The 144,179-nt window shown below is 44.6% G+C and overlaps 1 protein-coding gene and 2 long non-coding RNA genes across 6 annotated transcripts; 2 read left to right on the top strand and 1 right to left on the bottom strand.

Moving 5' to 3' along the window:
- Positions 1-47,411: 47,411 nt before the first annotated feature.
- On the top strand, positions 47,412-91,849 carry LOC146438833 (uncharacterized). Of its 2 annotated transcripts, XR_014850504.1 has the most exons (10): positions 47,412-49,768; positions 52,163-52,247; positions 55,907-56,053; positions 75,324-75,416; positions 81,090-81,344; positions 81,515-81,643; positions 83,007-83,113; positions 83,497-83,584; positions 85,144-85,466; positions 85,813-91,849. It is a non-coding gene; the product is annotated as an uncharacterized LOC146438833 (long non-coding RNA). The 2 variants fall into 2 exon arrangements; XR_014850503.1 differs by having other exon boundaries at positions 85,144-91,849.
- Positions 74,755-142,227, bottom strand: BMP2 (bone morphogenetic protein 2). 3 transcript variants are annotated; one of them, XM_085053966.1, is made up of 4 exons: positions 142,089-142,227; positions 140,964-141,322; positions 138,437-138,674; positions 74,755-76,657 (listed from the first exon to the last, which is right to left on the bottom strand). In XM_085053966.1, the coding sequence occupies exons 2-4, from the start codon at positions 141,313-141,315 to the stop codon at positions 76,537-76,539; spliced, it is 711 nt and encodes a 236-aa protein (XP_084910092.1). In that variant the 5' UTR covers positions 141,316-141,322; positions 142,089-142,227; the 3' UTR covers positions 74,755-76,536. The 3 variants fall into 3 exon arrangements, with proteins under 3 accessions (XP_084910092.1, XP_084910093.1, XP_084910090.1); XM_085053967.1 differs by lacking the exon at positions 74,755-76,657 and adding an exon at positions 133,697-134,519; XM_085053964.1 differs by lacking the exon at positions 74,755-76,657 and having other exon boundaries at positions 137,009-138,674.
- On the top strand, positions 141,191-142,349 carry LOC146438831 (uncharacterized). The gene is made up of 2 exons (XR_014850505.1): positions 141,191-141,273; positions 142,008-142,349. It is a non-coding gene; the product is annotated as an uncharacterized LOC146438831 (long non-coding RNA).
- The last annotated feature ends 1,830 nt before the right edge of the window (positions 142,350-144,179 follow it).

The raw sequence follows: 144,179 nt of genomic DNA, 5'->3' as shown, positions 1-144,179 counted from the left end.
CATAGTGCTTCCCATGGGCTGGCGGTGTGCTCTTTGAGGCACATGGCCATTGCAGGGCTTGGCTCGGCTGTCTTGGAAAAGCCCAAGCTTAAATGCCTATTTAAATCCCAGTTAAATCAATGAAAATAAAATATCTGCCTAGAAAAATGCACCTCAAAACTGCTTTGGAAACCTAGCTTGCACTGAGAAAGTCAGGCTTCAGTTCTGATTGAAAAGTTCAGTAAAAGTTTTTCTGTCTTAGAAAAGGACAGAGGTTTTCTTTTTTTAAAAGTAATATAAGAGTGAGAAACAACCATTCCTAGGAAAGTGCTGTTTTAACAGAGATGATTGGAACTTCTGTAAGGACTTTTTTTTTTTTTTGGACATTATCTAGTCTTTTGACTGCATTCTTCTAGTTCTCACTTTCTTTATACCCCTCAGTGTCTTTAATTCCTTCTGATACACTTCATCTTAAGGAAAGAACGCACAGATGTTCACATGTTATTCCAGGTGAGGTTTGACCATCTGCCTGTGACATAACCAGGTTTGTATTACTGACTCTCTGACCTAATATTCTGCTAGCTCTTTTCTTTCCTGCTGTCATGGCAGAGCTTCTCCTTGTGCTGCAGGCAGGGATGACGCACACAATGTCTGGATCTAATGTTGACTCTTCACTCCATAAGTCAGGCCCCCTGATGTGCTGTATCTAGCAACAACCATCAATACTTCTCCTCTTCCACTGCCCATACACCTTTCTTCAGAAAATCTTTCTACTTAATGTCCTGGTCCCGAGTGACATAAACAATTGCATATCTACATTTCTTCTGCCCAGCATCCTGTGGTATAATGTCATGTTTCTTACATCCAGCCGTGGTAAAAACAGGAGGTAGGCTGGCTTTTGAAAGTAAAGATACAGGATCTGATCTGGTTTTTATTGGAATCAGTGATCAAGACCTCACTTCAGCAAAACTCATGACTCACACATGGCTTACAGCATCTCATTTGCACCAGTGAATGCTCTGGGTTTAAAAAATGGTCATTAGAAAATGTACCCAAGAGGGTAAGACCTGTTTAAATACACATTAAGGGATGTAATATTTGAGGGGAATGTAGTTAAACTGAGTAAACCTGATAGGAGACCATGTCTCCACAGCTTTTAAAGGATGCCTCAGACTTTCTGGGCCTTTGTTTATTGTTGGCTGATCAATAAATGGGCTTAGCTTTGCTCTAGCAGGAATAGTGGGGTGGAGGGGGAATGGGAACAGTTTGTTTCAGGAAACAGTTTCCTGTAAGCTCAGCTTGTAAGAATCTCAAATTGGAAAGTTCACATGACTGGAAGGTAAAATCTTCTGGCTGAGGGCCAAGTAGGGAAATGAGTGGTGTTTGCTGGGGGAACTTAACTCCTCTTGGGGACAGGAGGAGTGGCTGGTGGGGAGATAAGCAGGTGCTCTCTGCACCCCTCTGAGACTGTTTTGACCTTTCTGAACCCACTTTGTCTCTACTTTTCTTCCTGAGGAGACTGGATCTTGGTGGTGGTGATCCCAAAGGACTCCTTCTTTCATTGTTATTCATGCCCATGTAGAGGCTCGTCAAAGGAAAGTTTCCTTAAGCAAAAGCCATGAACAGGTTTTCTTGGTTGCTTGAGCATGACCCTTTCCAGGTAGTACAGGAAACGGTGGGATGTGCAGTGCTGGGAGCTGTGGGATGAGCTGGTGCCACTGTGGCCCCATAGTGTTCCTGCCTGTCTGAGCAAGGCGTGATGCTTCAAGGTGTGCAAAAACGGACTTTTCCCTGGTCACGATCATCACCTGTTTCACAAGCCGTCTCATTCTGCTTCTTCAAGAAGGAAATGCTGAAAGGGATAGAGAACAGAGGGACTGTTCCCTCACCTTGTCCCCTGTAGGGTGTTTTATTTAATTAGATTCAAAGGCTGGTTAAAATCAAAAGGTTAAATTGGAAGCCTGCTTGATTTATAATGGCCTCCAGCAAAAGGAGGGGAGGAAATTCTGAAAAAATGTTCTGTTTTAGTTCAGATCTTTCAATCTTGACAGAAAAGAAAGAAACAGGAACTAACTTTCCATGTAAAATTCAGTTTTTGTTTAAAATTTTCACTTTGGGATTTTGTTTTCAGTAAACTACCAAATTACTGGGTCAAGTCAAACCTCCAAACTAAAAGGAAATAGAAGCTAATTACAAAACATGGAAGAAAATGGTTTGTTTTTGGGAGTTTTTCTTTGTACCTTCACTAACTCATTTTAAAAACATTCCCAAATGAGATATGTCTCCTTTTATCCATGTATATTTAAAAAAAATTCTTTTGAACTTCCACACAAAATAATTGTGATTTTCCAACAGATGATATTCCAGCTATTGGAAGCATTTTTTGCTTTTTTACCCCAAATTCCATGTATATGTTAATACTCAGTCTGACAAGTCCACCCTGTAAAAGTCATGTAGACCCAGGTTTTCGTTTGTTTTCAGAATTTGGATGTATTTTGATGGGGAGCTGGGTTGAGCCCCAGCTCCAGGCACTCACTGCCATATGGAAGTGTTTGCAGATGCATGTTGGGGAATGTGGAGCTGAACTGTGGCTCCTCATTGAGGAGCACTGCTGCATGCTGACCATGTTTGGAAATCCAGGGATTTAGTTGAGCAGGGTATCTCTTTTCTAGGTCAAAAGAAGTGCAAATTGGCACTGGGCCCTGGTGGAAAGCCATGCAGTACTGGTTTCCTGCCCACCCTTTGTGACACTGAAAATCTGTTTCTGAAAGACTGAATCCAAGGGATTGGACATACGTGGTTTTATGGTCTTGGCCCAGACCTTGTATAAAGAAACTGGAGGGTGGGTGTAGAGCTAAATAACAAAATAGCAAGATGTCACAAGGAGTTGGTGTGTCAGCACTGGGTACAGCCACAGCAGACAGAGCCTCTGCACAGGGGCTTGTCCCATTACAGCTCCTCCTCTCCATGTCCATCTCCATGAAATGCACATGGGAAATGCAACGGTGACAGGAGGAAACCCTGTTCTTGCACTCCCAAAGCACCCAACTTTGCCATGCGCTAAGTGTGATATGTTATCAGGTCCTTTATCTTTTACAAACCCTGTACAGGCACATCCAGAGAGTCCCCCTCCAACGCTCAGCCTCCCCAACACTGTTTACAAGGGCATGTGATGACAGGACAAGGGGCGATGGCTTAAAACTGACAGAATAGGTTTAGATTGTATATCAGGAAGAAATTCTGGACTGTGAGGATGGTAAGGCCCTTGCACAGGTTGCCCAGAGAAGCTGTGGTTGCCCCATCCCTGGAAGTGTTCAAGGCCAGGCTGGATGGGGCTCTGAGCAACCTGGAATAGTGGAAGGTATCTCTGTCCATGGCAGACACGAGATGGGCTTCAAAGTCCCTTCCCACCCAGGCCATTCTGTGAATCTGTGGTTAAAGGCTTTTCTTGATTTGTGCATCCTTTGAGATGCACAGAACAGAGGTTCTAGAACTACCACCGATGTGTATTGCTGGACAGCCTGGGTAGACTTAGTCTTTCAGTCCCTTTTGTGGGCTTAAAGTTTGGGAATGTGCCTTGGCTGAAGAGCTGCTGCCTTAGAGAAATGATATGTGGTGGTCACCTGTGAGGTGGGAGGAAGGTGCTTTTCAGGAGTCAGCTGCCTTGAGAATGCAGCACTTCATCAAATTGTTTGCTGAATTGAAATTTACTTCAGGGATACACAATAAATATTGCATTAGTGCTGCTGCAAAAATGTGTCCACTTTGATTCAATCCTGAAACCAGTGTGGAGCTGGAAAAGCATCAGCACTTATATCATGCTTGCTCGTGACTTACGCAATCAGAAGTGGTTTGCAGCAGACTTAGCAAAAAAGGCAGAATGAAGAATTAGACCTTTGTGGCTAAGCTGAGTCTGAGCAAGGCTGGGTCTAGATACAGCACTCAGGTCTGTGCTCTTAAATGCACAGATATCCGGATTTTGTAGAAGAGCCCCACGAGTTTTCACGCTTGCATGTAAAATTTCCACCCTTTTGGAGCACCAAGGCTCGTGCTGTTTGACAACACACACACATGCAAAATCACCCTGGACTGTGCAGAATCAATCGGGGGATGCTGTTTGTGTCTGGAGAAAAGCATTTAATCATTTTTCCAAAGATATCCCCGATATGAATGGTAACAGGATGTTTATAACAGAGATAAGGCTGGGATGAAATACTATCCCTCGCTGGGAGCTAATAAAAGCAAAGGTTTGGAATTAAGTATCACTTTCTCTGAGCTGCACACCAATGAGGAAATGGGGTCAGAAGGTCAAGCTGCAACATTGTAGGCACTTTATCTAAAACATAAACATAACTGGAGTGCATTCTGACCAAATTAACTCTCTCAGATCTGCCGTGTTAGCATTCCTGTAGTACTTAAGCCTGCCAGCTTTACTGTTCTGCTGACTGAGGGTTGAACTCCAAGTTGGGGTTGAAACTTGCAAACAGGACTCTGAGTGGGGAGGGTCTGTTGAACCCCTCTGCAGTTCAATATCCTCCAAAGAAATACCAAAGTCATTGGGAGAAAGAAAAGGGGGTAGGGGGAAGTGGGGTGGAGTCACAGAAATACGATCTGCTCTGCTCAGTGCACAAACCCCTGAAAAGTGGAGCTTTCTTTGCATGTGCAATAGAAACAGGAGCATTTGCTTTGCTACCATTGATTGCAAACACTCGGATCAGAGAGGCAGGGCTTGAAATCCCACCCTCCTTCAAATCCAAAATGAGCCTTTTGATACCACAGTGGGTGCTTTAGCCCTGGGTGATGTCAGAATCCTCCTAAAATCAGGATGTAATGTTGGGGTGGGAACACTCTACAAAGTCAACACCATCTCGGTTTAAGAGAAGTCACACGATTGCTGCAAGAGCTGCTCACAGATGCTTCAACCAAAACCAAGATCCCCCTGTGCCAGGCAGTTTCCCGATGTCTCTCACAAAAACAGGACAGGAGGCACATGTTATCCCTGTATATGTCACAAGGGATTGGTGGAGTTGGTGCTGTCTCCACCAGGAATGCAAAGATGCAAAGGCCTGCAAAGAGGAGGAATAATATTAAAAGTAGCACCTTCCCAAGATCAGACAAACACTTGAAAGCTAAATTACTTTCTTGCTGTGTGGAAGAAGCAAAGGGGGGCAGAATGTGCTCCACACCTTTCCATTGAGCAGATGGCTCCCTGTAGTAGTTATGGACCTCAGCCAGGAGGGATGGGGAGTGCTCTGCCCCAGGGTCCCATTCAGGCCTGGCTGCAGCTGGTTGAATTTGGAGAATCTGTGCCACTTGAAATGCTACCTTGTTCTAATATTTTTAAGTTTTCATTCTGATTCCAGATTAAAATAGTATTTTCAAAATGTACTGGGCAAGAAACCTTCAGCACCTTTTGCAAAAATCAAATCATGCCAACTGCTTAGAGTGAAGGGACTGCTTAGGCTTGGGACGTTTTTAGGTTTGGGTTTTGTTTTTTTTTTAAGGAATAGATCCTCAGGATATCCTAAATACCTGCATGGTAATGACTACTTTTCTACCTTCAATTTTGCAAAACTCTGAGGTGGTCCTAAATATCCTGTCTTTCTGGGATCCCTGGGAGTGTTACAGCAGGGAGGTTGATAGGGCAGGGATTGCCACCTCCCGGGCTCTGTGTATATAGCGAGGATGCTCTTGGAGGTGCAAGATTGAGGAAACCTGGTTTCCTCACAATTCCCCTGGTAGGAACCCCAAACCCATGACAATTTCCCTCAGCCCAGCAGGATTGTATACAGTGGATTATACCAGAACCTGTCCTGGGTATCAGAAGAAGGATATCTGTCTGAAATTCCTTCTGTAAAATGGCCTTGCATCAATAGAATGAGGCTTTGTGGTTATGAAAGCGCTTCTTATATTACTGCTCTCTAACTTCCAGTCACTTCAGTTTTCACAGAACTGTGAGATTCAATGGTCCGGAGTTAAATGGGTTGTCCAGAGTCTCACAAGGAATTGGAAGGGACACAACCCAGACTCAAAGTCCCAGCCCTTGCTTTCATGACACCCAAACTACCTCTTTTTCTCAGTTCCTTCCTGAGAAACCTTTTGGTATGTAAACTGCCTGGTTGGGTGCTTTTTCTTTTTTTCCTCCTTTTTTTTTTTTTTAACACAATCACTTGAATTCTTATCATAATTCCTTATCTATGGCAAAGAGCCGTGTAAATACCTTAAGTAAAATCTCAGCTGTGCTGGGAACAGCTAGTCCTTGTTAGCTGGTGGTGGCTTATGTTGCAGATAGCAGTTATCTGAGGAGACTTTGCACAGCAGTGTAAAGCCATTCATTTGTCAGCTGAGGTCCATCAAAATCCTGTGGAGGATTTGGCTGCTGGAGCATCCTGGAAGGGCACCACTGTGCCATTGCATGGTGCCTTGGCAGGAACGAAGGCAGCCATTCCCTTGAAATCTGAACTCTGTGATGCTGTGAATTAGAGGGGAGTGTTGTCTCCAGTGCCAGCTGCCAAGGGATCATGCTGCCAGCTGACTTCTTTCCTCATTTTCTTTCTCAGTGGACCTGCTTCCAGCTGGATGCCAGCCCTTCAGAAAGAGGAGGAGAGTGGATGCTGTGATATGCTAGAAACCATTCATATAGGGGAAAATGGGAGTGAGTAAAAAGAGCTGGAAGCAGCTCTTCAGGTAGAATTTAAAGGCATATTGCTTTATGCTGCCAAGCATGCCATAATCCTTTTCCTCATGCTGTTCCCTCTGGTCCTAGCATTGGACACTGAAGCCATGACAGATAGGTCACTTCTCATTGGGCTTTTTTTTTTTTTTTTTTTTTTTTAGGAAAGCACACAAGGAGTTCCTAAGGTTTAAAATCATGCAGTGGAACTGCAAAGCTTCTTGTGCTTGTAAGGAGCTGTGTGACAAAGCTGTCAATATTCAGGTGGAATCACCAGCAGTGTGTTAATCCCAGAAATTGCACCGATCTCATTGGGTGAGATCTGCTCCCCTTCCAACGCATTCCTTTCAGTTTTCTTTCTGAACCACAATTAAAACTCTCCTGTATTTTTTTTTTTTAGATTTGAAACAGCCAGTGGTTCACTGATTTCACATAAAGGGCTTCTGTGCCCTTTAAAGGGATTGTGCATTCGCTAAACTACTTAGGGCCCGTCGCTCTTCCTCATCCAAAGCCCTGGGACCAGCCAGTGGAATTCCACTCCAGCCGCCGTAGAAGGAGAGTGGTGCTGGGGCTTTGGGGTCTCACTGGGGAGCTGGATGATGCTGCTCTAATAGGGAGAACCAGCCAGGCTGGGGAAAATGTTTTTATCCCTTTAGCTCTGTGGCTGGGGCGGGGACCTGGACTCCCAACAGATACCTGTGGAAGTGTCCACCTCCTGCCTTTGGCTCCTCAGGCTGTGACATGTCTGGTGTGTTCTGGGCTTGATATCTGGTGCTCAAAGGGAACCTGGGAACTCCAGTCCTGTGTTACATCAGTTGTCTTTTAAAGTATCTTATATTTTGCAGCCCCTACTTTAGGAGGGTATTAAAATAGTCCAGTACAGCTTCCAGCTTGCCTGGAAGCTGTGTGCTTGGTGAGGTCCCTGTGCCTTCATCACTCTGCTGCCTGTCTTCTCTCTCCCAGGGCAGCTCAGTTCCCCATTTGGTCCCACATGGCTTTGAGGTAGCACAGCCTTGCTGGGCTGGGGTCAGAAACACTGTCCTTTCTCCAGCACCTCCAAGGAGCTGTCAGAAGCTTGTTTTAGAGCTTGCCAGTGCCTTGGGTAGGAAGCCAAGCTCTGTGTCTAAAAAAATCAGTACAGGATCCTGATAAATAGGTCTGTCTGATGGTGCTTCTATATTTGGGGTTCTGTTCCTTGTGGTTGCACAGAAAGGTTTGAAAACATGCACTGGAGAGGCCAGCAAAACATAAATCTATTTTATTTCAAATTTGCAGTTGATAAGGCAATCTCATCCCTCAGTGGCCAGTCAAGGATTTTTGAATGCATCGTTCTGGCAAAAATTAATACCTTATTATAGCTTCAGGGATAAGTTTGCACCAGCTTACCCTCAGTGACTGAGTTAACATACAGGTCTGCAAAATAAAATTTGGATTTTAAAAAGTAATTAAAACCATTGTGCAAACATCATGGTTTTATTTAACTGGGGCTGTGTTGTTACAGGCTTTCTACTTCAGCCACCTTTTTTGCGGTAGCAGTGGGGTATGTTGGCTTCAGTATGGCTTGCAGATATTTTTTTCTCTTTTTGAACTGCATTCATGCACAAGTTTTATTTCTGTTAGTGGGACTTATGTGTGGAAAGCTCTTACTCTAAGCAGTGTTGGAAATCGTGTACTTATTAATTTTAAACTGTATAGGTACCATGGATTTAATGGCAATTGTGAAAACAGTTGAGAGATCAGGCCCCAAGTTCTCACTCTACCAAATGAGTTGAAGACTCAGGTGGGCAGGAGCATCCAGTAAAGGTAACCAGAGTTAGTCCCAAGTGGGACCTGATTCATTGCCAGTTCTTCAAGAATCACCAAATAACTTGTGCTGAGTGTAGTTACATCCAGCCTGGAGTCTGTTTTATCCCACTCCCTTGGGGACATTTTCTCAGCAATATTTAGCTAGACCCTCATTAGGCCAGAGAATGAGGTTTGGCCTCCCTGGCCTTTGGTTCTCCTGGTGCAAGAAGGGATCTCCCATCCATAAATGCCTTTTGACTGTAGTGCAGGGAAGAACTGGAGATTTGCCTCTGGATTTCTGTGTTCTGTTTCATGGAATCTCAGGAGAGCAGAGGAAACTGGGTCCTGCCACTTACAGCAGCAGCAGTGATAACATGGGAACTGACAAGTTACCATTTCCTCTTCTCCTGAATGATTTCCAATTCTTTTGACTAGGAAAAAGTCATTAATGAATATCTGTTCTGTACAATTTTGGATCCATCACTTCTCTCGCCTAAATGCACATTTTATTTAAAGCTGGACCCTGGCATGTGTTCCTACTGAATGTGCTTAAACATTTCCCTAATATTCCCCAAGGTGTCTGTCTATAAGGACTTTAGAGCAGGTAAACTTCCCAGAAAATATTGTAGTCAATGAGTTTTACATCACAGGCTCCCTCTCACACCCTTTTCCTGCCTTTTTTCCTTTTGAAGTGGAAACTGTATTCATTTTCAAAGTACACATGTGCAGTCAGCAAGGATGAAAATGAAGGCAACTGTCAAAAATCCTGCCATAAGGGATTTCTCCACTTTAATTCCTGCTTACATTATTAAGACAAGTAAATTATCTTTTCATGGAATGTTTCCTTTTTTTCAGGAAACACTACTGATAAATGATGTACTATTCAAACTCTTCTCCACAGCTGTTGCAAGACCAAAATTTCTATTCCTTTCACCACAAGAGGTGCAGATGCCAAGTAAAACCTTAACCTGACTTTCATTATGAAATGTGATGGTATCGCAGAGGGAAATTAGAATTCTACAGATACTAGTCTGAAAGTAATGGATTGATTGAGCTCCTGTATTTTTTCCACCATATTTTTAGGAGCCTGATCTTATTGCTACAGGGATTAGGAATAAGCCAAGCAGAATTCTGAAATTGTAGCTGAGAGGGGCTTTCACTGGCTGTGACCCGAAATACTATTTTAAAACCACCTTGACAGGAACAAGCTAGAGCTGCTGTGTCCAAGCAGAAAGCTGCTATTTTTATCACTGAGTTTTTAACTAGTTCTCAGGAAGGGATTTCTTTCTACACTGCTTTCAGATTGTTGCTTCCAAAACCTGGAGGAATTTTGGTATAATTTAGGAAGATGGAGTAGCCCAAGCAGAAAAACCTCATCAACTGATAGGATAGTATAATACCTTCTTGTGAAAAGGGATCTCTTTTCTTCTGTTTTTTATCCTTCCCTAAGCTGTCCACTGAAACTTGAATAGCAGAGGCCACTTTTGCTCCATATCTAAAATAAATTAGGTCAGTTGTTGATGTTTTAGCAGAAGTAGCTTATCTTAGGGGTAAGAGCTGCTTAACCCATTGCAAGGGGGAATGAATACTTTTCCCCCCATCCCAACATAAACAGCCTCTGGACTTTCCAAACAGTGTGTGGGAAGGTGTCTTGACATCTGACATTGTGCAATTTACTAGTCTTGTCAGGTGAGCAGGTTTGTCTCTGGTGACCAGTACTGGTCCCTGCTGCACTGGTGATGGGTGTTTTAATACCTCTGTCCAGCACCTACTCCTGCTCCTTTCCTCCCTCTGTGGACAGAAATTCCAGCTGCCTAGGAGCCATCTCTGACTTTGCTCAAGGGCTCCTGCTTCAAAGATCAGGACAAAAATCATGGTGTTCAATCATGTAATTGGTTTGGGGCTGCTTTGTTGGTCTCATTTGTACCTAAATGAGCAACCTTTAAGAGGAAGGTTGAGTTGTAAATTCATGGTATTTTGAGCATAGGAGGTTATGGACACAGAGGAACTGATAGGTGTGGGATCACCTAAAAGCTCTCCTACTGACATGAGGCGTCAGCCCATCTCTGGCTGTTGTTTTTCTTGCTGAAAGGATGCAGCTATGCCAATTTCAGCATCCCATTGCTGTGTATTGTCAAAAGGCATCTGGTGGAACAGGGAATTTTAGACAAGGATTAAATTGCATAAGTAGTGTGAATTTTGGATAAGGATGTAAGTGTCCTGTGCGTGGTACTTGGCTAATTTTTACTGTCGCTGCTCTTTGACTCCATTTGTCTGAACAGTGCTTATTTTAAATGTGGATGTTAAACTTGAGGGACATACAGAAAGAATAGTTGAATTTAAGGGTCCAGACCTAGGTACATTTTATTAGGTTAACTAATTAAGTACCCCAACTAGGAAGAATTTATTTTTTTTTCTGGTCTATACACAAAAGACTTGCTTGTTCCAATCCAAATATCCTGGTGAAACGTGTGAATGAGAAACTTTGACACTGTAAAAGTATCTTTTAGAAGTACTCATTTACTCGAGTGCTATTTTTCAATAAGAAAATGTCATTTATATGCACCAGCTTATAGGAGGAGGGCACAGGTGGTTATTGTGATGGGCCTCTCTGAAAATGTCAAAATCCCACTTGTAGCATTCAATAGCCCACTCAAAAAACCTCCAGTGCTGCCTGAGTTCAAAAGCAAGTCCTTTACTTCCCAAGGCACTGGAGAACCACCTTCTGACCAGTAACACCCTTGAGTTCCTGTGCCCTGGGAAGTAGTGTCCTCCAAAATGCATGGTCCTGTGTGAGATGTACTCAGGAGAAGTTAAATGCTGGGTTCTCCAGAGGCAAAGCAAGAGAAGCTAAACCTGAGTGATTCACTGCAGTGAGGGAGCCTGACTTTAACTTGGGATTGGAGGCAGCTGGTATAGCTTCCTGGTGTGACTGTGCTTCCCAAGAAATCCTTATGTATTCTAGGTGGAGATGCTGATTGCAGTGCATGAAGTCAAGCCATGTTTAGCAACAGCCTTTGATGAGAGCACGATCCCTTCTGTTGGCTCCTGAAGACATTACCTAACCATCTGCCTTCTGAATTCCTGGGAACTGCCCAGCTCGGGGCTAATGGAACCAACCAGACACATGCAAACACCAAAAATGAGTTTTGCTTAACACCTGGGGCCAAGCCCTTAGCTGATGTCAATGGGGAGCAGTGACACTGAGCTAATTTATGGCAGCCCTAGATTTGGCCCAGGAATACTATTATTTTTCTATTTAGAGAAGTGATAGCAGTTTGCAGGAGCTTGTTATTAGGAATGGGCCAACTATTTCAGAGGAAATTATGGAGTAATAACAACCACAGAACCTAAATTAGTTGGTTTTAAGTTATGAGAGCATAAAGTAATAATATCTGACACCACTAACCACTATTCTTTTTTGTACTCCCTAAAACTTCAGCTGTGCTTTGCCAAATCAATTGTTTCCAAATTCTGTCAAAAATATTGTCCTTGGGCAGAAAGTTTGGATGCTAAATTTCAACCCAGAATGACTTTTATGGCAGAGTGACAGAAACCTTGAAAAGAGAATTTATGATTAATACAACCTTAACTACTGTGGTGTGAACTGTACTGCAATTCTCATTAGCTGAGCTTTTTTCCCCTTTTTTCTCAGAATTTCAGAGGGTGGGGCTGGCCATAGGAAGTAGTCGACTTGTGTGTATACTTCTGTCATGGCAGGAAAGGCAGGTTCATTTCCCCTTTCATCCCTGGACATCTGTCTGGGTTCAAAGATTCTGAAGCAATACGATTTTGGGATGTTTTTTTATGTTGTGGCTGTGAATGTGGGCAGCTGGTGTGACTGTGGAGTATGGGCAGAGGGGTTTCAGCATCAGTATTTGACTCTTCTCTTCCTCTTTAATGAGGTTTATTCACTGGCACACCATTGAAAGGCTCTGAACCTGAAAAGAAGCTTCAGCAAATAAGGAAGGGAGAGGGACCAGCAAGGAGAGGATATGCCAAGTTTGTGTCCTGCTCGGCTTTACTGCTCAACTCCAGGCTTTGGGTTGTGGGAGAAGGTGAGAGACTGCTCTGTGTATGTTAAACACCAGGTGTGCAGGGTTGGGAAGGGGAGTGGAGAGCTGGCTGGAGGATTTCTCTGGGTGTTTGAACTTCTGTTTCCCATGAGCAGAGAATTCAAGTTGCTAAGCTCTTGAAAAAGTGGTGCAGGTGCACCTTCATTTTAAGGTATTTCCTCATCATGGCACAACACTCAAGGCAGAAAAAACAACCAAAAAACCCCTTTAAAACCAGTTTGTTATAGAAACATAGAATCTCCATGAGTGCACGTAGCTCTGAAGCAGCATTGTGACCCTTCTCTGAAGTTTTTATGTAAATATCACCTTAAGTATCCTACTTCAAAATTCAGGTTGGGATTTTGGCTGTGATGGTAGAAACCTCAGGAAAGCAAAAGCCCTAAAATAAGAAGTAAGTTCTGTAGCCCTCTGCATCTCCCCAGGATGGTCTCCTGGGGCTGGAAGATGATACATTGTGGTGAGTAATGTCATACTCATCCCAGAATAGACAACAAACCCAAGTTAAAGGTCTTAGAAGTCTTTCATCTCCACTTTCCCAAGTCACAAATGGAAGAATCTCCACATGGCTTGCTCAGATTCCTTTTGAAAGGTGAGAACTTCTGTCCTCAATAGGAGAGGCAGAATAGGACTGAAGTTGCCCTGTTAATGAAGAAACAATTAATAATAATTGACTCTGCTAGAAGGTGTTCTTGCGGTGACTTATCTTGGTGTCTTTGATAGGGAGGTGAAGATTTGGATCAACCTACAAGATCTCTCCTGTCTGACTTTAAAGCTGTTCAACTTCATTCAAAATGAGGAAAGAGGGTTCCTCCAAAATGAGTGTCTCAGTTGGCAGCTTCATCGGGCATGTGTTTTGCAGCAGATGGTTTGGAATGCTATGTGGTTGCTGCCACAGTGATTTTTTGGAACCTATTTTTTTCTGAATTGCTTTTTTTGGGAAAAAAAGAATTGCTTAACTATATGTATGTGAGGATCTTAATTAGTTGTTACCTGGATGTGGAGGAGGTGGGTTGTGTTTGAAGATGGTGAGTTGAGTGTCACCACCCAGCCCTGGATACCTAAATTCATTAGAAGTATGCAGGTTACAGAAGACCGAGGCTGGGGTAAACTCTGGGAGCCCACTCTAGGTTGTGCATGCTCTGCTGCCATCTGGCTAATGTGGAATCCTTCTTCCCTGCCTCGGCAGTCCAACCAGGAAGCGTTCCCTGCCTCTCTTTTGTGAGTGGCTGGGATATCACTTCTTGCAGTTAGATGCAAATACTTGCAAATATCACCTCTCTGCCATAGTGGAGCATCTCCCTTAACCCAGTACAAAACTGATGTGCTCAGTTCAGGAACTGTGATTTTTTTTTTTTTTTTTTTTTTTTTTTTTTGGGAATAATAATTTAACACCATTTTCAGCAATTTTCTGTCTTCGGGGCCTGACCTGCTGTTTGGGGGTTTATACATCTGCTTGACTTGTCATAAGGGCAGCTTAAGAGAAAACACCTGCTACTCAAAAATGTCAGGTACACCCACTTTGTTTGGCCTCTTTGGGATCTCCTTTTCCATCTGCTCCATGTTTGTGTAATCCAAAGCAAAGGCTGCACCAAGATAATGCAGGGCAAGGGGAAGGGAATAAACAGTCATGTTTGTTTTCCATCTTCTTGCTGTCAGATACAAAGGACAACTTCAAAGCAGTACATAACGAAGTTAGGTGATACACCAACCATAATTAAAACGCCCATGCAGGAAGTCATGTCACTGAAACAACAACTGCTTCAGAAAGCAATAACAGTTTTGTGCCAAAGGCATATGAAAATACTGTGTCTAGGCTGGGACTCAAACCAAACTGCCTCTTGCTTTAATCCATGCCTATCCAGGACAATTGAACTTCATTCTGAGACTATGCTGGTTACAATGGGGCTAAATTAAAACATGGACTGGCCATGGCACAGTGTCCATGAGCCATCTCTGAGCTCTTCCGTCAGGAAGCAGAGAGGTTGGAGGTAATCTCTGTGGGAGAGCTGTACCTGGGCAGAGCTCAGCCTCTCCAGCTCCCTCACATCTGTGGGATGATCAAAGATTTTTCAAATCTTGTGTCGCTCACTTCCTGCATCCGGGTTCTGCCCTGCATGAAGCAAACCACAGCACTGCACCCCTGCGTGCTGTGCACAGCTCCGGGCTCTCCAGCACAGGAAGGACATGGACCTGTTGGACCCAAGTCCAAAGGAAGGCCAGCAAACTGACTGTGGGATGGAGCACCCCTGCTATGAGGAAAGGCTGAGAGAATTGGGATTTTTCATCCTGGAAAAGACAAGGCTTTGAGTGACCTAATTACAGCTTTGCAGTACCTGAAGGGAGCCTGCAAGAAAACATGGAGAGAGACTATTCACAGGGGCCTGAAGTAGCAGGGCAAGGCGCAATGGCTTCAAACTGGAAAAGAGCAGGTTTAGATTGGATATTAGGAATCCTTTACTGTGAGGGTGGTGAGGCACTGGAACAAGTTGCCCAGAGAAGCTGTGAATGCCCCATCCCTGGAGGCCAGGCTGGATGGGACTCTGAGCAACCTGGGACAATGGAAGGTGTCCCTGCTCCTGGTGGGGACTGGAATCAGATGATCTCTAAGGTCCAAACCCAAACCATTCCATGATTCTGTGACATGCAAGCAGGACCTGGGATCAGCAGAAGGGTAGTGTGACCCCACCACAGAGGAGAACCATGAGATGTCATTATGGTGCTGCTGAGTGTCTGTGTTATAATTCAGTGACATCCAGGTGGAAATTGTAAATAGTTGCCCTCCGCTAAGTACTGTATTGGCAATGATTTGTGCAGAGGCAAAGGCATCCCCATCTGTACCAACACTGTACTGACTTCAGCACTGTACAGTCTTGTTTGCATCTTTATTACTAACCAGGCCCAGAATCCACTAAAGCAAACAAAAATACCCTACTGGGCTCTGGGCTGTGCTTTTGTGCATTTCTCATCACTAGAAGAAGTGCTGCTTCTGTAGTTATTGTGTGGGGGATTTTAATATTAAATAACATCATTGTGGAGTTTTTAAATATTAAATAACATCTGTGATGCTGCTTTATGGTGTGTGTAGCTGCTGTCCTCTGTGATGCTGCATATGTCGGTGCTCTCTTCAATGCTTTCTTCTTTTTTTCCTTTTTTCCTTATAGTCAGGGTTGGAAAGGATAAATGTTGCTGAATGATTATGAAATTGACTTTGGGAGACTTTACTTTAAAAGTTAAGTTACACTCCTTTATTTAGAGAGTAATAATTCTAAAGCGGAAGCAAAAAGTAGGAAAAAGGGGAGAAAAACAGCTGCTGCTTTCTATTTTATCAAAGTAGCTTAAACCATAGATGGTTAAAAAAACCCCTAAAACCCAAACCAAAAGCCCCCAAAACCTCTCAGTGCAAGTCACTTTGAAGAGAGAAGTTAGTCAGAGCCTGAGCAATAAGCCCCAACAATGAAGTTAAGTTACAGACAAAACCCATGTTTTATCAATCAACTGCTACTTTCAAGTTTGACAACTTTTGTAAGCAGGAAAATGTCAATTACAGAAGATATTTGAACCTGTGGAAATAACCCATGGAAACACAAAATGTCTGTTCACTCATCAAAATGATCCAGACTTGAAGGAAGTTAAAAACCAGAATGCACTAAGGAATTAGCTGATGGAAAAATGGAAACTTTGTTATGAATTTTCAAGAAATATAGGCTAATTAATTTCTTTGGTGAGTTTATAAGGTTATTTAGGATTGGAGAAAATGGGGTAACTTCCATATTTTTCCTGATGTGTAACAGCTATGGAAACACTTTGAAATGAGTGTCCCATCATTATGAATTCATTTGGTTATCCTTTTAATAACAATGATCCTACTGAGGCATTTTATATGGATCTTACTTCCCATCTCCTTCAGGTGCTGTTTGCTTCACTGAGCACTTGTCAGCTGGGTCTTATTAAATTCCCATTAAGGAAGGAAGAGCTAAATACCCAGTAAAGAAGTTGAAAGGGGAAAAAATCTAAAAAACATGTAGGTTCAGGCCTGGAAAATTAGTTTGTGCAGAGCAGAAAATATTCTATTTAAGCAAACAAAACACTGAAATTTACTCTTTTGCATCCATTGCCACAAAGAAAGAATTGTCAGGAACCTGGTTCTACAAAGCAAAATTATATCAATGCTCACTTTCTGCAGCAAGATGGGGTGTTTGGTGATGTACTTTGTTAAATGGAACCAGTGTAGCTGGAAAAAATAGACACAAACTTCCAGGCTTATGAGCTCCTTGGGTCTGAAGTGTGTGATTTAATGTAATGAGTGTTAGAAAGCCTCTTAAACCAAATACCAGCATTTCCTAGGGCCAAGTAGGACTATCCACATTAGGGAGATCTAATAACGAGTAGGAAGTTTGCTTGGACTTGAGTTCAAATATCCTTTCACGTGGCCTTAAATTTACAAATTCAGCTGAACAAGTTAGGATGATTTTATATCTGCACAAACACCCATATTGAGTTCTGATGCTGCTTTACTGGTCTCATAAAAATAAGCAATCTCCCATTAAAATTCCGGCATATGAATGCTGAATTTGAGCCCAAAATTATATGGTCAGATGAACATGTTTCTAACAGGGAGGAATACAGGAATACAGCTTGTTTCCCAGATATATTAGTAAGCGACACTTTTTTTTTCCCCTCCATGGAATATTTAACATGGGCTTTAAAGACTGTGCATTTTTAGTCTAACCTGGAATATTATGAGTGTAGGGTTGACATGGGAAAGTTTTCAGTTAAAACCTTTTGTGTTGTAATAATTTGTTTTATGCATTTTCTGTGAAAGTTTTCGTTTAGTAAAACCAGACATTTTCTGTGTAAACCCGGAAATATTCAATAGTTTAATTAGGATTATTTAGTTTATGGAGGTAGTAAGCTAGATGGACTGAAGAGCTGCATGTTGTATGAGGGCCAAGCATCATTGTTCACCCAAATCTAGCATTCTTGTCTTGTTTGTTTGGTTTCTGGGTTGGGTTTTCTTTGCCTCAAATTCCCCTCCTGCCAAGGGAGCAGTATTACATAGCCAAAATCCTTGGAACGCCCCGACAGCCCAATGCTGCTTGAGTAAGTGAGCATTAAACAATTAAAATACCATGTTGTTAACACCAAATACCATTTCTCAATGAAATTACAACATTCCTGGAGTCCAACCCTGACTGCCCAAGACATTCTTTCTTTCATGCAGAGCAGAGTGTTGCCTGGGGCATGTGCAGTGCCCCTTCAGCAGCCTGGGGCTAGTGTGGGTTTGGGTGGGTGCTATCAGGGGTGTTACACAGTCCACATCAGTGCTGTGCCCACCTATTTATTGGGCTGTTGGAGAGGGGGAGGCCCCAAAGTCTCCATATCGGATATTCCTGGAGAGCCTAATGAAGCTCCTGGGAGAGGAGCAGCAGCCCAGCTTTGTGTTCTGTGCCAGCTTTGTTGGGAGGGTGGTCACAGGGCCACCTTCAGCCTGTGGGTTACTTGGGAGGTAACTCAGAAATTATCCAGGGAGCCTTTGGATAGGTGATGCCAGTGCAGCCCTGCCACCCTGGGACCTCTCGTGTTACCTCGTGAGCCCATTTGCTCTATTCCAGGGGTGCACCATCTCCCTCAGGGTCTTCAAGTGGGAAGGGAACACCCAGGGCCACGTGCTGGGATGCTCAGTCATGTGAGCAGAGCCCTCCTATGGAGCAAACCAAGAGCTGGGCAGGTGACCTGATTAACAGAGTTTGCAGAGCTAACCCCATCAATTCGTTAAATACTCCTGGTCCTGCGTCCTGTCCGTGGATGTGCTGGGAGGCTGTATCTCCCCAGGGAAGGGCCTTTTTATGATCCCGTGGCACCAGCTCGGATAGTTGCCTTAAAGTGAGTTCCAAGCAAGTGGCCTGACATCACTGGATAAGATTACTGACACCTGTTTAGTAAACAGCAAAATTACATCACATCTTTTCAGCACCAGGTTGTTAAAAGAGAGCTTGAAAGCAGATGTAACCTCCAGAATGAATGGGCTTCAAGGCCTTTAAACTCAGCAGGGTTAAACAGTGATTTACCTCACACCATAACTGTTAGCAAGTGATTTAGTGACAAGGGATTGACAAGGTACATTTCTCTGGAGGGCACAGTAAATAATTTTTTCATCCCAAAGTGTTTTTGCAGAAATGCGTATGTATTTGAGTATTCAGAGTTAATTAATTTCCAGTAGTTTGACAGAAGGCACTTTTTTTTTTTTCTCAATGACTAACAAAATCTTGTGTGAATTCATCTCTTTTTACACTATATTTGGTGAAATTTTCTTGCATGATCTAATCTCACTGTGGAAAACCAAATAAGAAGGTGTTGGTAAGCAGGAATGAGTTCACCAGCCTGCTCAGCTGGTGTTCTGGGTGAAGACAATGCTCTCACATTCTGGAAACAGTGCTCATCCTTGGACTAGGAAACCAGGATGCTCATATGGAGCAAATCTGTGCAATGGGTGTCCTTAGATCATCAAAATAATCTTCGCTGACTTTCAGACCCACTGTTTCTATTGTGAACAGAAAGGAGGCCTTCAGCTGTTCTGGTTGTCTCACAATGTCTTTCCATTAGCAATGAACAAAGTTGTTCATTGCTACCTCTTAGAATTGCCTGGGGTTTTTTCTGCTTGTTTTGGCAGGGACTTGTTCAGGTATGAGTGGTAATGAGAAGCAACCATCAGAGAAGAGACACATTCCTCCAGACATCTTCCAAACAGCTCAAGGATTTTGGCAGTCCAGGTAGTGCAAGCAAAGAGCCCAGCTCATAAAAAAGAGAAAAAAAAATAAATTAAAGTGATCAAAACTTAAATTTGCATCAGGCACCATGTCATTAGTGGTGAACCTATTTGTGTGGGGTTTTTCCATTACTACTGAGCTGATTCAAAATGAAATATTTTGCTTTAAAGTGTTTTTCCATGATTTTTAGAGTTAACAGAGTGGAAATTTTCATGGAGAAATTTTTTGAGCTTTCCTTACTCCAGAATTTCTCCCAGTGGATCATTTCCAGCAAGCTCTGGCTATTAATATACATTAAAGCTTATGGCAGATTGAAGGGTATTTTAAACAGTCATGTCAAGTTTTCAATGCTTAATCAAACAGCCCTTTACTGTGTGCCCATTAAATTCAAATAATGCCACTCCACTGATCTAAGGCTTTTAAATGACAAAGGATTTGGCCTGCAGCTTGATTTGTGGTTTTTAGTGACTTTCTGTGCCACTTTCCCTTTCAGAGTTGTTTCAAATCCAAACATTTTGGGTTTGATTTTTCAGTTCCATATTTCTACCTGCCCATGCTCCAGACTATTATGTTAAGTCCTTTATAAAAAAGACATGGATTCTCCTTCATTTCTGTTACTTATGCCACTGACTGGGGTTTGTTATCCTTTCTGCCAGAGTGTAAGTTATGTTGATTTTGATTGGCGTAGCAGCTCTTCCCATTCCTGGCAAAGGGTTTCAGCAGTTAATTTCTCCAAGTTACAATGGCAAGGAATTGGAAGATGTTAGGGGCTCAGGAATGGGTCCCTTGCACATGGCTGGAGTTTTAGCTGTGGCAACAGCCTTTCTGAAAATAGTTGCCTTAAAACATTGTGTGGATTCTGTGTAAGAGCAACAGTGTCACAGGGCAGTCTAAAGCTGTTGAATGGCTTGAACAAAATGCAAGGAAAGTCTGACCTTATTTAACCAATTTTAAAGCATCTCTTTCTCTCTAGGACTGGTTGTTGAATTAGTAATTTTCTTGTATTGTGTGAATGTCCTATTTTTTTTTCTGAGTTTTGTGTGCAAGTTCAGCATTGGGAGTGGCAATTTTGTGGTTTCTTTATGGGCAAAAAATTTGTGTTGATTGTTTTGTGCACATGCAGTTATTTACCTACATCCTGACATGACCACTCCATCCCATTTTTCTGGTCTCCTTTGGGATCTCTGTGTTTCCCACCTGCACAGTTATCAGATTCAGCTGATATCCCTTTATTACTCCACTCTGTCCAGGAGCGGAGGTGTGCGGGTTGTGTTGGAGGACATGGATTTCACAGGAGCTTTAGTGCTCTTGCAATAGCTGTGCAGCAGGAATTTCCCTCTGTGAAATTCATAACCAAAGACTCATTTCCATGGAAAGTTGCACTTCTAAGGGCAAGCCCCTGAATGTACCAAGATACCAAAATCACTTTGTGGTGACTAAGCTCTTTTGAAGGCAGGATTTAGACTTTTTAAGCCATCTAAGTGTTTCTGCAAATCACATGTTGGTTCATGAAGTAACGGGTGCTGATGCTTTCTTTGGCAGTCACGCTGATGGTCGTGTTCAGAAAGCTTCAGCTGGGTGTTTTCCAGTCCTCGCTAATATTTCAGGTCAACAGTCATGTCTGTCAAGCCTATCCTACAGCACTTGCAAGCCTGAAATACTTTGTACAATGTTAATGAGGATGGGAGAGGACTTTTCCTGTCCTGGGAACAGGCTTAGCATAATAGTTGTCTTGTGTCTGTGTAAGATTTGTTCTGCCAACAGGGCAGAAAGGAAAAGGCCTCTGTAAAAATAGTGGTTTGATTTTGCTGTTCTCTCCAAACACATCCCAGTGGCAAATGACTTCTCTCCTAGTGAAAGTTCCTGGTGAAAGCAGAAAGCAAGATAAGCGCTGAGGTAATTTAGAGATAGTGAGGGAGGTATTCCTCCTTCCATGAGGAATTCCTCGTCCTGCCAGTCTGTCCAAATCCCTGCTGAAATATGGTGTATCATGTTTTAATCCCCAAAGGCTTCCCACACTGTGTTATTTGTGTAGGCTGGTTTTTTCCCCCACCCACAAGAAGGAGGCAAGAAAACACAGGCTCCAACTCTTACACAGTTTGACTTTTCCCAAGAGTTTGGGAATTTTGATGGGACAAACTTCCTGCTCAGTTGACAGCCCCTGATCTGCAGGCCAAGCACTTGGGTGGCAGGAGAAGGAACTGGCAAGTGAATACAAATCCCAGCACTGCTGAGAGTGGATGCTCCGGCTCGGCTGCCTTCTGTGGGTTATTTAATGACTTGTTTCCCAAGTGGATTAAGCTGAATGTGATAAAGGTGCTATCAGTGTCTACCCATGCAGGTATTGATAAGTACCTGTCCAATCATAACCAGCCTGATTTGTTTGCCAAGGTAGACAAGCCCCAGAGTGAGGATTTTTGAAAACCTCTGAAGAGTTTAGCAACATGAGCTGATTTTCAGCAAGATTTGTGGTCCTGTAAAGATAACCAGAGGTGATAAAGAAAGTGATATTCTTTCTAGTCTGGGACAGCTGTTCTAGTAGTGCACTCTGTGCCTTGGTTCTTGCCCGAAGAGACATTTCTGGTTTATGAATGTCCATGGAATTCCCACCCAAGCCCCATGCCCCTCGTACTGTAAGGCTGCTTTCTATGGTGGCCAGCCAAGAATCAGTAACTAATAATGAGTAGCCACAGTGAGCAGTTCACTAATATCCCACAAGGTGTAATAGGTCAAATATCTGATAAACTTGTGAATAAAATAGGATTTATTTTCTGACTTTTTCTAAGGTGGATTAAAAAATAAGAACAGAAATGAAACATCCAAAGTATTTTTCTTTACTCTGTTTGGATTTTTGTCAAATATTTGAAGCATATATAAATTTTAGCAAAAATGTTTTGAATTTTCTCTTAAATGAGCTGGGAAAAATCATGACTGTTTTAAGCAAGTTGTTTCCTTTATTTGCTTACTCTTAAAAAGTGCACAAATGTATATTTTGAGAAATAATTGATGAGAAAGGGTTGAATTAATGTGATTTTCAAGGAAGAAAAATAATCAGGTCTATTAAATACAGAATTGATATAATGTGTTTAGGAAATTCAAATATATATATATATATATTCCTTCGAATATACCAATTTTATTCCTTACTCTTTCATAATAACGTAGTTACAATATCTTTGCAGTTATATAGAGTTGCAACCAGTTCATATCCCTGAAAGTTAAAATCCTGAATAACTGAATAACTACTAAATTTGCTCTTCATAGGCATAATTTTGGAAATCTGGTCCATAACTGCAGTACAGCCAGGCTGTCACCTCCCCATGAGGGACTTGGTGGCCCTGGCTTAGGCCATATCCACAGTTTTTCTGTGCACATACAGGCACAGTAGGATGTCTGGATGATTTTAACATAACTGGGGTCGTTGTCATTACAGGATTTAATGGTGGTTTTCACCTCACAGGCAATTTCCAGCTCCGTTGCAGGTAGCAGTAGCAGTACTAAACAAAAGCCAAGCTGGGTTTGAGATACAGGCCTGACTATAAATGCGTAAAGAAAGGGAAAAAAGCCTAAAGGAACACCAAGCATATTGTTTCTGGAGCAATATGGCAATGAAGCACCATAAATACCTGGAGTGTTTACCACACTGTCTGCATCCATCAGTATTGAGCCCATGTGTTTGACTGCTGGGACTCTGCATCTGCTCTGCCCTCCCTTCAGTGATCAGTCTGTGATAAAACCAGGTTTAATATAGCAGGGTATGATTGTGCTTATTTTTATAAAGTAAAAATTGTGCCATAAACAGGTTTCAATACTTGCTGGTTCCAGCCACAGTTGAGCATTTGCTCAGCAATTGGCTCTGCTGCCTCTCAGCTCATTTTATCCAGCACTGCTGAGGTTCAACGCTCGCCTGGGTTATACCAGGTCAGCTTTTCATTTTTTCTCTTTTTCTTCCTTTCTTTTTCTCTTTTCCTCTCTCCTCTTTTTTTTTTTTTTTTTAAATCAAAAAGAATTTTATTGGTGCCCTGGAAAAGTAAACACAACACACCGCTGTGAGTTTTGTAAGTGAACCAATAAAAAATGAAATTCACTGATGGATTCTTTAATAGTAGTGAGTGAGCCCAGGTTCCAAATGGATTTTATATTGTGCCATTGTGTATAAACAACATGCAATGTGATAGCCTGGGCTGGGGGGCTGTGCTGAGGGGAGCGCCCCGAGGACAGGAAGCCCTTCCAGGCCTCTTGTTCCCTGTCCCAAGGGGTTCAGGGATGTGTAGGGATTAAATACGCTGAGGAAGGGACTCTGCTGAGTCCAGGTGCCCTAAGCCTGCCGCACGACTTAAGCATTCATGCTCAGTCCCATTTGGTGTTGCCTTTAGCAATTGCTTTCCAGTCACCCTGCTCGTGTCTGCTCCAGGTATTACTTTCAGAGCCTCAGCCATTTGTATAAAAGCAGTTTTGAACACTTTCATTTAATGAAACAGTCCCAGAGAAAACATTCAGAGCAAGGTTTTCGATTCCACTTAAGAACTTCTAGGCAAGCAAAGGTGCCAGCTAGGGTTCTTGAAATCATAGCAGCATTTTATATTCCCCATCATTTCTTTGAGGCCATTCCCAGAGCCTGGTGAGGATGAGGGACAGGCTCAGTCTGACATCAGGGGGAAAATCCTAAGAAGCAATGCAGAGCAACACCACCACTTCATACTGGGCCTTGTCTTTGGCCAGAAGGAGCCCCCAGGGAGCTGCTGTGCCTGGGGGCCCTTCTGCTTTCCCTGTGTTGGAAAAGACACTTCTGCCTCCTACCAGGCACCAAGACGTGGAGCACAACAGTAAGTTCCTGAACATGTGTTGTCTGGCTCCAAAACAGAGAGATTTTTGTAGCCTTTAAAAACCAGTGTAAGATCTTGTTCCACAAAGTGCAGTGGAAGCTGCAGAAAGCAGTGGCTGGCTGTTGGCAAGGCTGGTTTATAGGAAAATAACTGGGATAAGTGCAGCTGTAAGTCCATCTGTCAGCCCTGTGGTCCAAGGCTTGGCAACGTTGCCCTGAAGTCCAAATGTCAGGGCTTGTGTCTGTTCCCTCTATTGGGTTTTCTTCCCCTGTGTGTCCTGTGCTGAGAGGTGCTAATAGAGAGCTGGAGGAGGCCTAGAGCAGTGCTGCACATCCCCTCCAGCACACCTGGGGAGCAGGTGTGAAGGGTAGAGCCATGGGCAAGGGGCAGCGTGCTGAATGTGGCTGTGTCAGGTGGAGGGAAAAGGCTGTGAGAGAAGAGAGATGCTTATCTCCCCAAGAACACATTCTGTCAGGAAGAACAGAGGGTCCTTGATTCCACAGCCCTGATCTGTTCAAAGTTATTATCTGCACCAAGTTTTGCTCAGGCTTGGTCTGAAAAAAATCCACAAAACAGCTGTGGGGCTGTGAAAATTATTTTCATCTGTTTGGCTTTTAAGAATGAATTTGCATCAATCTTTCCGTGAGTCCCTCCCACCCACACCCTCCCCTCTCATCTCAGCTGTTCTTTCAGAGAGGTGAAGGAGAGTTGGTCCAGGGGAACATCCCCATCCTGCTCTTTTTTTGGGTCCTGTGTCACACCCAGAAAATGCCAAATGCTTTGCCAAGTTTGCTGAGGTGGGAGCTGTGCACAGGCTCTAACAGAGTGGAGGCTCTCCTTCCTAGTGGGGTGTCACAGCTTTTTCTGGTCTTTTTCAGTTTCCCCTCTGCCAGGAGGAAAGCAGGAAATTTGCTGACCTGCTGATATTGCAGATGGGAAGAGACCAGGGAAGATCATGCTTGTTTTCCACTTCCATCTCCCCTGTCAGCAAGGAGAACCAAGCAGTGTCCAGAGGAATTTGTCAGGTCTGCTTGTCAGGAATTTTTTTTGGGATCTATTCTGCCCTGATGGGGTGACGTATGAGACCTGTTGAATTACAGTCCTTCGTTCTGCAGGATCCTGAGGCTGCCAGTATCTTTTGAAAAGGAAAGTTCCTGTGGCTTTGCGTTATTTCACAGCAGTTACTTATTTTTTTATTTTTAATGGTATATTTTTCTTTGTGCCCTTAACCTGGTGAGAGCAGAGCTCTTCTTCCAGGCTCCTGTGAAAGCTGGCTGTGTGTGCATATGTGTATTTATGTATGTTGCACATAAATAATCCCAGCCTGGAGAGGTACTGCTGGCTTCAGGCAAAGCCATGTTTTTGCTCATGGCATTATTGAAATTCATCTCCTGTGGACTGTAATTCCTAGGGAGGGAAGAGAAAAATAGTATCAGGTGTTCTTTTTTTTTTCCTTGTTAGGAGACTATTTAATCTTTGTTGTAGGGTGAGAAGGTGAAGCACCAGACCTCAAAGTAGGCTGCAATAGGATCCTGGCAAACTTCCCACATTATAAACTCTGTCCATAGGCACCACTCGTTTTGTGCCAAGTTTGCTTAGCTAAAAATGACTGGGCCTGAGTTTCAAAAGTGGATATTTGGCAACAACTAGCACTGTGTTATTTTTGTCCTAGCAAGGAAAGAAGCGGATTGTGAATGACAAGGAAAAAGAGTTGGGGCAGCTCCTTCTGGGTGAATGCAGGCAACTTCATTTCAGTGGTACTGACCTCCTTTATTAAGTGATTTTCTATCCCCAGATGAGATGTGTAAGGTGACAGCCTGGTATTGCTATCACAGGGCAGTAATAGTATCAAACTTGTATTCTTTATGCCACACTCATCACCCTGCTCTCTAGGATCAGCTGAAGTCCATGGAATTGTGCCAATTTTCCTTGGCTTATCTGTCTTCCTATCTTGTTTCTCAATTAGAGGAAGTAAATTATCCTTTTGTTTTTGTCTCTTTCTTTGGGAAATGTTAAAGAAGGGTTTCAGTTGCAGTGGAGCTGCATCATTACCAGGGAACCAGATGGTGGATGGAGGACGTGGAGGCAATTCAGGGGCTTGGAGCTGATGCCTGGCTGGATGTGCACTAGGGTTCATAAAATCAGGATTACTTGCCTGCCCATTTCACTGCGGGGCTCCAGCTTTGCCAGCTTCCCCTGAGCCAGAGCTCTGGAAGCAGAGGAATCAGGTTCAACTCCCTTGCTCTCCCCAAAACAGCACCTGTCTGTGATGTTCAGCATGCTCCAATAATTGTTATTGAACTAATTATGTGTTATCTCTAGTCTGCCTTCACAAGTATTTTTATTTATTTATTTAAATAAAGGAATAGGAGGAAGAAATAAGTAGTAGGTGCTGGCCCTTACCCCACATCACCCTTGGGTTATGCCATCTAAAGCATTCAGTAAAAACCTCTGTCAGGTCTCTTTGCCAGGCTTCCCTGGAGTGATAGGTGAGTTACAGGAAGGCAGAATAAATTAGTTCCAAGTTTCCATGGTGAGATTGCTCCCAGTACCAGAATCAAGCACTCTGAAAGGACCTCATGTGCCCCATCACCGCTCACATTGCTGAACAAGGCACTTCCAGTTGTGGTTTCTCCTTATTCCTAGTAATAAGTGATGTTCCCGGAGTGCCAGCATATTTTGGTGGGTGCCAGGAGCTTTCCCAATGCCTTGAGTGGGAGTTTACTCTCAATGTATTGGAAGGGATATGAAGGCCAAGACTTTCCATGCCTGGAGATGCGGGGTACTTTAATTTTAAGGCACCAGAAATCCAGCTCTTTAAAGAGGCACGACCTGGGGGACGGAAGGCAGTCATTCAAGTTTTGTTAAAACCTCATTCTGCTGCAGGGTTGCAAGTCTGGCATTCAAAATCATTAGCACTCTTTAAATTTGGCCTAAAAATCCCTATGAAAAGTTACAGCACGTGCTGAGTAACTACTTTTCAGAATGTAATAACTTGGCCCTTTCAAAGAGTAGGTTTTAGAAGCACATAAGGCTTGCCAAATTTCTTTTTTTCTTTCTGAAGTCCACGTAATGATTCATGGAGACCCATCAGTTTTGTTTCTAATAAGGTGCTGTTCTCGTGTACATGAAACTGAGGGGAAACAGAGCAACATTTTGAAGAAATATATTTTGTCTAGGAGATGAGGCATCCAAAGCAACACAAGAAAAGCATTTTGAGATTAAAAACCCCCATGTGATGTTATGTTAAAAATGGAATTTTGATGTGAATTTAGCATTTGCAGAAGTTTAGGGTTGATGCACTGAGGTCTAATGTGCTCTGCGTGAAAGTAAATAAACCAACTATTTGCTAACATGTGTGTACACAGCACACTCATCTGACACTGAGAGAACTGGGCCCATGGTGGGAGTTAGGGACTTCTCAACCAGTGAGCTCATTCATGGTTTATTCATTAGTAAAAAGTTATTAATGATAAAATTACTGCACCTTCTGATAGACCCTTCCCACCCTGAACGAGGATGGCAGCACTGCTCCTTGGTGCCAGGTCCTGAAAGCACTTACCTGGTGGGATGTTTCTCAGAGGAATCAAGTGTCAGAGCATTGCATCCATATGGATCAGCTCTGTCTGCTCACCCAGGCTGGCTTTGGTGCTCAAAAAGAGAGTCCAGAAACGCAGCAGGGCCAAAACTCAGGGAAAGGAAAAGTTAAAAAATCCCTTCTAGCTTTTGTGGGAACCAGCCATAGCTGTGGCAAAGAAAAACTTTCTTCTCTCCCAGGGCCTTTGCTGATCACTCTGAAAGTGATTACTTGATACAACAGCTCAGCTCATCCTCTCTTCCTCATTCCTTGAAAGGTTCTGTTAACAAAACCTGACCCAAAGTTGTGCAGCTTCCTCCTCTCAGCAGTCTGGAAAAGGCCGAATCTACCTTTATCTTTTTTTGCTAAGTCTGTGACCAGCCAGGCAGTTTACTTCAGGGTATGATCAGATTCCAAGCCACAGTGTGAAAATGTCAAAGGTCCCTGGAAAATATGTAATTACATTTTGGATTTGGAGGAAACAATTAATGAAATGGAATTTCTTGGCCCTTCACTCAGTCGGATGATATGTAGTGGCTTGCCTGTGAGCAGAAGTCTGAGTACACTTATGGCACAGAAGAGTTTTTATCGTTTTAAAACTTAATTATGTAGGCTGTAATTAAGCTATATACAAAATGTCTGGTTCTTTGAAGTATATTAATTTTGGGGAAGTTCTCAAGCACCCAGTAGCTGCAGAACAATCATGAAAGAAGACGAGGCTTGAATAATGATGACAGTTGCAAGCCACAAATAATAGGAACAACTTTTCCAAAACAAAGGGTTTCACATATTCCAAAAGTATGAGCATTATTATTTGTGTGTATTTGCAATTTGTACATGTCTTGGAGGGATTAACCTCAACTATAGTGCTTGAAATAATTGTGGGATGACATAAATGGGCACTTCCCTATTGAGGCAATCGCTTTTCTCGCAGCGTGCCAGTTTTTGTTTACTTTTTAAACAAAAAAACCCCAAACATCTCTAAGTCTGTAATAATCAGGACATGATATGGGGCATAAATTAATTTGTATTCATTTTTAAAGGAAGATTGGTTTTCGGAAGATGTTTCATGCATGTGTGTCTATATTCCTTGTGATGGTTGAGGGGCTCAGGAGGGGCTGCCTGTTGCTGTTTTTCTGTACAGTACCTAGCAAGAGTGATGTTCCTGTAAGAGAAACAAGTATCTCTAGTGAATTTAGCATTGGAAACAAAAATACCTTCTCAGTTGTTTCAGCCTGCACTGTGTAGTCTGTATTTTAATAACGAGTTCCCCCACAACCTTTCATGCATAGATCTATCTGCAGTTGGAGATGAAGGCTTTTATTTCTTCTTTTAAAGGGCTGCTGTGAGCTTTTAAAGAAACACAACTGTCCCTGGGAATTTTAACTATTTCATATTCTCTTGGCCTGTTGCTGTGGCATATCTGGTAGGTCACCATGCCTGGCCCAGAGTCAGGATTTCAGGGTCTCAGTTTTCTCTGGCACCTGCTGCCTTCAGATGCCAGCACCCACCCAAGCACATCTTCCTTTTTGCAGACTGGCTGACACCAGAGCTTTGCAGTCCCACAAATCTGCTCTCAGAAGAAATGAGATATGTCTTTCCTGTGCTGCTTCAGGCAAAATCCTCAAGCTTAACTTGTGTGGCAAACAAAGATGGTTTGTAGACTCTTGAATGACTCCCACCATGTGCAGAGGCTTCCCGAGTTTGCCCAGGATCCTTCCACTGATTCAGTTTCCTATCATCGACTCACGTTGTAAAGCCTTCTCTTTAACTGCTTTACCTGCAAAATAACTTGTTTTTATTTTACTTCTTTGGGAACAACAGGAAAAGTTGGATTTAGCTGTGGCTTTATAAATAGTTCCTGCTGTAAAATCAAAAGCAAGATTTTTATTCAAATAGGAGTCTCCTTAAAACAGAAAGGTGTATGCAGTGGGGAATCATTCCTCTTCCCTTCTGTCTATTGAAACCATTGCTTTCCTGCTTGCTCACAGCAGTGGGGAAGTTAATAGATTGGCTTTCTGAGCCACATTTCCTAAAGGCAAGTTATAGCCTGGGAAATTGGCTGTCAAGCCAATAAAATCATGTGGTTGCATTTCACCTTTTTTGCATTTACCAGGCTTAGAAACAGAGATAAACCTGGAGAAGTGGAAAACTCTGTATTTTAGGAACAGCCATTTATGTGTTATTTTTCTTTCTTCCTTTCCTTTCCTTTCCTTTCCTTTCCTTTCCTTTCCTTTCCTTTCCTTTCCTTTCCTTTCCTTTCCAATTGAATTTTCTGAGGCCTGCATTGATGTGGGACAGGCAAAATCCTATCCAAGACTTTGGCTTTGAGCTAGAAGGGGGAGATATTGGGAACACTTATGGTATCTCAGGCCATTGCCCTCATCTGCACACCTCCAAAGTGGAGGAATATTCTCCAAGCAACAATTTAAATTATGTGTTCATCCAGAGGTGCCCTTTAGACACACTTCTTTGGATTTCAAACCCATGCATGTCAACTTTAATGCAAGGAAGCCTGCGGGACCACGCTGGAGGTTTATTGTACATGGAGTCACATCAGGGCAGCTGTCTCCATGTGATCTGAGTAAGAATGCACTTTGTTTCCAATTACAGACAATGAGCAATTAATGCCCTCAAATGGAATGAAAAGGAGGGGCTATTTGCAAAACCCCTGCCTTTGTCTCTCCCTATAACCCGTAAATCCCTTTTGGAAAAATTGAGGAACAATTCAAAAATTGCCCAGAAGCTGGAGGAGATTAATAATAATGGGTCTGTGTGCATTGCAACAACCCTCTTGTTTTCACGACAGCAAACAGGAATTCTCCAAGCCGGGTCCATGTCCACCAGCGGTATCCTGCTGTGTGTCACTGGGGCTGCAGCAGCTAATCCAGTCTTTTAGAGGAGTGTATAAAAACGTAAACCTTTTTAGTTCCCTTCCTAATTGGTTTTATGTAATTTTAGTTTCAGTGAGGGAGGTTTTGACAGGGACAAATAGCAGGCAAGTACCCTTTCTAAAAAGTACTTTTAATTGCCTCCAGTATGTTACTTCCAGAGGTAAAACCCAAGCTTCAAGTCTCACTGTGCCAGGAACATTGAAAAGCACAGTAAAGCAGTGGTGCTGCAGGAGCCTGGACTGTCTATGGGCATAAGGCAGACAAGGCTCTCAGATACAGGTAATGTTCTTTGTTAGGTACAGCTGGAACAGTTTTGGCCATACAGACCCACACAGAAAAGGTTTGTATGCCTGAAAATGGGATTCTTTTTTCCAGCTGTTATAGCTCATCTAATTAAGGCTTGTGGGCAGAGTTACCTTCTTGCTCTGGCAAACAGAATGTAAGAGCAAATAATACATTTTAAAACATTAAGAAATACCTAGCTGGACAATCCATATTTCAGACGTACAGAATTTTGTTACGTGTTGGAACCCGGGACTTATAACTGTGTGTTTGACTATGGAGCCCTGTTCAGAAATCACCTTCCTGGTCTTTCTTCCAGATGGGAATTTATCAGCCTGTGGCAGGGAATCCTGGGCCATTGGCTGTTTGTTCTCATCACTAAATATCCCCATCTCCCATCTGAATGTATCTGGTCTTGCCTCCAACTGCTGCCTCTCACCTGTCCCACTGACAAGGATTAGTGCAATGCCATCATCAATTTGGGAGATGAAAGAGCTGGTGAAAACTTATCACAGAATGTGTGTGCTGATTTTTGGGGAAGAAAATAGGTTTCTGCTATCCTTATTTTACCTGCTTTCTTAATTTTCTTGTATGTTTCTTGTCATTTTTATTGAATGGCAAAAACTTAACGTGGTTTCACAAGCACCTGATCTGAACTTAGAGCTGATCTTCATCAAAGACAGTATCAGTGCTTAGGAAGAAGGAACTATTTCTGTATGGCTTTACAGCAGATTAATTCAGGATTTTTGAAATACTTCAAAGTCAAGTTGCTGACTTCATCTAGTAGGAGACTTGGAAGTGATTTTTCTGTGAGATGACAGCTTGTGTTCAGGACAAAGGGATTCTTGGAGTGTGGAAACCTAGTATTGGATCCATCCCTAGTGATCTCAGAGCTGCAAAGAAACAAGCACAGAGTACAAGTTCACAGGGACTGTCCAAGTTGGTTGAGGTTTTTTTTAGTGTGATGTGGTTGGAAAATGCTCATGTGTCAAATCTGAAATATCTTACAAGAAAAAGATCAGTTTCAGTCAGTTTTTCATCTGAAAAAAAAGCAAGGTAGTAGAGCTCAGAATTGTCAAACAATTTTTTTTTAGGTAAATGTTACGGATTTCCTGTCTAAAACAATATGGTGTATAAAACATGTAATTCTTACTGTAACAAAAATATTGGAAAACAAGTTGTGTGTCCAAATCCTAGGGAAACATTGGAGAAACTAAACATTTCAGTTATTCTAAATTATTTCTTAAACTTCCACAGCACACAAAATTGCCAATGTGGTGGACCTGTCACTCACAACAGCCAACTGTCCTCCAGTTTGGCGAGTTGGATTGAGGTGAGATGGACCTGCAACGGCAGGTTCTTCTCTGTTGTATCTGGTGGGATAGGTGAGCCTTGTTCCCAGCAGGAGTTGACTGAATGTGCACAAAACTCAGCTTTGGGGATCCTTTGTAGTCTCTTTTTTTTCCATGTTTCTATCACCATGAAAGGTGTGTTCTTGTTCCACTGGTAACCTGGTAATTCAATAGCTCTTGATCTGGGCCTAAAAAAGTAAAGGTTAAGTAAAATGATTGGAAGGGGAGAATGTGTTTTGGGTTTTGTTTCCCTGCTTTTTAATGCCAAATTTAGTTAGGACACTTAGTGGCTGTCTTAAGGGAAAATGGTCTGTTAAAGTATCTCAGGGACATTGTTTTGCTGTAATCAGTTACAGGAGTTTAATAGCTAGAAATGGTTTCAATATTCCATTTTTTTTACTTAAATAATAAAGCCGTATGTTAGTGGGATAGCATCATGAGGAGGTAATTCAGTGCAGGGAACTGTTACTTTGTTTTGGAATTAGATTAAGCCATAAATAAACACTACTTCATCTTTAAGTTAGAAAATCGTTCCCATCCAAACAGCCTCCACAGACATTTTCCACCTGTTAAAGGACATGTAGTATTGGGAGTCTTTCATAACAGTGGAAACTGGCTCCAACTTTCAATGGGTTTGTAAAAAATAAACCAGCCTTGATTTATGAGTTGAACTATGACAGGGAACATGTAAGCAAATAAAAACAATGAACTGAGAAAAAAGCAAATATACTGTTGATTTGGCACTGCATGAATCATGCAGGCAAATCTGAGAGGAATAGCAGGAATGAGCTCCAGAGTGATGGATTGGGAAAGAGGATCTGATCCCTGGGTAATGAAATGCAAGGGGGTTTTGCCTTATGCTGTTGACCCAGAGGTAGCCTGGAGGAAAGTGATGCCTTCTGACTATACAGTGTTAGTTAAAACAATCCCCTGGACTCAAATATCGGCTATTAAAATAAAGTCAGGAGACAGAGGAAGCGATGTTTATAAGTTGGAAGTTTGAGCTGCTTTTTAAACAATTGTGGACCTACAGATTCTGAGCTGGAAACGTGATACGGCAGGAAGAGGGCAAGAGGAAATGACAAGAGGGTAAACTGGGGGTGAGGTGGTAAAGAGCATGGAATTGGGAGGGAAAGCAGGCTATTTGGGGGTGGAGGGAAGAGGAATTCTCACAGAGCCAAGCAGAGAAACCCCCTATACATATTCTTGCTTCACCTCCTCTATTCGAGGTGCCATAGCTGTTTATGAAGATGCCACAGAAACTCAGCCATCCCAAAGATAACAAGGGTTTGTGGCACATCTGAGTGTGTTTGGATTTTCATCCATAAGAGTTGGTCGCCAATTTTCAACAGAACATTTTTCCTCCAGGAATGATTTGCATTGAAACTGAGTTCTTCCATGGAGGAAAAATGGAGGCGTCTTACTTCTGGAGAGAAAAAAATGTTGAACTATTTATTTAATCAGTAATAAACCCAAGGATGTTAATCATCGTAATAGAACCCTTTCAATTTAGTTGCAGCAGCAGCGATACCACCAGCAAAAGAAATCTTTTAACAACAAAAGAAATTTTTTAGTTGACCACTGACCAATTTTGGGTTTGGAGCAAGGGCATTTTTTATAATAGTGACATTTCCCTTAAGTAGTCACTTGAGTTTCTGTATTACTTCAGAGCATTATTAGAAAACTGAAACTCTAATTTGGGTATCAGTATGACCCAAACATTATGGCAAAACATTTGAAATGGCTTTGCCTCTGCTCTCTAGCATTACCCTTTCTGATCCTCAAACAAGATGCTTTTCCTGCTGTACCTATTTCTTTAGCCTGGAATTTGGTTAAAACAGAGGATTTCTTTCCTAGTGAATGAATGCTGTTGTGCAGAACTGGTCTTGTTTTCATTTCTAACTACCATAGTTATTTATAAGTTTGTTACATGAGTTATAAAATGGAACTAGGAAATGCTATTGATGGGTCTCTAGAAGGTGGATTTGGTTGTTACTCAAAATAATACAGTGAGCCTCAGTGTCACAGGTTTCTTTTCCTTCTCTTGCTGCTGGAGGTGTCCCACGGCTTTTCCAAGTGACCTTGCACCATTTAAATTCTTGCTCGTGTCTGATTATGACACACAAGCAAATCCCCATCTCTTCCCATGCACATCCCTATAGGATCTTTTCTTGTACTTAATATTTCCACAGAGCTGCTCCAGTAGGAGAGTCTCATGCTAAGACTGTTCCTCTGCAATGTATGAGCAGGATTGGTGCCTGGAATTTCCCGAAGTGCCGGGTGAAAGACAGGCTCAGAGACCTCTGTGTACAACTCTGGAAAAAAAAATGTGAAAGGCAATGAAATCTGAGCTTGGGCTTTCAGAGACAACTTGACAAGTCAATTGGCCTGTTAGGAGTTGGCAACAGTGACCCTGACAGTAGAAATGATCCATTTCCCCTGGTTTAACTTATCAGCAGGATTCTGAGTAGCTGCTCAGTAGCAGAATTTTCAGATACTGGTATAGTATCATTCCCAAATGGGACATTTTGAGGAGAGTTTACTTGCAATCCTTAAAACAAACAAACAAAAAAACCAACAAAAACCAAACCAAAACAAACAGAAAGAAAAAAAAATTCCCAACCCCCAGGAAAAAAAAAACCCAACCCCCAGAAAAAAAAAGTGCCCCAGGAATGTTCAGCATGTTTATTGTTAGGAGATGAATCTGATATATGTGAAGCCTTATGTTTTACAACTCCTTACCCAATATTAGATGCTAGTCTGTGGTGTTTCTTCTCTTCTTAGGCATTTCACTATTCTCTAATAATTTCATTCTAGAGCTGTATAGAGTAGTGTTCTCAGTCATTCAGAATTAAAGGTGAACAAAAAAAAGTCCTTACAACATATGTCTGGGAAAGGACAATAATAGAAGAATTTTAATTTACTTCAGTAGGATGCAGAGTCTACTTTTTTTCATTTCAAAAACACTGACAGGAAACTTGTTTGGTTTTGGAGTCCATTAATGAAGCTCAAAAAATTTTGTGACAGTATTTTCACCAGATGTACTTTTGCAGTGATGCTGTGTTTCTCATGATCTCAGGGACAACCATTGGGAGAGAGGGGGGGAAAAAAGGGGGGGAAGCAAATTTATAAAAATGTAGTTGAAGTATTTTCATTTTGTATTTTTTTTTAATCTGAAGTTTGATAAATCATAGATGCCAATGAAAAATTTTAAATCCAAACTTTGGTCTTGCCTGTTGCATCTCTTGCATCTATCCTGAGCTCAAGCTCAGTTTGGGTACCACTTTCTTCCTGTCATTAATCCAGAAAATATTTCACAGGTGAGAAACTGAGCCTCAAGGATGTCAGGAGGGCAGACGTGATTTAGAGCTTTATGCTCTGAAATTGGGAGCCTGTGTTCCCTGTCCAGTCAGGGAGTGCAGCTCTCCTGCAAGTGCTCTGGATGCCCCCAGCCTATCTCACTCCTCTGGCTCTAATGGACGCCTGAGCTTTTTAACAGAGTCGTTGAAATTCAATGTTTAGAGTTAAGTGAATTCTCCCCCAGAGCAGCGCATCCAGATTTATACAGGAAGACTGTGGCAGAGGCAAGAATTGAACCCAGCTTTTCTGTGACTGTCTTTTTATTCCCAAGCTTCCAGTTTAACTGTAATCCATCTTGAACCACTTACTGGAAATAGTTCCCTAAAAATAAATTGAAAGTCTAAGTGATCAGGAAGTTTACCTAAACTTCAGAGGCAGGTCAATACGAGAGAACATTTGAGACTCCTTGGATTGGCTCTTCTTGGGGTGGTGCTCTCTGCTCCTCTGTAGAATTGCCTTGTTAGTCTACACCTGGAGATCAGTTGTTCCTGCCTAGTACATCCTTCCAAATCTTCTGCTGGCTGTAGGGAGCTGGGAATGTTCCTTCTTACAGCTCCTGGAAAACTAAACTTGTATTTAGTTATCCAGGAGCTGTAAGAAGGGACATTCCCAGCTCCCTACAGCCAGCAGGAGGGTGACGTTTCTCACCAAACCCTCATGACCAGGAGGGAGGTTTGCAGCCTCTCCTGGTCTTCCTCTGGCAGGGCTGAGTGGCAGCCAGTTTCCAAGGCAGCGTTTTATGGCAGTGGCATTATGCATAAGTGGCTTAGCTGGGGGAAATCAGCCCATATCAAAGGCATGACAAACTTAAGATGTAATTTGGCCTCTTATATTTGAGCTGAATTAGTCCCGAGCACAAATATGTGTGCTACTAGCAGAGCCTGTTAAATAAGGTGCCAGGACAAAAGTTAACTGACATAACTAAACTGCTACAATTTTGACAATTTAGGATTTTTAAAAAAAAAAAAAACTTACCTTGGCATATTCTTGGAGTAGATGCAAGGAGGAGGGCGTGAGCAGCAGAACAACTTGCTCTGATGTGGAAGGGACTGGGGTTGCAAACATGCAGCTTAGGTGACAATATTATTCTAATGCTTTTATATATATATATTGCATGTATATATAGATATGTGCTTTCATGCACATGTGTGGGTGACATATATTAAGATTATTGAATGTGGAAATATATGAAAGGGTTTAAATTCCAGTAATTTCATTGCATTCATTGGTTTCTGTCTGAAATAGCACATTTCAGCTGTGAAATGGGGCAAATGGGCACTTGTACTTCATCCAGAGGCAGAGCTGTCCTTTTAAAAATGAATATCCTTAAACCAGCTCTGTCCAGCCTGGGTAAAGTCAGACATTGCCTAAAACTGGTCGGAAAACAACCAAAGGAGTTTTTTCACTCTAATGTACATAAAATCTCCATGGGAATGTTTACATTAGACAAGTGCCTGCCAGCTTTATGAGGACAGCTAAATCCCACTGGGGATGTTGGATACCCCTGAGCCTAGAGGCTGAGATAAGTTCTCACCAAATCATGTTGCAGAGCTTGTTTCTTAAGTATGGGGAGGAAAGCAGTATTGTTTTCAGGGATGCTGCATCTTGGCATCCTAGGGAAATCTCAGGGCAGGAGGGTGGATGTTTTTGCCGTTGAAACACTGCACAACAAACCCCATCCTGACAAAATACAAACCCCACTGAAGGTAGTGTGAAACCTGCCTAAGTTGGAAACCTCTTTATCTGGCCCAAAAAAAGCCATTCCCTGTGTTTCCTCTCCACAGACAAAGTCCTTTTACACATCTTAGGCTACATTTGGAGATCTAGGTATCTCTGTGTCTGTACACACAGGTATATGCACAAAAACCTTTTCTATATAAAAAAAGCACCCCCCAGCTCTTACTAACGCCTGTGCTGAAGGCAGCTCTCCTGTAGGGTTTAAACCTGGCTGTGATAAATGTGCTGTTATTCTGGCTGCAGGTTTTTATTTCTGGGGATATCAATTGGATTCTTATTATGAAAGCAAAAAATTATAGTTACATCTGGTGGCTGACGCATGTGACAGTATCACTGCGAGGAATTCCAGTTTCCTGAAGCTTTTCAATTAACTCGGAGCACTTTTCCTCAGGTGCTGTGTGCTTGGGTTTTCAGCGTGTGCCTGCTTCCAAGTTGTAAATCAAGGTGTGGGTTATTGTACTTTCCTAGGAGCTCTTGTGCCAGTAAAATGAAACAGCAAATAATAAACCCCAAGGAGATTTATATAGCCTGAGTTGATGAAACAATTACTTTCTCATTCCTAGGCTCACTCAGAAAGGTGGGTTAAAAATAACTGAAAATTTACAAGAGCCTAAAACTGAATCTGAACAGTACAACCTCAGCAACTTACTGGGCTCAGTGTAGTGAGCGCCAAATTTGCTGTTTGCAATTTCTTCAACTTGTTAGGTTGTTTTCATTATTTTTATTTATTTTTTCAACTGCCCCCTCCCCATGCTGATGACAAGCCTTGGCAAAAACATCTGTGCAAACAAAGCAAGGGAAAGAGTGGAGGTACCCAGCCAAGAGCTCCCTGTGTCTGCTATGGCAAAAATGTTTGATAAAAGCTTCCTTTCCCCTGCAGCTCTGGGCTTGCATCTCACATGGCAGATGAGGATCTTGCTTGGGTCCTGGGTGCCAGAAGCCTCACCTGGGCTCCCCAGGCTCCTCAGAACAGGCCTGAGAAACCTGCACTGTGCTTTTGAAGGTGAGTGAGGAGGCTAAACCTGGGCAGGATGGTGACATCTTCCCTGGGGCTCCAGTCTCTGCACCCAGCACTGTTAATGGCTTGTTCATGGTGACTTTTTTCCACACTCAGTGCCTGTGCAGTGGTGGGAGCAGAGACCAGAGCTGGTTTTGCAGAGCTGTCACAAGCTGAGCCTGACCCATGGAACATTTCTGCTGACAAGGACCCTCTGTGGAGAGGGTGTGTGAGGGCTTATAAAGCAGGAACCTGCAGCAGTGAGCCTAGCAGATGCCAGGGCACCAGCAAAACGCAATCAGTGTGTCTGGGACCAGGGCAGGGCAGAGAGACACCAGCAGGGATTTGGGAGTGATGGGAGGACTTAACTGGAGTGTTCCAAAGCACAGGCACTGTTTTTAGCCCAACCTGATCCATCAGCTTGGTAAGTGCTCTGCTGACAGCGTTGGGTTTAAGGTGACAGCACTTTCCAGTCAAGACACAAGGAGAGGTCCCATGTTCAGCTGGAGCATTTGGGGTAAGAGGAACAGGTCAGTGGTCATTTCTCTCTATCCCTGGTGATGATAAATCCTTCAAATAGTGCATTGCCCCTGCTTTTTGCTCTGCTGGTACTAGTGAATGCACCTGGAAGCATCTCCTCTTGCACAGCTAAGGTGCCATCATATCCTGGCTGTCCTCTTCTTCTATTTGAGTTTCCACAAGTCTGTCCTCTTTGTGAGTCATTCCTGACTTGCAGTCATGTCAAGGACATGTCAGGTCCCCACATACCTGGTGCAAATACAGGCTGTTGTCTCTGTGTGACCCCCAGCCTTGACCATGGGGGTTCAGATGTCTTGGGAACCACCTCACTCCCTGCTTCTTGTTGATACATCTTGAGGAAATGGTGATGTGCTCCAAAGCCCAGCTTCAGGAAACCGTTTGGGGCTTACAGCCTTTAAAAAATGCTTTTGTCCTACTCTTCCTTTTTTTCATGAAATATGGGCAGGCAAATAAGGTGCTCCAGATTGGAGAAGTGAATCCTGCCCCTTCAGCTCTGCATCACACCATGTCCCACCTGGTATCTCTCTCCCTGCAGGACCACAGTAGCCAGCTGGGAAACTGGTACCTCATTATCAAAGGCTACTAGTGAAAAAAGCTTTAGCCTATGTTTTCCTGTACAGCTTTTGTAGAGTTCATTCCAAAGGCAAGGTGGAATGAAGATACTTGTTTGGTTTCCAGAGATGTTTTGTCATAAATCAGGAAAAACATGAGAACGTAGAAATGGGCTGTTGGTTGGAGACAGGAGGTTTTGTTTCCCTTTCTTTTCCTCAAAAAGCAAAATCTCTACAAATATGTTTGGGTTTTTAAAAATACTCTTCCTTTTTTTTTTTTTACAAAAGGAAAGCATCAACACGTTGCTTTCAGCTGGCCCTGTGACATCCTTGTGACTCTCCTCAGTGAAATTCAGCTCTCCCCAGCCAGAGGCCATTCCCCAGCCACCATCCAACCACATCTACCAGTGCCACAAATCCTCCACATAAAAATGGTGGCTAAAATAATTACACACATTTTACCAGACCAGTTTCCACTCTGAAGGTTGGCGTGTGATTCTTATTTTCTATGTTAAATAAATCTAAGGGTGGGATTTTTCAAAACCACTTGGTTCTGGCCTAATTCTTCTCCTGTTGAAGCCAGTGGACTCTCTTACCCCTGGACTGTAATCAGAGCAGTTAAGCCAGTGCTGAGAGCTTATGAAAACCACATCCTAACTATGCTCCCAGACCTCATCCAGTTTTCTGCTTTCATGGCATGAAATTTGTTTTCATCCTATTAGATGTGCTGGAATGCTGTTGTCCGAGGGAAGCTCCCAGGAACTGAGTTGAATATGAATTCTGGCTGGGCTTGGTTTTGTGGGTTAAGGCTGAAGCATTTCTGTGAGCATGGCGGGGCTGCTCATCACAAAAACAACATCAGCGGGGTCAGGACAAGTCAGAGCTGGGCATACCCTGCTCATCCCAGGGCTTCAGGGTTCAGGGAAGGCCCAGGAAGCACCTTGGCCTCCAGGTAGACACCAGTTGACTCCACCAGCCATGCCCAGTACCTGTGTCCTCACTGCTGGTGGAGGCAAGTCTCCTGGGAGTGGGTTTGAGGCCATAAGCCTACAACAGTGCATGCTGCCACTCTCATGGAAATCAGTGTCCCAAATCTGCTTTCTTGAGTGGACAATCTTGACCACAGGTCCCTGGAGCTGTGTCAGCTCAGGGCAGATCCTGCCTTCTGAGAGCAATGTTGGGAGCTAGCTTGTGCGGGGATTTTTCAAGTAATTGCATTTTCCACATAAAACCATTTGGGCAGAAGATATCTGCTCATTCTTCATAAAGAAGGGCCAGATTGCTGCTTCCTGGGAGCTTGGTCAATTCTTTTCATTATGGTACTTTTTGGGGTTTTTTTCCTTTTTTAATCTTTTTTTGTCCTTGTCATTTATTTGATGTGTCAATAGCAGTTGCTCTAGAAGTTCTGCTTTGCTTCTCAGATTCTTGGTAGAAAGTTGACTTCTTTTATGAAAAAGAACAAAAACCAAGCCAACCAAAAACCAACAAAAGAGTTCCCTAATTTTACCTCTTAATGTCACTGTAGCACATTGCCTGTCAGACGTGCTGGCAGAATCCTGTCATTTGCGCTTGAGTTAATTTGGAAGCAACAATGGAGAGGGAAAGGTGGCTGTACCAGGTCATTAGCTCATGCTCAGCAGCAGATAGGATGTGATGGATCCTATCCCAGTGACTTCTGCCATCTCGGGACTTTGTTGGGAACCTGGCAGAGTGTAAAATTACTCCCCCAGTGAAAACTCAGCACAGGGAAAAGCTTCCACCACAGTCTCCATATCCCAGAGATGAAACCAACTGGAAAGAGCTCCAATCCCTTTCTCTGTAGCCAAGAAAGTAATTTTGTGTTCCCTGCACAAGCTGGACTGAACTTGGCCCATGGATGATTGCTGCTGTCGATCCAAATCTCCCAAAAAGCTGGTGTATTTCCCTGCTAATAAATGTCCTACAAATGTTTTGAATTTCTGCACTCATTAGGGCTTAGGGAGGCTATTTGTCAAGACCAAAGACATCTTCCACAATAAACCAGCAGCTGTCTGCAAAGGGTGAGAAGACATTTGTTGCTGTGAGCTGAGTCTCCTGTCAGCAACCAGGCCCCTGACCAGCTCTAGTAAATGTTTTATTGATTTAATATTAAATTAACTGCCTGGGCATAAGGAGTGCATTATTTTTAATGGCATTCTGATATTAGAGACTGCAGTTTGCTAGAATGCACCTGTAAAATTAGTATCCCCCTGTATTCTGCAGGAGCCATAAAACGTAATGCTCATGGTGCTCCGGAGCTCAACATGGGTAGGGTTACATGGGACCCACTTCCACTGTGATGGCTGCACCAGTTCCTGCTGCCACAGGAGGAGGAGAAGGTCAGTCAGCTCAGAAGGTTCATTCCAAATTCATCTCTTCTTTGCTCTGAAATGGGATAAGTGGAGCCTGTGAAGCCTGAGTCCTAATCCCAGAGCACCCTGTCTGACAGGGCAGGGTAATTTATGGTAATGGCAGGGCATCCTCTGCAGTCAGAGGGGCAGTGCTGGAGCAAATTATTTTCCTCTTTTTTTTTTTTTAATTCACTAAATGGAATAAAGGAGAAAAAAAATTACAATCAAGAAGTATCACTTGTTTGGCCCCAAACGTTTGGAATTTGCCATTTTAGTGAAAGGCATTTGGAAAGAAACAGATTTTCAAACTTAAATAGACAAGCACATTCCTTAGTCTAAGAATGAAAGTATTTGAATATTTGCTAATTTCAGAATGTGTGTCACTTTTTTTCTTTTTAGAACTGGACTGTGAATTTAATACAGGTAAAATTTCAGCCCAAACAAAAAAAAGTTCAAATACAAATTTAAGTTCAAATAAAACCCTCCATAGTGACCTTTTTCTTGTCTTTAAAGTGTGTACCTGGTAAATGCTGCCTTTGGGTTTATGAAGGTTGTAAAAATGCCACATTTGAGCTGTTTATATTTTTTAACTCCCCCAGAATCTTCTTAAATGGCCTTCAGTTGGAGATTCTGAGAAATCCCGGGATTTCTGGGAAGTTCCTTTCACGTGGATTTCATAGTGATGAATCAACTCCGAAACAATTTGGATCCAGGATACATCCACAGGCACAAAACCATGATCTTAGTATATCCAAGTTATAAAAACAAAAACCTTCAATTAGCAGCTGAGAATGTCAGGAGATGAGGTAGGATACCAAATTTTGTGTATTTTGTCATTGAAGTTACTTTAAAAACTAGAGAGCTGAGAGGCTCCACATGTAGTTGGGTGACCAAGTTAATTCCAAGCAGCAGCCATGGGTAAAACAGCAGTCCAAGTGGATTGGTGTTGCGGTGGCTATAGCACATTTGAGCACCCCAGCCCCATGGGAGGGAGATGGGGATGGGTCCTGGGCATGGTACGCTCCCAGGACGCCCTGCTCTCCAAGCCACTTGGGATGCAAGGACAAATGCAAGGTGCGACAGCCACTCCTCTCCCCCTCCCCCGGTTCCCTATATGGTTTCGATTCTAGAATGTTCTTCTTTGTTCGTGGTAAAGCAGTTATTTGGTTGGTTTTCTTTTTATGGTATTGTCATTTCTTTGGTTATGTAATTTGTCGCTCAAAAATCCCCCTTTCCCCATTTGCTCCCCAAATCTCCTCCTTCCCTTTCCCCTCCCCCTATAAAAATTGTTGTGCAGAAGGGATCGGGGCCATTTTGTTGCTACCCCGAGACCCTTCCAACTCTCCTGACCCCTTACCCTAATAAACCCTCCTTGGAGCACCGACAATCTGGTCTGCATCTCCTTCTTGCTTCGCCGACCTGCTGGCAGCACCTGCGCTCCCTTGGAGCCCCGCCCTCTCCCACAGACTCTCCCTTCTCCGAACTCTGGGGTGGTGGGGCACCCACGGATGGAACCCTCACAGATTGGGATCAAAATTGGGCAGCCAGCAGCATCTGATACAATGCATTTTTCAACTGCTTTCAACAGGATCACTCTCTTTGTACATCTTATTTGATAATCTCTCTTCTCCAATTGCTTTCTTGGACATAGCAGTGAATGAAATCAGTGTTTTCATAGCCCTAAGGCAAATGTTGACAGAAAAGTTTCTTTTTTGTCATGACTTTCCAGGTGACTTCTAAGTGTCCTTTAAAAAAAGCTGAACATTTCACTGAACTTACTTTTTCTATAGAGTTTTAAGGCACCAAAATTCAAATATATCTGTTCTGGGGGAAAAGAGCAAAGACGGAACAGAGAACTGAAACATAATTTAGAAGAGATCAAACGTTGTCTTCAAATATTGTTGGTTCAACAGACATGGTTTTCATAGGACCAAACAATGAATTTCGCAGGTGACAAAGTCTACCCAGTTCCCGGCTCTGGCTCTGAAGCTCATGAGTGCACTGAGGTCATGGAGAGTTGATCTGTTTGAAAGCTTCTGTTGGCTTTAGTAGGTACCGGATCTTGACAACCTCCTGGTTTTTATAGCATGACATTGATGTTTTTCTTCCATTCTTTGCCTGCTTTCCCTCTTGGTGTTTGACACTCACTTGCCACCTTTCATGTGGCATTCAGAGGTGAACACAAAAGGTGAGTCACTGTTGGGTGATCGCTTTTTGGTTGACAAATACAGATAATTCTTTGCCCAGGCGAAGAAGCTGATGGAGTCAAACCATACTTTTTTCCAAAGGATGTGGAGGATTTACTTATTCCTGTTTCCGTGTTTGATTTACTACCACATGATATCAGTAAGAAAGAACTTAACTTGAGGATTTATGCCAAGCAACTTTAGGCAAGGCCCATATTCCACAAATCCCTAAACTTGAGAGTGGTGGGTGAGGGAATAATCATATTTTTCTAGCAGATGTCCATTCTGCCTATGAACTGGAGTTTGGTCCGGTTTGTCATTATTGTTGTTGCTTTAAAAACTTTGTAAAAGGATAAGATAAGATAATGAACTTGAATTTTTCGGTTCTCTGAAGTGCTGATAACTGTAATTGCTATTCATTCTCTAGTTAATAACAGCATCAGAGGGAATAAAGGAGAAATCTTCAAACAGGCACCATTTCAGGCTTGAACTGGTTTCAGATTCAGACATGATTTCTTGGAGCTCTCCCCTGCCCTCCTCCAATTTAAGGCCATGCAGCCCATGTTTGTTGGTATTTTTTAAGCTGATAAAAGTATGTAAGAAAGTTCCTGCCTTTAACTACTGGATAGAAAATCCATATCCTGGTAGCTCAACTGTCCAGATCATATTAAATTTCAGTGGAAGAAAATAAGTAAATTCAAAGAAATGGCCAAAGAAAATGCAAGGAGAGAAGAAAAAGTGATGTAAGTTGGCCAAGAGCAACTAAGTTACACTTCCTAGCCCAGGCTCTGCGGTGGTATAAATCATCACCACACAGCTTCAGTGTAGCCATTCCATCTCGACCTGTTGTCAGCTTCCAGCCAAAGTGATAAGAGTTACACCAGTCTTCAGGCAAATTTGCTCACTTCAGAATGCTGATCCTTGCCCTCAAACGCTGCTTTTGTCCCAGTCCTCTGCATTAGAGTGGCTGTTGATGCAAACTGAGGTCACAAAGTTATGCCATTGCTGAAAGCTGGGCTGGGGAGAAAGACACATCTGGGCAGGTCTTGTCTCCATTTCTGGACTGAGTAGCCACTCCTCTGCTCAAGAAGGATTTCTAGGTGACACCCAGCATGGTGAGGGTCAAGGCATTTTGGTGATCCTGGTTCACTGCCCACTAAACATCTTCAGCAGACAGCTATTGTTGGTTTTGTTCTGGAGCAAAAGGTGAGGCTCTGGAGATGTTTTGGGAAGCCACTCCTTGGAGCTTGGGCAGCTCCACTGAGCTCAGGGTGCAGGCTAGCACACACAGGCTGTCACCAGAGCTGGCTGGCAAGGCAACCTCCTGTGGGTCAGCCTCAATGATTCCTTTTGCTTCATTTCGCTCTTTCTTGGCCGCTTTGGGTTTGGCTTCAGGTGACAAAGGCCATCAGCCATCTACCACTCAGCACCTCATGATGCTGGTGGCCTTTCAAACATCTGAAGCGTTCTGGCCAGTGGCACAAGGAATTGTATTTACATCTTCTCTGAGAGATATCCAGAGTTGAGAAAAAAAAATGGCCAAGACAGCTTAGTGCTTTTGGCTTATTGTTTGAATATTTAAAGATGTTGCATCTGGAAAGCATTCCATTAACTTGTGGCTAGCACCCATATATCAAATTTGTGAGCTTCCAAGTAAACAGCTGTCACTGGAACTGCCACGGAGGGAGGTTGGCATTGCTGGCTTGCGGTGAGCAGAGAGGGAATACACTGGTACAGCCTAATCCAAGGAAGAAACATTAACCCAGATGTCTAGAGGACAATAAATGAATTGTTCCTTAGAGCTCCTCAACTTCTCAGCTGTAGTGACATGACACACAATTAAGGCCTCAGACTATTCTATTCACGCACACACATGCACAGAGCTGTGCACGCCATTGCGGCCAGCAAGATGGGGTTGCATCCTATAGCTCTGGGCCATAAAGCAGCCTCTGAGTTGTGTCTGAGGGACAGAGGCCATCCATGCTGGAGACAAATTTGTCTCTAGGCTGCTCAGATCATGTAGCTGTTGTTTCATGTTCACACAGCTTGGAACACCAAGGTCCATGGCTTCCTCAAGGAAGATGCTGTCTAGCCAGGGCCCATGCAGGTGTTGGTGTAGCAGGGAGTGCATGGGGTGCTTGTCACAAAACTTCATGTACTGTGGGGCTGTTGGCAGTGCCAGGGCCTCAGCTGGAGTTGGGATTTCCAGTAGGAGGAGCTCAGAGTGATGCAAGGAATTCTACCTGAAAGGGCCAGGGTGAGGACTCAGCCTTGAGTTTTCCATACTGCCAGAAGGGGCATTACAGAAGTGTTGGAAAACACCATGGCAATTCCAGGGTCTCTGAGGTAGGTGTGTTGGGGCACTTGGGGAGGCTCCAGCTGAAATGGAGGAAATGCAGCAAGAAGGGTTTCCCATCCGCTTTCCAGAAGGGAGGATCTGAGGCCTAGACAGATGAGATGAGATATGAGATGAGATGAGCCCTCCAAGGAGGAGGCTGTGTCAGTCTCGGGGAAACATGGATGACATGGGAAAACCCTTTTCCACTCCTGCCCAAAAGCTCCTCTGGCATCTACTGTGGATGCTGGCACTCCACTGGGCTCAGGATTTACTGTCTGTTTACTACCCAAGCCGCAGTGGGTTTGAACTGGTGACCTAAAGGTGAAAGGCTCTGCATCTTATTAGAATTACTGTGAGCTGCTGAACGAGTCCCCCATGGCAGTTAAGATTTGATTATGGTTCTAGAAAATGTTCAGCTTTTACAATTAGTGTCAAAGCAGTGGTAAGCCCCTCTTTGATTCCTGGGTGTAGGCTTGTGCTTTTCTTAACCTCACACATATGCTGGCATATTTACAGTAAGTGCTCAAGGGGTTGTTTTTTTAATTTTTTAAATTTTTTTTTAAATTAAAAATGAAAGTTCCCCAGGGAAATTATGCAATGGGAAATAGCTACTTCAATAAATTTGACTCACACACTTTATTGATTATAGTAAATTTAATTATTCCATTTAAACCTTGCTTACATACACAAAAAAAACCCTGCTTTTCTTCCTGCATGTTTTTTCCTGGTTTTGTATCCCTCTCTACAGACCAAAACAGTGTATATGTTATTTTAAACATTTTAGAGAAGAAATACTTAAGGCTAAGCTTCTTCCCTATAATTATAAATTAAAAATTAGAAAACATACCATAAATCTTATTCAAAACATCTTCAAATAGAACTACTAATTGTGAAACAGCAATAGTTATGGCTTTTCATGTAGCTCTTTTGCCTCTGCCATATATTACATGCACTGTGTTTGCTAAGGGAGACAATTATTCAAGTGCAAGGGATGTTAAAAAACCCTGAAATAACAACAAAGCATAGAGAAAAATCAGTATTTCTCTAGTCAGAACTTCATTAGGTGACACTTTTTGTTCTCTTGATACTCGGATATTACCCAGAGGTTTTAGTCTTCTTTGGAGACCATTGCACTGAGGTTTTTAGAGGCTACTGCCAAAAGGCAGTGAAAGAGCTGCTGGTCCCTGGGTCTGAAAACTTATTTCCCTTTCTGTTCTCTTTCAGGGAGCTGCTGCTGCTTCTTCCAACCTGTTGAACTATGTTCAATCCAATCTATGTTTCTTCTTGAAGTTATGAACGGTCTCCTCTTCCCGGGGAAATGCATTTATTTGTTACCTTGTGACTGTTCCATGAATAGGGAATGTTCCTGTGGATACAGGTCTGTGGGACTGAGGTCAAAGCAATCCTCCATGGTAAGGAATCGGGATGTGGGAACTTGAATTGTCCCTAGGGATGAAGAATCAGAAGTAATTCTCATCAAGAAGTGCTCCCTCTTGAAGGAAGAGCCTATTCAGAACCAGTGCATCACAGCAGTGAGACAAATCGTGGTTGGTCTTCCTCCCTGATACTGGAAAATTCAGTCTGGGGAGGAGCTATTTGGGGTTCTGGAAGCTGAGCTGACCAGTTTTGAAAGGGGAAGAAGGGCCCAGTGTTTGTTCAAGGCTTTGTTGCTTCCAGATGCATCTTTCATCCCAGTTCTTTCATAAGACTGTTCAACATGGGCTTGTCTGAATCCCACAGCCAAATCCTCATCTGGTAAAATCTGAAAGGACCCCCATTTATTTTAAGGGATCTGCACCCCCTCAGTCTGTGGGGGAGCCTGGAAAGAGCCAGTGAGACTGCAGGGATGTTGAAGGTGGAGCGGCAGAGCTGAGATGAGGGAGGTTCTGGAGGCTGCAGGTAAGCAGTGTCTCCTTTGCTCTCCTACAGTTTCTCCCCCTGTGGCACATTTGACTGCCACCATTGGTGTGGCGTTGCAGTTGGTCGCTGCACAGTGACCAACCTAGCACCTTCTGGATATTCCTTCTTGGCAAAAGTGGTGGTTTTGATTGGCCCAAACTTCAGTAAAGTATTTTTTGACATCTGGGAAAAATTTGGACCCCTCAGAAGCTGTTGTGGTGGGCCTGGGGAGGTGTCTGAGGAGTGGGGAGTGGCACAAAGATGGCTCCTGTGTGTCCTGAGTGAAAGTTCTGGAAGCTTTTACATCAAGTCCAGCAGAGCCAATCTCTGATGGCTCTGAAGGTGATGGACATGCTGCTGGCCAAGTCTGAGCCAATTACAGTTTCTAGTTACGCCTCTGTGAAAACATATTTAAGAAGAAATCAAAACAAAGCAAGCATGCACTTGTTTGTAGTTGGAGGAGGAGAAGGTGAAGGTAAAAATATGTGAAGGGAGAACAGCATGGAGATGCCAAGGTCAGTGGAGAAGGTAGGGGAGGAGGTGCTCCAGTGCTCCAGGCGCCGGAGCTGAAAACCCTCTGCTAGCCGTGGTGGAGACCATGGGGGGAGCAGGAGGTTCCCCCTGCAGGCCATGGAATCCACAAGGATGCAGAAATCCACCCACAGCCCACACCAGAGGAGCAGGTGGATGCCTGGAGAAAGCTGTGATCCAGTTTGGAGTCTCATCGAAAGAGTTAAAGTTACAAAGGACTTGCAAGGGAGAGAAAGGCCTTGCTCCTGGGATGGAAGCAGCCTGGCCTCAGCTCGGGAGAGTCTGCACCTTATGGACAAAGAGACTCAAGTTGCAGCAGAATTTGGGCAGGATGTTGCTCATGAGATCGGACCCATGCCAAAGAAGTTCCCAGAGGACTGTCTCTCGTGGGAGGGACCTCATGGATAAGTAGAGAACCCCTCTCCCTGATTGGACTGACCAGAAAGCACCCCTCACCCTGCCCCCTGCCCATGCTGTTGGTTTGAAAAGAGGGAAGGGGGGTGAGCGGAGAGACTGCTTCTTAAGAGGGTGGAGGGTGAGAGCAGAAAACTGGCTGGAGAGAGAGAGAAATAAGTAGAGATAAAGAATGTTTGTAGTAGAAGAATTGTGGTGATGAATAGGTTTATGGACCTGCTCTGTGGACTGATAAAATACTCCACACACCCTGCCCCCCTACCCGAGCTGTTGGTTGGAAGGAGGAAAGGGGGTGAATAAAATGGGTTCGTAAGAGGGAGGGGGGTGAGTGAACAAAATAGTGTATGAAAAGTTTATTTTTGCCTTGGATTTTATCCTCCAACTCTGTTAGGTAATTAAATCACTTTTTTGCAACTTTAAGTTGGAGCCTGTTTGCCCTCTTTTTTTTCTTCTGTGTGTCCTCCTACCAGTGTCCTATCTCATTTGACTCACGAGATTGATGTGTATTTCTGCAGGTTTTTTTCCTGCAGCAAGAGAGAGTCGAGGTGCCTGGCGTTTAGTCAGGGTCAAACCCCAACACATGGACTGGGGAGATCTTGATGTCATTTACACCCTTGGGTTTTCTGCACTGCAGTGTAAGTGGTTCATTAATCATATTTGTCCTATGGCTTCAAGAAGAAAATATAACTGGGATGCTCTGTGTCCTGGTAGGTTTCAGATTTATTTGCTTTATTCGAAAAGTATAGCTGGAAATAAGTACTTGCATATTTCTAAATGGCCTACACTTAAATATAACCACGATCTGATGTAAACTGGCGAGGTTCCCTTGAATTGAGTGGATTCACTCCAGCTTGCACCAGCTGAGGATTAGGCCCTGAGATTCAAGCAAGCCCCGTTGTGATAATCATGAAAAGAACTTCAATTAAAGATGAGTTTGGAAGCAATCAAACCAAATCAGAAGCCTGGTTGATTTCATTTGTTTTTCTGGCAAGCCAGGGATTTCTGAGAATACAACCTTGTTGCAATATGTATTACACCAAATCCTTCAGCTGATGAGCCCATTGCCATAACTCCCCAGAACATTTCCATTTCCTTCCCTGTAACTGTCACCACACTTGCTCTGGCCACTGTGGCCAGGGAACTTAGCCACATCTGATCCCAGACTCAGCTTTTGGCTGGGATGACACTCAGAATTATTTTGCAGATGGGCCAACCTAGGACACATATTCCCGCTGGGATGCTCCCCCCTCACTGCCTCCTTAATGAGAGTGAGAGAGCTTGGACCAACAACCAGCTCCTCAAATGGCAACAAAAGACTCCTTGTCATTACCCAGGCTCGCTCAAAGTGCAGTAGAAAAGGGGATTTTTTGGCAGAGCTGCAGATTGCAGTCACAATATGCAGCTCATCACTGCTGCCAGTGATGCTCTCTGCTAAGTTATAAAAGTCACCTCCTTGCCTCCCTTTCCACAACTGTCCCAGGGACTCTGTGAGGACTGGGACATGTCATGGATAGCTCCCGTGGTGATACAGAGAGAGACATATGATCAATACTCCAAATGGAGTCCTTGACAAGAAGGAACTTTGAAACCTGACTTAAGAGTTCAAGAATCACTCCAGAAGAAAAATTCCTCTTCCCCCTTCCCTCCCAAAAAGTGAGCCTGAGTCAGTTGTCTCCATTCCTGCTTTCCATGGTCTTGTATAAAACAATCTGAAGGTGATTTTGGAAGGTGAAAAAGCTTCATGCTGTAAATTTTTTAATGTCACAATTGCAGTGCTCTTCGCATTTTTGTTTTTCTTCTGGATATTTTCCTCTGAAAGCAAAGTGCAGTCAAAAAAAAAAGCAATCTATTTTTGCTAAGTGCTTCTCTTTTGGCGTATTTCAAAGGAAGAGATGTGTATTCCTTATATTTAGCCTGTTAACCACATACATATATGGTTATTCTGAAGTTGTACCAACCACTTCTATTTACTACTGCTTCAGACAAAGCAGGATCCAAATGCTACTTGGAATCGTTGCTATCCCAAAACACACAGACCTCAAGGCTGGAAGGAAGTTAGAGTCTTATTTCTTCACTGCTCTTTGTTATTATCATTACTATTAGTGGCAATAGCAAGTGCTGTCCAATGTGGTGCTGCACATCTGCAGCTCCCATGGGAGTCCCTGACTCCATAAAGGATACTTGCCTGGGGTGTACAGGCACTATGGTCCGTCCTGGTCACCTTCCAACCCTTCTCCAAATGCAGGAGGAAGAAGGGCATTGCCACAGAGGGAGAATTCAGAGGTTAAGGAGCTCCTTACAGGCAGGGGGTCCCAGGGTGCTTAAGTGGAACATTTTCTGCAGTGCCTTAGTCCTGGTTAGTGCTGAAGATGCCCAGACATGATGTGCTGACCACCTGCTTTGATGCACAGGAGCACTGTTGCATTTCCTCTCCTGCTCTTCACAGGAACCCCTTGATTTCATGGGGGTAAAAAAAGCTGTCATTTTTCCATAACTTTTCTTATTCCTTTAACCTGTTTGATTTGCTGATTCATTTCGTACACCGGAAGTTGCATTCAGTTTTTAAGCATAATTTGTTTCCCTATTTCTGTTTAATTTTGTTGTCATTGGTTAGCTCTAGAAGGAGCAGCCTGGATGCTTTATCTGCCCAAAGGCACAGGCATGGGGGTTTCTTATTTTGCCACCCTTCCCCAGGATTTTATTATATTCCCTTGGAATTTATCTGTAACATGCACTGCAGAGCCGCTCCTAAGAGAAAAGGCTGAGAGTCCTACATCAGTAGCTGACCTGAAGCAAACCTGGTGAGGACAACCCTGTACCCTCCGAACCCTCACCCAGCCCCCTTGGCCACGGAGATGTTGTGGCTGATTTTCCTGCTGGCCAGAAGCCCTGTCCATGTTGCTGCAGACCCAGAAGTGCCTGAGGCAAGAACAGCCAGTCATGCCTCATCTCTCTTACTGCTCTTTTGTGCTTCCAGACTTTACTACATTTATCCTCTTAGCACTTCTGTAATTATCTCTCTGTAACAGATGAGAAACAGAAGAACATGGAGGTTTTGCAATTTGAGCTGGGCCACGCAGGAGCTCTTTGGCAGAGGAGGCAGCCTCCCGAGGGGTGAGTAATGTCCTTTTGACAATCCCATTAGACTCCTGGTTGTATCCTTACGCACCTAGAGACAAGCCCGAAGTCACTAAACCTGACCCTTCTGGGGCTGATGGCAGCCTTTCACCACTGTCCTGCCCAGTCCCCAGCACAATTCTCAGAAAACAGATCTACAGAGCAATTCCACTCTGATTCACTTTGAAGGCTCAGGTCTTATTAATGCCAACAATGCAGGCATCATTTTAGTTTCACAAATACACAGAAAATTCATAACAGCTGCAGTTGTTGTGTGCAGTGTCCTGCTGAATAATTTTGCCCTCAGAGCTGTATTTTAACCAGTGTGACTGGAAAAGGGAAATCAGATGGTGCTTGGCTTCGAATGTATGTGTATGGCCAGCTCTACTGAGCAGTTAAACTGAGAAGAGCTTTACTAGGAGCCTGACTATGACTTTACACTCTGAGTCATCAGCAGGAGTCAAGTGAAGGCAGCCGGGGCAGCTTCAGGGAGGCTCATGCTGAGCTGAGCAGAGACTCTGTGAAACAGAGCAGTGAGACCAGGTCTGCTGAACATCCTTCCTGCTGAGTGAGTCAGCAGCAGGTTAATTAGGCAGAGCTGGGCAGGGAGCAGCAGTTATGACAGAAGAGGCTTTAGCTGATAGGATCATTTTCAGCACAGTGATATTAATTACCAATTGTGGTAGAGAACATGAGGCAGGTGGAGCACTTTCTTTCAAAGTATTTTTGTAAGGTATTAGCCTGTATAAAGACCCATTGTAAATACATTATCCTTGTCAGGTGTAATAACTGTCTGGGCACATGGCATCCCTGCTCACAATGGAAAGATAATCAAAGACACAATTCCACATTCCGGTGCTTCTCTCAGCTGCTAATTTTGTCACTGGAGAGATCCAAACAATTATAGTCGGGAAACACTGGGGGACTTTTAATGGTAATTTCCAAACAGTGGACAATAAATAGATTGAGAAAATGCTGTGAGCATTGAGCCAGCCTTGGAAAAAGCTAGAGGAAAAACTGTATTTCTGACGCAAACATGGAAATTTGAAATGGGAGTGAGGTGCCTAGACATCTTGGAGGAACTTAGACCCTGAGCTTTCTGAAGCCAAATCCCACCCTAGCCTAGAAATAATTTCATATTTCACAGCCTTCACATTTTCCTCAGATGAATGTTGTTCTTAGAAGCTTGTACAAGGAAGGCTGGATCCTGAAGACATTACTTAAAGGAAATTTCTATTCATGTCCCTGAATATTCATTACTGATAATCCTGGTAGTAATTCTCATGAAAAACTGTGTTACATTGCATGTTGTAATTTATGATGTACAGCAAATATAATGTATTGTATAACTCAGTATTACAGGTCTGCATTACATACCTGTAATATTATGCTCTGTTAATTAAACCAATTAAAGTGCAGTTATGAGCTCATTAAACCCAAGAAATATGTCAATCAATTCTGTGTTTATCAAGTTAAAATCTTATCAAAGTCAAATGATTCAGGCCTTCAAATCAAGTGTTCATTTGTGTCTCCATTTAACACACCAGGAGAACATGATCCAGAAAATGCCTGTGTAAACAGATATGACCTGCACACACAGTCCCACTACAGAGGGAACTGCTGCTGGATATTTTTACCTCTTTGGTTCCCATGATTCATCCCACTGGGATATTCTGTTGCAATCATAATGTTTTAAATATTTAACGCCATCACATGATTCTTTAAAGACCTGATATAAGCAAAGCACAGCTCCCAGTCAGGTATGTAAATTTTGCACATTCTCCCTCCAAGAATGCCAGAAGGACTTTGACAGGCTGAGTTATCTTGCTGTGGTCAGATGCCTTTCTCCAGGTGCTGCAGTTCCTAAACTGGTCCCTGCAGAGTTAGCAGGTCCAGCTCTCCCTCTCAGCTCAGAGGTGATCCTGAATTAGTTCTTTTGAAGTCACCTGGGACTGGTGCCTGCCTGCCTGGAGCAGAACAGTATACTCTGGAATAAATATACTTGGGGCAGAAATCTTCTTCCCACTCAAGTTCTCCCATGGCTTTTATGATGGGGACAACATTTTGGGCAAAACCTCACTGCCACCCCAGTCAGTTTCTGGGAGTTTGCTGACGCTGAGTTATGGCAATCCTCACTCGGCTTTTGCTGTGTGTTGAGAAGAGAAATTTGGTACAGTTGTGCTAGTGATTACAGAGGCTGCAGAAGGAAGAATTGAAATCATACAGAGAGGCAGCAGAGGAATGGCAGTGACAGGGAGTCAATTGAGCTGGGTCCTGAGAGTGTCAGAGATATTTCAGGCTGTGGAGGGCAAGGACTGCCCTCATGTTGTGTTTGAGCATCTGTGATGAGCATCTAAATGCTCATCAGGCCTTGGTCTTGACTGTCATCTCTAAGGGGGCTCTAACATAAGCAGTTATGATGATGCTAATGAGAGTCTGATGATAGTGACTTTTTGATACGGTCCAGAAAAGCCCCACACCTCATGTTCAGCTCATCCCAAGCAGAGGAGCTGTTTATGTTTATACTGATTTCTGGTGGGAGGAGAATGTTCATGCTCAAAGATCAAGTCTGCAGGGAGAACAGAGAATTATGGAATGATTTTTCTATTGTGAGTAACAAGATTATGATCAGAAAAAGGAGGAGGGAGAGAGGAAAATGTGGATGATGTTGTTATTACCAAAATGAAAGAATTTGGATATAATCATAGCAGTTAGGGAAATGTGTTTTTAAAGTCCTTGAGAGAGGTCATAATGAGAGTTTACTTTGTAGATCTAATCACAGTTTACAACACCATATGCCAGTTCCCAGTGTTGTCCATGGTGAACAGCAGGACCTCAGTAATTTTCCAGATGTGGCTTCCCCTGTAGAAGGAGAACAAAACCAGTGAGAAGAACTGGAGTGACCCAGCACTGTGGGAGCCTCTGAATTCCTTTTGACTAGGGTGCCCTCATCATCCAACTCATTAATAGTTTGGTTGTTGCCTGGTAACACTGACATAAATTCTTCTCCAGTGTGACTGAGCCCACAAGAGAAAAGGAGAAACTCTGAGAGGCATCATAGGTTCTAATTTTATGGAAATGTCCTCAGCTCTGTCAAACAGAGCTGAAGTGTGCATACTGTAACATCTGTCCCAGATACCTGATGAGTGTTTGGTGCGACATCAGTAGTGGGGGAGAGGGGAGGGGTGTTTGGTGCCAATGGGGCATTACCGCCTTGTGAAACATGCCAGTGCAGAGAAGATCACAATCTCAGCTTCTGCCCTAAGCTTTCTGTAACTCAGCTAAAATGTGGTTGTTTGGCCCCCTTTGGTCAGATCTTTGCATCACCCACCCTTGGAGCTTGGCTCAGTCTCACCGCAGCACAAGCACATTCCAGGTCAGAGCACACAGAACTGGGAATTTGCAAGGGTCTGTGGAATCACCAGATCTTCTCCTGATTTTGCTTAGGGAGAGTAGTGGTTGAGGGTGCAACCTTTTGGAGGAGTGGACTTGGAAGATATACCCCAGTGAAGAAGAAAAAATGTTGTTCCCCAGGAATGGAATGTGGAATCATTTGATGTCTTCTGGAGGTTGTTCTTGCAGCCTGGCCCCATTGCTCCAGGGTGCTCTTTACCTCTGTCTTGTGTGCTTTGTCCCTGTTTTGTGATTGATATCAGCTCAGGGAAAGGAGATGTCGCAGTCCAGTGACAAGGCAGCGGTTCCTGATGTCACCCTGATGTAACTGATTCACGGCTTTCTCTGGAGGGGCAGGGAACAGTCTGAGATTCACCACAAGCAGCCAAGTGCCTGCACAGTACCTTCAGGTAAGACTCTAGCTCAGGACTGGGCTTCGCTTGCATCTCTGGTTGCAGTCAACGTGTTGTCATTTCCACATTAAAAACAGAGGGACTGTGACAGTCCCATCTCTCCATGGGAGCAAGGAGTGGTGGTTCCTAATATGCTGAAGAGGGAAAGGGGAAACTTCAGTCAATGACTGTTCCTCTCAGGGCAGTGGCACATTAGGAGCTGCCGAGCCAAGCGGGAGAGTGGCTCCAGCCAGCGCTGTGCCAAGGAGCAACGTGCTGCTCTCCGTATTACTGAGCATCAGGCCAGGGGCTCGGAGACGAAAAGGAAAAAGCCCTCATGGGAGATAGCCTATTTTTAATGAGCTCAAACCTCTTCCACAAATTAAGTGATATATTTTAAAAGGAAACAATATTACTTTGGTTTTATTTGTTTCAGCTACTTAGTTACAGCTCCACATGGACACAATTAATGGAGGAAATAGAGTATTTTATAAGCCCAGCACTGTGAGATAATTTTGTGACCACATGAAATTCTTTGCCCTAATCACCACACATTCCTTGGGAGAAGGTTGTATATTGCTGAAGGTTATTAACCTTGGTTCCAAAAATGTGTCTAGTCATTGAAAGGCAAAGGTCAAAAACTGTCATGGCATTCCTCAGTGACAAAGTTTGCCCTCCCCTTTCCACTAAAGTCCCTGCTGTCCATCTCTGGCTCAGGTCTGTCCTAATAAAGTATTCCTCAGCAAGGAGGAGAGAAATTACCTTTCCACTGGAGCAAGTTTTGTTTCCCAGATCCTTTTCAGATTCCCTGTGATATAAATCACTTGGACTTTCAGCACCTTATTTCTCCATTACTTGGAGGTCTTTTTAAATAGAATAAGATTTCCCCTTTATTTGCTTATTTACAGGATGATTATTTTTTTTCATGGCAATGAATCATCTTGTTTTAGTGGTATCTAACACCAACCTCTCTGATCTTTGCTGGTCAGAGAATGAAAACAGATTGAGGTAAAATCTGGGGATGAATGTTGTTTAAATGAAGAGTTTCATTTGTGCCCTGTCCTGCTTTCTTGATGATAGGCAACAACAAAGCCATCCTTAGCATTAACAAAAAAAAAAAAAGTTTTTTCAGTCTTCTGGAACTGCTTCAAATATCAGAGATGGGACCCACAAAATACCAGGCTGGGAGTTCTGGCAGGAGCGAGTGGGCCAGCAGGGTGTGATTTCTGGCTGGAGAGAGTTGATCAGTTCCTCGGGTGATGCAGGTCTACGGGCCTCATTAATCAGCCATTCCCTTCTTCCAGAGAGACCTACATATTGTCCCTTTCAGCTCCCAGAGCAGTGCTGGGCCGACTGCATTGCAACAGGCTCCTACAAGAGGAGGTAAACAACACCTCGTCGATGCAGTAATCTGTGCAAATGTCCCGACAGCGAGCCCAGCAGAAGAGTGACTAAACAAACATCCCCCTTTGCCTTCTCCTCTGCCCCGCTGATAAATTTGGGTTACTGTACACATCACTCCTCGGGCCATGGAGGGCTGCTGTGAATCCATTAGCAGGGCAAGGGTGAGTGACTTCTGACTTCAGTGACCCTTAAAGTTAATCCAGCATTGTAGGGACAGAATTAAATGTGATGAGCTCAGAAAGTGTGATAAAACCAGATTTAAGTGCACAGCTGGACAGCAACCTATAAAGGCAGAATTTAAAACTGTAATAAAAACTAAGTAATCTAATTATGACAGCAGAGTTAAAGGTGAGATATTTGCAGCATGATTCACATGCACCATGGCTAACCTCTGACGTCTTGAATACAGTATGTGGTTTCTTCACTACAGGAGTAGTTTTTTAGTTGATCTCTCACACTACATCATTCCCTCCATTTTATTCTCATACACTGTCTCTGGAGGTAGCAGGGCAGGGCAAAAACATCTGCTTTCTGTACGTCAGGCTCGAGGGGACTCAGGGCTGCTCCCCGCCATGCTCTGGGCACCCAGGAGGTGCACAACACCTCCAAAATATTGCAACTCCGGAGACAGTCTGAGGAGAAATTGCAGCAAGAGTGGCCACATCTCGAGCTGGTTTTAGCCTAGCTAGACTTCATACCAGTGGGGGGGAGGATGCAGAGAAAGTTAGAGCTTGGATGCGTGATACAGTCCCGAGCCCACGTAACTGACATCCTTTCTTCATTGCAACTGGCACCTAATTAACGCCACCACTGACAGCAGCCGTCTCTCTGATTTCAGTGTTGCCTTGTCCAAACACGGGAGGGAGGGGAAAAACCAGCCTGTGAACCCTGCCTGGCTTCCCTGGGCGGCTGCCAGCGGCAGGGCTTGCTTTGCCAATCTGGTTCAGAGTGCTCTCACCAGGATGGACACTACCAAGTGAGACAGCAACCTCAGATCCAAATCTGACATCTGCCAGCAGAGGGGTTCCACATTAAAGCAGAGCTCTTTTCCCTGGCTCTCATTAAGCATTGTCCAGCATCCCAACAGCATTTCATGTATGGGGAGTGTAGTGGTGGGATTTAACCAAGTTTGCTCAAGTTGGTAACAGCTGGGCAGTTCTCTAGGAGGGGCAGCTGGAGAGATCTCACTTCCTTCAGGTAGCCTATGTCAAGAGAAAAATTTCAAATTAGGAATCTACCCCATGTGATAGTTCTGATTTTTTTTTTATTCATCCCAAACAGCAACTCAATGGAACAAAAATGCCAGAAGAAAATCTTCCTATATGCAGCTGTAAAGCTCTATATTGGGGGGTTTTTGAACTAAAATAACTTAGTGGCATTTCTGAAATCAAGTTGCATTTCATTTCATTCCATTTTAATTTAGCTGAAAAGCTTTCTCTTAAGTCTGATCGACACAGGCTATATGTCTATAGGATAATGCTCTCAGGAAGGACGAAGGACAGCTTTGTACATTCAGCATCCCAAAATAAACTACATCCTCCCTCAAGGCAGTGTGAACCAAGCCGATCAATCTCCACAAATGTTGTTCTTAAACTGGTGAAATATTTCCCATGTTTGTGAAACCAAACTGAAGCAGATCTCTTGCTTAGGTTTCCCCAGTGAGTAATCCACTAGTATTTTTCCTCAAGGAAATTAATAATTTTTAAGATACTCTCTTTCAGAACATGTCCCTCTTTTTCCCTTTTTATGAAGCTCAGAGGGGAACAGCAAAGCCCTCAAGGACACCCTGTGAAGGGTTCAGGGTGATGCTTTCCCGAGGGAAGAGGCGGGTGTGAGAGCCATTGGCTAAAATAGGTAATTGATACCAACAATGGGTGGGAAAGAGGTGTGGGGTGCTCTTGGAAAGGGCTCGCTCAAAATTCCAAGTACACCTTACCTTTGTGACCACGGGACTGTCTCAGTACTGATATTTAAGAGACAGAGATCTGCTTTTTACTTCAGAGAGAAAAAGACATTATGTGCACGTATGGAGGTGCCACATACACTTCTGTTATTCCTGGGATAACTTCATCCCAAACTATCCTTCTATTCCTAGAGCTGTACAACAGCTACACCAGGAGAGAGCCCTGCACAGGACAAAACAGCTTTTAAAATGTGATTGGGGACTACCAGAAAACACCACAACAAATGCCCCAAAACACAGGAAGGGCCCACCGGTTGCACGAAGACAGTGAGGATCAAAAGAGCAACATCCCAGGTACAAAGAGAGTGAGATCCTGTGGAGCCCAGGCCAGCAGCCACACACTGCCTGGTCCGGTGGGGTTAGAAATCCCATCCTGTATGGCAGCTCCCACATGCTCCAGCTCCCTGTACAGAGAGAGAATAAGGGAGATTTAACACCCTCAGTCTGTAAGACACAGTCAGGAGGTGGTAAATACCTTGATAAGGAAACTGGAGTGAGAATACCAGCTTTAGGCAATCCAGATTTTATCAGGGAAGTATGCAGGAATGAGTAACTGCCTGACATGCAGATGTGCCCTTGCACAGTGCCAGCAGCCTGCCAGTCCCCACATCTGGCCTCAGGCAACACGCTCCCATTTCCAAACTCATGATTTCGGGGGGGGGGGGGGGGATGTTGGGGCGGTATTTTTGCATGGGGTTCTCACTTAGGCAATGGCAGTGCCCAAAATGAATCTGCAGTTCCCTGCCTGGAAGAATCCTTAGATTTGACACTGGAGACTTGTTTTTCTGTCCTAAGAAGTAGCTTGGCTTGTGAGCGAAGGCTGTTGATCTGCTTAGCAATGACATGCATGTTGCTAATGGGAATCCATATGTGCTGGTTGAAAACAAGATCCTGGAATCCAAGGCCTGGCAAAGTCCTAAAGAACCCTGTGTATTCTCAGTGAATGGATGATGTCTTGTGAACCATTGCTGTTGCTGTCACAGTGGGACCAAGAGAAGACTTGTGCCCAGTCCCATAATAGTTTCTGCAATGTGAGTTCACAAATTTGGCGGGAACAGTTGGAAACTGAAGTGCTGTGAGCTGGCACAACACATAAATTCACACTTGAGGAGATATGGGGATGGTGAAGAAAGAACCCCAGGTAAGCTGTAACAACACAAGCCTGTCAGTTCAAGGAGTGTCTGGATGATACTTGTAGTTGTCTAGTTCAGTTTTAAATTGTCCTGTGAAGAGGTGGGGAATTGTACTCAATGAACTTTATGGGTCCTGCCCAATGTGTGTAGTCTGTGGTTTGATTCAGACAGTTTGATAAATTGATGGTTGGTGTCTTACTGTTCCCTGGACAAGGCAAAGGACCTACCTGTTCGCTGTTCTCACTCACACTCCAGATCTCTAGGGAACTCATGGCGTGGGCTGTCATCAACCGAGGTGGGAAATGTCTGTTTGGAGAGCCTGTCCCTGCTCTGGCAATGCTCTTCAGGTGTCTGACAGGCTTTTGGACGTTACTGTTTGGTCTTGACATTGATTCTCAACCAAGTTTACATTAGAAGAGAAGGTACAACCAGCCCATTACTTGGTGGGAAGGAGAGAGTAGGAAGAGCTTGGCAGCTCAAACGGATGTTCTGGAAACCTGAACAAGGAGAGAGGAGAGCCTTGCTGAAATGATAAGGGATTGGGGCAGCACTCGTTGCTGTGCAACGCCAGGAGATTGGCTGCCAAAGGGGCACAGGCAGTCTCCTTCTTGGGGTGGTCCTTAGTGGGGCTAATGACAACCATAAGTAGGAAAAATATGGATGCTATTGGAGAGAGAGGCCCAGGAATGGATAAAGAATGAATTGGCTGTGCTGTGTACAGAGAAGGCCAAACAGATGTTGGGCCTGATCCAGAGCCCATTGAGTTAATGGAAAGGCTCCCTTTGGTTTCCTTGGATGCTGTCTCAAACCCATTCCAGCTTCACAGGAAGCAGTGGAGACTAAGAGCAATAACTTGTGGTGACTGGAGTGGTGTGATTTGCATAGGTGTGGGCTGGGGGGGTTCATGCTGAAAATAGATGGGTCTGACAGACCCTTTGAGCTGGGTGACCCCTCTGCCCACTCTCCCCACCTGGGCCTGAGCAGCCTCGTGTGGGTTTGGTCCTCTAGCCAACATTTTGGCAGAATTCTGACCAGAACTGGCTTTTCTGCCTTCTGATGCACCCTGCAACTCAAGGAGGTTCCAGTGTGATCATGTGGTGGCCCAGGATTTAGAAACCAGCGACTTGAGCCATCCACAGAGAAGGAAGAAAGAAGGTCTGCTAAGAACTGTTGACCAGGGAAGAATTTTGTTGGGGACTAGCAAAAAAAATAACGTAAAGCAGGTGTTTCTGCAGTTGTGAGACATTTGTAAAGCCAGTGTGTCCAACAAGTCTCCCACTCACATTCTGGTCCACGTGACATGGCAAGGTCTGACACAGAGAACCGCAAATAGAAAATATCTTTCTGTAGTAGTTGGCATGCACCAGGGCCTCCCTCCCTTCTGCTCTCTACTTTTCTGTTTATTTAGGTGTGTGTCTTTGTTTCTGTTTTTACATTTAGCACAAGTGGAGAGGAAGTGGGATTTCATATGGCTTAGGAGGCTGGAGCTCACCATGCTTCAGAGCAAGGGCCTCTATTTGTCCTCACTCTGCAGGTGCAAGTGTTTGCAGGCCAGCCTCTCACTGGTGTGAACTGCCCCTCCTCTGAGCCAGCTCCTCTGAGGAGGCTTGTGGTATCCAGAGCTGCAGACACAGACCATGCTTAGGCCAAGCTCATCTCGTGTTTAGGAGTGGGAACTGGAAGCTGAGCAGTATCCCTTTTCTCCAGGTGATGGTACCAGGAGGAATGGATCAACCATGGCATGCAAAGATGCCTCAACAAACAGCAGATGCTGTTTTGTTCAAGACTGTGAATTTACTGGAAATGTAATTTAGGGGATACTTGAATTTAGTTGAATTTAGGCCAAGTTGGAGAGGGGCAAGGAAGAAAGTTTTAAGGGTAAATTCAGGGCTCTTTGTATTCCCTTTCCCACTGCAGCTGCTCCTCTGTCCAAGCGCGTACACATGACACCAGGGCCAACCATGGCTTGCGCTGAGCTGCATTTTAGGTACTTAACAGGTTTAAATCATGACCCTGTAACACCCAATCTCCAATCTTGCTCTTATTGACAATAGAGTTTAAGCCCTGTTTAAAAATAAACTGATACTGTGAGAAGCTGCTGAACTTTCTGTGTGAGGTGAGGTCAGTTTAGGCCTGGATGAATTGCCTGGCAGGAAGGTTGTGTGGAAGTTTGGCTATCCCACTGTAACACAGCTGAAGGAGAACACCACAGCTCTGACTTCAAGTCCTCTTTTTAACCATGCTGGCTTGTTTACATTTGGGTGGTAGATGGGTGGAGCCATTACTCCAGTTTTTTGGCTTGTATCCGTCCACTTGGATGTCAATGTAAACTGCTGCAATTATATCATAATCATGGCCTGCTATTGGAAATGATTAGTCTGTTCATTTTCCATAAATATTGGCTGTCTGGCTTCACCTGGCAGAGGCTGGGAATTGTCGTGGCAGAGATGAAAGCCCAGGGAATATGGGGATTCATAACTCCGTGAGAGCTATGGTGTTTTCCAGTCTAACAAGACTATTAGATTTAGACGTGAGCAGGACACCAGACTGGGATTCGGGGAGCAATAGAGAAAGTACAGGTATTTCAAAGCAAGTGCTGTTTTAGTCAGAAAGGGAATTTCTTATTAAAATAAGCCCCAAACTAATGGGGGAACTTTTAAATGTCAGGGGGAAGTTGAAAAATATCCAGGCTTTATAATTAAATAGCACTTCCCATTCCTACATCTCCAGTATGGTGGCCTTTGCTCTTCCGCACCAACCAACTCCAGTGGGCAGAACTGCATGTAAAATATAGCCATGTATGAACTTCAAGGTTATGTATTCTACAAATGGGCTCCATCCAAATAACACTGGTGCCATCCAGGTTTTTTCTCCCTAGGACTCAAGCATACAGCACACTTTCCGCTTTTGGAGCTCATCATTCCATAACTCCAGAAATTGCAATATAAACCTTGGCTGCTATGCACACTTCAACTTGAAAACACAGCAGTGATCTGGGATTTTAATTCAAGCAAATTTGAGGGTGGATTAGAAATAGGATCCAGATGCATCTCTAATAGTGAAAAGAAAAATTAGCAGAACATTGGAGCTGAAATGAATGCTGTCTCTCTTTCAGCTTCTTTCCTCCCTTTGCTTTACAAGAGGAATTACATAGACCTAAAACACCATAATTAAATTTGTTCCTTTCCTTTGTAGAAGCTCTGCCCATTTGAACATATCTCAGTTTTCATCCTGGGCATTTATCTACAGCACAGGGCTGGGGGCAGGGGGCAGTTTCTTACTTGTTTAAAGAAATTAGGAATCAGAGGCATGCACAGCCTGTCTGGTAGAGTCTTCAGTGAGCGAGCTGCCAGGCTCTGCAGGTTATACATCATTAGCACACAGAGTGTCCAGGAGAGCCCAAAGCTTGTGCAGGTGTGCTGGCAGAGCTCGCACCACTTCCCTCCCTCCTCCCTCTCCGCCACACTTCCAGCAAGCTGATACTTGAAACCCAATGTGGCAAAATCACAGAGAGCTCCTCTCGAGTTTGTCAGCTCCCTGCTCACCCAGCAGACGTGACTGTGAGAGGGTGCGTGGAGCCTGGAAGGGACTTGCTGGAAAAACAAAACCATTGATTCAAAAGCTTAGTGTGTTTTTCCATGAGTGTATGAAAAAAGTGTGAGTGTTTTTTTAAGCACACTCAGATATTAGAAGTTTAGTGAACACAGAGACAGCTTCTTTTTTTTTTTTCCTCTTTTTTTCCCCTGCCCTTGAACTTTTGGAATGACTATAGGGAATATATCCCAGGCTGTTTTCAATGACCCGTTCACATGGTGGGTTTATTTCAGTTTTTCCCAAAAAGGAGTGAGCTTCATTTGACCTCTGCTCTGGCACTAGCTGCCATCATTTGTTCATCCTACTCAGATAATCAATAAAGTGGATGGCATCTGAAAATAATTATACACACAGCTCTTCCCCAGCTTCCAAGATGAAGACAGAAGCTGGGAAAGGAGCCTTGCATATTCAGCACTTGTTAAAGGAATGAAATATAGTGCTGTGTGTTATTGTTGTATCCTGAATCCTGGGCATTCAGCAGCAGTTTCTTTTGACATTGTGTAGCACTCTGGCCATATGCACCTGAACGCAAATCTCATCAGCTTTCCCATCCTTCCTGACTTTGCTGGAAAAGTGCTATCTGCTCGTGTGGCACACCAAAGGGCAAGAACTCCTGTTGGGAGGAAGGATCTAGTTGGGTCAGTGCCCTCTTTTCTTTAAGGGTCACCACTACAGCTGCATTTTTACAGCCAAATGTCCTGGCCCAGAGCCAGCACGTAGTGACAAGTGGGTGGCCTGTGAAATGTATGGTGTCTCTTTGGAGCATGGGATGAGTTTTTCCAGCCAAAATCCATGTTCAGCCCCTCAGCTAAAATGGCAAGGCTCTGTCTCTACGTGGCTCATGGCAAAGTCGCCTTGAGATATCCATCAGTCTGTCACTGCCTACTGAAGAACCAGATTCAGATTCTACATCACCCAGCCGAGTCCTCCCAGCCAGGAAAGTAGTGAATCATGTTGTATTAGAAGATATTTTATGTCTATTTTAGGAGGTTTGCAGTCTCAGCCTCCCTTCAGGCAGTGGCCAAGATGAGCCATTGGGATGAACCTGAACATTCCCACTGCAGCCTCCCTGAACAGCAGTGGCACCAGATGCCAATGTGAGGCTTCTGAGCCGAGCAGGTGATAGGAAAAGGAGAGGCACAGATTTTGCTGGGGCAAGGTGTAACTGCAGAGTAAGGCTGTGTCCTTTTCCTCCTGCAGCCCTGGAGAAGATTTGAGCAGCACTGTCACTGTGGGGGACTGCTAGATCCTGGCTATAGCCCTGCTTGGGTTTAATGGTCTTTCCGTAGAATCTCTTCATGTTCTCCATTGAAGACAGGGGGAGAGGTGAGGTGGAGCAATGATCTGACCCAGTGTGGCTGTTCAACGTTTCATTTATTCCTTTATCTCCTGAACTGTTGAAGGGATGCCTTGGCTGTGCAGCCTGGAAAATTCTGTAATGCCTGCAAGGACTGACCACTGGGGACACACAGAGTCTGGCAGCTGCCTCCCCAGAGAAGAGCTAAGGACATCAAGCAACCTGCTGCTCCCAGGGTTATTTCATATATCTGGACTGCAGCAATTACAGGAGAGTAATTATTTTTGTCCATTACTCTGGGGTCTCTGCTATCTCCTAATCTAGGCAGCAAGCAGAAATATTTGCTGATGGGCTGCTCCATTGTCCATCCCCAGCTTTTCTCTGTGGTGGTACATTGTTTGTGGTGCTGTCTAAATCCTCCTACGAGCCCCAACAATGCCTCGCACAACCCTGGCATGTCGGGAGCTTCTAGGCTGAGAAGAAACCGATCCTCCTCAGCCCGGCTCCGTTTGTAGCCAAGTGTTTTCTCAGAGATTAACTCCTGCACGGACACACACAGCCACAAATCTCCAGGTTGTCTCACAGCCTTTTCATTCAATTAAGTCTGTTGACTTAGTCTCATTTTGAGCAGTAACTGGATTTAGATAAGGCAGTGGAAAGCAAAACATCAATTGTGTGGTTCCTGGCCCAGCTGGTATGTTGATCTGAAGGGAATGTTTGTGCGGGTGATAATGGAAGCAATGCAGTGATTAGGACAAAGTCATTTGGTGCAAAGATTTCCACAGAGTAAAAATGCTCTGTGTTAAGTGCAAGCACTGGCCAGAGGAAGCAGAGGGAGCTGCGTGCTTCCACAAACTCCCCCTTTGCCTCACATGACATGTTGTGCTGTGAATGCAGTGATGGAAAGAACCTGGTCAGTCTGAAAGGGGAATCACAGTGGGCTCAGGATGAGGAGGTCCCACTGGGTGAATGGGTTGTGCTGGAGCCCAGCTCCCAGGACCATAACAGCTGCAAGGTTCTACAGGGATGTCATCATTTGGGATTCAGCCAGTTACTCTTTGCCAGAAACAGACCTAAGATTCTGGGATAATTCCTCCCCTCAAGCCCCTAGGGAATGAGTTTACAGTCAGTTCCCTAGAGGCTTGGTTTGCCCAACAACCCTGGGAAGAGGAGATGAAGGTGACACACCCTCAGCATCCACTCCTTAGAATACAGGTGGTCCAGGTGGAAAAATCCTCAATATACAATAACTACTGTCTCCCCATATAAGCAAGATGAAAGAAAGCTCTCCTGTTTGCAAGCAAACGTTTTTGTGATGCACTTCTGTGCCTGCTACTACTTTCAGGCTGTAGTCAGAAAATATATCAGGAAGACATCCATTGTTAAATGTTTGTCAAAAGCATGTTTCTATATCTGTTCCAGATAACTGTTAGGCTAATGGGAAGCATAGGGCATTCCTAACATCCTGAAAATCTTCAGCAAGGATCATGGAAGAAGAGTGCAGACAAAGACAGTGAAAAAACATTACTTCCTACATTAACTCAGCATAAGGTATGCAATTGGAACATAGCAAATGTGTCACTGACTTTTTCTGTTTTCTCATACGAGAGAGGGTTTCTTCCTCTGATTCTCATTTGTGTCCTTCTGTGACATAAAATCTGTGACATAAAGAGATCATTCTAGCTGTTTGCACTGTGAGAACATTGAAAGTGGACAAGGGCATTCTCGGTGGTTTACAGACAAGGCTGCCTTCAGCCTTAGTGCATCTGTTCCTCTGAACAACACAGCTTTACCACTGGAGGAAGAGGGGAATGTGTTATCTCAAAGGATCTCTCTTTGCAGTTCCTCTCACCTGCATGTTTCCCTTTTGGACCATGCAGCACTTCTCATAGAGGTGATGCTGGCAGCAATGTAAACCCAGTGGTTTTGAGAGTTCTGTGCTATGGGGTTGTGATGCTTCACATCCTCATTCCTATGTGTTTTAGTGCACTCAGACACTCAGTATTTCCATCAGTGACTCGGACCATGGAGTGTTTATGGCTCCTTTGCAGCAGGATATTGCAGGAATGGTGGAAGGACTGCAGGCACTGTGGACTCTGTGCCCAGCACAGGACTCTGCCCTGGCATGGTGGGCAGCTCCTGGGCTGTGTGTCCTCATACACAAGCAGTTAACTGTTGGCAGCTTAACATATATTAAATTTCTTCTGATAGCGATGAAAGATGGCATCCTCCCAGAGTTTTGCATGAGCTAATCGGCCCTTTGTCTGAAAGTATAGGTGGGGACTCTTCTAACAATACAAAGTTGGTTAGCTCATCATCTTGGCTTGAGGGGCATACTGATGTGCCCATCCTGCTTTCAGAGCCATGAATAATCCAGCTTTGTTGCTGTCCTCTTCTAAAAAAAAAAAAAAAAGCAAAAAAAAAAAACCAAGAGAGTGTAGTTTCAAGACTTGGTGCTCAGGCCTGTTTCTCGGTGCAGGGGATGAGCAGGGATTCACCTATTATTTATTCACTGGCATCAGTCTTGGCTTCAGGTCTCCTTTGGACAGGCACTGGTATCAGACATGATACCTATCAGCATAATTGCTGTTTTTCAGCCATCAGTTGGAATAACATCCTTAAGGATTAGACAGGCATGATTCACTGTCAAAGTGAGAGGAACATCCACAGAAGTCTGTGCTATTCATGGTACATTTAAATCTCTGTTAACTGTCTGGATGGTGGAGCAGTAGGTTAAACCAGCAAAATAGTCTGGAAGACCCCAACCTTGGGAGGAGGGCTGATCTTAAATGTTCTTAAATGTTAATGAATACACTTTAGAAATAGCCTTAGGTAAAAAAAGGAAGTGCACAATAAAAATACACATAAGGAATCAGGTCAAGGTCCTGGCACTATGCCAGGGGAGCTGGTAGAGGACAAGCTCCAATCTCAGTCTACCATGTGATGCTGTGGCCAGAAAGATACTTGTTATTAGAAGGGATATTAAGAGCACCCTCCATATGGAGGTCCTCATGGTGCTGGAGAGGCCCAGCCCTCAAATCTACACTCCAGACTTCAAATAAAGATGTAAACTCTGGAGGATGTCTGGAGGAGGGCAACAGGACTGATAAGAGCTTTCAAGAAATGTGACCTGTAAGGAATTACTTTTTAAATTGGGTTTGTTTAGTCTAGAGAAGACTGAGCACTGCTATGAGAGGCTTCACTTGCAAAGACAGTAACTGAAGGGGGTCTGGTAAAAGAGTGCAGTGTTCATGGGTCTGTTCATGTAGGGAAGGACAAGACCCACTTGCTTTTATTGTCAGCAAAACAGAGGAGGTGAGATTTTAGGAAAGCTGTATCCATAAAGAGTGGGAGATGTTGGAACTGATGATGCAGAGTTCTCCATCTCTGGGAGTTTCTAAGAATTTAAACTAATGTGCCACATGAGTGGCATGGGCACAGGCACAGAACGACACAGATCACATCTGCATGATTTGTTTAAATCCATTCTGTGGGCTTTGTGGCTTTCTCGGCAGTAGCAAAAGGAATGTTGGACTCAAGTTTGGTTGCTAACATGGAAAATATGCTGATAGGTGGGCACGTTTGCACAGAAAATGTTGATAAGACAGGAAAAATTATATTGTTGTCAGAAACAAGAGCCAAAAGTTTTAGAAGTTCTTCTTCAGAAAAGTATATTTAAGGAAAATGATTCCTTTGGCAAAACATCTTTCATTAAAGGAAAGATTTAGCTGGAAAAATTTGCAATGAGCTCTGCAGATTAGCAGCCCAGCACAATCCCAAGATATCTGAAGTGTAATTACTGATCCTGGAAATGGTTCTTTTCACTATTTGGGATTAAGCACAGATAACCCAACACCTCTGTAAGCAATGGGAAGGTGAGGAAAGAGATTGTCAGGCCAGCCAGGGAGGAGCTTCACCTGCAAAAAAGGCCATGGAAGAGTAAGGATCCAGGAAGACTCTGTGCAAGAACTGCCAAATTCAGAGGGCAGTGCTATCTCTCACAGAGCCAAGGAAGGGCTGTGGTTCGGGGATGAGAGACGGAAACCCAGGGCTCAGAAATTGCTGGTTCTCAGAAAGCTTGCACTTCTGTGTGTTCAGTCCAGGAAACTGGTGAGTTGGATGTGAAACTGCCATATGTTTTTGCAGATGCTCCAAGCATGTGTGCTCCCTTACGTATATATGCTTTATACCCAGTTTTGAAAATGAGTCAATGTCTGCCAGAGCTCCAGGAGGAAAACTCCTGAGAATTTACAGACCTGAGATGCTGTGATTAATGGTTCTGGACAGCAGTTTTACTTTCCCCTATTGAGGCATGGGAAGATAGAAGGGAGTGCAACAGGAGATCCACACGGAAGATCAAGGCAGACACATCTGCCTGGCTGTCAGATTTCACACCAGCAAATTGGAAGAAAATTAAAAAATCCGAAGTCAGATCTGGTCCTTGCTCTGGGAATGCAAAGAGGCCTGAAAGACTCCTACATGGATATTTATATCTGACATAAAACCACCACAGAAACGTCTGTGTTTCACTGGTTTTGCCATCCCTTTAATAGGAACCTGTCAAGTGAATATGAAGGAATGAGATCTTATCATTAGAATAGTCTTGAGTTGGTGTCACTTCACTTAAGAGGAGGACAGAGTGTTCAGCCTCTGCCCACCACAGCTCAAAAGCTGCCCTCCCAAACATGTCAAGTGCAGGCTCACATCTTAAATCAACAGTCCTGCAAGTGTGGGAGACTGGGGACATTAAATTCTCAAAAGTGGCATCTTTTCCTCCAAAGCCCGGGGGAAATTTGTGCCCTGAGACACCATCCTTCTGTCAGGCATGGAGGATGAGCCACCTTCATCATCACTGCTCTTAGCTTTAATTTCCAGCACAAATAGCCCCAAAGCCCTCTGGAGTGGGGGCAACACAGCACTGCCAGATGATTACATATTGCCTCTTAATACAAAGCCAATTGTGTTTACTCCATTACCCAATTCCAAATTATAAGCCTTATCACACAGGAGTTTGGGATGGCTCTGTAGTTTCAGAAACCTCATGGTAAAAGGGGCATTTTTAAAATACAGTGTTTTCCAGAAAGACTATCTTGAAAATATAGTGCAGTTCAAATCCTCTACTTCCTTTAATGCTATTTTCATGTTGGTTTGTTGGTTTGTTTTTTTGTTTTTCTTTCAAATTAGGTTTAGCAACATGCATGAGATGTTAGATTAAAGGGACAAGGCTTGGGTTTTCCGTGTGTGTACAGAAATAGCTGTTCCCTGGGTGGGCCAGGTGAAGCTGAGCAGAGTTATTGTCTCTTGACTTCCCCCAGCCTTCTGGGTGGAGGAGGCAGAGATGGGACTGGCTGCCTGCAGGAATGTCTGGCCAAAAGCACTGGGCCACATCCTTTGTGGAGGTAAATCAACATTGTCTGAGTGACGTTTCTGGAACCATGACTGTTTTCATCAGGATCAGGCCTTTTCCATATGGTGAGGAAGTGGTAAAGATCACAAAGGGGGAAAAGCTGTCCATGCGTGGCAATAATTGCAAAAATCTATGGGGTTTTCCTATGTAGGTGGTGTCATTTTCTCTAAAGAATTAAAGCATGGCTCTTTCCCATTGCGACTTGCTGAGTAGCTCATCCCAGTAAGACAGCAAGCCCAGATGCCGAGAGGAAGAGCAGTGTTGTTGTGAAGACACAGCCCCAAAAGGCAATATGTCTGGATCTTATCTGCAGCTCTGCCATAAACTTCCTGGATGATTGTGGCCAAGTTAACCAGGTCCGTTGTTCCAGCATCGTGCGTGCCCCCTCTGTACGGGCACGAGTTCACTCAGAGCTTTGCACAAAAGTCCAGCAAATGCAAAGCTGCAGAGAACCACATGCTTAATGTTGTTCTCCTGCTTGCTCCAGGAGAAGGGGTATGAGTTAGTGAAGCCAATGGATCCCTGACAGCAGGGATCTGGATCCAGAAACAAGGAAGAGCATCAGCGCAAAGCCCACTTTGCCCAATGGCTCATTGCTGGCAGATGGGGAATGTAGGTGCCTGAGGAGGAAAACAAAGTCAGGATGAGCAGAGCCAGACTTCCAGAGCTGGGAGTGGTTTGTGTGAACTCAGCAACCCTCAAAGGATTTCTAAACCTGAGAGCATGAGTAGTCCGAAATGAGTTCTCCGGGCCCCTTGGGATTTTTAGCTTCCATGGAGCAGGACTCATTTTTTCAGGTCTATGTCAGACCTGCTGGGTCACACAGGGCTTTTGTAGTTACTGCCGAGAACAGCCTTCCCATGGCTGTGTCAGCTCTCACAAGGAAGTGATGCTGCCTGCCAGGGAATTGAGGCTAAATGCACTCTTGTTTTCTCATGCTTTGGAAGGGAAGAGAAGTCTAGAGAGAATTATTTTTGTGATGTACAGGAGCTTTGCCAGTATAATGTCCTGTAATAACAGCTAGTCTTCCTTCAGGTCATTAAGTTACCTATTTTTTAGTACTCTTGCTCATGACAAATAGAGCTTGAGTTTAGAGATGCCCTCCTTCTCTTTCCTTTTTCCTGACTTATTAAATATATTTGGGATGTTTTCTTTTTATAGTGGTGTATCCACATATCTCTGTTTAGGAGTCATCTTCCAAATCTCTCCTCCAAGGAGCTGTGACAGAATACCCAACACATTTGTGCTCTGTCTCCACGTCTCAGTGGGAATTAAAGCACAAGGAAATATGCTGTAGGGCACTACAGATGATCAAACTGGATTTAGAATAGGGAAATGTCTGCTTGCTCTCAGAGACAGTCTCTCATCTGCTTTGTCCATGCCCCATAACCAAGCTGCTCCCTGGAAGCCACAGAACTGAGTTAGGGTGGGGATGGGTTGAGCTTTCACCCCAGCCTGTGGTGGGGTTCATACATCTGGGCTCAGGATGGTGTGAATGTTGCTACATTCCACCTGGAGATGGCTGGTGTGCCGTTGGCTGGGAAGGGGGCTGGATGGACAGGCAGCTGTTTGCATTGGCCAGCATGGACATGCCCAAATTCTCCTCATGTGCTGCTGGAGGGTGCTCAGATATTCCAGTGATGCGGGCAGTTTGAGAACCTGTTTAGACCAGAACATGGGTTTCAGTGGCAGTTTTCTGGCTGATTAATTGGGTGACTTCATACAAGTCTCAACTTGCCACTGCCCTATCCAATAAATGGGAATAGCAGCATTTGTCTCCCTTTGTAAAACACTTTGAGGTCTACAGATAATCCTCCTCCTTTTTCCCACCCATCATTATGGGACCAAGTGGAATCTTACGACACATTGAGTTTCTGTGGTCTGGCGTTTGCCAAGCATCTGAGAATGACTCTTCGGCTTGCGTTTGCAATTTCTGTGACTGCCACAAGGTTTGTCATTGTAGCTCATTGTTGAAACCAGGTCACTTCTCACCTGAGAGTGCTTGAGATGGGGAGAGAAGCTGAAGCAGGCAAGAGCAGAACACAGAGCCTGGGGTACCCTGTGACCACACACATCGGCAATCTATCAATAACCCACAGTACTTTGTGGTTCGGAGGTCTCCAAATACCTAAGAGTGGAAAACTCCAAACAAGAGAAGATTCCTCTTGACCACCACACTGCTCTCTCTGTTACCCTGGTGGGCAGCAGGCAGAGCTGGAGAGAGACCTTCACTGGGCATTTGGAGATGTTCTCAGAACATAATGTTCACCAGTTTGAATTCAAGGACCTTGCACAACTGATATTTTAGGACACAGTTTCTTCTTCCCCTGGTTTGTCCTTAGAATCATAGAATAGAATGGTTTGGGTTGGAAGGGACCTTAAAGATCATCTAGTTCCAGCACCCTACCATGAACAGGGAGGTCACCCACTAGATCAGGTTGCTCAGAGCCTCATCCAATCTGGCCTTGTCCAGGTGTTTTCTCCTATGCTGGGATGCAAGTCCATTCTTAGGCCTCATCCCAAGCAGGTACCAATGGGATGTGCTACTGAAGTTATGCTGTTTCTTACAATGACCTGAAAGAAAACCTAAATCACTGCAAGCAAACCTTACAAGAGACTTGAGAACTGAAGAAGGGAGTGAACAGTTAAGAAACCAGGTTGCTAATAGACCGAGAACTTCCCAAAGAACATTGAAAGGCTGTAGGAGCCTTGAAGAGCCAGGAAACCAGCAGAGATCGGTATCAGGCAGCAATGAGCTTACAGGCTAGAGGCTTGAAGAGAGGCTTGATCACATCTCCATCAAAAGAGGAAGGGAAATGTGGAAATGAGGCAGATGTATCCAGATATCTTCTGGCTGAAATTTGAAGCTGAACATTTTTTACTTTATGTGGTGGTGGGGAACAGCAGCAGTAGCTTCCTGCAGAGTAACACTCCAAAGCTTCTCTAAGAGCTCCTGTATTCCCTGAGTGGCTGGGGGCAAGTGTTGGAAAAAATAGGCTGTAGTTATAAAAGAAATGAGCAGGAGGGTGTCTGGCAGCCTTTGCCACGTACAGGAGTAGATTAGGGGATCCTGCTGTGTCCTGTAGTTCAGGAACCAGTGATCTGGATTCCTTCAGCCGCAGCAACGTTAAGGACAGCTGCATCTTCTTATCTCATCAAGCACTGAGCCCCATCAGTGAGGGTAAAGCATTTGGGAGGGTATAGTGCTTCAAGACTCAACTCTGAATAGAATGAGCTATTTGGGCCAGCTTGAGCTACCTCTTCTCTTGCCCCTTGCCTCCACTGTATCATTCAGGACGACAGCATCAGAATTACCCGATCCTCTCATTTCTCCTTTAAATCAGAAAGAAACCCAAACAAGTAATGTACCAAGAGCCCATGAGTGAGTGCAAATGAAACGCTGCAATTTCCCAGAGCATCACTCAGAGTCTGCTCCCTGGACCAGGGCTGTGAGGGACTCAGCACCAGGCTGGGCTGGACCCAATAGCTGTCTGTTTCATGAGTCCTATCAGATATGATCTGTCCATACACAAGCCATGTTTTACTTATAAAGTAAATTGCATTACATGGGCTATAATGTACAATTTCAAAGCAGACCCACCTTAAAAACATTTTGTTTAATAAAATAACTTAATTAGAAGAGAGCTTCTGGCAGATGTGGTTGAGGCTCTGATAATTTTTCCTTCTCAAATAATTTTCTCTGTTTATTATACTTAATTATAGTGTAATTATGTGTCCATCCTCTAGGCAAATTATGCAATCAGGAAATGTGAGTGGATCATTTGCCACTGCTGTTGGGACCAGTGTTTACTTCTCTAGTACAAAATATGAGCATAATTTCTATTATTTATAGTATTAGGTATATGCATATATATAAAACAAGTTTCAAACAGAATGAAGAATTGGTGTAAATATTTTACTGGCACTCGTTTTTGCATCATCCACTCAATTAATTTGTGGCCTACTAATAATGGAGGCACCCAAAGCTCAGGTAAGTAAAATCTTTACCACGAATTTTCTCAAACACAAACACATGGCTGAGGAGTGTGGAAGTTGCACAGCTGGGCTTTAATTTTGGTAGGAGGATTATTATTACTTTTAAGAGCTGTTTCTGTGTTTCACTTCCTAATATTCCAGGTTTTCTTAGCATAATAAGAGAGAAAGGAACTCCACAATACCCAGTAGTGGGGTGTGGATTTGTGTTCACATCATGGGTTCAGACGAATCTATTTTTAACCATGTGCTTCATGAACTTTCTAGCCATGGAAGCCCTGACCTTAGAGGACTGGGTTGTTTGTTCTTCCTTTTGTTTCCTGTGATGGGGGTTGACAGATCATGTTTGAACATACCAAAATGTGAAGCCAAATGTCCAAATCTTGAAAACCGTCCTGAGATGGATGTTTTCTCCTTCTTTGGCCATCTCTCAGCATGAACACAAACTGAATTCCCACTTGGCAATTTCAGCTTCTCTCTCTGTGCTTATTTTGCAGAATGAAGCCACTCTCAGTGGTGGAGCAGGTGGGGGAGGTGACACATCTACTGGTGGAGCTCAGCCCCCTGTGTTTGTTACAGCTAGCAGAGAGGTGAGACATCCACCTCACCATCCCACGCAGAGAAGGAGAAAGAAGTTGATTCCTGATCATCCTCACCAGCCCTGCAGCTGCCCCATGGCCTCAAGCAGCCTTTCCCTCTCCCCACCCTCAAAATGCAACCACTGCCCCATTTCTTCCTCTCCCAGAGAGGAGAACTGTCAGTTGTGGTCTCTGAGGGATAGGCACTGCCCCAGCCAGCCTGGAATAAAGCTACAAAGTGGAGAATCAAAGCCCAGATCCAGGCAGATACTTTGCGGTAACCTAAGATCCAATGAATATCTGGGGAGATTTTTCAAAGGAGCCAGCGAATATCCCAGGTAGGGGCTGTTGCTCCATCCTGACCTGCTGGGGAGCTGCATTCACACACGCACAGGTGGGCCAAATCAGCCCAAACAGGGTGAAAATAGCCCAGCCACCATTCCCAGTGCTGGCTGTAGCAGCAGATGAGACATAGCAGATGGGATGCCATGTGCCAAGAGCCCCAAGCCTGGAGCAGGCAGCAGCTCCTTGGAGAGCCGAGGGACCACAAGACCAGGCACTGACTCAGACCACAGCAAGGCGGCTTCTCCCAGAGCAGGATGAGATGGAAGCAGTAGGTACGTAAGCTGTTTTTGTTTTTTCCTGATGTTATCCCCATTTTCCCAGGTCCCAGGTTCAGACAGCCGTCTGCCATGTGCTTTGGCCAGACACTGAGACGCTAACCATGGGCTGGCATTGCTGTCATGGGCAAAGGGACAATGCCATGGATTGTCTGGGCCGTGCCAGCCTGTTCCCACAGGGGTTTTGCATGGGGTGAATGAAGTAGGTTGGGACTGGGTGAAGAGTGCTCTGGCTCTGGCCCCCTGCCAGAGGAGGATTTGTCCATTATAGTCTCACTTCCTTTTGGGGTGTGGCCTGAAAGGGAGCATTGGAATATTTGTTGGGAGTTTTCCACATTTTGTTACAAAACCCTTGGGTTTTCCATGCCTTGAATTTGGGAGTAGATACCTTAGTAAGCAATTTTACAGGTGACTGGCTCCAAGGTGATGCTTCTCCCCTGTTGGTTTGTAAATGCTGTGGAATTAATGGTGTATTTAAATATTTCTGAGCAAAGGGGAAGCTGTGGTGCAGTTTACCTGAGGTCAGGAAGGAGTCTGAAAGGACTTGGAGCAGGAGTCAGACTGCCTAGTCCCCAGCAGCCAGGCACTGTCCATTCTTCCTGTCCTTTCCTGGTTTTGTTTCTACTTGCATTCCTAGGGGTGAAAATGAAAGGAGTGAAAACTAAATGTGGATTATAAACTCCAGGACCTGTGCTAGGGGAATCTGCAACCCAGTGCAAGTGGATGTATTTGATTCAGTATTGGCCACTGATTCTTAAAGAACTTCTTGTCTCGGAGTGAACTGGTTCAAAAACCAGCCCAGGAGCTGAGACCCTACAGCTCTGAGTGAGGACAAGGGCCACCCTTCCTACCTGAGTTTTAATCAGTTGAATTTCAGTTACTGAGAATCCATAAAGGAAGCCTGGCCTATTTTTGTATCTTGGAGCCCCCCTGAAAGCCTCAGTCCCAGCACTGCTTCAGCACATGCTGAGCCTCACACAGTGTCCGGGGGAGCATTGCACCCATATCTAAGTTGTCGTGAGCTAAAGCCAGCAGAAGTAGCTTTCTATTCACACGTTCAGTTTTCATGTCGACATGCCAGAATGACATGAGGCAGCAGATGGATGCAGAGCAGGAAGAATATTTGGACATATTAGGCAATGGGGATTGGTCCATTCAGCTCACACATCTCCAGCTGAGACATCACGAGGCTGCAAAGGACCAAACTGGAAGTTTCTCATGAGTGGGAAGCAAAATGGGCCTTGCCCACGTTTATTGAATATGTTATTTAAACCACCACCTCCTGTCCCAGGCTGCAAAACCCAAAACCTGCCCTTTAAATTGCTAGTAGAATGACACCATTTTGACTGGGTTCACAGTCTTTCTCAGAGCTGACACCTTTCCCCTCTGGGGAAGGGCTGAACAACAGACATCCAGCGCAAATCCTGTGTCAACAGCTAAAAGTAAAACACACTTTTCAGTCAGCTATGGGATATGTTTCCCAAATACTCGTATCTCTGGTCCTCTCTACTTTGTTTGTGAAACTATTACTTTGCATGATAGAATGGAGCAACACTTGACCATCTGAGAGCAATGCCATCCATTTATAATTTAAGTTGCTTCACTCACTCTTCCATCAGCAAAAGGAATGGAGCTTCCTTCTTGTTTCCCTTGATCCCTCAGCCCTGTGCTAGAAAGGCAAGGTCAGAAGCAGCCATGGGGGTGTGAACTGTATCCTGAACTGGATTTTGAGTTTTGAGTGCTTGTGAGTAAGATTGCTTCAAAACTAGGATATTTCCCAGTTATGTGTGAGCAAAGGGATAAAGAACTCAATAAATACCAGATGGGAGGGGAGACTGGGTATCATCCTATATGCAAGTGCCCCTTTCACCTCCAGCAATGCCTGGGGACTGGGATCACATCACCCGGGCATTGTGCCCTGGGGAATCACCGCCAAGGTCAATGTCCCTGCAGTCACCAAAGCAGCACCACACATGCATCTAATGATTGTGAGGGAGGTGCTGAGCCCAAGTATGTCCAGCGTGGAGAGTCCTCTTCTGAGATCACCCCTGAGGGATGCCTCATCCTGGGGACCAAGCCACCTCTGCATCCCCATTGCTGGTTCTCCTAGAAACTCGATCCAGGGAAACTACCATTTGAAACTATTCTTCTATGCCAAGACAAATACCCAGACTTGAACTCCTGTTTATCCATTCTTGGTGAGTGTAGTCAGACAATGAAGGCCTGGATGCTGGAGTTTATGGCTTAAATCAGTGGGATTATTCATGAGTTGAGAGATAACCATGTGCTTTTATGCTTGGCTGGAGCAGCGTCTCAAACTGGCAGCTGGGAGTCAAAAGCTCTGAGTCACCAGGTCCCTCCTCTCTCTCCTTCCTGTGTGACCAGTCTGCCCATGTCTGCTTCCCTCCCTGCCGCATAAGGAGGATGACAATCACTTTTATCTGATGGTTGCTTTCAAATGGCCCTAAAGGCCTCTTCTGGCCTGAGGAAAATTCAGTAGAAGCTTGGACTAGCGTAGAAAGACGGGAGGACATTTAACTAATGAAAGTGCTGGGGCTCAGGAACGCAATTAAATCCTTTCTTCCTCCCCACATTCCCACACAGGCTAGTGGTGATGGCTGCAAAATCTTCTACAGGCAGAGAAGAGTGGGAGGCCATGGAAAGAGTGAGACAAGGCCCTCTGAGCTGGGGGAAGGCTCTGTGGAGTGGTGGTTGGGGTGACCAGCACAGCAGGTTCCTAGCAGTAGTTCCACCTTTCAATTAAAAATTTGATCCTGCAAGCCTCTGCTTCACATACGTACTTTGTAAAACAAAAACATGCACAAAAACTAGAGACAAAGAGAGATACACGGGCCAATTGCATTTATTTTATGCCCCAATTTACAGTAAGTTCCCAGAGAAGAGACTAAGAGGGTTTTTCACGTTTAGCATGTACCTCTCTGAACAAAAGATGAAGCTCCATCTTTAAATATAGGCTCCATCCCTTCTCCTGCTGCTTGTGTGCAGTGTTGGTCAGTACTGCTATGGAGTCTCTCCCCCTGTGGACCTGCGCAGAGGAGGCAGAGCAGCACCAACTTGCAGGACCCACTCAGTGCTGAGCTTTAGGAGAGACAAGCAGTGCCAGCTTGCCAGGGTGCAAAGGGCTGACTGGATCGAGGGCTGATGGTGCCTTTGCCTGGTCCAGCTGCCCCTTTGCCACCATTCCTGGGAGGAGAAGTTGCTCCTGCAGCTCTGCTTCAGTGCACCCCCCTTTTTAGGAGAAGCTGGCTTTGGCATATGCCTGTAAGATGGGTTGTTCTGCACCTCCCTGTTGGTTAGCAAGTCAAATAGGAGAGTGTGAGAAACCTTGTGCAGCTACAGCCGCTGTGCCCAGGAGAGTGTGCGGGCAGAGGAGCTGTGGGCATCCCCCCAGCTGCCCCAGCACTAGTAAATACAACTGCTCTCACTTTTCATTGATAGACATCAAAAAGCAATTAAGAGTCAAGCTCTTCAAATTGATAGTCTCCTGAATTTGAAACATTTTTCATTATTTGGCTGGTGTCACTGCCTAGATTAGATTGTTTTTTTAAGGGAAGGTTAAAATAAACAGTATTTATGGTTTAATTATTTGAATGACTAAGAACCTCCAGCTTTATTTTAACTTCACAGAGGACCGGGAGATGTTTTTAATGATATGTTTTACTCACATAGGACCTTTCATCCAAGGAGCTCAAACTGCTTTTCAAATAATTAATTAATCCTTGTACCTCTCCATGAGACAGTTATTATCTCTGATGTTACTGATGGATAAGCAAAGGCACAAAGACGTCAAAGCACAAACTGTTTTCCAAATATTAATTAACTAATTCTCTCACCACTCTGTGAGACTGTTACTATCTGTGCCACTACCAATGGGTAAACTAAGGCACAAATCTGCAAGTAACTCACCTGAGGCCATGCAGGTGAGTCAGGAGCAGAACTGAGAATAGCTATGAGCAGTCTCTGAGCTCATTGTTTCCAGCAAGGCCTATGCCGTATTCCTGACAATGGGTAGTGCATTCCCTGGTGTGAAGCACAGCTGAAACCAGATGCTTTATGAAAATATTTCCTCTGGTCTGTCTTCATCCATCGGAGATCATGTTTGCCCACATCAATCTACAGTTTCGTTTGAACTTGTGGCTGGCAGAAGCCACAGTAACTATGAGGAGAAATGGTTGGTTTAAAGGACCTGGGGAGCTTTGAGATACTCTGGTGGTGAGGCTGTCCAGCAGCACACAGTGGTTCTAGAGCTCATCCCTGTGCCCATCCTGTGTGGCATCCTCAGGCCTGGGCAGCCTCAGGCTCAGGCAGGCACTGGATTCCACATGCAGGGCATGCATCGCTCCTGTCTCCTCTGTCCCAGCCTGCAGCCCTAGAACAAGCGTGTGCAGGGCCCCAGGTGTAATCACACAAGCTGCTGTACCTCTGTGTGTGTACTGCCCTATTTACCCACCTTCTCCTTTGGCACATGGCAGTGGGATGTTTTTAAGGGTCTGTGCAAGAGAATGTGGAGAAACGTGGGGACCCCGCGGGCTGGGGCCTCTCAGCCACCAAACCCACCTCATCCCTTGCACAGTCCATTAGCTCAGACTTGGTGTGTGTTTATCCCATGGAGCAAAAGCTCTCTGTCCTCCCTAAGGGAAAGAGGAAAAGGCAGGAACCTGGAGGCACTCTTTGCCCTAAGGAAGGGTCCAGCTGTAGGATTCTCTGCACAAGCACCTGAACCCTCACCACAAGCACATCCCAGCTGAGCTATTCCAAACATGAGCTTGGCCCCATCAAATGCAGTCTCATTTCCACATGGAAGGAATATGTGGAGGAATATGAAGCTATCTCATCTGTATTGATAAAAATTTGGCATTACTTTCCCCCAGTTATCTAAGCTTTCTGTGTACATTAATCACAACACAAAAACCTGGAAGATGGGGCGCATCTCAGCTGTCTTTCTGGGGGTGGGTTTTTTAAGGGTTGTTTTTTAGGTTTGGGGGTTTGGGGGGATTTTTTTTGGTTGGTTTTTGTTTTTTTCCCCTAAAGTTCCTTTTTCCAGTTCCAGTCTGCTGGGGTCTGATTTGTCCCTCCCCCGTGCAATTTGGATGCCTTGCTCTTCATGCTCCAGCTCTGATGCGAGCACTTTGGGTGCCATGTTTGCCAAAGCTGGCACAAGTACCCAGTGCTCGTCTAGACACACTCTAACTGTGGCACTAATGCCAGGCTTCCACAGGCTGAGCCCAGCGTTTGTCAGAGCTCTGCCTGCGGTCAGCACTTTGATCTTTATCCTTGAAAACCACAGCCACTGACAAAGGTAAGATGAATTTCTGACTTTGAAAGACTTTTATGGTATTCCCCTGTTTTGGTTTGTGTTTCGGGTTGTTTTTTTTTTTTTTTCTCCTCTCCTCTCCTCTCCTCTCCTCTCCTCTCCTCTCCTCTCCTCTCCTCTCCTCTCCTCTCCTCTCCTCTCCTCTGCTCTTCCAGCTGAACTTCATCATAAAGCTTCTGATTACAGCTGCAGCTCCAGGACCAGAGAGAGGTCATGCTGTCCTGCTTTCTGCTGGTTTAAAATCTGAGGGGGAAACCCTGGGACACTTATGAGACAGTCTGCCAGTGAGTGAAACGTAAACTGTAATGGGAATCAGAGATAGAGGGCCCTCAGAATGTGGTCTCATACCCTCTTTAAAAAAAACAAACCAAAACAAAATCATCCTCAACAGGGCCAAGTGCCAAGAGCAGGAGAGAATGAAACTATTTGGTGTTAGATTTCTAGCTGGAAATCTGCAGCCTGCCATGCACTGCTATTTCCCTCCATGTAGCACTGGTTGAGCAGAGGCAAAGGCCTTTTATCAGACATTGTATAGGCATATTGTAAGAGATTGCCCTGCCTGGAGGTGCTCATCATTATGTAAACATGTTAAGCAAATCCAGCATTGCTGCTCCATCTCGTTGATGGGAAGGGTCACACAGGACACCTGAATTCCTTGAAGTGCTCCAGGTGCCTTCATGGCAGTGATCTCATCAAGGTTGTCAAAGGTGGCATCTTTGCTGATGAGCTGTTGGCTCCAAAAATGACAGCTGTGCTGTCACATGCAGCTGGACAGCAGTGCGTCTTGTGTGCGACCATTTCTGACTCTTTTCGCTGCTCCAAGTTGGAGGGATAGGCTCACTGAGGGAAGTGCTGCAGATCTCTTAGCAGCTCTCTCTGCTAGAGAAAGTCAGCAGCTTCGAGCCAGACTTTTGTCTTCATAAGGTTATAAAAGGCAGTTTTGAGATGACTTATCCCTTTGAATTTACTGGCGGAAGCACTTTACATGAGGGATGTTCAGTAAGCTACTTCCACCAACCTGGATGAATTTCAATGGAAACAGAGGAGGGGGGTCCTTCCACTGGGCCTGGAATAAGAGCAGTGATGGCCAATCCCAAATTGAGAACGTTCCACAGAGAATTTTGGCATGTCCAGCTCCTGGCTAGGAAAGCCCATTTGTCAAAAATGGGCCTTGTTAAACAAGCACGCCCAAAACAAATCTGCCTTTGAGGTGACTGGCTCAAAGTTGGAGCTGGCTGAAAACTTTCCTCTTCTCATATATAAATACCACATATACATACACATGGTTGGCAAGGAGAACCTTGTATGGGTGGTATGTCTGCTTTAGATAGAAGGATGTTTACATTTTATGTGCATTAACTCACATAGCTACATATCCCTAATATCCAAAAAATTGTTTTTTCCTGTTTTTTCCAAACACTTCACCAGTTGATTCACAGATGCCAAATGTTGAGACAATATGTTAAATAGAAATGTTGACAGTTTCCCATGGACAATTTTCTGCAGCCTTGGAGAAGCTCTACTCAACATTTGTTTTGAGATTCGAAGGAATTTGATTAACATTTTGCTGTTGCCCATTTCTGAGTACTCTGAGTTGAGCTGGGACAGAGAAGCACTTGATGAGTAAAGCTCTTCTTGTATTTACAGTCTCGTCAAAACAATGAAGTAGCAGGAATCTCCTTGGAGAGCAATGGATCACAGCACTAGTCAAGATGATTTCCAAATCAAAGATGACTTCCAAAGGAGCAGCAAGGGTATAGTTTATGAGCCAATCAAGCCGATGGCAAAAATTCCAATTTCTGCACAATATTCTTAATGGAGCCTCTGAAATTTTGGAGCTTCACATATTGTATATTATATACTATATTTTATATTATATTGTGGCTAAAAGGTCCTGTGCCAATTCAGCATCTGTGTGCCTTACAGAGGAATGACCCTAAAAAGGAGTGATGAAAAAGGTCAGTCTAGTTTAAAAACAAATACCACGTTTCTAATAAGACCAAATGGAGAATGAAGAATTCAGTACTTAATACTGACACCTGCCACTTGGAAAATATCTCCACCACTAGAAAAAAATATCTGTGAGAGTTTGGAAAATTTTGGTCACTGATTTGTTCCTCCTTTGTTTCCATTTCAGTCACTGGTCCATCTGTCCAATGACAGCACTGACATTGCTAAATGTCATGAAGTGAAGCTGCCGGAGTTGCTCCATGTGCTGGTTCCAGGTGAGATGGCAGCAGGAACAGCTATAATTCTTACCAAAACAAAACAAGAGAAAAGAAGTATTTGCTAATGTTATTGGACATAGTTGTTAGGTCCCAGAGATTAGTCAGAGTACCCATAAATATCAGTCACTGAACTCTGATTTCCAAGTTCTTTGCTCCCAACTCCCACTGGCTGTGAAAACCCAGCCAAGCTCTGGCTGTTGTGCTGGGAAAACATTCTGGGATTTGCCCAGTTCTTGGTCCCCAACAGCCCATTTCAGGAGGGGAAGCAAGAGGCTCATCTGTATTGCTCATCCCCTGGTAGGAAAATGCCCACATTGTAAATGCTGTGGCACAGGTGACCCCTTGAGCTCCGTTCCAGATGTCACATCATTCAGAAGGGATCAGCCCCAGAGTGACAAAGCAGATGTGGAGGCTGATAAAACACCTAGGGCAAGTACCATAAGTGCTCAGGTCAGTTTTCTCTCTTCTCTGCATGTGTCTGTTGGGAACCAAGATGACAGAGTCCTGGTCCCGATAAATATGGCAGTTCTGACACTGTCATTGAAGAAAATCCAGTTTCCGAGAAAAAACCTCAGACAAAACAACCAACCCAAAATATTTATCACTTCACACTATGTTAATGCAAACAAAAACATTGCATGCTACCATAAATTCATTACTGAGTCTTACCAGAACAAACTGATTTTTCCACGTGGCCAGTTTCAAGCTGGAAGGGTTTGGGTTGGTTTTGCTACTAATATTCTTTCATAACTGAGAAGGCATTTTTCAATTGAATGAAAAGCTTGGCCTCCAAAAATGTCCAGTTTCATTGAAAGATTTAGAGGTTTCAACAAGAAAAAACTAAGACCAGCAATTCAATGATTGCCTGAGTGAGATATTTCTTCAGTATTTTCCTCTCCCCATCACCTCAAAAAAGTCAAAAAGTAAAATATTAACTGAAAGAACCAAATCCGTCCATGTCATCAACATTTTTCATGGGGGACATCTGTAGTCCCTGGCTACCTCCACCATTTACCTTGCAATAACGATATGTTTATGTGTTAACCCCGAAATTAGCTCAGCTGAGCTGGAAATGCCCACAATGACTATCCGAGGGACATATTTGTACCTGCAGAGCAGGACTGGGGGCAGTCACACACAGGCAGGGCCAGCCCAGGAGTCCCCTGGATTTGCAGAAGCAAACAGAGCTCAGCCAAGCCTGGCTGAATGGTACCATTTGAGCCTCAAAGGAGAGCCCAAGTGCCAGCCAGCACAAAGAGACAAGAAGCACCCCCAGAGAAGGGCACAAAGGTAGTACTGATGAGCAGCGCTTGGCTTTGCTCCCACAGGGGTCACAGCTGGGTTCTCTATTAAATTTTTCTCAACACAGCAGTATTGAGAATTATACCAAATTACTCACTAGTATTTGACAGTCCTGGCACAAGCAAAGACAGTCAAAGGCTCTGTTATCTACTTTTATAAGCTGGAGAATTTGGCTCTGATGAGACAAAGGTCCAGCAGAGCATGTGGGGAGTATCACTCATGTGAGTAAAGTGGTACTTTTGTCTCTCTTTAAGGTGCATCCTGGGCTTAGCTACAAGAGCCTCCATCTGGAAATACCACTGATTGGTAAAACGATGCCTATTCTGAATTTTAAAAAAATTATCTATTATACTACACGGAGAAACTATTTCTGTTTCACTGCCAGTATCCTGTTGGAGCTGAAGTTCCAGTGTGACACAAAGCATCCAGGTTCATCAAACCAGGTCATCAGCCTGGCAAAGTTATTCCCAATCATTTCTCTGTTAAATTTCAATGCCCCAACCTATCAGCTCAAATTGAGTTGGGAAGAGGTAAAGCAACAAGAATGAGCAGTTTTTAAGGTTGCACCAAGTAAAAGGTAAGAGAATATAATAAATTTTATTTCATGCCTTCTTGCCAATTGCTAGAAATGTGCAGTCCATATGAATGCATATAACAAAGAGGGAATGTTGGGAAAACCAGTAAAGATTTTGTGGTCTTAACTATAATGAATGTAGTTTGATACAGAGTCTGTTTTTCACTGCATGGCAAAATGAATCATAAAATACTGGACCTTGAAACGCCTGCATTTTTTAACAATAGCCTGGGGACAGTTTACAGTGTAATGAATCGTAATTAACCCACCTTCAAAATCTTTTATGAGTATTTTGCCAATTAGCTTCGCATGCTTGCTAATGACTCATGGCCAGCGCGTGTCTTTACAGAGCAGGGTTTACAGCACACACCAGCCTGGGAAGGCAGCAGAGGGACACAGGATGGGGAGGGAGATGCAGGGAAGACCAAACTGGTCCTGGCAACCTACATATTGCAGCATTCATAGAGCCTTTGCTGCTCGCCCAGCCCCAAAATAACTGCAATAATGTATAGTGACGTCAAAAAGCTTTGGTTTCCAAAGGATTGCAAGGAATGCAAAGGGCTCAAGTCCTGACATCTGTTGTTACTTAGTACTAACATATATAATGCTGCTAATTGCCGAGCCATCTTTGTTTTCCTTACTTAGCACTAGGGTTAGAATTATTTTATTTTTGTGGTTCATGGCTTCCTGCCACTTGCAACACAAAGCCCACTCTAAAGAAAATAAAACAACTACCAGGCTGCTTACTAACAGTGTGTGGAGGGCTGGGGCTGTTTCTTCCCACCCCACCCCCCACCCCCCGTCTGTTTTAGGTTGTGTTTTTGTTGTTTTTTGGGGTTTTATTAATTAAGGTAAGAAGAGACAGCAGAGCTGTGATGTGACCAGTGTCGCACTAAAAGGCCACATGGGCCATTATCCCATCTCCCAGCATAGCCAGGAGGCAATGCAGTCAATGCAAAATCAATCCCTCCCCTGCTGTACCCTCCTCGCTCCAGGCAATCCGCGGTTTATGGACTTCCCAAAGCAGAGGCTGCTTCCAGACCAGTGTGTTTTAACAGCCACCCATGGATCTATCCTCCTCAAATGTTTTTGATCCCTTTCTCAAGCCATTTATAACTTTTGGCTTCTGCAACATCCTGTGGCAATGAGTTCCACAATTTAATTATACTTTGTATGAAAAAGTACTTCCTTCTCTTGGTTTAATCTTCTTGTGTGACAGCACCAGCAGGTCCCTCTAATTCGTAGGAGAATCAGTGAACAGCATGTTCCTATTTGCTTTTTTCTATGTCAGTCATGATCTTTACTGAACCTCCTGCTTCTGTCACCCCCTTCCACCCTGAAGGCTCCACATCTGCTTATTTTTCCATCTTTGTGGAGCTGTTGCACATCTCTCCTCATCCTGAATGCTTTCCTCCCTGTGTTTTCCAGTTCAGCTCAACTCTTCTGGAGTTCCATGGCCAGAAAACACACTACCATGGAGATGCAGTTTCACTGAGGAGCACTGTAATTAGGTTTTCTGATTTGTTCCTGCCTCTTTGCCAGCTCATTCCTGACATGATGGTTGTCTCTTCAGATAGACTTTAAATGATATTTGCAGAGGCTTCCCAGCCCTCTTTGCTCAGTGTTATTTTTAGGGCTCATCTGTGTGGAAGTACAGTGAGGGTGAGTTTTCTGCATGTGCTCTGCCTTTGTTGACACTGCCCTGCATCAGCCATTTCACAGCCCAGCCACTCAGGATCATGAACCCTTTCAGTAGTGCCTTGTAGCAGATTTGCATCATCTGCAAAATTTCTCTTCTCTCTGTTCATCCTTTTTATGAGACTACTTATGAATATGTCTGAACACTATCAAATTAGTATTTCAGCAACAACTCAGTTCTAAGTAATGCTGAAACCTTTCTCACACAAAAACGTGTGGCACACACGAGCCAAGGCCTTGAGGGGTTCCACCAGTGACCTCTGGTGACCAGTGACCAGTGACTGTGACCATTCAGAGATTTATACCCATCCTCCAAAGAGACAGCTTCTAACTCCTTATAACTGCAGGAAAAAAACTTTCTGTTCTCATCTCTAATCAGGAAGCCTTGTTGCAGACAGATTTTAGGCATTTGTGTTTATTGACATGACTCTCTGATCTCCTCTGAGCATGTTATCAATATTGAGTGGGTAAGTAGGAGAAATCAGTGATAAGAAGGCCCATCTGGTGTGTCAAGTATTTAATTCCCCAGCCAGGGATGTGTCATTCATCAACTTACTATTTTTAGTAACTCTTAGTCTGTCCCTGTTGGTCACGCAGACCATGGAACAGAGGTTGGTAAGAAAGGCTCAGCTACAACAGTGCTTTTTATTGCCAGATACAGAATCACTTCTGTTCGTAGGTGAACTGCACATCTTTTGCACTGACTTCCTAAAGTTCAGCAGCCAAACCCACAGAATCTGTCATGAATGCCCTATTGCAGGAGGCCTGAGAGGTGGGCTTGGCTTGGTGTGCCTGGGCAATACCCATTGCTGCTCTCAGCTGTCCTCTTTCCAGGGGATTCTCAACTACACTGGAAGTGAGTTCACCTAAAAGTGCCCTGCAGGCGCACACTGGCTGAAGAGATTGTTCCCTTTGCCGTACCATGGTACAGATCCAGTTCTCCTGGAGGCTTAGCCCTCATGGCAGTGTGAAACCCCACGGGGCAGTTAGCACTGCCAGGCCATTTCCTTGTGTCACAAAATGTCGCCACTGCTCTGTTTCCCCACATCATTCTCACTTCCCCGTCAGTCAGCTGTCCCAGGGTTTGGCAGGAAGGGCCAAACTTGTGATAAACTTCGCCTGAGACTCAACCTGTGCCTCATCCTAGAAAACTGTATGTTTGGGCAGCATCCCTGAGATGTGACTCAGGTCTGCCCTGGCTCTGTTGTGGGGCAGGACCTGCCACATGGAATTATCAGGAATTTCTGAGCGTTACCCCTCTGGGAGCTGCTCCATGCACCTCCTTGCACCTGGTGAACCTGTTTGCTGGACATGCAGATAATCCACTGCAGAAAATTGTATCACAAACATGAGCTTGATGCTTGTAGAGAGCCTCAGTGGAAGGGGAGCCAAGATTTACTGCAGGAATTGTACAATTCTTGCTGTGACGCTTCTGAGTTGAGCACCATGTTTGGACCACAACTTTTTCCAAAGCAAAACTGCAACATCTGCGTATTTCCAACCACACTGATCCTGCTGTAGTGACTTCAACTGCAGTCCCAAATCTTCAACCTGACTTTTTCCTCTTCTTAATTCAGTGGGAGCTTTGCCTGTACTGTGGAGAACTGGACCGTATGTGTACATCCAGGTCATGGAAAAATATAATTTCTGTACTAAATGAGATCAGTATGTCCCCAGTGTGGAGAGACTGCATTTACAGTCCCAACCATTTCCACACATAGTGTGGACTTTTCCTCACTGGGCCTAATCCTGAATCAGGGAATGGTGGCATTAAATTTAATCAGAGCAAGATTATATGTGTTATTTTAGCCAATCTAACATGTACAAAAATGTGTTGAATTTTTTTTTTTTTTTAGAGTGAGAAAAATAAAACATATGGTTAGATAATCAGTGGGAATCACTAGACACCTACTCAGGAGCACTGCAAGCATGGAAATACTCAGATACATATTTGAAGTAACACCGCAGGCTTTTTGGGTGGGATTTTTTGCCCTGCTACACTACATCTGGACAAATAATTTGCATGTTGACCACTCAGGTAATGTAATCCAAAATTCTGTTGCCCATGTTGCAAACAGAAGAGGAGGAGAGAACATTTCATTCCTGTCTAAGGCAGAGCAGAGCACAGCTGTGGTGTTTCATTGCAGGCAACACCACTGGTGGAACCCAGCAGAGCATTGGCGGGGGGAGGAGGGCTGCACTGAAATTATTGCTCTTGTGCCAAAGAGCTGAGGGAGAACTAGTTCTTTTTTGCTTTTTTTTTCTTTCTTCTTCTTGACTCCAAAGCATAAAAACAACCAGTGTTCCTCCAGTGCAATAGAAACTGCACATGTGACATCAGCACACTGCCATGCTGGAAGCTGTTGTTTCTGTGCACAGAAAGGGAAGTTTAATGTGGCGGGGCGGGGGGGATGGTGGAGGTACACAGGACTTCCAGAATGGCCAGCTGAATTTTCCCATCCTGCTGCTGTGCCTTTCATCAGCTGCAGGACAGTGATCTCAGGACTGGAGCCAGTCCAGGTGTACTGAAGATGGGATAATGCATGAGTTATCATACATCCAATCACGGAATTACTGAGGTTGGAAAAGAGCTCTGAGGTCATCAAGTCCAACCTTGATCACCACCTTGTCAACCAGACCATGGCACTGAGTGCCATATCCAGTCATTTCTTTAACAACTCTAAGGACAGTGACTCCACCACCTCCCTGGGCAGCCCACTCCAATGTTTACCAACCCCACCAGTGAGGAAATTCTTCCTGATATCCAGCCTGAACCTATCAAAACTCTCAGGACGGATCCAATCCCATCGTGGATTAGCATCTCTCTTTTTTATCTATTTTAGCACTTGGTGGAGATTTGAAAGGCTGGAAGTGGCCACTGCACCCTTGAATAAAATGCTATCCATTTTACAACGGGCCAATTCATGCATTTGTCTGTAAATTCCACAGTGCCTCGTTGTTTAAATGCTTGCTCCTTATTTAGGATTATTCACTAAGGTCTTTTATTCTTGACATTACCCACGGTTTAAAAAAGAACCTTTCTCTGTGTGACAAGCTGTACATGAAGCAGCTCCTCAGGCTGGGGTAGTGTAGTGGCTCCCCTTGGATCAGTGACGCTGAACTAAGGACAGGGTTTTTGGGAGGGTCTTTGTGGTTACTTGCATTCTTTTGGTCTGAGCATTCATTTCTTAGGCAGAAACATCATTTTTATATATTGTCTTTTTTTCCTGATAAACAGATTTTTTGATGGCCTTTCAGAACAATTGTTGGGAACCTGTCTCTGATTCCAGCCTAAATCCATCTATGGCATCTCTTACTAGTCTTGCACCACTGCACCCCTTTGCCTAAAGGGTTCTTCTTCACTTTAGATAAGGACACAGAGCTACAACATACTCTAGGTTATAGCACTACCAAGCAACCCAGGGATTTCTGCCAACTTGGAAATAAGATATGAACTAAAGAGTTTCTATTTTTGCATTAGAACAGAAACAGGTGGGAAGGACGCGTGGAATTTATCAAGCCGAATAAATACCTTTTTTCATGTTAAAATTCAAATGGAATGGAAGTTACAATCTTCCAGTGCTACTGCAGAGCAGCAATATTGGGTTTCTCCTTACTCAGCCTTTAGCAGTAAGGAACCAGATGCAATGGAGCTGGAGTGCTGGAATTTGCTTCCTAACCCTATCTAACTCTCTCCTAGCTTGGCCCTATTTTGAATTATTGCTCCACCTGGCACAGGAGATATTATTGACTCTGGAGAGAAGAGTCAAGTCTTGCAATAATTTTTTTGTAGATTGCTAACTGCAGAGTAAGAAGAGGAATGAGCTGCTGGATGGGAGAAACCAGTGGTTTTACTTATTCCTACCTAATTTATGGCAGTGAACCTCCACTCCCACACTGAGTTAGGTGCTTTGCTCAGCTCAGGTATTTGCTGTGTGTCAGCACTGAGCCAGTAGGTGGTGGAGAGACCAGTGTCACATCAAAGCTCTGCCTTTTGAGCCAGGCCTTCTCCCACCCCCTTCCTACCTCCACGTTGGAACAAACCTGAGGGAAGTGCCGCAGCTGAGGTGGAGCATTTTCCTAAGAGAACTTACTAAAGTAAAACCCACATTCAAGGTATTTTTTAAAATTCTGACACAGTATAAATGGGACAGGCTTTACCAAAGCACTTGGTTATCCATTGCCCAGAGGGTAGGAGCAGCTGCAGCACTGGTTGGACAAACATGTAATGGAATGGATGGACAGACAATCTAACAGACTCCTGACTGCCTTCACTTGCCCTTAATTCATTGTTTCCAGTAAATAGCCCTGGCTTTGTCGTTATTTTATAGCAGAAAAATATTGATCCAAGTACTGCAAATGTTGCCATCAGCACTGCCATAGACTTCACCCATGTGAAATCCCACTGGAATTAAGGGGGTTTGTCCAACTGCATCTGTTCAGCTCAACAAAGTGCCTATAACCATGACCATGAGCTGTTCCAGTAAAACGTCCTGCATGGCCCATTCCATGGGATTCACAACATCTGCAGTATTCCATGCCACAGGCACCAGGGCAGCCTGCTACTGGCAGTAAGCTCTGGGTCTAAATGAACAGAAAAGGGGATTCAAACACTTCTCCTGTTATCAAACTGCATTTTTAATTTAACTTAAGAACAGCTTTCTGTTATGTCAAGGTTTGGAGGGTTGGCCAGTGTCCTAGGGTGGAATATAGATGGATTTAAGTATTCTATTACCACCAGCTGTGGGCCGTTAGCTGCTATCACCTGCTAATGACCCACTCTGGATGACAGGCAATGGGCCATCAGGGACCCACCGTGTGACTCATGGACTTATCTCATCCCATTGTGGGATGCTCAGCCCTGGACGGAGGAGCCAGGTGTTCCCACCTGGATATAACCTGGCCTTGGGACTGCCTGAGCTAGCCCTGTCTACTGGGTTCCCAGAGGACCAGAGCTACCACTGGATCTTCAGCTGGAGACTAGACCTTCACAGGATCACCGCTTGAACTGAACTACTTCAGTTGGACTGCTACCACCACCCTAACAGGGTGTTAGGTTGTATCTGACTTTGTCAGTGTTTTTCCTTGTATTATTTCACTTATTTTTAATTTCAGTCTGGACTTGTGATCTCCCACTGGTTTGTTTTCAAACCAATACAGCCAGTAATATATATATGTGTGTGTGTGTATGTATATATATACATATGTATATATACATTTATGTGTGTATATATATATGTATTTTTTTACCATTTTATGCTTCCCAGTGTTTATTGGTTTGCAACAGAATCTGAAATCCAAAGAGCAAACTATTTGTAAAAGTTGTGTGGCTGCAAGGTCTTTGAACTCCCTGACACCAGGAGGAGATGAAAAGCTCACAAGACATGCTGTTCTCCTGAGGCTCTCAGCCCAATGACCAGGAACTGAGGCAGGTCAAATACATTTGGGGGATGGACTGAGGGGGGGAAATATTCAGGTACCGTTAAACTTTGCAACCAAACCATGTGAGGTTTGCCTGTCACTTGTCTAGACATGTTTCAAAAGGGGAATAAAATAAAAGGAAGAAAAATACCCTGTCTGGGAGTTCTTATCCAGTGACTTGTACAGCCCAAGAGCTGGGTAATTCTCCTCAACTGAATAAACATCGGAGAGAGTCTGAGAGCAATTTGGCTCCAGAGCAAATATTGTTACTGAATTCTTTGCACTTGCAATAGACCGGGAAATGATAATAGACCCTCTCCATGTCTTCCCATCCCAGACTTTGGAAAGCAGTCAGGAAGCATCCCACATCTGCCACTGCACAGAGGCGAGGGTAGGGCTTCAGATGGGACCCTGCTGGTTACAATCCCAGCTCCATCCCAAACCCACCTGTCTCCAAGGAAAGGGAAGTGTGGGAGTCAGCTTCAAAGAGAGGAGCTACTGCTGGCCTCCTTGAGGGATTCAAGGACCAAGCAATTGGAAGGAAGAAATGAGCTGTGTGTAATGTTATCTCCTGTTCCCACCTCAGGCACATGAGAACAATGGTGGCTGAGACATCTGTGAGCGCATAAACTTGAGTCCATCAGCACCGAGGCTGCTCAGCTAACATAGCTTCAACACAGATAAGAAATTGGGGGTAAATTGTTGTATTTCTAAATTTTTCTGCTGTAAATGTACTTTCTCACTGGAAGAGTCTTAGGCAGAAATATACTTGCCTAATAAGGAGATCTTGCATCACACCTGGAATTTGAATCAGTCCTAAGTCACAAGTTACTGGGTTTATGCTACTCTTTGAGGATATTTGACTTTAATTTTTAGTAAATTCAGTGAAACTGCTGGGGTTCTTTCTTGTATAGAGAACTTTTCAAGTTATTTGCATTTATCAAAAGCACATGAAAAGAAAAGGACAAACTCTGTGTTCCACTGGAATGGTTTGTCCTCAGTATATCAAACTGTTGCATCACAATTTGCCACTCTGTATTGCACTAGCTGTAGAATTCAGTCATTTAGTCCTGTACAAACCCCAATAATTTGCATTTTAAATGTATATTAAATAAATACTGCATTTATTGTAGTTCATGTAGTTTATCAGGCTAGTGTTGAGGTGGCTTTGCTCACTCACAGCCCCAAATTCCTGCACAGTAACAATGATGGTTGGAAGTTTTACACTGTGAGGAACTCACTGCCTTAAGAGGGTGTTTTTGAATTTTGTTTTTTAATTATACCTACAAACACATGCACTGGGTCCTTGTTTTTAGTCATCTCAACATTCTTCATTTCAATATCAGCAGGAAGGTTTAAGAACAGATAACAAAAAAAACCAATTTGGGCTGTCACTGGGGAAAAAATGCTGGGTAGGGGAGGAAGTTTCACCACAACAGAAAGACAGCAATCAGAGTTATTAGGAAAGAGAACATAAGAAGAGACACCACTGAATTACGGAGCCTAAATTCAACAGAATTACGCCAATTTCAGTTAGCTAAGTGGCTGTAAAGACTACCAAATATTCCTTATGATTCTTAAGCATATTAACTGATAATTATTCATATCTGTCCATGAAAATTAGCCCTTGCAACAGTGCAATTTAATCACTGTGAATTCAGATTGGCAGAAAAAGTGCTCTGGGCTCTGTATCACTTGACTGAGCTTAGCAAATGAAAACACAGGAGATTTGGCTGATCCTCCACAAAACTTTTGGGATGTGACATGATCAGAAAGGAGCAGGACAGTCTGGTGATTAGGTTTTGATAGTGCTGAGCACTAAACTGGACTCATGAGCTGCGCTGCTTCCGAGCCTGTTGTGCCGCTGTCCCTGCTGTGGTGCGGAATGAGACCCCAAGATGTGCGTGATTCCTCTTTGCCTGTTTTGTCCATTGGGACAAGGAGCAGGATCTCTCCTGGCAACGTATGAATGTGGTTCCTGCAGGCACACAACTAACTCAGGAATAAACCTGAACAAAACCCAATATTTTCTGCCCAAACAAGGGAAGGCACCTGGCAAACCCAGTGCATCTGAAAGTGTTCTGCTCCTCTCGCCACACTGGCAGACCCCCAATAACCTCATCCACCTGGTACACCCAACCATTCATTCCTGCTGAAGGCATTCCTACAGAGGCACAGTGAATAGGTGAAGCATCCCAAGCTCCCCGAAGGAGCAGCCCCATTAGCAGAGCTTCCATTAGATTCAGCCCAGACTTCCCCACAGTATCATGTCATAAAACCTTCATGCATCCAGCCCAAATTTAAGGCACAGCTGGCAGCATTTGATACAAGAAAGAAACCAAGGACTGAATTAGTATCCCACAAGGTTGGGTGGGTTTTGTTGTACCTCCCAGATGAAGTGAGGAGCCATGTGGAGGAGGCCTGTGTCCACCTCCAAACCCTTCCCAAACGCTCTCTAGGTTTTACACTCTTTGGAACTTCATTACTGGCCCTTTTTTTGGTTGCCAAGAGAGGTTAACAAAATTACTGAGGGATGAAACATTCTTGAAACATTCTTTCTAGATCATCAAACAGGATTAGCAGATTAATTACACTGGGTGTAGCACACCTAAGGCAGAGGGGCAGTGGGGCTGCACCATCACCTTGATCTCTTCATGGAGTCACTGCAGAATGTGCACCACTAGTGGGTTACAAAAATAAAGCTCTGCACGTCTCTTGACAATCATATTTATTTAGGCGGCCCTGGCAGCCCAAAGCATTTATGGTCATTGCAATTTAAAACTTTTTTTGCAGTCTTGAGTATCTCCTGAAAATAGAAATTAAAACTATTGGGAAACACAAATGTTTTATAGATTATATGCATGTCTTTGAGAAGAAATATCCAGCTAAGCAGAAGGTAAGGGGAAAAAAGCAGAGATCAAAATCTAGGTCAGAACAAATGTTGGACAAGAGCCCACGCTGTCAGGTCCCAGGCATCTCACATGAGAAGGAACGAAGGGGAGCAAAAAGGACTTTTTTTTTTTTAAATTTTTTTTAAAAGGATTAATAGTGGCATTTTCAAATATCCCATATTATGGGAAAAAAAATACAGAAATGCTATTGCTCCATTCTATCTGCCTCTAGCACAACCATTATTGGCCACTACTTTTACAGATGCTTTGTTACTTGTGCCGCTGCCTTGTGCTTGTCTTGCCCTGCCTCACCTCTGGCTTGCTGCTCCCCACTGCATGTCTCTCCTCCTCCAGGCAAAAAGACCAAGCCCTCTGGTCTGCTCAGTCCCCACAAAAGCAAAACAACTCCCTGTCGTTCCTCCAGAGCAGCCAGACTTGGGTGTTCCCATGCACAGGTGGTCACCACCAGCAGCACCTGTTTGCATTCCTTATGCTCCTCTCTCCATCTTTATTAAGCCATAGGCAGAAGAGCTGGGTTTTCCCAGATCCCAAGCATTTCTGTGCTGCAGATTTCACACGAGTTAACCCCACCAAAGAGGGAAAGATGGCTACTGCAGGAGGCAGGACCCTGTCCTGGCTCTGGGGAAGCTGCAGGGATCAGAGCAAGCCGAGGCACAGCCTCTGCCATGCCCATGCCTCTGCGTGCAGTTGGAGCACCATCAGGTGCCAGGGCTGGCCTTCCAGGTGAGAAGACAAGAGCCACAGCCATTGAGCACTGAGGTTAATGCTTCACTGAAGTCACAGCCCTAGGCTATGCTTTTTTCAAAAGCAGCAGCATAATTTTAAAAGCTTCACTTTCAGAAGTAACTTAAGCACTTAAATTGTAAGCCTTACTGGCTCACAGTGAGGTTTACACCCTTAAGTGCCTTAAGCTACCCCTGAAATAGGCTCCAGGCTCCAACCATTTCACTGCTTCTCTGACTGAGCTACCAGATCTTCAGGACAGGGACTTTCACTCCATGAGGCTGGGTTTTAAATCCATGCTTAAAACACTGGCTTCTCTGGGTGCCAGTATGGTCAAAATAATGGTTGGCCTTTTTATTGTGGGGCTGACCCTGCATTCTTCGTGGAGTCAAAGCTCCCTTCACTTCTTAAAGGTGCAAAGAAGAGCGGCTCACCATCTTGTTGCCAAATCATTCTCCATGGAAGATTTTATTTGAAACTCACAAAATAGTAGCATTTATGAGAAGAACTGGCTGCAATGCGATCATAAGAACATACCAACATTGTAGTTCCCCACCCTTTGATCTTGGCACTTTAATGATTAATTAGTGCAAAAGTACTGGAAAAATACCTCACTTGAGATAGTTTAAAGCTTCTCTTTGTATAGATACAAACTATGACTCACATAAAAGGATAACCCAGAACTGCAAGAGGGTGAGATTAACCCAGAAGCCTCTGGTCATATGCAGATGTTTGCCCAGCTGGACAAATGGGAGAATCTGTTCAGCTTTAGGGACTGTTTCCATTAAACTGCCTACACTTTCCAGCATTTGCTCTGCAAGAAAGACTGTCAGCATGGAGAGAAATCCATCTCTTAGAAAGAGAAACATATGCAAGGTGGTGTGAGCTTTAAAGAAGCAGCATATCCTATGGCAATTTCCAGAAAATACTCCTCGCCTGGGCCCATTGGAGAGAAGCCATTTTCCCCTTCCTCTGTCACAACTGTGCATTTCAGTACTTCCAAATATGCTCCAGTGTGTATGTCCCACTCCCAGTAGAGCTCAGGACAAAGCAAAACATGGGAGGGAAAGCTTCTCTTGCTTAATCTTTCAGAGTTTACCAAAAATCTGGTGCTGACCTTACATATCACAGCCCTGGCTCTCACCCTTCTTTGGCCACCTTGTGCCTGTGCGTGCAACCACTTAGGGATGCAGGAGAGGACAAGAGCTCTCAATCTAATCAGAAATGGCTGAAGTGCCTCCTCAGCCAAAACCCAGTGTAGAGAGCCCAGAACCAAAGCTGTCTGTAATCTTTCTTCTCCTAAAGACCGATGGGCCAAGTCCCACCAACACTGGACTGGGTCAGGGCAGTGCCTCCAGGCTGGATTTCCAACTCTGCCTGCTGGTGGGAGCAGCCACAGCTTCCCAGAGAGGGACCTGCATGCAGTGGCTGTACATGGCCTGATAAGCCACAAGACCCTCCCAAAATAAAGTCAGTAATACACAGCCCTTTCCTTACCCTGATTCCAGCTGAGGACTGCAAACACTTTGTGATTTGTGTCAGGTTTGCAGCAGTGCACATGGAACCTGCTGTCTGCAGCCTGCAAGTGGAGCTGACTTGGTTCAGGCACAAATTTCAGGCAAGGTTTGCTTGGGGTCTCTTTCCATATGGGAACTTTCAAATGAGGTGTTTGGCTTGGACTCACCAGAGCAACAAAGATGGTTTGCTGAAGATGCCATAACACCAACTTTAATTTGGATCCTTCACACCTCCATCACTACTAGACTCTGGGCCCTCAGAATAAGGCACCATCAACAGCACAGCTTGACAGTGAATTTAGGATTAATTTCTCCATGCATTCAATGTTTCCATCCATAGAATGGGTGTGGGATAACCCTGAAGTGATTTGCTTTGAGATCATCACATCAAAGGTGCCCTTGAAGCACAGATCATTAGTGCTTTATGGGCAGTAAGCAGATTTTAATATTTACTAGCAGAGCTACTGAAAAAGCTCTTGGTGGAATCCGAAAGGCAGAAGCATTGGCAGGACTTTGTGTTCCTTACAAGAACTGAGGCTGAGCTCAAGCCCAGTGAAAGGGCAGCTGAGGTGGAGCACAGCCATGGTCAGGTAATGGAGGGGCAAGGCTAAAGGGACTGTGACACACCCACATAACATGAAACAGGAAGACTTTTTTCTGGATTTGACATCCATAACCACTTGGCCTCAGAAGAATTCCACAGGATCCCCAAATTAAATGGAAATCTGAGGTAGGAATACAGAATTCCTAGGCTGTGTAATGACAGCTCTCTGCTCCCAGCGCTTTGATTGTATCTCAATTAAAGCAGGTTATAAGGTTGTATATAAATAGCATTAGCTAGAAAATCAGAACTCCAGCTAGGAGGATTTCTGAGCATGCAACATTTAGTTGTGCAGTGAATTTTGGAGGCAGCAAGGAGCCTTTTCTTCCCTCAAATCATGGCATTTGCCTAGAAGAGGTGGAAATCTAAGGGCGAGTAACTGATCTCAGACTAGCAGGGTCATTGCTTGGAGCCTGAATTCCCACATAATCAGGAATGTCAGAGGCTAGGCTGCTGCACAGAAGTATAGGGATAAGAAAGGGTGAATCCATCTGCTTGTGTCTGTCTATCTCTATCTCTTCTTTTCTTCTCCTCCCTCAATTCCATCTTGGACTGAAGACCTTATCCCTTCAAACAACCTGTCAGAAACTAAACTACATCTAGGTAAAATCCCAGCCTGAACGATGAAAGATTCTTAAAGAGAAAGATGCTTTAAAAGTATAAGAAAAAATATTTGAAAATCCTTATTACTATGTACACAGAGTCGGCTGCTTTCATCCTAAGCTTGAATGAAAATTGCAGGATGGAAAATGCAATTCACATTTGATGAATAAGCAGCACTTGTCCTGCACTGCAAATGAGCCAATGGAGGGAGTACAGGGAATCATAGAGCTGTGCACAACTTTAGCTGGTGGCTTTGGTATCTCCCTCATCACAGACAGGGAGCTCTGCCACTCACCAAAGAAGCTACAGAAGAAACAGCACCTCCACACCCAATTAACAAGTAACAGAAGATTCCTGTGCAGAGCAGGATGGACACCAGGAAAGGCAAGCGGCAGCACAGGGAGGTGCATGGTGTGCTCACCTTGCCCTGGCAGGTCACAGCTGCTTGCCATCCCCAGGAGAGGCCACCACCTTGATCCACTTTCATCTCTCCTGGCTACAAGGAACTGATGGGGCCAGGAGTCGGCCTTTGGAGGAAGGCTGTGTATGGAGCCCAGTGCTAGCCCCATTGTTTGTTACGTGCTCTTCCAGGCCATCTCCCTGTTGCAGCTCCTTCATCAAGTGTGGTCTGAGCTTTGGGTCTACAATGAAACTTGAAGTCTTGTCAGATTCCTCATGCCTCTGGATTTCAAAGAGGACATCTTTGCAGGCCTGGGATCCATACTGGAGACTGGCCACTGCTTATGAGTGCTTTGCCCTAAAAATAGCTGTGCATACCAGAGAAAACAGAGACAATGCTTCTGAACTCAGCTCTGGACACTGCTTACCCCTTAGGATATCCAGTAATGTTTCCTTCCAGGAGTAACTACTGGGAGATATCCATGCATCTGCCTGGCTTGCAAGGATGACAGGAGAAAAGCTCTCAACAAAGGGCTGTGTCTTACATCACACATGCAAGGAGCCCCAGGGCTTTGGCATACCTTCATGAGGAGCACATTCCTAAATCTAGCGCTCTCACTTCACAGGAGCACCCTATCCTCCAGCTCCAACACACTTAATCCACAGCCCCATCAGGCAGAACTCCCCACCACCCACTATTCCTGGGTGATGCAGTGAATTTTGTTTGTAGCCAGATACACCACTGGCAACCAACTAATTACCCAGCAGCAAAAGCAGTGGAATGAGAGTCAGAGCCATTTCCCAGTGCCAAGTTCCCCAACACTTCCTCCCTCTCCCTCTTTCTCTCTCCAGAAAAAGAAAACCAAAAAGAGATTGCATGCTTAGCACATGGAAGTGCCCTGAGACTCAACTGAAAGCCTGGATCCACTCATTATTTTTCTTTTCAGAACTTAATAAACTGGGATCTGCCAGTTTTTCCAGACACAAAATGCAGCAGTGATTTTGTAGCTCCTGAGGTTTCATATTCTATAAGTGTTCTTGTGCATTTCCCTTTTACAATTTCAATGGAATAGTCCCCCTTTTTGTCCTGGTTATCTTGAGAGATTTATCAGAACAATCCTGATTGGTTCTGTAAATTTGAGTGCATATTGGTGATGCAAGATAGCTTTTTAGCTGGACACAATTTTTGGAAGGAGGAGATTATTCCATTTTCATTTATTTCTCTTAGGCTCATTCCAAAAAGGGAAGCCAATCCCTGCCCTATTTTGGACAGGTGAAGAAGAAAAATGGACATTATGGACATGTACCAAAACACATGCTGCAGAACCAGGGTCATTTTGTTGGGCAGGAGGCCCTGATGTGTCTGAAAAAAACAGAAGAAAGACCCCCAGTCCCACCAAGAACAAAGCCAGGAAAACCCAAACACCAGTGTGAAGCGCAAGAGGTGAATTGGAGCCCTGCTGCCCTGTCCTGCTCAGATGCTGGCTGGGAGGAGCATGTTCCCTTTGGGCTGTGGCAGCCAGACTGGTTTGGTGACTGCTGCACTTGCTTCTCCCTGGCCCTTGCACCCCAGGTGCTGCCCCTCATAATCCTAATCCATCCCCATGGAGCAGTGTTCCATCCTGCCTTCCTGCACAACAGTGCACGAAGCTGCTGGGTTTTCCTTATGAGCAAGAGGAGGAAGATGATCCTACGGCTGCAGGGAAGGATATAAGTTGGAATCTGTGTCCTGTTTTGGACTATGCTGTTGGGCAAATTGAATTATCTATGCTTTCCATAGTTCCTCGTAAAGAAACTTTACAACTGGAGATGACGTTATGCTACTTCCTTCCCTCTTTGAATTAAATATCTGTCAACTCTTTGCAAAAGGCAAAGGGACCAAAATCCCACACAAACACACCTGTGGATACTTTTCAATGGATCTTATACCTAGAAGGTCCCATTGAAATGCAAATATCAGGTCCTTCCCAATTAAGTTTCTGTACCACAGATAACCTAAGCTAAAGGAAGTGGAATAGTCCATATGAAAATAACCATCCTATTCAAAACATTATTGAAACTAACACCTTTCAATGCACCTGGAAAGGAATTGTGGATGGCAAAGCACCAGTGGAGCACAAAGCCAGAGGAAAGTGCCTCTTGGAGCCACCTTTCAATGCTGTCTCAAGGTCTTGGGAGCACTGGAGAGACACCAGCAGGGCCATCACCTGCCCTGAGCTAGCAGAGGAGGTGGGGGACCCCAAGCACCACAGATGAAGGGATCCATCCCACCTGTCACAGCTCTCTCAGAGGTAAAAGCTAATCCTGCTGGAACTGCTTCATCCCTCTGTGAACGCCAGTACTGCTGCTGGCAGAGGCACCAAAATAGGAAGGTCTCAGGAAGAAAAAAATCTGCTGTACTGTCTCTGCTATCAAAGCTGTGTCAGAAGACTGGATTTGTGTGTGTGTTTTCCTGAAGACACAAATCCATACATGCTGATCCCATTTTAGCCTGTTTAAGAGTCCAGCCAACAGAAGCACTTTTGGTTCAACTTATACCTGGGAAGCATGTGGGGCACTGACTCCAAGATCTCAAACCAAAATCACAGTTCTTCTGCAAAACCTGGGATCATTTTTCCACCAATGCCCATTTCAGCTGTGGAAAATCACTGTCTAAAGGTGAAAATACCATTTTTCATCAGTGTAACAACACGCTACAGCTACAACACACGTGGTTGTAGCTCATTTAATTAAGGAGCCTAATTTCCCTCAACTGTCTGTTAAGGCATCACACAGGTGATCCATTTCAGAGTGCATTAGTACATGAGGCACTAAGCCTAAAAGCTAATTCTCAACTTGACCTAATAATGTCAGTAATAATGACCTGTGATTACTATCTTGGGAATCAGAGCCTAAAAATAATTAGCATCAAAGCCTTGCTAAATTCATTATCAGCCCTAAACACGTAGCATTGAATTGAACTTTAAACTGAATGTTGATGTCGGCTTTCCCCCACACACATTGGAGGCAGCATTTTAACAAATTTAATTTGGAAATGTAGTTAAAAGTTTTGATCACCAAACTTTTCTTGAAGGAAAAAAACAGTGGTATTAGCACAAAGTACAATTTGATTAAAACCCATGAGCTATTTTATGTGGTCCCTGCTGTGTTTGGAGCACACAGTTTCCCCCCAGCTGGGGAATTGCTGCAGGAACACACTGACCCAAACCTGTGGCCAATGAAGCCTATTAAACTCATAGTGGACATCTCTGGGGGCTTCTGAGGGTGACAGCAAACCAGCTGGCTTTGGGAAAGGAAGCTTGGGTAAAACCTTGATATTGGAGATTCCTGAATGCCTTTCCTCCCCAAAAGGAAATCATACCCTCACACTTTTTGTATCCCTTTTTGAGTCATCCTTTTCTCCAAGGTCAGACGTAGACTCAGCTGTTCTCTGCCTCTGAAAAGGAGATAACTGTTCCTTGGGAGGCGACTGTCACTCCTGGTAAGTGAAGAGAGGATCAGAGCCCTGCTTTCCTCAGGAACTGGCCCCGCTCTAACAGCTGCAGGAGAAACAAAAACCCTTCTCAAAAAACAGTCAGCAGCAAAGGAGAAGACAGAAGGGCTTTGAAGCATAGCTCTTCCTCTTGGATCAAGTGGGAAGAGGTGGGATCACAGCAAGTGCCTGTGAGCAGCCAGTAATTATTGACATGAAAGTGGGATGACTTGGAGTAGGTCAGGAGCCCTCAGCAGCACGTGGCTTGTAGGCTTTTCCCCAGGGGCCCTCCAGCTTGCCCATGACCACCCCATGTTGTGTCTCACATGCTTGATGCTGACAGCTGCAGCTCCCAGCTGATGCCCCACCACAACAGAGGATTTGGAAGAGGCACCTGACACATGAACCCGACCCAGGCTCGTGACTGCAGCATCCAGGGCACCAACCCCAGCTGGGAACCAGAGACAAAGCAGAGGTGAAAGCTGCTGAAGCTGGCAGGAATCACTTATCCTGTATGTGCGCCATGGAGAGGAACAACCTGCGCACCAGTCCCTGAGCAATAAGCAGTATTCCAGGCATCACAAACGTGCAGGAGAGCTCTGCTGATGAAAGACTTGTTATTGATATCTGTCGAGTCCAAGCTGAGACCTGAAGCTCAGTCTGCACTTGAACTTTCTCCAGGTGCTCAGATTTCCTGATGTAGATCTGCCTGACAAAACAACAACAACAACAAAGGCCTGAAAACATGCCTTTGTTTTCTTTGCCTTTGCCTTCTCCTGATTTGGAGAAGAATTTCCTCCTCGCATCCAGGAAAGTTCAGAGAAGAAATCGCTTGCCTGGGATGCATAGCTGTTAATATCTTCTCACAAGCTTTCCCACCCACAGAATGAAAAGCAAAAACCAGTTGGCTTTGGAGTATAAACCAAATTAGAAACAGGGAAGGGAAACCTACCAAGTACCCACAAGGAGTTTGGCTAAAGAACTGTGATGCTTCTGAACATTTGACTTGATACTCTCCCACAGGAAATGAGAGGGAGGCCAAAAGCCTAAACATTCAACTGCTTTTAAAAATGCTACTAAAAGCCTTTAAGCTAATTTGGGAGATTTTGCAAATTTTGTCCTGATGCTATAAAAACAAATTTAAATTCGCTGTCCTAATCACGTTGGAAGTTGGATATCCTAAATGTCCTCTTCCTTTTATTTATCCCAGCTGCCACATTATCACAGTGTGACATGAGTGAATCTAAGAGCAGTTGTGGTCAGTATCTGTGAAAAGGATCCTTAAGAAAACAAAATCCCTTGGATGTGAAAATATAAAGCTCAGATCATTCTCATTTTGTTAGGACACAGCATCGTGTTGGGAGACTCTGGCCATAAAAGGCTCCCTGAGCTCACCTGGATTCACAGAAGATTCTAGATTAGGTTTTACACAATTATGAGCATCTTAGCCAATATTTATCCTAGACTATTAGAATTTTATTTTGTTTCTATTATTAATTACATTCATTACTGGCAAGGTCCAGGGCTTTCAGCCCAGGCCTCATGCACAGCCCCAACTGGTCCAAGGTTTTCTTCCCTCCGGAACTGTCTTCTGCAAAGCCTCTTGGCCAAGCAGATCCTGGGCCTTCCTCACTGCCAGGTGGAGTTCGGAGCAGTTCTCCTGCCCTTACAAGTCAGGCAGCAGTGAGCCTGCAGGTCCCTGCAAGGCTCCAAAACCTCCTGCAAGGGTGGAGCAGGAACAGGCTCCTGCAATTCCCCTGCCAGCTGTCAGGAGGGATGTGCAGCACCAGGAATGGCAGAGTCAGGCAGCCATGAATGGAGAGGGAGACTGGATGCTTGGAGGTTAAACAGAAGGGAGAGGAGGGAAAGGAAAGGAAGGAATAGAAAGCCATGCAGGAAAACTGGGCTAAAATAATTAGGAAACTACTGGAATGTACTTCTGCCCAGTTTCCTAGGGATGGTACCTGTAGAACAGGGGTGAATATACTGTGAAAATAACAGCAGAAGAGCAAGTCTCTGGTTCACCTGGAAGGAGGGAGATACACAGGCACTTACATAGCTTATGTGAAAGAAAAAGCTTGGTTCTGAAGTATTTGGCATCGACTCCTCTGTGTATCCACAAGTGGATTTCCAGTCTTCATGCAGAAATCTTTGCATCCTTCCCATACGAAGCCACACCTGAGTTACATGCAGGACTCCTTGACGGTCACATTTTATATCCCATTCCTTTTCCTCCCAACAAACAAAGTGTCATTCATTGCAGCTTCACAGAACTTGATTCAGAATGGAATGAAAATAATTCAACATAAATATAAGTTTCCAGCACTTAGAGAAACTGCCCGTGGTGACCACTTTGCCTCAGAGTTTTGCTTTCTGGGCACCATGAGAAATGGGCTGGGGAGAAGTCACTCTCCACAGGAGTTTGCACGGTGCTGCTAATCTTCATCTTCATCTTTGGACAGCAGTGTGGGAGAAACTGAAACATGGGGCGAAGACGCATTTGAGTAAACAACATCAACAACTGAGGCTTTTGCACCCTGTCTGGCATTGGCCAGTGATGAAGGGTTTCAGTGCAGCCACAAACCTGTTGTTCCACCTCCCTCCATACACAGAGCTATGCACAAACACACAAATTTTGGGGGCTCATTCTCACAGGTCAGCTTTTCCCCATCACCCATGTCCTGTGGCATTGCTGCTCTGAGCCCAGTGCTTGGTGACCCTCAGCTGCTGTTTCAAGGAGGAAGCTGTTTCAAGGCTTCAGCTCTCTGGGCTATTCCTCCCTCCCAGACTTGCCTTGAAGCATTTAGGCATCCCTGTTCATTTAACCTGCCAGCACTGGATTGACCTTCGCTCTGCCTGGGGCCCAGACCCTCAGGGAGTGTGAGCTGTTGCCACCTCTCTGTAGAACTCCAGAGATGGATCCATGCCACCCTGCTGGTGCAAATCCTTTCAGGTGTGTTATGAATTCACAGGGAAAGCCGCTGGTAGATTTTCATTGCATAACACAACCAACCTCAGGACCAAAACAGAATGGAAGTGTTTAATCAGAGCAGTCCCCTCCAGTTCCCACGCCAGGGAGCTGAGCCAGATCTACATCTGAGCTCTGATGCTCGCAAGCTGAAGGGACCTCCATGCTGCTTTAAGCATCCATCAAAACAACTGTTAAATGAGTTATGTTTCAAGTATGCAAGATCTTGCTTCTCCATGCCAAAAAACGATTAGTATTCTCAGGCTTCCAGCAATGCAAAGCAGAGTCTGCAATGTTCTGATGAGACAGATGTATTTCCTTTTAGACAATTAATATTAGGGGTGGGTTTTATTGCTATTCTTTTTTATGTTGTTAACATCCTGCCCTCTTTCCTGGTTCCTCCCAAAGAGCTACAATGCAATTTGCAAAACTCCCCTTTGTAAATGTAAACATTTACTAAACATTGTCTTTCCACCTTGTATTATGACAAAAGAATAGAAGTCAAGATGTTAAATATATTTCTGTATTTGCATCTGAAAGCCTCAGGCCTTCCTGAACATACTTGCAGATAACTTCTATTGTTTCCAGCAAATTGTTACCTTTTTCTGTGGATCATCAGCTCCATGAAAATCCAAGGGAGAGGTCTTTACTGGAACACTGTGTAGGACCCACCTACCATCTAGTGCCTTACCAATGTATCCATGCCATATGATCACCATCCATGTTATTCCACCTGATTGTTTCATCCTGAGACATACCCAGCCTGGCTCCCAAATGCTCTGCTGGTATTTGAGAACCAGAGCCTTTTCTCCAGTGCAATTCCAGCTAAACCAGAGGCTGAAGCAGTGACTGCAGAGGGCATTCCTAGAGCCACCAAGTGCTTTGGCAGCAAAGCCTTGGGGGGGTGGGGGGAGTGATCCTGCTGTCCCTGTGGGGTGGCCAGGCTGTCCCAGGGCTCTGTGTGCTGCAGGACAGACCATGGGCTGCCCAGGCTGCCCAGGAGGGTAGCCAGTGCTGACAGACCCCAAGTGCAGAGCACAAACCACCAGCAAACTAAAAACCCTCCCAAGTGTTCTCTGAAGCCAGAAACATCTGGAAACACTTCAATTAGCTCCCTCACGTCTCCACTAGATAGAAGAAATCCAGTAGCTTCATCAACAGTGCCTTTGACAGAAGCAATGAGAACAGGACCTTCAGCCCAGTTTGGATGGAGCCTGGAGTGCCCGAAGTGCCTTCTCCAGCTGTCTAAAGCCCCTCCCTGTGGCTTCAGCAGAGCGTGGCCACCTCAGCCCCTGCAGCAGTGCAGCCACCCTGGTCTCGTGTTCTGTCCTTTTATGTTTGTCTCTGTCTCTGCTTGCTATAAACACAATCCTGTATTTCACAGATGGTAAGAGATGGCACCACATTCATTGATGTTTTAACGTTCTCCAAGGGTGTAAAATAAAACTGTTTCTGTGTTCCATATCCCTAAGCAAATGCCTTTCCTTTCCCTTTCTTCCTTGTTACTTTGTGCATGTGGATTCACGTGCATTTTTTCAGGAGTAAAGAGCATAGTTTACCCCATTACACATACACACACACACACATACATTCTTTAAGTGCTATTATTTGGAAAATGCCCAGTAAAATTCTTACTAAATAAGTAAACATCATTTAAAGAAGAACTGCTTAGCATCACTTGGTATTTTTTTAAAAGATAATATGAAAATCCAAAATATTGTGTAAGAAGAGATGCCCAGACTGACTCCCTAATACAGATGTGACTTCAAGATATGAATTTACAAAACTGATTGAGGCAAAGGAGGGAAGACTGATTTTTTTCTAGAGCTTTAGGAACTCTTTCAGAACTTAAATCTTTTTTAAAATCACACCACAGCCACAGGGGCCATCTTCATGAAATTCTAGGAGGGAGGTGGGCTGTTTGTTTGTTTTAAATAGCCTATTAACCTCATCTGCTGCTGCAGATAAAGCCTTAGGCCAATCCTGCAAACACCTCTGGTATTGTTCAGAGCAGTCGCTTTTGCACCTGCCAGGAAATTTGTAAGATCAGAGACGCAGATCCACCTCCTGCAACCTCTTTGCTTTCCTGGAAACTCCCCCAGAATAGCTGACTGGGTAGGATTAGGCTCTTGCTTTCGCGGCTGATTATGTGATCTCTGTTTCTTCCAGCCCTGCCAGACAGGGCTTACCTCCAGATGAGTATTTCAGCACATGCTTAACCTTAAGCAATGAGATACTCATGCTTATAGTTAAGTATAGCTTAAAAATTTTGTTGGAAGCAAATCACAAGCACATTCTTACATACTTCTCTGGGCTGGGTCTAACCGGAGTTCTCCTGTTAAAATAGTCTTTTTTTTTTTTTTCCTCCCAACACTTATCCCATCACTGTAATTTCCCTCCTCAACCACCCTCTCCAACTACTTCATTCCAGTGAAACCGAGGGGAAATGACATTTTCTTCTACAGCAGGCAGATCATAATTGACAGGAACCATTAAACTGGGCATGAATTTTTGGGAAGAGGTGATATCTTTTATTTAGCTCCACTCTGCCAGGCTAAGTGTACACATGGGTCTGTCCAAAATCTGTCTCTCCCTAAAACATCTCCTCTCACACATCTTGCACTCCCACAGCACTGCACGACTCCAGGCACGGACTGAAGGTTTATGGGGCTGGGGGGAAGCTGCCTCCTCTGTTAAGAATCCAGGAAAACAGAAGGAATGCAGTGCGCCACTCCTGCCTAGCAGAGAGTTACTATCCTTGCACATGAGCCATTTCACCTACAGCAAGAAGTGAAAGCATGCGACTACACCCAACAAATGATCACAGAGCACCCTGCAGGGAATCTGCTTCCATTTCAAAGGGAGAGATCAAAACCCACAAAGAAGAGAAGGGGGGAAAAAAAAAAACCTAAAGAAAGAAAGAAAAAAATAAAGATGCTCCCAGCCTGTGCATGAGATCAATGCTGGGCCCAGCCTCAGAAGATTTCAGACAGGAAGGGAGAGATACGGACAGAAGAATCATAGAGCACCTTCAGTGCCGGATTATTTATGTGATGGGGGTTTGATCCCACACACCAAAATAAGTGGGAGGTTTGCCACCAACTTCAATGGAAGCAGAAACAAGTCCTATCACCTTGAGATTTATTGGCTGTCCACAGAAAGTTTTAAATTTTATACAGAAATTAAACAGAGGGTAATTTGACAGTTTAATGGTGGTTTTTACATTAAAGAGACACAAATTTATCCTTTGGGTTTTGAGATTATTTTGTCCCCTGCCAGTCGTTTTTTAAAGAAGAATTCTCATGTTTCAAGGGAAGACTGATAAAAATGGGACATTCCTGTGCATAAGAAAAAAGGAACTTAAAGATTAGTCAGGCCCTACGTGCCTCACTCAAGGCTCAGTAGCTTGAAGCAGTTGGCATTAGTGGTAGCAGCAAATTAGCCATCCTGTAAGTGTTCCACTCCTCTGCCAAAAACAAAGACTCTTTTAATTTGAACTATGCCAAATAGGGCATTTGACTATGAAAAATGACTATAAAGAGATGAAAAAAAAATTGCTGCAGTCAAATCATGTATTTGGCAACCATAAGCTGGTCCAAAAAGTGAGGAATCTGCCCTGCGTGACAGAACCAGGCTCAGGACTCCCTGAAGCTCCAGCACCTCAGGATGTCCAGACCCAAACTGATGTGGAAAAGCTTGAGTAAATGACTTCCTGACCCCCTGGTCACTCAATCATTAATTATTAAATTAATCCACTCATCAAAGCCAGTTAGTGCCAGTGCAATGAACTGGCCCAGTAAGAATGTGTTTGGCCTCAGAAGCCTGATGGCAAATATTTAAAGTCAGGACAACAATCACACTTCTGTCAAAATAAAGCTCAATTAAATGATCTATTTCCAGTTAGTTTGATTCATTTCTTTGGAAATCCAAATTACTCTGAGTGGCAGCCCCTGATCTCCAAGCAGATTGGGACAGAGTCTGATTGGGATCTGTTAGTCCAGCAGCTGCACAGGATGGGGAAGGCAGATGGGAAATGACAGAGCTGGTAAACAACAGAAGTGCAAGACCACAGCAGCCACCCAGCATCACCTGCTCCTTTAAAAAGGCTTTTTCCAGCCATCCTGTGGGACCCTTGGAAAAAGGAGTCTTTCACTGGTCTGTCATCCAGCACTTGCAGGAAGGTGGCTGTGTGCACAGCTCTCTTCCTCTGCATCCCACAGGGACATCTCCTTATGCCACCCTTCACACATGGGACAGCTCAGTCCTGGAGACAGCAATTGCCCATAAGCTGCTGACGGGTAGGAGCAGCCCCCAGGGCAGAGGCAGACAGGAGAGGGGATGCAAGTGGAACAGGAGGAAACATTTGAAGTTTACACAGGAATGAAAAAACTTTGGTTCTTCCTTCTTACACTAAAAAATTCCACCACCTATGACTGTATTATTTCTTATGAAAATACAGGAGAATCCTTGTTCTGAGCAACAACAACAACCACAACAACAACAATAAAAGTCTTTAAAATCAACCATGAAAAATAAAGCATGGCCAAAACTATTTGAATTTTTGCCACGTGCTGTAATGAGGGGTGGTTTTGGTTTGTTGGGATTTTTTTTGTTTTGTTTTGCTTTTGTTTTTTGGGGTTTTTTGATTGCTGATTTGGGGGAGGAGGGAAGAGAAAGAACAACAAAAACATTTCAAATCAACCTAAAAGGATTTTTTTCCCCTCTCCTAAGATTTTTCCACTTCAGTCAGCGCACCAGAGAACAGCTCGCTCCCATAGCCCTGCCACTTCCAGCTCCCCGGCAGCAGCACTGAGGGATTGCTAACACCAAATGGCTTGAGCAGAAACCTGTCCTTAGGCAGTGGGGCTGGAGCTGCCCTCCACGGGCCACATGGACACCATGTTTGGCCCCCAAATTTCTCTGCCAGAATCCGGGGCAGCCTGGACAGTGCACTCAGGCAGAGCCTGCAGTTTGGAGGGCAGCATGGGGATCCATTTAATCTGTGTTGATATCAAGGGAGCCCAATATTAGAGTTTTCTAGCTCATTCATTCCTCCAGCCATGGGGTTTACATGAGGGCTGGCTTTTTGTTCAGGTTTTTTTCTTTCTCTGTTGTTCTTTTGCACTCTGAAGCCTCTTCAAGCGTAATTTTGGAAGACGGGTGTTACCACAGTGTGTGGGGCACCACCATTTCTCTAAGGTCTGGCTGCTGGACCATGGCACTGCCCCACGCCTGTGCCCTCACTGGTGGCAGCTGCCCTGCCCAGGTGGGACATCAGCAAAGCTGGAGTCTGGATATGCTGCTAGGGAGGGGAGGGTGAGGGGAGCTGTGCCCATTACAGCAGCCTCGGGGCTCCTCTCAGGTATGCCTCTCTCCCCCAAGCTTCAGCCCTGCATTTCCACAGCTCCGGTGTTAACAGCACACCACAGCCTCTGGCCTGGGGCTTGGGGGACAATTCTGGAACGACTTTACTGCCTGCCCTCAGGAAAGATCTGCAGTCCTAAGCCACCACGTCACAGCTGAGGCAGAGGCTGGGGGCACGATGAAGGGATGGGCAGGAGATGATCTTCATTTGAACATCTGCTTTCATTTGGACTCTGGTGGAATATTGAGTCATTTTGCATCACTCCAAACCTGGCCCACTGACAAGGACCTTGTGGCTGAATATCTCCCACCACCCTTCACTCCCAGTGCAAATCAGCATTTTTTATTCCCTAGCCAAAGAAATATGTATATTACTATTTCATAGGATCCCAAAGCCTAAGGAGATGCTTATTTCCAACTTGTCCCACTACAGCGAGTGAGCCATACCTAAAGGTGAGAGACTTCAAGGTGAAAATTCACCATTCCAATGTCCTTTTTCCTCTTAGGTCTGACAGAAAACCTACAATACATTGGGAAAGGAGGGCTCCATGTAGGCTCTCCACAAGCCCTCTCCCCAGCTGCCACAGCATGGCCAGACTGCAGCAAATCCAGGCTGATTTATGGCTCTGGAGAGCCAACCTCAGCATCCTGAGGTGCTGGAACGTGTCAGCAGCTGCTAAATGCAGCCGCTTCTCCTCCTATCTTTGAATAAAGTATTCAGCAAGCAGCCAGGAGGAAAATTATTTGACGGAGTGGGAGTTTTCCCAACTTCGTATTTTTGCCGCCAGAACAGAGTATTGTTCCTCCTCGCCACTTGAAGTGGTTTATGCTCACAAAAGCCCTGCAACAACAATGCTGTGCATGCACAGGAAATTCCCTTCACATCTCAGTGACATGAGGAGGAGGAACAGGAGTTGTACAATGATTGTAGAAATATAAACCTGAGAAATTACCTCATTTGTGCCAGCATTCCCAATGATTGTAAGGGTTCGTGGCCAGAATTTCTACTGTGGCCTTATTTCTGCTGCCCTCTCCTGTGGCTAGCACAGGTTTTTCCCATGAGAAATTTTCTTGTGTTTTATAAATAAAGATAAAGTTTGGATGTTGTCGGAACAGTGTCCCAGAACTCGGACAGTGCAGGCCTAGCCAATCAGACCTAGAGGAAAGCTTCTAACTAACCAATCTGAGTAACTTTTGAAAACTCTATATATGTGATAAAATCAAAACAATAAAAGTCATTCCTTCTTACCACTAAGAACTAATACATTCATTACTCTGCTAGCTGCTCAACAGCAACACTCTCCCATGTGCTGTATGCTCTGATCAAAAATAGGAGAGGATCTTAAATCAGACTTGGCATCATGTCATGTGCTTTCCTTCCAACTCCTAAAGCCCCTTCTTGGCCAAGCACAACAGTCATTCCCATTCTCCCAGAGCTGGGAAGGCAGGTTAGCTTTGGCCCTGTCCCCACATGGAGCAACTGTGCTGGTTGGATGCTCTGGTAGAAATTCCCTGGTGGGAATTAAACACATGTATGAAAATAAGGGATAAGCTTGAGGCTAAAGCCCTGGCACGAGATGCAGCAAAACTCGCCCTCATCTCCCAGCCCTCCTTCGGTGACACCTGGCTAATCCTGGGAGCACACACATTACCTTCATCCTCCAGCTACAGCAGGGCAAAGTGTTCTGGGTGTTTCTCACCTCTCTAGAAAAGCCAGCTGGGACACTCCATCCCTCTTTCCTGTGACCCCAGAGCTCTGCCTCACTCGGGATGACACCCTGGTGAACACACCTTAGACTGACACCAGCTCTTTCTGGCCAGTGAGTCACAAATCCATGGATATCCTAACCAGAGCAGAGGGGGCTGAACTGCCACTGTTTTGCAAGAACGCTTCTCTTTTCCAAGAAACCAAGACATTTTGAGAGTGTCTGTGAGTGGGCTCGGCTTCAGAAGGACAATTTCCCCCAGAAAGAAAATGAGTCAGAATGTTTTGTTTCCTGTTAAGGGGGAAAACTGTGAAAACCTTCCACTGGGTTTGTTTCCTTGTGGAACTAATAAATATCTGGCTCTTTTGACACCTGAGTGCCTGCTACTTTGCCCTGCCTTGGGGTCACAATAAGCATCTGGGACCCTGAGAGCAGACTTTGGAAGGCCCAGGTCTCCAAGCCCAGGAGCGGGGCTCAGAGCAGGAGCATGGCGCCCACCCAAACGGGTTTCTGCACAGGGGCAACAAAGATGGAAGATGCCCCTGCAGCTACATCCTGTCAGTCTGTGTGCCTGGAAAAGAAGTGCCCAAAAGGTTACCTGGAAACCATTGCCTTGAGGGGACCTGGTTGTTCAGCTGAGGCTCTTGGCTCTGGGGAGCACTGCTTTGAGCTCCATGTGTTGGCCAACAAGCTGCACATCCTCCCAGCTCCTCACCCAGGGCCGTGCCTGGCTGCGTGTGATGCCCAGCACCCACCTTCCTCCACCACACGGCAAAGCAGGACGGCACAGATCCTAGGAAAAGCGGCTGTCGCTTGGTAGCAGCCTCCTGCTCCTCTGCCAGTCCCCTCCTTCATTAAATTAACACCTCGTTAGAAAATGCAAGCTGCCTTGTTCCTACAAATGGTGCTGGAGGGTGTTTACTTTCCTAATGAATATCCTGTGTAGAATCGAAATCTGTCCCTGGCAGTACTTTAAGCTGTTTGAAAAAATGTTCCTTTCTGTTCTCCTTTGAATAGGCTTTTAAGCTAGTTTTTGGCCACCTCCCCCTACCTGAGAGGATGGGTGGAGAGGTGGCCATCTGCTCCCAGAGCAAGCAGCTTTTCTAATCCCAGCAACAGGAAATGTGCTGATAGCCAGTGCAGTCTTTCCACCGCGTGAGACAGCATCCCTCTGCTCCCAGGAACAGTCTGGCACCCCGGCAGTGCAACGGAGAGAGCAGCACTCACCTGTGAGTGGAGCTACAGGGTTCACACTCTTACAACTCTATCACAAAACGAGGAGAGCTCAGCAGCAAACAAGAAATGCAAAAAGAGGGGCATGGTGGATGTAGGGGGAGGATTACCAAAGTGATGTTAGGCATGGACTTCTTAAAAAAGTTTTGAGGGTAACGCCTAACAGCAGAGCCTCGGGTTTAAATGTGATTTTGTCTGTGCTAGTGATGACAATTAAAATTGCTTATAATTCTGTTTAATAAAGCTCAGGTTGGAAACTGAAAGCTTGAGGATAAAAGTGTGTTTGATGAAGCTTGTTGCCTGACCAGTACTGGAAACAGTCAGCATACAGGCTGTCTTTCAGCCAAGACCTAAGGAAAGGTCACAGGACAGAAAACATGAAACACCCTCACAGGGCAGGTCTCTCTTTTAAGAGACCTGATCCCCTCTCAGTACAATGCAGGTATAACAAATAGCCAGAAAACCCACATTTCAGGAAAACGGTGTGTTGTTCCTGTCACTGTTGGTTTGGCCCTTGGGATCTTCATTGCCCAGCTTGGCACCAGCCACCCAGCCCTGACTTTGGATGACAGGGCCTGCACTCTGCCCTTGCAATATTTGCTTTGTCCAGCATACAGCTTAGAAATTTGGGTGGAAATGTTTGCTCTGCATTGGCATTTGCTCTCCACTGGCATTTAAACCAAATGTAATAACCGAGTAGGGGAGGCTATGTGTGTGTTTGGGGGTGTTTTGGTGGGTTGAGGTGGTTTTTTTTGCTTTATTTCTCTTTCTTTTAATACTGCATGGTGAAAGCCTGCCATCCAGGTCACCAGGCAAGACCTACAAACCTGAGAGACACATGAGACACATGCAAAGTGCAGTGAAATCAGTGTGCACGTACAATAAGCTCCAAATCTAAACCATAACAAGCAGCTGACAACATAAAACCAGCATTTGCAGATTGAGGAAACCAGCCAACTTCTTACCAGCCATCCCATTAGGACAAGTTCCCTTGTTTCAAATATATTGATAGAGGAGTGGATAATTAACCACTCAATGTCTGTACTAGACCAGTGATTGTCCAGTGTTATGTGACAGGGGTTTCAGAGATAACACTGCACAATGGCCTGTTTGGAAAGGTGGGTAACTGGGAAAGAAGTACTGGAAAGTTTGCATGAAAAAAATAATGGCACTATTCAGACACTAAGCTACTAAATTCAACTGTTTCACATAAACACTCATTGGACTTGGAAAGCTTTCCTAACAGAGGATCCATAACTTTGATGGAAAGACTGGTATTCCAGTGACTGTACTTTCCCTTTGCTCCATCTCTTAGTTCAAAAGAGAGAAAAGGGAATTCATCTGCCACTGGCCATTGAAAGGAAGACGTATTTAGAAACCAAAAAGTTGAAAGCAGAGGGAAAATAGCTGAAGCATCGCAAAATACCAGACAGAGCAAGGCAGACCATATCAAGCAGTTCTCTTAGCAAAATCTGAATCCAAATTCTGGCCACCCAGTCTGGTAGAGGAATAGTTCCAGACCAAGGAAAAAAAAAGTTCTCTGATAACCTAGAGAAAACAATTTAGAGAATAAACATGTAAGTCCTGTCTGACAGCCTGCAAAAGCCTGTCCTAAATATGAGAAAACCTGCTTTTCCTGTGGCCAGGTGATTCCAGCTGGCACATCCATAGGTCACCTCCAGCACTGAGACCACATTAGCATTGCCATTATCTACTAATACATGAACCAGGATTAAATACTTATGAACCAGGATGGGCTTCATCCTGCCCTTACTCACCCATAGCCACTAGGAATAGCTTTCCCAAAACCACTGGAGTCACACAGCTCTAATAACTGAGATTAGAATCTAATGCATTACCTCTGAAGATTTTTTTTTTTGTTGCTCTCCACTTTATATGAGCTAATGAGCACCTTTGGCTCTATCAGAAAATTGGAGAGATGTGCAACCTAACAAATTGTGTTTGCATCTCTATTTCACACCTGTTGGGTCAAAAATGGCAAGTTTGACTTCATGACACACCCAAAAAAGGGTGAAAGAATTACACTAAAACTTGTTTAAAATGTTATTTCTAGGAATTCTTTCCTCTAAACTGCTGTGGCTGTCTATCAGCCCCACATGCTGTGGGAACAAAGGTAAAAATGAAATTTGGATTCAAAAGGTTGCGTTTTACACCTACATTGCTCTTATTGAGTATTGGAAGGTTACACAAGGAGAGGTTACACAGGACAGAGGTGGGACTATTCTCCTTACCACCACTCCTGCAAAACCATCCACATTAGAATGTGTGCCTGAGCACTGTTTAATATACACTAAAAAACTATCTTCAAAGGCAGGCAGGAAAAAACCTTATTTGTTGCCCTGTTCCTGGAGAGGAAAGGAAGGCATGACACGGTGAAGGATCTCTCACTCCCTACTCCTGCAAGCCTTCCAAACCAAGACCTTGAATAGGTTTTACTGGACCTCAACATCACTTCAAGGTTGGATTAATGAATCATATCATAATGCTGGAGGCATTGGCAGAAAACTTGTCAACCTGCTTCACATTTTATTCACTTGCCATAAGTTTGGGGGAAGAAAATGGAATAGTACATGCAAAGAGAGGGAAGATGAGTTTGGTTTTCAGCCGAGTGAAAAAATGTTACAAGAAGGGAAAGAAATGTTACAAGCAGGGAACAAGTAGCAAGCTCATCAATAAACAGAATTTACAAAAGAAACCCATCAAAACTGACCCAGAGCAGACCTCACTGACAGTGGAGGAATCCAAACACCATCCCTGCATGTTTACATCAGCAGAGAGAAAGAGACACAGGAACAGATCCTTGAGCCACCTTTCTTAAACAGAGTTCCTACTGACTTCCTGGACCTGTGTGGAAAAGGCACAGTGAAAAGTACCACTTTCTGAGCTAAGGGAACATGCCAGCATCTCCCACAGAAAACAACACCTTGAGATGCTCAGGAAACTGGAAAAGCAGGATACTGTGTGGTAAGGGAGAAAAAGTGAAAACTTGGAGCTACATGATAGCTCTCTGTGGCCCTTCCTACACCATATCTGATCCCATCCTCTTTCCTTGTTTCAGCTTCTTAAAAATCATTGATCAGAAATTCCACCTGTTACAGTCTCCTATATAATTTTGTAGAAAACCATGACAAAACCCAGAAGGTTTTCCTGCACAACTGTAGGAATAGCCCCACTATTGCAAGACAGCTTTCACAGGGCTCACACTGTGGGATGAAGTTGTCCCATGGCTCACACCACTACAGCTCCTTACCCTGCCCAGCACTGGCACCAGCTTTGAGGGCTTGCCTTCAGGGCCTCCCCCAGGGCCCTGGGTTTTACCTGGACACTACAACAGCACAGGGCCAGACACCAGGGAACTGTGTTGCTACCCCCAGAAGGAGAGGGCTGATGGCACAGCAGGGACAGGTGCCCAGAAAGGCCCAATTCTGTCTTTCAGCTTTTATCTTCCCCTCCTTCTCCTTATGGTGGATCTTTTTTCAGTCACATTATTCCAAGGAACTCTTATTTTTGCAAGAACTCTAGTATCGCCCCTATTAGATGATAAACATTTATAAGCCAAAGCATAATTCCAAATACTTAGCCCTCAGTTAAACACTAGAAAGTAAAGGTCAAACTGTAAACATCGGTATTTTTGTAAAGATTGTGCACATTCATGTTTTGAATTCTTGTTTTCCTTAAGTAAACCCCAGGCAAGAGATAACAGATGCCTAATTTCAAAGACCCTGAAACTTCTCATTTGGCATGCAATGTAATGACATTTACAGAGGCGCTCTCTGAAGCGTTCACACATGAAAAATTAAAGTGGAGAGAGTTTGTTTTATTTAAATTAAACCTATTTTCAGAAACCTTTTATCCAGCCATAAACTGCTGTGCAGCAAAAGACCAACATTTGTGCCTCCAAGTTTTCCTCCTAGTAACAAGCCACCAAGGCAGTGTTTGGTCTCAAAGGACCATTAGGAAAGTATATTTTTGCTGGAGGGTATATGGGGATGTTTGCTACTCAGACAGATAAAGACGACTTAATGTTCTTGTGAAGCCGAGCACTCAGAAGTGAGGAAAACGCAAAATTACGGTAAATGGAGCAATTTTCCCTGCCCTCATGCATGGACATGATGACACAGCACACTCCCATTTTCCCAGCAGGGCACTTGTCCCGGACTCGGCCAGGGTGAGGAAAGGGCTGCTCTGACCCCCCCCAAGCCATTTTGTACCTGGCATGAGCTGCAGCACACCCCGTGTGCTCCCAGACCCCCTCTGGCACCCAGGACTCCACCCAAAGGCAGTGCCTTAGTGTGCCATGGCCCTCTGGATGTGATTGCTTAGGCACAGCCCCAACATGAATTTATCTTAGCTAGAGAAGAGATGAGCTTTCCCCAGTTTCACAGGCTGGGAAGCAAAGAATGAAAAGGGGAGCTAAAGCATCCACGGCTACAGGGACAGTGCAACCAGGCATGCCAAAGATTTTTCATTTTCTAGAGATCTACAATGGCATTTTCTACACTACAACTCTCCTGAGCTTCTCCTGCAACTGCTCAGGTTTTCAGGTCAGTACCCCGGGTCTCAAGTCACATACCCAGAACATGAGGAGCACTTAAATTAGTGGCCACCTATAAAGAGTTTGGTTTAAGTAACCCGACTGGAATAACTCTGGCCGAAGCACCGGAAGTGCTAATCCCCTAGTGAACATCTGAACAGCCTTTAATACTTTTCCCTCTTTCCATAAACCCCCACCTCATTCACCATTCATCTTTCCACTCCTGCCAGAAACAGGGTTGAGATCCTTGGACAATGGTGTCTTTTACCACACAACCCTGATTCATTCCCCAAGCAGGTCTGCAATTGTAGTGGTCTAATTAAAGGCTGTACTATAGCAGAGAAGAAGGGAGTTGAGCTGGGAAGAGAATTAAAATTGCAAGATAATTTTGGTATATCCTAAATGTTTTCAAATACAGTTTGCATGAGTATATGATGTCCTTGACTTCAACAACTACCAAAAAAAAAAAAAAAAAAGCTACAAAAATCCACCAAACAGCTGGAAGCAAATTCCAGCAGGGCTGGGACCCTTAGAGTTGCTGAAGAGACAGTGGTTAAAACAATCACAGGACCTGTGTGAAGGACAGCGCGTGGCCTCTTGCTGTGCAGACAAGAGGGAGCTGAGGAGCTTTGTCTTCGCAGAAGGGAAAAATGCAAGAATCACCAGTTCCACATCAGGACTCTGGAAGGAAACATGCTGAACACAAACTTTTCTATACCACCTCTCCAAAATATGTAAGTCTCATGCTCTCTTTTCTCCTCTATTCCATATCTATCTATGCATCGAGGGACCGAGGAGCTCTGCAAACATCCATCCCCTCGTGTGAGCACCGAGGGAGATCCTCATCCAGACACGCAGGCGTTCCCAAGATTACTCCCATCCCGGAAATACAGCTTCAATTACAGAGCAATTCCTCTCTCAGCCATGTCCCCCTCCATCTCCCTGAGGTACTAGACCCATCCTGGGTGGGAGCTGTGGGAGAGCAGCCACCACACAGCAGGGAGAAGCCCCAGCCAGCTCTGCAAAGACCAGGTTTTCACCTCAAACATCAGCTGAGAATAGGCAGGGGGAGAAGTTTGAAATGTTCATTAAGTGGTTGAGTTTGGCAGCGAAGCAAAGTGAAAGTCACTCTGCTGCCAAAACTCAACAGCACAGTGGTGCTAGAGTTGCTCAAATTGGTGGGTATCTCACTGTTTCAAGGCAAAGAAAACTCTTTTTTTTCCTTTTCCCGAAAAGCTGGTGGTGTCAGTCCCACATCAGCCACATGCCACACACACACGGAAGCTTTGCCACTGAAACTTCTGCATTGTGAAGGGCTTGTCCAGGGAACCTTTAGATTTCAGATCCACCCATCATCATAACAGAAAACCCCACTATGACTGAAAGTCCTTCCTGTAATATTTTTAAAAGTATTTCCACTCTATTTGTCCATGCGCCACCAGTAATGATTACTTTTGTTCCAGTCTAGCCATGGGCATGGTTGATTTCTCAATATTACGACTTTTGATCAGTTGTCAGGCAAGAAGGCTTTTCACACTTACTTTTTCCTCATTGGGTTGAGCAGCTCATCATCTGTCTATTTCAAGCTGAGAACTTTAATTTTAGACTCACAAAGTTGCCTACATTGTCTTTGCAGACCTACTCCACATAATAGGCAAATAACAAATGTACTAAGAAAAGCTGTGAGTGAATTAATTGGGAATAGACACACCAGACAAGAGAACACACCTTTGTGTTTAAGCTGCTAGGAAAAATATCTATCTTGTTAAATACGATGCACCTCCAAAAGCAAATTAACTGTCCATATTTGGTTCCTCAAAGGGAAGCCACCACGGGGACTGGGTCTACCAGCATAATCTGGTTTTACTGGTCTCATGTTGGACAATAAAGCTGGCTGCAGCTGCCAAAGCTGGAACTTCAAAGAACAGAGGATTTGCTGGAAAAGATTCAACCAAGTCCATTCCAGCAGCTCTTCCCTGACCCCACATGGCATCAGCTACACAAGAGGGAGGAGAAAAGAAATAATAATCCTCCTATCTATTATATACAGGTTTTGGATTTAGAGTGCAATTATTTTTGTGAATAATTATAAAATTAGTGACTAATATACACAGTTTGGTTAATTTGGACTAATTGTTTTTCATAGTTATGTTTAAGCTCTGAGTGAAGACTGTCCACAGAAGTCTGTTTTCTCCTTGGGATACAACTAAAGAACAAAGAATTTTAAGCAAATATGATTAAACACCAGCTAAGGAGTATATTGTTTTACCAGACAGAAACATTAATAAATAATGGTATTTCTCTCTCTCTTTTCTATCAAAGGAATTTTTTCAGACTAGACAGAAAATAACTCTTTTTCTGAAAGCTTTAAGAAAAAACCTCAGGTCATTTGCAACTCATTTGCCATTCAAATTTTATATTCTAAAAATCCTGAAACTTTTGCCTTTGGAGACAGCTTAAACAGATCACTAGAGCAGGATAAAATGGAAATGCTTTCAGGAAACAGACAAGAGACTAACAAACAGTAAAGGGAAAAATAGGGGTTACTACATAAAATATAGTATCAGTTGAAATAATTCCAGAGGAAAATTCTCACTCGGTTCTGCATTCAGTTCTCCCAGCACCTTCCTCCTTGCTCAAAACAAGTATTTCCACTTCAAGCAAAGGTAAAACAGAAAACAAGAGGCAACATAAATGAGCCTGATTTTACAGAAGATCCAAATCATGACCAGCCAAAGAAACTACTCTTGGAGCTATGTCCGTCTAGAAACCCAAACACTGAGAGACTCACAGTTGCTACTCAGATCTGAAGTGCTGGCCAAGGTCTTCATTTCACTCCATAATTATAATTCTGAGGCAGCAAAACATGCTTGTCCAACTATCTGGAATTCCATGGATCCCTGCTGGCTTGAGAGTCTGGCAGGGAGACGTAAGCAACCAAGCTTTGCGATAAACATATTTTTGAATTTACAAACCTTCCATGAACACTCTGAGGGAAATATTTGACTAAACAGCCAAGCATGCACTGCTTCAAGATGGGCTTCCAATACAAGCCATGAACACTGCACATGCCAGAGGTCTCACAGGCTGTGGTGTGACCTTCCAGAGCTCTGTTACACATTCACTACATGAACAATGCTGAGGTAGTTTGGATTTTACCATTTTTGGCTGGAATGAACCAAAATCAATACAAAACCTGTGCTGGTGTGAGCCAGTCCCAGCCAGACTGAGCACTTGTGCAGCTGACATTTTGCTTCAGCGCCACCAACGTTTGGGAGGTTTGCTTCAGTGACCTGTGGCCTTTCTTCCCACCCACCTAGTTCTTTCTTTTCTTTGCTATGTATGTTAATTTGGGGAAAATCATAGCCTAGGGCAACACACCTGACTGCTTCCCACCCCAAAATCATTTACCATTTAATGCACGGTTACATTCATTCTTCTGCCTTTATAGTTCCCTAATGAGCTTGAACTGCAATTAACAAAATGATTGTGTTCACTTTAGTACAATGCACCTGCAAATACCAGGATGGGAAGTCATATTTAAAACATAAAAATACACTCAGTACGTATTTCAGCAGAAGCCTGATATTTCAGCATGGGCTTGTATTTCAGCAGGTGTCAGTGGCTGCCAAATACTTTGCTGTCTTTCTAAAATATTTTAATTGGTCAGAGATGTCCTTGTATCATCTTCCTGTCCATGCTACAACGATTTTGTGAGAAAAAAGAATAAGTATTTTCTTTTCTATGGAAGTAATTTCCTATCCTGCACTGAATGATTTCTGTTGTAAAAGTTCAGGTCAAATCTAGTTTTAAGGTTTCTCTCATACACACCTTTTTAACACATTGCTAAAATTCATTCAAAATTGCTATTTATGACAAAAAACACCTGCCTAATCACCTAAATGATCAGTAGTTATTACTTACATTATTTCATTGATATTAGGCGCAGTTTCAACATATATGTGACACCCAAATCTGCATACTGCAGCATATGTGCCTACACAATGATGATTTTTGGGGAGAAAAAAAAAAAAAAGAAAAGAACAATGTTTTCTCTTTGTCTCTACTTGTTAAATGGAGCACAGAGTAGAAATTACATGGTGTACATAGAAACAAGAACTTGCCATATCCACATTGCTCCATCTATTGCTCTTGCTCAGTGTTTTTTCTCTGTCACAAAATCAAAAATTCTGATGAGACTCTGGAGCTCCTCTCTTTCAACCTCCTGCTCACAGAGCCAGTCCAGTTTCAGGTTAGATCATGTTGTTCAGGACCTTTATTAGTCAAGGTCAGGAACTCTCAAAAAATGGAAAGTTCACAATTTCTCATGGTTCAAGTGCTAAAACATTGCTGCTGTGAAGAATTTTTTTCCTTATATTCAGTCAGATTTCTATTTCTTATAATCCATGACAGCTGCCTCCTCTCCTGCCACGCACCTCTGAGAAGAGTCTGGCCCTCTACAGCCTCCTCTTGGGTCATGTCAGAGTTCTAAATCAATCAGGTTCCCCTACCTCTCTTCCTGTGTCATCAGCCCAGCGGCTGACCCACCACAGCGCTCTGAGCTCTCCCCAGTTTGCCAGTACTTCTACCAGGGTTCCAAATTGGATGCCGAGCTCCAGTGGCATTCTAATGAGCCCAAGGAGAGGGGTATAGCCAGGCCAAGCCAGCCAACCCAGCAAGAATTGGTTTTTATTCCTGCAGGACCTAAGTCAACGGGATATTGGATGTAGGTTCCATCAGGACTCCCAGGTCCCCGGGTGAAGAGTTGTTACCCCCCATACCTGCATGGCGTGCTTCTGTCCCAGGTATAGGACCTTGCTTTCGTCTCCCAGCTCACTTCTCTGATGGCCCCTCTGGCCAGCAGCCTGTCTCTCCAGCACACCAACCTCTTGTCCTGGATTTGTGTCCCCTGGAGACTCCCTAAGGATGCTCTGTCTCTCATCAGGGCCAACCAAAGAAGATGTTAAACAGTGTCAGCCCCTCAGCACCCTCTGATCACCCTAACTGGCCCCATGGGTTTGTAGGGCCTCATTTACTTACAAGATCTTTAATTCTTTAATGCCCATACCACTCCCTCCCTCAAGCATTGCCACTATGCATAGAGAGCTGAAAGCAGGTCTTTCTCATGAAAACTAAGACAAAACATTGAACACTTGAGCCTTTTCCCATAACTTTCATCACCTGCCACATTCAGCAGAGGGCCCACATCTTCCTGGGTCTCCCTCACATTGCATGTAGAAATAACCTGCTTACTCTCCAAAAGCCCCACCAGTTCCAACTCCAGCTGAGCTTCAACTTTCCTAACTCTGTTCCTACGTGCCCAGGCAACGTTTCCATGTTCCTCTTTGGTTGCTTGTCTCTGTTTTTGCCTCCATAGTGTTCCTTTTTGCATTTGAAAGCAGTCAGGAGTTCCCTGTTCAGTCACGCTGGACTCCTGCTATACCTGCTCAGTATCCTGAACATCAGGATGGGCTGTTCTTGTGCTTTGAGGAGGCTGTCCTTGAAGATCAAGCAGCTTTCATGGATCTCTCTGCCCTTCAGGGCAGACTCCCAGGAGATTCTGCTTACTAGTTTCTTGAAGAAGCTGAAGACCCCATGCTTGAAGTTTTGAGTGATTATTATATTACTTGCCTTTCTCACCTCCCTCAGGTTCTTAACCAAGAATCTCATGACACTGCAGCCAAGTCTCCCCAAAACAGTTCTTCCTTACTCAGGAGCAGCAGGTCCAGCTTCCACCAGTCAATTTGTCCAGCACCAGCACCAAAATGTTGCCCCTCATGTATTCCATACATATCCCAAGTTGCTTATCCCCATCACACTGCCCTTCCAGCAGATGTGGGGAGTTTCATGTTCTCCTGAAAGGGTGTCTTGGATTGATGATATGATAATCCTTTATCCCCTATCGTTGGCTTATATGCCCAAGAAAGAAAAAAAATGTGTGGTCCTGTCTCTTTAACTGCACCCAGCCGCAGAGAGAAACGCGGGTTTTTTTGAAAACATTTTCCCAAGCCTCGCTCCGGGGGAGGATTCGTCGCTCGGCAGAGACTGCGTGCTGGACGGGGGTCGGAGTGAGCTCTGTTCCCGTTTTTTCCATTCTTCTTCTTTTTCCTCGTTTGGACCCCTTCTCTTCGATCTGCTTTGCCACCCGGAGACCCAGGAGGGCCAGAGGACAGCAGAGCTCTCCGGGAGCTCCACCCGGCCCCGGGTGGGGGCGAGGAGGAGAGGGACTGCGTCTGAGAAAAGGACTTTTTATTCAGGTTGAATAACTGCCTTTCACCTTGTTTTCCCCTTCCCCTGTGCCTTGTAGGGCACTCTGCGTGGTTTTGTTAAATAAATAGTTTTTTCTTCACTTTCATCTGAGAGGTTCTGTTGTGGGTGGGGGAGGGGGTGTCGGGGCCCTTCGCTCTCGGAGGAGAGAGTCTTATCATTAACCCGGGACAAGGGTTTAGCCTATGGCCAGAAAAATAAAACCACTTCTTGATAACTGGCCTTTGGCATGACTTAACAGCAGAATACTCCTATTGTGACTTTATAGGCCAAAGTGCAGTCATTGGAAGCACACTGTAGTATCACAGCTGGAATCCACACCATGTAAATGCAACAAGCACAAGCCCCTTTGAAAGAGGTCCATTTTGACAAATCCACCTGTGGAGGATTCCTGGAGTACTTTAGACAGTGTAGAAATACCAGCAATGCAACACAGAAGTGTTCACTGACAGCCAATTCAGGTGAGCAACACTGGCTCATTTCAGGACCTGGTAAGAGGCATAACATGACCTACCTGAGTGATGAAAGCTCCAAAGCCAGACAGTCCAGAGGGCAAGGCCAGGAAACGAGTAAAGGAAGAAATATTTCTGTACCTTGTGGGCTCAATCTCCAGCATCAGTCAATTCCAGTGGTTGCCTAGGACTTCAATTCTTTTTAAAATGACAGGATCTGCAGAACTGCAGATGACTAACTTTAGGAACCTGATGGTATATTTTAATAAGCCTGGATACTGGCTGTACCTTTGCTGGTTTATAAATCAGGAGACAAGTAGTTTTTTTGACCATTAGCCAAATTCCCACTCATAATCATCCAACCTCAGTGAAAGCACAGTTAGCATGAGGCAAACCTGGCCTTCACTATGAACTAGAGCTTGCAGCTTGTACAGGCCCTGAAAAAGCCTGGTGATGTAAATGAATGCCCGATTTGACTGTGACTCATTCACCCTGTCAGACAGCCCTAATGACTGGCCTGCCCTGGCTCCTCAGCAGGAAGGAACTTAGGACTTCTATCCATACACTGACTGTTAAGACATTCACATCTCTGGGTGGTTCACCTCCATTCTGAGCACTCCTGCTCCAACACCACCGTCACCATCCCTACTGGAGTACCTGATAAATGATCCTGAATTGATCTTCACAACAGCCACGCAGGATGCATTTCCTCCATGACAATGATAATGCAATGATGGGACATTAAGGTCCAGAGCTTTAAAACTGGAATTCAGTCCAAGTTCCAGCAAGTTTCAGTAAAGCTTTACTTTGCCTCTTGAGCTGGTGGTTTGAGCTCACTTAGTGCTCCTGGAGCTGTCAGAGTTCAGTCCATGCAAAAGTGCCAAGTTTCACACTGTTTTGCACACAAAACCATAAATCCCTATCCAGAACCCCAGGGGCATTAGGGGGGTCGCTGCTCAAAAGGTTCATGAACTTGGGTAAAGTCAGGCAGATATCAGAGTTTGTAACAATGTACTAAATTGAATTCTGTCCAAAAGCTTTTCATGGGCCAAGAGTACAAAATAGGTAATAAGAACATGAAGGTTTTGCTGAATCAGGCCACTAAAAAAAAAAGGTCATTGCCATATTTAGTTCTTTATCTTTTTCAGTTAACTCATTGCATTATTTTGCCCCGGAAAATCCAAAGGCAGCTTTCTTTATTTAAGGTAAGTTTAAATTTTGGTACATATCTAGACATGATCATTTCCTGTTTTGTTTGCTTTTGTTTCCAAACTGTGCACGTACCAAACAGTGATAAATAACCACATTTTAGAAGGTGAGACTACCTGAAAATGTTTAGTTGACTAATCACAAAGCAGTTGTTATTTTGCAAAATATCTAGAGATGATACTTGCTTTTGTAATGATTTTGTAACAATTTTGTAATAATTAAGTAATAATTTGACAGTATTTCTCACCAGCTCACTTTCAGTAAAAAATGAAATCTAAGTAACAGGAAATCTTTGAAAATAGCAGCTTCCACCCCAAATACTTTACAACTGTTGGTTGTCGGTTTTCAGTGAAAACTACAACCAGAATTTTCACTATCTTATTTCAGTGACATTTCAGAGCAAAATTTGCTGTTCAACATCCAGGATGCTCAGAACACAGAATAAAACTGAGAAGTAGCTGGTCACCTACCCCACAAGCACATTAAAGGAGCTCCGGTTCATGGTTGCTTTGAACCTCAGATTTCAAGGGGAAAAACATATCTTGACAGGCAGATTTGAGACTTAGTTATGATAAATAAGTTCCTCCTATTGCTAGCCTAGCACAGTGCTAACTAGAAGTGGGAAAGTCAGATTTTCTTGCCCACAGAGCAGTCATTATAAGAAGCCAGTGGACAGAGGAGTGAGAAGGACTCTCTTTTGATTCATACCAAAGTCACCAATGCAACTGATTCAGGGGAAGCTGTTTAGAGCAGCAGCCATCTGAAATCTCATTTCAACATCTATTTACTACTGGCATTGATTAATTTCCTAATGAGCAAGATCAGATGTTCTGACAGCATGTAACCCTTCAGGGTTTTACAAGCAGTTTATAAAGCCCTTTACTCACTAGGTGATGGTCAGTGAGGCACCCAAGATCCAGGGGCTTGGAAATATTTCCCTACCCTGGCAGACATCCTTTAGGGGACAGCAGTCCCCTATGGACTCCCAGACATCCATCCCTGGGCTCTGGAAGCAGCATCAATGGTCACTGAGGACAGATTTTCACCTCCTGCCTGCCTAGCACACAAAACTGACATGACTAAAGAGTAGCAAAAAAATGCAAAATCTGAAGTAACCTTTAATCTCTTCGGTTAAAAAGAAAAAAATGCAACCACTTACTAATGGAATGTTAAGATTGTGCATTAAACCCACAAAAGTCAGAAAATGAAGGAATTAAAGACTCCCTTGGCTCTTTTAACCCTTCCCTCTGCCTGTGTGCATTGCAGGCTTTTCATTACACAGTCACATAACAGTGGGCAAAGGGACAGAACCATAGGTGATGTTAAACGGGGAGCATGGCTTGTTATGAAGTCCAGAAATGGAAATGTTAGTAACTACTCATTGTGTCTTGTAAAAGTTTAATGCTCTGTATTAAAGAATGGCAGGATACTAAAGAAACAGCAAGATCTTGTTATGGAACAAAATGAAATCCTGAAGAAATGAGCTGTTACTCAGTGAATATTTCGGGTGCAGTTTACTTGCAGTAGTATTTATCACCCATGAACCAAAATGAATGTAATAGATTACAGTAAGGAACTCTCCCCCAGTTCCAGCCCACATGGAATGGACTGTTTGTCCTGGACAAAGCACCCATGCCTGAATTTAAGCCCCTCAATATATCCCCCCCACCCACCAGGCTTACAAGCTCTGTAGCTGCCACATTCCGAGCAGCTGCACACTTCCCAATCCCTAATGCACACATCCTCCTCATAAGCAAGGGAATATTATTATCCTGAGTTTACAAATGAGAATCCTAGGCACAGAGAGATTAAAGCTGAGCATTTCAAAGCATCCCAGTTAATTAAAATGACTGGAAAATGGGTGTCCAAATTGTTTGGATACCTTTGAAGTCTCAGAATAATTATATTGCTCAAGGTCACACAGGCAGTTTATGGCTGACCCACAACTTGAACCCAGATTTCCAGCGTCCCCCTCCAGCACCTTAATCACAAAGCCATCTTTGCTTTCCAGTTTAATACTGGCCAGACCTGGCCCTCATGCAAACTGGTTACCAAGGGATGAAAACCTGTCATTATGCCACATAATGGAGCTATCTACCTCTAGCCTACAGGATAAACAGCAGTGCGTTTAGGCATCTCCAAATTCTTTAAGGTACATATCGTTACAAAACACTCAAGAGGCAGGAAGAACTGTTTGAGAATTAGCACAGAGGGACAGCAAGGGACATTTCCAACTCCAGCTCCACAGCTGAGTAGTTTGCTGTCTCTCCTGTCCTTAAGTCTGGTGGCACCACTGCTACACTCCTCTTTTTTCCTGATGCGGTATTTGACTGTTATGCAGCATTTCCTGTTAAGTTTTACCCACAGAAGACATATCACCCTTGCTCTGAATTCCACTACCTTTCGTGACCCACTTGACACTCCAGCACCAGTGATGCTGTTTCTTGCCATCCAGGTTGCTAGACTACAGCACAAAATAAACCATTAAAGTTATTCAGAGTAGCACAGAGACGTCAGCAGTACAGGATATGGTGGAGGAGTCTTATCCCAAAGGAAAAATTCAGAAAGGACTTGTTGGAGGGACCTCCACACCACAACCATTCTACGCAGCACTGCCAGACATTTCACTGAATGACACCCACTGGCCTTTCCCATGCCTCTGGGGTCCTTGATGAGGGCTGTACTTCACAAACCAGTTTTGATATCCATTGAAGACCTTGATCTCCATTTCTCCTCAGTATACACTCCAACTACATTTAGAGCCGCAAGTCAGAAAGCTGCATTTTCCAAATGCTGATTCCTATCGTTGGCACAAAGTCCTCAGGCCTCAGTAGGAACAGGATGCAGACATGAAGCAAAACCTCCCAGATAGCATTTGGTCTTGGGTTCTCCCCAGACACACCAACACCCTCCAGGATGTGGAATGCAATGGAAGACAGAGATCAGTATAAAATACACACACACACACACACACACACACTCCTAACATGCTGATTTTTTATCATGGAGGTCGCTAATTTCCCATGCTAAGAACAACTTTTGTAACTGAAATTAATTTTGCGTCTCATTCTGAGTGCATCAAAGAGTAGACAGCCTTTTAAAAGGAGTCAAGATCACCTCAGCTGTGCTTTTGTTATCTAGCCCAAGGTTAAGGATTTGGCCTTGGGCTAACAATTGGCTCAGAAAACCAGGATCATGTAATGAGAGTTCCGGGAAGAAAGAAGAACCAAAGCTTGGTAAAGGCACACTCTTTGAAGTGGCCCAGTACTTGACTGTCTTTTTTTCCCCCTCTCCTCCCCGCAGATGAATGAGGTAAAGACGAGAGGAACAGAGCATGAAACCCTGAAGGAAGTATTCACACAGGAGAGGAGCTGCAAAGACCTTCCCAGACACTCAGGCTCACAGAGAAAGGCCTGACAACAAACCTTGCTCACCACTTAGATGGGAAAGTAGGAAGTAACTACTGACTGGCTCAGGTCTCAAGAAGAGAAAGGTCTTGCAAAGGGCAACACCATGTTTATTTTCTTTGCTATGAAACAAAAGCTAAGCTGCTTCTATTTGAAAATTAAATGCAATCCTCAAAAATAGCGTCAGACCCTGCAGCAGCCCCGAGCTGCAACAGCTACTGGCCAGCAGCATGGCCTGCTGTTTGCAGGAGCTGTTTGCAAAGTACTGATTTTTTTTTTTAATTGATTTCTGTTGGTTGGGTTTGTTTATTTTTCTTAGAACTTGCACACAGGAGAGTCACAGACCACTTTCTCCACCTTTTGCTGCTCACAAAAGCCAGGAGGCTCCACCCACACACCCAACACCATTTTCCCAGGGTTTGATCCCTCTCTCCAAGGAACTGGCAGTGGGCACGAACCAGTAACCCGGCAGGTGTGCAGGAGCTCTCTCTAAATGACTCTGCCCTCTAGGGTACATTTGGGTTATATTTTCAAAGACGAAAATCTTTTCATCTGCAAACCTGGGAGACTTCTTTGCCCAGCGCGTCAAGAAGTAGTTAACTATGTCTAAAACAAAAAATAACACAAAAGGAAAAAAATATAATCACCAGACCAGGAAATACGAAATAATTAGTCTTTGATCCTCCCCTCAGTAATAACATCTAGAGAACATGGGCTACTGCTAATCCTAAACAACCAAAAATGTTGATGGACTTTAAAAGTACTGGTGGTTAAGCAAAGGAGAACTTCAATTCCATTTCCTTCTGATCTTTGAGTCTCAAGGTGCCATTCTGAGGTCTCTCCCCAAAGAACATGGAGAAATTTTAAGAATCTCAGGCTCCATGGTATCCTCATGAGTTTCCAGCAAGGGAAACTTTAAAGCACCCCTGCTGTCAGTCTGTACGCTGAAAGCAGTAAAATGACAACATATTTGTCATTTGAACAACAGGAATAAAAGAGTTACAATAATACCAGGGTTTTGCAGAACAAAACTATTCATTTTGTCACTTAAACCTATTAAGCCCATTTCCATTTACAATGCCAGGGCTAGGAAAACATATTCTGCGTGCATTAAGACTTGGTCCAATAGCAACAGATTGTGACATCAAAGCTGCCTTCATTCTACCATTATGTGTCAACTAGAAAATCAGGATTCTTCATGAAAATGGACCAAAAAAGCTGGGATCAAACTGAGAGATTGCTTTTAAGTAAAAGGTTTTTTCATTCAAAAGAAGAGAGAAAATGCAAGCAGGAGAAAAAGTTGTGTTAGAATTGCCCTTAAAATAGAATAATTTAACACAACAGCCAGAATGATGCGTATAAGAAATCATACAAACCCTGTCTCTCTTCCTAATTCCTAAGGAGTCAGTAACTTCTTTGGTCTACAAAATCCCATATGGAGTTATCAGTAACTCATGAGAAAAAATGCAAAAGTCAAGTTTATCATGAACAAAATCTTTGTTTCTGGCTGTAAAGCAGAGGCAGCCACAGGCAGATAGCCCTTCCCCCTCCCTCCTCCCATAACCACTGGCCTTGCAATTAAGCCTCAATATGCCTGTAAGTATATTATTGATGTGGAAACAGCTATTTCCATCATGCCACAGACATTCTATACTTTTGAAGTCTGTGGTTACAGAGTCATTATTCCATAAAACACTTTCCCATCGCTAAGGTGTGTAGGATGCCATAAAAAAGTGGTTTGTGCAAGTTCAAGCTACAGGAATTATGTCAATTGTTACCTTTAATACATTATTTTTTATACGTGGTCACCCTGCCTTCTGAGGATTTGCTTTAACAAAAAGGACTGGATTGTCTGAGAACCAACTCAGTAGAGCTGTGCTGATTTGCAGATCTGGTTGATATTTCCATCTTTTAATCTGCATATTGTTTCCAAGAAGATGATGATGATGATGATAGCAATAGTAGTAGTAATAAATAATAGTACTAATTTGCTGCTGTTTGTAGTGAAACTGCTGGAGTTGAAGGTTTTGTTTTAATGAGACACATGGAATGAAACAGTGTCCTGCATTGCAAGAAGTATATGTCAGTGCTCCACTGCCTTGGCATTACGAGCCAAGCCACAGTACAATACTCAATATTTTCTTGGTGATCTCCCAGAAAAACCTTCTTAATTTAATCTCTAATGGGATTATCAGCCTCATTAAATTGTAAATCTTCCACAGTCCAGCTGTTGTGGGAAACTGAACTTTCATAAATGTTATCAGTTTGCTGCTCTGATCTCTCTACCTGCAGTCCCCTTAGAAGCTTTTAACACTTCCAGCTTCAAAAGCCTCCAGGGTCCTTCCCTACTTCCCTGATTAAAACCCCTGACTTTTTTCAAACTAAACCCACACTGATCTGCTTCACCCAGACCTCACCCAGGGGCTCTGTTCTAATCTCTGTGGAGGCAGCCAAGGACATTTTGCAGAAACTCCTGCAAGAACCAACTGTTAAGAGCAAACCCACCTCTCCTGGTGAGAAGCAGGCTGCCCACTGCAAATTCCCTGTTCAGCCTCTGTTCCTCTCTCTCAGGCAACACAAGCCCAGGCAGGTATTCCAGCTGAGTGCCTTCACAGCACTATGGAAATACAGATGTAAATGAGCTCTGGCCCTCAGACTTCTGGTGAGTTATAAACACAGGCCCTGCTGTTATGGGTTGTCTCCTGCTGCACCCAGTGGGCGCAAACCTTCAGACCCTTCCCAAACTAAGATTCCTTCTGAAGGCTGGAACCAACTTGTCTCTGCAAAGGACACTGAACCAGGGCAAACCCAGTGTACCTGCTTTTCCAAGTTTCCATTTCACAAGGCTCACGAACAGAAGGTTGCTAAACCCTGGAGGGCACTGACAGGTGACAAGATTCCAAAAAGAAAGGAAACTCCACCTCAGGAAACCATTACTGCTTGTTGCAGGCAAGGCTGTCAGGAATGCAGGTGATGAAGGATTAGCACTAGAGAGACAGGAAAGTAGCACTCTTAAAATACTTTTAGACTATTTTTTGTGCCCAAGCAAGGCAAAAGTAGTAACCGTGTGTGTCTACGTTCTCACACACCTGCAAAACCTCTTTGGAAAAATAAACAAAAAAAAATTGGACTACAGCAAAGTTGTATTCTGAAGCAGCTGGGATTTTTTCCTTGTACACAGTAGTCTAATAAAACCAACCATGGTTGCTTGTGTCCAACACCCTCCTTACTGCCGTAACATGTACAGTCCACATGTCCTTTCTGAACCTTCCTTTCCTATGAAAAACAAAGTGGTTTGTGCCTCTAACAATCTTTCAAAATGCATTTTAATGCCTTTGGCTTTTTGTTATTTTCAGCAGCGTAAGTCACCTGGGAACAAGATTTGTGATTCTTCTGTTGTAAGACCACAACATATCAAGTTCTCATAACAGCAGTCTGCCCTACCAAAAGGGGTTGCCTTGATATGGAGGAGAAACTAAACATTCCACATCCATAATTAGATAAATAATACTTCAGACAAGATATGGCACCTTTAAAAGTGCCTTTTCAGGCTTGGCTTTTACTCCACTTGTTACTACAGAAACCATCTAGCAACCAAAATCTAACACAGACTACACCCAAAACAGACAAAAACAATATAGACAGAGTAGGTTTTTCCTCCCCCTTCCCCCCCTTCCCTTTGCCCCCACCTTTTTCTTTTTCTGAAAGGGTGGGTGAGTGCTAAGGAAAAGTATCTTACTGTGCAAAGGATAGGAGCATTTTGCATGCAGTTGAAACAGTAAAGCTCTGATTACAGATGGCAGCAATGAAAGCAGGAATGAGTAATGAGCAATGAGAAATGCGTAATGCAGGATGAGGATATAATTTCCACACATCGGCTAAAGAAAGGTTTACACTCTTAAGCAATAAAAACAAACCATTAAGCCAGACCTGCACTGTCAGGAAGTATAAAACAGTTCTTGAGACTCTGCAGTTACTATACAAAAGCTTTTGTTTCATAAACTTTTGTTTCCCGATCTTCATAAAACATTAACATCAAGCTGCCATATGGCCATTAGCTGCCTCCTGAAATCAATAAAAAAAATTCCCCAAAAATCAACAATTTAGGAATAACCATACAATAAAATAGCTCCATAATGGTATTCTTCTAATAGTGTAGCAAAGTGAGTCTAACATAAACGCAGTGTGGATGAGCTCCTCCTCCAAAGTTGAGAGTACAACAAATCACGTTCCTCTTGTGTGAGACCTCACCTGCCTGGAGGGGGGAGCAGGGATGTGGCCACCCAAACCCTGTACAGTCAGGGAAGGAGTCCACATCTGGCTGTGGTGAGCCCAGGGGAGCCCAGCACAGCAGCCCCTGCTCAGTGGGAATGGCCAATGCTCTCGGGAGAGCTTACCTCAACTGAAGATCCTCCTCTACATGCTGCTGACCTCAGAAGTCCAACTGAATTTTGCGCAAAAATTATCAAGCCACTTGACAAAGCTGCTACTGAGTCTCAAAAGGACAAGGAGACATGCTGATCACATTTGTGTTTAGAGAGATGCTTATCTGAAATGCACAAAGGGTGACATTATCTTTCACAATCTCTGCCTATATCGATTCTATAAGTGCCTAGAAGAAAAATGTTTAGGAGCTATTGGGTAACAAAGGCAGCTCTGCCTTCAAAATCTCGCTTTTTCTCCTAGTAAGAGGAAAAAAACCTCATTTCTCCTTGTAGACTACTATAACACTAGTAAGTACTAAAGAACTAGAATAAGTACTAGTGTGCTGTGGTAACAGCATACCCTTAGTATTTAGCATTATTTAGCAGTCATTACCATACTTTGAACAGATGCCAGAAAGACTAAACATTTCAGAAAGGCTCTCTGATCATCAACCCTATCTAAAAGAACTCAGGAACCCAACTGATCTCTAGAACTTCCTACTACTCATCTGTGAAAGTTTGCTCTGTTTCTTTTACTTTAAGCCCTAAACAAAGTCTTTAGTGCAGCTCTCTCAAGTCTCCAACCTAGAGAGTGAGGTTATGGTTAAGAATTTAAAGGTACATTACAAAAATAATTCTGCAGAAATTTACTGATGTGCTGAGCTTGACACATGCATATTTCCTCCTCAAAATCAGCATGGAACTGATGACTCTGTGGCTAACACTAAGCAGTTACAGAAATGCTTACAAGAGTGGGTCTTAATAAGTTTGCAATGATACATTGGCCTCCCACTATACTTTACTAAGGATGCAATTTCTTGTCAAGCACCAGGAGGTTTGCCTGTGCAAGGAATGTGGCACCATGCCATGAGCCAGCTCCTGCTCATGCACAGACAAGTGCTGTAGCCATTTTTTTGGCAACAAGATTAGCATCAATGTGTTCTCATGCCTTACAGAAGAAGAGAAGCAGTCACCACTCCAGTCACCACACCAGTCTCATTACACATGAAGGAGCTGTGAGACTCCAGCCTCGCAACACTGGAGCTGAGGGCCTGGTTAGAAGTGCTGTGGGCTCTTTACTGATTTCACAGGTTTGGGATCACACCTTTTATCTTATCATTAAATTTTCAGCACTTTTCAGCTTTAGCAAGCTTAGGTTTTACAGTACAGTAACACAGCTGTGACTTGACTGCACAATCACACACCACAAACACCAAATCCTCGCTGAACCTCCACTCCAGCACTGACAACCTTGTCAAAGCAACAGCCACAAACTCATCCAGCACCAGGAAAGCAAGCAAAGCAAAAGGCAAAATAAACTCCTACATACGTGACGCTTCACCCCTACAAACCAAAACAGCCACCAAAACAGCACCAGTCTGCTGAAAAAGCACCTGGAGATTGTCCACTCAGCCAACCCATAGGCTATGTATTATCAGTATTGCCAACATTAGCTACCTCCTGAAAATAAGCAGAGCCCAACTGCAGAGTGGTGGATTGTTCTCTGACAGCTGTTAAAAATACTGCTGGTACAAAAAAATACATCAGTTTTATCTCTCCACAGAACCTTACAGCCCAAGATATTTTTAAGCTCACAAGAAAAAAATAAAGGAGGCAGCCAACAGGTAATTAGTTTTTGTCTCCTGCCTTCTGTACCCACTGCTTTTTGTGATGAATAGCAGTAAAGAGCTGCTCTACAAGGAGACTTGTAAGACATCATCAAGTTAGCCTTTCTGATCAACCCATCTAGTTAGTACCTTTGCTGCAACCCAGATGATTCTGGTAAAAAAAAGGAGTTTGAGGAGGGCCAGAAGAAAGAAGAGGGGTTTGTTAACAAAACTTCAGGCTGGTAGGAGGCCCAAATCAGAGATTCCACAGCTGACTTAGAGAGGTCCCTAAAGGGCCCACTGTACACACACCTTTAGGACGCGTTGCTCCAGTTCACCAAATCCAGAACTGGACCCACAACAGAGCTCAAGGGGATGACCAAGAAGTCCATTTAAGCTCCATTCTTGCTTTCCTATTTCAGCACAACTTTCACACAACACCCCCCAGGCTCTGCCTGCTCACCCCAGGACCTGCCTGCCAGACCAGACATGGAACACACAACAGGCACAATCAGTAGCAGCTTTAATGCTGTGTTTGCCAACAGCAAATTACACTTTTGTCCCCTACATGAAGAATTTAAAAAACAGTAAGATAATGCAAGCACAAGCTGTTCTTGCAATGACTGCACAAGTGAACCACTTTTTCTTATAGACTGGACTCCTCAGAAAAAAATATCAGAATTCTATAATTTATTATCCAAAATAGATTAAAACATTTGGGAAGGAAAAAAAAAGTTTCAAACACAAAACCCTGGAAATGAAGAGAGGCTAATCTGCCAAATAGCAAAACCATCAGCAGAGGTTAGAGAAGATGCTGCATATGACAACAGCTGTATGTAGGGCAAAAATTACAGATTAATTTCACTGTAGCACTCCACAGAAATGAGCTCTCATCTGAGGTGAGGAAGTATGCAAGGCTTTTCCAACAGTTAAAGACAAGGGCTGGTACAAATTAGGTAAGTATTCCTCTTTAGCATAGATAATCACCAAAAAAAAAAAAAAAGACATTTTAGTTTTTATTATTTTATATTTGGCCAGGCCTTTTAAAGGAAGGGCTTTTAAAGGAAACATCAAACATTCACTTTTCTGTAGGTCTAGAAAGGATTCAGTCTTCCCCCACCCTCACCTCCAATAGGATTTCTATTGGCCCTTATATTCAGACTGCAAATTAGTTGGGAATAGCAGTATTTACACTACATCAGCAACGTCTGGTTCTTATCCAAATGTTCCACCTAAAGAGGATGCCAGCTCTCACGGATTGGACAGCCCACCCTGCAGCATTCCTGAGAATTGTACAATATAATCTTGAAAGTCAGCAGAGTGGATTATCCACTTTTTTCTGGACTTGAACTTGTGACCTTAGCAGTAGCACAGCAGAAAGCAAATGTGCTATGCACTTTGCCATAGTAACCTTCCATGTATTCTTTTCAACTTAAATACACACAATTGAAACAGCTACAATTTTGGAAAATTATGTACAAACCCTATATTTTTTTTCTTTTTTGATTACATATAAATACAAATTAGCTATTCTTCTAAAAAGTGGTTATAATAGTAAATAAATACAAAATAAGAATCTGACCATTATACTTCATGTGCTGGGGTTAAACCCATATAAAATGTACAACTAAAATGCATTTAAAATCTTTAAAGGAATATTTCTCTGATTAAAATATTTGTTTTCCCAACTTTTTTGTAGACATAAATATATTTTCAAAATAGTTGTGTTTTTTTTCTTTCCATTTCATTACATAAATAAAGTCTTCATTGGGAAATATTAAAGTGTCAGCTATTTTTTTTTTTGCATTTGTCTAATGTATTTGCTGCATTAGCGGCACCCACAACCCTCCACAACCATATCTTGATAGTTCTTTAATACAACTTTTTCATTTTCATCAAGGTAGAGCATGGAAATAGCACTCAGTTCTGTCGGCACACAGCAAGCCTTGGGGATTTTGGAATTTACTGAATTGACCAAAGTCTGAACAATGGCATGGTTTGTTGAGTTTAGATGATCTGCCAGTGGAAAAGGACATTCCCCATGGCAGTAAAAGGCACTATACCCTGGCGGGGCAACAATCCAGTCATTCCACCCCACATCATTGAAGTCCACATATAACGGATGCCTTTTGCAACTGTATTTGTGGCGTTTACGCTGTTTGTGTTTTGCTTGACGCTTTTCTCTTTTATGGAGCGGGTGTCCCTTGCCATCATGCCCAAACGTCACTAACAATGGCCTCAGCTGAGACCAGCTATCTTCATCCTGATGTAAAGACCTGCTAATCCTAACGTGCCTCTTGGAGGCACTGTTCTCTTTGTCCAAGTGAACCACCTCTACCACAAACCCATGATTAGGTTGTCCATGTGCAATCCACCTCAAAACAGCTGGTGTTACATCAAAACTTTCCCATTTACTTGCATTATGATGCACCAACCTGGTGTCCAAAAGTCTTGTGACAGGGTCCTTAGAGGTGGCTGTAGCTGGCTTTATAATTTCATAAATATTAATACGGTGGTCATAGCTGCTGTTGTTCTCAAAGGCTCCGTGCACCTGCTTTCGAAAAATCTGGAGTTCAGCTGAGGTGATAGACTCCTCATTAGGGATGGAAGTTAAATTAAAAAAGAAACGCCGTGCTGTTTTCCCACTTGTTTCTGGCAGTTCTTCTAAAACTTCTAGTTTGATCAAACAGTGAAAATAAAATTTAAAAAAAAAAAAAAGAAAAAAAAAAAGAGAGAGAGAAAAAAGGAAAAAATCAGAAACTGAGACAAGCAACCAAGCCCTTAAGACTGTCTACTGCTGGCAACTTTCAAATGACAGCTACCACGTGTGAAACACAAGACCTTTCAGGCAGAAAATACTGTCTTCCCTTGTTATTTTGTTTATGCAAGCCTGTATAGAATGAAGTTTAAAATGCTTCATTCATTGTTATGCCTTTGGATTGGACAGTGGTGGTCTTTGCCTTCCAGGCAGTTATCATTAGAAGCAAGAAATACACAGCATTAATACGAAATTCAATTTCATGAATGCAAAAACTCAAGCACTGCAGTTACTGGGGAATCATTAAAACTGGTGGAGGACTTTGGGTAACTATTGCAGTTCTGCTTTCTCTGAGAATACGGCTCTAACATCAATCCCTTAAACTCCATTCTGAAAACCACTACTCTGCAATTTAGGTGACTTACAAATCTTAATGTATGGATTTTTGCATCTTTAATTAGAGACTGTGAATTCAACATCCATAACGGTACTTTATGAAGCACACCCCAGTATTAACCCAAAAGAGCCATGCAGAACAGCAGGAAGATTCAACTGCTAAAATAGGGGTGGATGTTAAAGAGATAATGAAACAAAGTCACCTCCAAACAAGAAGTTTTTAAACCACCAAAACTGAACATTCAAGGAATCACTACACCCCAGACTGTTCCCACCTTTGAGTAATAACTGAATGGAGCTTCAGAGGGAGTACAGTATACCTAGGGTTGCTAAGAAGTACATTGTTGCTACAAACATTGAAGAACTTAGAAATATTTCCCAAAATAAAACCCTCTCATAGTTTTTAATTTTGGTGCTAAACATACTGAAGGGGGGGAAAAAATCCCTTTCTAAGGAGGAGCCATAACTGCTGTTAGCAATTCTTAGTTGTGTAACCATTCCCCAGTACAAATTTTTGCATAAGGTAAGGCTCAGCTTTATTGTATTTCAGGAACAGACCAGTATTTGCTAATATGTAGATATTTTGTATGATCACAAGACAAACTTCTTCTTTCAAGAAGTCACCAATGCAGTGAAAACTCAGTGAAAAATGGGAGTTACACTGATGTTCTTCCAAGTGTTGGAAAAATTATAACATTGATTTTCTAACAAAATCAGCTTTTGCTGTAAGTGTATGACTACTTCAAACTGCAGATTTTTACATCTGCTAAAACCTTAGCAGTTTTGCCCTTTCAGCTCCTCTCTCATTCAGCCCCTTGCTCACAATCCTTGGGTTTAACATGAATGACCCACAGACTGGCTTTTCCCCATTAACTGCCAGGTGGTTACTTTCCATGTAGGGAAACGTGGATGAGGAGAGGTTAGACTTCACCATTCATCTTCCTCGCGATAAGGCTCTCCACTAAACAGCACACCCACCTCCTTTTAGAAAATTAAAAACTAATTAATATGTTTTCTTGACACAGTTTCACTCTAAACGCAGGAGGAAACGGAGTTTTCATTGCTTTTGCAGCGGGGCCACTGCATCGCAGCACCGGAGAGCAGCAGCCAGGAGCAATTACAACCTGGGGAAGTGTTTCCCAAAAAAAGCACGTGAGCGACACGCGCCCCACCGGCTCCACGGGCCTGGGTAATGCCATAGGCGCTACGGGAGCCGGCAAAAGCCCCCAGCTGCTGAGTGAGGGTCCGTCGCAGAGAATCGACTGCCTCGGGGGCTGCAGGCGAGGAGGTGCCGCAGAGCTGCTGCTGGAAGCCTCGCAGGTGAGAGCCAAACGCGGTCGCGGGGCTTCGGGCAGCCTGGGCACTGCGAGCCCAGGTGGGTCTGGCTGCAGGGCTCCTCGACGGCAGCCCCCGAGGAAGTCGCGATTGATTGTCTCGTTGATCTCTCACGGGGATTAGATAAGGATTAGAAACCTCCGCCGCGGCCCGGCTCAGCCACGCATTAAGGAGCCTCCCCCGCTTTCTAGCCTCGCAGGAGAGCAGCGATCTGCAGGAACGCTTAACGCGGAGTCGCGCCGGCTTAGCGGGAAAAGCCAATAAACCGGGAGCACCCCCGAGGACGGAGGGTGCGGAAAAGGGAGTTGGCAGAGCAAGAGCTCCTCAGCAGAGCCCGTCGGGCAGCTCACCCGGCCAGGAGCCGCACTGCGCGAACCCCGCGGTACCGGCGGGAGGAATCCGCCCCCCGCTCCTCCTCCGGTCCTGCCCTCCCCTCCGCTCCCGCAGCCCGCGGAGCCCCCGCCCCCCCGTACCTTCGTGGTGGAAGCTGCGGACGGTGTTGGCGCGGCTGGCCGCCCGCTCCAGCGGGAAGCCCAGCGCCGCCGGCTGTCCCAGCTGCTGCCCCGCGTGCAGGCGGTAGAGGTCCAGCATGTAGGGCGGGATGACGACGTCCTTGCCGGGGCTGGGCCGCCGCTTCAGCCCGAACATGTGGAGCAGGCGCAGCTCGAACTCGCTGAGCAGGTCCTCGGGGCGCTGCGCGGCCGAGGCGGCGCGGCCCGGCTCGCTGAAGCGCCGCCGACCCACCTCCGGCATGAGCCCGGCCGCGCCGCCCAGCAGCGCCTGGTACAGCAGCAGCGCCAGGAGCGAGCGGGTCACGGCAACCATGATCAACCTGCGCGGAGGAGGAGGAGGAGGCGATGGGAGCCAGTCAGCGCGGACACCGCGCCGGGGGAGGGGGGGTACCGGCGGGGATGGTCCGCCGGTGGGACTCACCCCGGCGCCGGGCCATGGCCGGCGGAGCCCCGCCGCGGACGCGCCGGCGGAGCCCTCGAGGGGCGGCTTCAGGTGCGCGGCGGCACCGAAATCCCCGTGGCAGGAGATCAAAGGAGCGAGGCGCTCCGCAACAAAGGAGCGAAGAGGTGAAGGGGAGGAGGGGACGTGGCCAGGGGCACCGCTGGGGCCGGGGCGCAGGTGTGCGCCGGGCCGGGCCTCCCGCCGCCGCGGCTGGCACTGCTCTGCTGGCAATGGAAGGGGAGGCTGCACAGCAAAACCAACTACCCGCTGCACTCCCGTCCCGACCCCCGGGATTCCCCACACACACCCTGCCGAGTCGAGCCGCGGGGGCTCGGGGCCGGCTCCGCTTCCCCTGCGGCGCGGCAGCGGCTTCCCCAGCGGAGGGAAAAGGAGGACGGTTTTCCCTCAGCGGAGTGGAAGAAGAGGAAGGAGAAAAATACATATCCTGCTACGTCCTTAGCCAAACCCACAGGATGACATTCTCCCCCGTGAAACTCTGGGCTGGATTATTATAATAGTAATAATAGTTATGATTAGTGTCCCGTCCCCCCTCTCTCTTCCAGAGCGCTAGCACCTCCGCCGTGGCCCACGGAGTCATCCTACGGAGAAGGCTTTCAGCGGATCTGCGACCGCCGGAGCTATACCTGTGTGCAGCAGCAGGGGTTGTGTCTGCAGGAGGGTGTTCTGCTCTCGGGGTGTTTTTCCCGCATCACTTGGTGTTACTCCAAACTTCGCTGCTGCTCCTCTACAGCTGCCGAGCAGAAAATAGAAGTTCCCTGAAATGCAGTCCGCCTCGGAAACAAACTTTCAGCAGCTGGTTGAGGAGGTAGAAGGCAAGTCACAGGCAGGGAAAAGGCTTCTCCTTTTTAAAAGCAGCGATCGTGAAGTTGCTTCTTCTTCTTTTTCTTCTTCTTTCTCCTCCTCCTCGCGTGTGTGTGCCTGTCCGTGAATGGGTCCCTACGTGCCTATGGAGTTAAAAGGCTCCTTTTCAAAAATGTCCTTTGCATCTCGCTCATCAAACAGATGGACATTTACCGAGACTCCCACTGTAACATCAAGATGAAGCTTGACTAGTCTCCACTCCCTTAAAAAAGAAAGGAAAAAGGAGGGAGGAGGGTAAATAACAGAGGAAAAAAAAAAGGGGGTGGGGGGCAGGGAGCCGCCCGCCGCCGTCCCGCGTGGAGCAGCCGCGCTAGGACACCGCGCCGGGATCCCCGCCGGCCCAGCACTGCACCATGGCCGGGGGTGGCCGCCCGCCGCCGCCGCCGGGGCTTTTTGTTGCGCGGCGATGTCACGACCCCGGAGGCTCGGGGGCCCGCGCCAATCACAGCCGCCCTGTGGGAGCGGGCTGCGGCCCCGCACGGCTTTTAAAGGAGACGCCGCCTCCCTCCCTCGCTCTTTCCCTCCCTCCCTCCCCGTCCGCTCCCTCCCTCGCTGCGGCTGCCGCCCGCGCCCGGGTCGCAGTGCCGCCGGAGCGAGGGATGGGGCAGGCGGCTGTCCCGTTAAACTGTGGTACCGGCGGCTGATCCGATGCGGGAAGACCCCCCAGCCTCCCCAGTCTTGCGTCCCGCTCCGGGTGGCAGTGGCGGAGCGGGACGCGGGACCGGTCCGGGTCGAACAATGACCGATTGTACAGCCCGAGCGCTCCGCCGCCGCAAATCGGATTTGCGCCGTGCCCCGGACTGCCGGGGTAGTAAGGTGCGAAGGTCACGTAAGGTGCCGGTAGAATCCCGGTGGTTTAGAACTACTTAAAAATACATGTATGTAGTTATTTATTTTTCTCCCCCCTCCAAAGTGTGGAGCCCGCTGCCCAAGCCGGGGGCGAGAGCTGGAAATCTGGGGCTTTCCCTCGCTCTCCGAAAGAGAGGCGCTCGGACTCGGGAGGAGTCTCCTCCCGCAGCGCTGCTGCGGCATATCCGATGCGGGCTCAGCCCCGTGCGGGCGGCAGAGGGGTTGGGCTGGGTGGTTTTTTTTTTGTTTAGATGTGGCTGCCCTCCAGTGGTGGAACGGCGATGGATCGCCGGTCCCGAAACGGCAACCCCGGCGCGAACCGCCCGCCCGGGGCCCCTCGCCACCTCCCCGCACCTGCCCCGTGGCCCGCCCGTGCCCATGCCGGTGCTCCCCGAGCTACAGCCTCGACAGCTCGTGCCATCGGCCATGGAGGAGGACAGCGGTGGCACGGGTGAAGAAGGCACGTCCGTGCCCAGAGCGATTCAGCTTCCAATCCCAACTGCACCCTTTGCTTCCTTTCCTGACACTGGCAGTCTCCTGACACAACGAGTAGCTCTCGAGTAGGGCTGTGTCCTTTGCCCCATCTCTTGTTTGTCTGCTTGGGCTCTGCCGTAGGGCCAGGCCCTTGCATAGGTATGCAATACCTAGCAATTTAGGGTCCTCATCAAAGCCAAAGCCGTCGGCACACCATCATTATCCAGGGTCCTGGTGCCTTCCTGGCAAGGCAAGCGCTCTGTGCTCTACCTCCTCTTCCCAGTCTCTCTCAGGGGCTTCATTTGCAAAAGACACAGCCAGCCTGTGACACCTTGAATTACTGTGGAGGAGGACTTAAAGCAGTAACAACTGAGACAGCTCCATTACCAGCTCCTCCTTTGGGAGCAGCCTTTTCCCTTCATCTTACGGCTTTTTAGAGTAGGAATAACACTGATTTGAGGCAGGAATTCAGCATCTTTGGGCTGGAATAATTCCTGGTGTGGTCCTTCTTCCCTTGGCTTTCCTATCAC

Source organism: Lichenostomus cassidix, chromosome 3, assembly GCF_008360975.1.
Source record: "Lichenostomus cassidix isolate B80296 chromosome 3, HeHo_3.0, whole genome shotgun sequence".
Lineage (NCBI taxonomy): Eukaryota > Metazoa > Chordata > Aves > Passeriformes > Meliphagidae > Lichenostomus > Lichenostomus cassidix.
The sequence above is the reverse complement of the archived record's forward strand: the minus strand, read 5'-3'. Positions and strand labels throughout refer to the sequence as shown.

Coding starts and splice junctions, on each gene's coding strand:
- BMP2 (XM_085053964.1), bottom strand. CDS start 141,315: ATGGTTGCCGTGACCCGCTCGCTCCTGGCGCTGCTGCTGTACCAGGCG. Junction 138,675..140,963: donor CCGCAGCTTCCACCACGAAG/GTACGGGGGGGC, acceptor TGATCAAACTAG/AAGTTTTAGAAGAACTGCCA.